Raw genomic sequence first — 119,237 nt, forward strand, 5'->3', positions numbered from 1 at the left:
AACTTTCAGCAGCTAAAAATAGTCCAGAGGGACCAAGAGACTGAAATATAACTGTCAAATGTCAGATCTGCCTTAGCCTGTGACAAATCAAACACACGTAATTACTAACAATGGCATGATGGCAACTCTGCGCCCTCTGCAATGGGATTTTAATGAAATGGTGTCTGTGTGTGCATGTGCCTGTGTGCATTTACATAAAAACACATTGAAAACACATTTCGCACATACATAATGTATAGATACACACACAAACATACAATAATCCTGTCCATATATCCACACACACACACACACACACACACACACACACACACACACACACACACACACACACACACACACACACACACACACACACACACACACACACACACACACACACACACACACACTTTTATACTTGGTGGATCTAATGTCCTTAGATACACCTAGGATAAAAGTATATCTGTGTGTCTTTTAAATGGGGCCCTACTGTAACTCAGATAGGTCTTTAATCCCATTTATATGTACCAGTTATGCTGTCCATGTGCTTCAGTGAAGATGCCAATCTCTGGTCTAAGGTATTCAGGCAACATGTCAAGCCTACATTAGTCAGACTGGGTTGTTATAAGTTTAACTCATGCTAACTCATGCATGTGTTAAATACTTTACTGATTTAAAACTTTTGCAATACACTTAATAAATTACAAACCTATCTGTAGAAAATAAGAAAGATAATGTGCCTACTCTATCAAAAAATAAATTATTTATTTGAAGTCACTCCTTCCATCTGAAACTATTATCTAATAATCGAATAAAAGTATTATTATTATTATCAATAATAATAATCATATTATTATCAGTGGTGGTGGTAATAGCTGCTCCAGCAGGCCTACTTATATGTCCGTTGAAAGTGATATCACAACTGCAGTTGAGCAGGTCTTGGATATTACAATCAGATGTTTATGATTTAAAAGTTGTCTGCTTTGAGTTAGTCACTTGTACCCCATGTAGCTCACCCTATATCCTTAGAACATACCTAACCATTAAGCCCGGGTGGTACCTTCTCATTCATTGCCTGTCGATACGGACGTCCTCGGGAGATTTGTGGTGAACGGTTCTGTGCACTTCTCTTGCCCTCTTTCATTTCAGAGTTGTTTAAACGATTGACGTGTTCCGTAATGCTTTCATAAAACGGCGCAAATGCTACAAAGCTGTAAAATAATGAGCCTTGTCGGCCACCCGCATTTTACTGTGCAGTAAAATTAATGGAAGTCACATTGAGCTGGGGTTTATACATCTACAAAGACAAAAATCACCACTTTGCGCACAGTTTTAAACTGTTTTCGAAATAAAGAATTTGCACTTGTCAACTCTTATTTCTGTGGGAACCATATAGGGCTATCTCAATTTGGGGGATTTTGTGGTTCAACGCTTTAAGGTTCAAAAGCAGTCAGAAAGTGATATTCGTGCAGTCATTATAACACACAAAGCTAAAGCCAACTGAATTAGGGGTGCATGCTTGCCAAAACTAGTATAGCCTGACTCACCTGTCTTCTCAATCCTCTGGTCTTTAAATAACAGCCTGGAGTGTGAATTAAACTCCTTTTAATTAGATAGGCCACATGAGGTTTCCAAGCACAGATCCACACCTGTGCGTATTAACAGCTAGGGGTAAATCGTCTTTAGTGTAACGCGATGTGTAGTTGCCAGTAGCCTATTCGGAACGCATTAGTAAATAGGTCCTGAGCCAAATAGAAGGCTGTGGATAGGCCTATATACAGTATACTGTATGAGCGCCATTGTTGTCATGGCATAGCTGGCATTACATGCAACCAACATGGCATTTCCCGTGTTAGAATGAAAGGTTCCTATTGGCAGCAGATGTTACGCTAACCATTTGTTTTACAGAAGGCAGTTGAGGCTATTATGGATTTTATTAATGATGGGTGCTGCGCACTTTCCATATTTGGATTAAGCCTACAATTTGTTTTGTTTTTTACAACAATAGACTAGTACACCTACAGAGCTTATATTAAACTCCAAAACTTTCTTCAAAATAATACATTGTTCGACCGCATAGATTTATAGTCCTATACGTTAATTTATTTTTTATCAAAGTAGGGACGTAATTACCAAATGTACGTCTACACTGGGAGACACATTTAATTTTGAGTAATTCGTAATAAATTGCACTTCAAATAGGATAAACTACGTTTCCAAACTTTGGACGCACGAGAAAAGTGCCGATTCATCATAATGAAATAAAAGACAAATGTTTTTGAGAGAGTGAGATTGAGTTGTCAGACTATAATCTTTTTCAGGATTTTTATTATTCATGATTTTTATTTATTTTCGTGTTAAAGTTTTAATGGGCCACGCTATCGCTCGAGTTGCCTAATATTATTCAACGTGATCGTAGCAGGCTATTTTGTATGAAACACTTGTTGGTAAGTAAAATGTACTAGTCGAAATGTGTTGATGAGAATTAGAGTAATTACTTATTTGGGCAATGTTCCAAAACACCTCAGTGGCATGATCTTAATTTCTCATTTAAATGATTAACAATATGATTAACTGAAAATACTGGACATAATTGAACTTTCAGCCTAAATGTATTTGTTATTCAGATGTAACAGGGGTGCAATTAACATGTGGTAGCCTACAAACAAAAATATCAAAAAGGCACAGATGAACAGTTGACGTTGGTGAAATCTATCATTGAGGTCTCAGATGAGGACTACATTTTATGATGCTTGTATTTTATTTAGCTGATATTTTGGTTGCATTTTTCTAATTGTTTGACTTGATATTTCTTCAGAAGGCTAGAAGTTTAATGTAACTAAATGTTAAATGTATTATTAGTATTATTATTATTATTAGTAGTAGTAGTAGTAGCAGCAGTATTACCACCAGCCAGACAGTAGTCAGAGTTGCCCTGCCGTCTGATACCAGACTTGTCTGACCTGACCTAGACAGACAGACAGACAGACAGACAGACAGACAGAGGCTATATTGATTCCCTCAGTGTTTTTCGCCCCCATGTGGTTAAGCAACACTTGCATTTAACCGGCTACGCTCTGATCCCATAGGAGGGCACCGACTCACCCAAGGCTCAAGGCTCGGGGCTCGAGACAAACGCTTGCGTCTGACAGTGGGCACATTCAAAATAGTTATCCCTCTAAAGAGAAGGTTACAGATCCTAGACTAGAGGAACATAGCCAACAACGTGGAGTTTTTGTTCCACTCAGGCCCTCAAGTAAAATAAACAGCCACTGGGCGCCAGACCACTTTCCAAAAGCTACTGGATGGGATCAGTTACCTTTACTAGTCTAAGGAGGGAGAGCTGGGACCTGGGCGAAATAGAAAGCGCTTGGAAAATGTGTGTATTAGTGAATTTTATTGAATCCCAGGGTCGTCTTTTTTGTTGCAGGTTGACGTTTATTGTCACGAATGTTGCGCTGGAGGCAGAACTAAGCAATTTCCGCTAGATGGGCCAGCTACAAATCAAAATGGCATATATTGTAAACATACATACAAAAAATATTTTTGGTCTTAATTTAAGATCAGGGTTAGGCATTAGGGTTAGCATTGTGGTTAAGGTCAGGGTTAAGGTTAGGGTTAGGTTTAAAATAGTTTGACTTTGTGGCTGTGCCAGCTAGTGACCACTCTGCAGAGCTGCTTCCATGGCTAGATTTATGACAATAAATACTAACCTGCGTTTTTTTTATTGAGTTTTATTAAATAATTATATTATCTGTTCCAACTAGATTTTGTCCCACTGTTGGCTGCGGGAATTTCATACAGGGGTGCAACTTCCACTGGGGACAGAGGACATGTCCCCCCCACTTTTACATTGGAATGTGATACAAAACGAGTCAACGGTGTGCTTTAGGACCATGCGGACGCTTCCGAGTGGTCGGGTAGGCTGTTTGGAGAGTTTATTCCGACTGGAGAAAAAAAAATGTCCCCTGCACTTCTAAAACTAAAGTTGTGCCCCTGATTTCATATGTCATCAAAGACATACGTATACCATCAAAAGATACACAGCATCTAACAGTCTACACAACTCCATTTTGTTGCTCCAGGCCTATAGACAGAAACTAAAACAGGAAGCACCCATGCTCAGGTCTGTTCAACACTTGTCCAACCAATCGGATTCCACGCTTCAAGATTGCTTCGATCACGTGGACTGGGATATGTTCCGCATCGCGTTGAACAACAACATTGATGAATACGCTGATTCGGTGAGGGAGTTTATTAGCAAATGCATCAGTGATGTTGTATCCACAGCGTCTATTAAAACATTCCCCAACCAGAAACCGTGTTTTGGCAGCATTCGCGCAAAACTGAAAGCTCGAACCACTGCTTTTAATCAGGGCAAGGCGACCGGAAACATGACCGAATACAAACAGTGTAGCTATTCCCTCCACAAGGCAATCAAACAAGCTAAACGTCAGTATAGAAACAAAGTCGCAATTCAATGGCTCAGACACGAGAGGTATATAGCAGGGTCTACAGTCAATCACGGACTACAAAAGAAAAACCAGGCCCCGTCGCGGACCACGATGTCTTGCTCCCAGACAAACTAAACAACTTCTTTGCTCGCTTTGAGGACAATACCGTGCCACTGACACGGGCCGCTACCAAAACCTGCGGGCTCTCCTAAAAAACATTTAAACGTGTTAACCCTCGCAAGGCTGCAGGCCCAGACGGCATCCCCTGCCGCATCCTCAGAGCACGCGCAGACCAGCTTGCTGGTGTGTTTACGGACATATTCAATCAATCCTTATCCAAGTCTGCTGTTCCCACATGCTTCAAGAGGGCCACCATTGTTCCTGTTCCCAAGAAAGCTAAGGTAACTGAGCTAAATGACTACCGCCCCGTAGCACTCACTTCCGTCATCATGAAGTGCTTTGAGAGACTAGTCAAGGACCATATCACCTCCACTCTACCGGACACCCTAGACCCACTCCAATTTGCTTACCGCCCCAATAGGTCCACAGATGACGCAATCGCAATCACACTGCACACCGCCCTAACCCATCTGGACAAGAGGAATACCTATGTAAGAATGCTGTTCATCGACTACAGCTCAGCATTTAACACCATAGTACCCTCCAAACTCGTCATTAAGCTCGAGACCCTGGGTCTCGACCCCGCCCTGTGCAGCTGGGTCCTGGACTTCCTGATGGGCCGCCCCCAGGTGGTGAGGGTAGGTAACAACATCTCTACCCCGCTGATCCTCAACACTGGGGCCCCACAAGGGTGCGTTCTCAGCCCTCTCCTGTACTCCCTGTTCACCCATGACTGCATGGCCATGCACGCCTCCAACTCAATCATCAAGTTTGCAGACGACACTACACTGGTAGGCTTGATTACCAACAACGACGAGACGGCCTACAGGGAGGAGGTGAGGGCCCTCGGAGTGTGGTGTCAGGAAAATAACCTCACACTCAATGTCAACAAAACAAAGGAGATGATCGTGGACTTCAGGAAACAGCAGAGGGAGCACTCCCTAGCCACATCGACGGGACAGTAGTGGAGAAGGTGGAAAGTTTTAAGTTCACGGACAAACGGAAATGGTCCACCCACACAGACAGTGGTGAAGAAGGCGCAGCAGCGCCTCTTCAACCTCAGGAGGCTGAAGAAATTCGGCTTGTCTCCAAAAACACTCACAAACTTTTACAGATGCACAATCGAGAGCATCCTGTCGGGCTGTATCACCGCCTGGTACGGCAACTGCTCCGCCCACAACCGTAAGGCTCTCCAGAGGGTAGTGAGGTCTGCACAACGCATCACCGGGTGCAAACTACCTGCCCTCCAGGACACCTCCACCACCCGATGTCACAGGAATGTCAAAAAGATCATCAAGGACAACAACCACCCGAGCCACTGCCTGTTCACCACGCTATCATCCAGAAGGCGAGGTCAGTACAGGTGCATCAAAGCGGGGACCGAGAGACTGAAAAACAGCTTCTATCTCAAGGCCATCAGACTGTTAAACAGCCATCATTAACATTGAGTGGCTGCTGCCAACATACTGACTCAACTCTAGCCACTTTAATAATTGAAAAATTGATGTAATAAATGTATCACTAGCCACTTTAAACAATGCCACTTTATAAGTTTACATACCCTACATTACTCATCTCATATGTATATACTGTACTCTATACCATCTACTGCATCTTGCCTATGCCGTTCGGCCATCACTCATTCATATATTTTTATGTACATATTCTTATTCATTCCTTTACACTTGTGTGTCTAAGGTAGTTGTTGTGAAATTGTTAGGTTAGATTACTTGTTAGATATTACTGCATGGTCGGAACTAGAAGCACAAGCATTCTGCTACACTCGCATTAACATCTGCTAACCATATGTATGTGACCAATAAAATTAGATTTTATTTGATTTGGATTAATATACTTTTATTCATATGGCCATAGTCAAGCAAGACCGCGCCAACTCAGGTGGATGCGCGTCAACTCAAATGTATGTGCACGCGGCTTGTAGGCCTACCAATCAGAATTTACTCAACTATATGCCCAGAGTTTTCATAGTAAAAGCGTCTTATGAAACGCCAAAGCAGCAGCCGGCATTATGGGGGAAACTATTTCTGTTGTTGTTTTACGGTAGTGGTAGGAAGCATCTGGTTGAGCTGTCATAATGTTATTCTAAAATGTCAGTTAGAGAGGGGTAAATGGTTCTGTGGGCTGGGGGAGGTGGTCGAGGCTCGGTAGAACTGTTATCCTCCTCAGATCCTTTTCCATGGTTTGGGTGCTCCATCCTCACTGCTAGCCTGTTAAAATGTTAAAGGACAGGAAACAGGAAGGAGTTATAGAAAATAGTATACCGTTTTTATTCTACTGTGAAGTAAACCCAAATGAATTTCCCACTTTTGTACTAATAATGGAAACCTGACTTTATTGATATCATGCAGGGTAAGTGTTAGACCATATACACTGAACAAAAATATAAATGCAACATGCAGTCATTTCAAAGATTTTACTGAGTTACAGTTCATAGAAGGAAATCTGTCAATTGAAATGAATTCATTAGGCTCTAATCTATGGATTTCACATGATTGGGGAGGGACACAGATATGCATCTGTTGGTTACAGATACCTTTAAATAAAGGTAGGGGCGTGGATCAGAAAACCAGTCAGTATCTGGTGTGACCACCATTTGCATCATGCAGCGCAACACATCTCCTTCACATAGAGTTGATCTGGCTGTTGATTGTGGCCTGTGGCCCACTCCTCTTCAATGGCTGTGTGAAGTTGCTGGATATTGGCGGGAACTGGAACACACTGTCATAGGCGCTGACCTAGAGCATCCCAAACATGCTCAATGGGTGACATGTCTGGTGAGTATGCAGGTCTATAAAAGGATGTTGGAGGTGGCTTATAGTTTAGAAATTAACATTAAATTCTCTGACAACAGTTCTGATGGACATACCTGCAGTGGTCATTCCAGAGTGGTGCAGCGGTCTAATGGACTGCATCTCAGTGCAAGAGGTGTCACTACAGTCCCTAGTTCGAATCCAGGCTGTATCACATCCATCTGTGATTGGGAGTCCCATTGGGCTCCCATTGGGCGGTGCAGAATTGGCCCAGCGTCATCTAGGTTTGGCTGGGGTAGGCAGTCATTGTAAATAAGAATTTGTTCTTAACTGACTTGCCTAGTTAAATTGAAACATCTGTGGTGTGTGACAAAACTGCACATTTTAGAGATTGTCAAAGGTGGTCGTAACGTTAGTGCCAGTTACCACCATGTCTCCGCCACAGGTTCTGTGGCAGGTTGTTGGTTAATATACACTCTTGGATTTTGTTTCTCAAGTGTATGTTTTCTCGCATGATTGTTGGTTTGTGTGTCTGTTCACAAGTTTAACCCCTCAAAACCATGTGAGTTTGGACCTGTACAGTACAGAGCAGACAGAAGTGTTATCTCCTGACCATTCATGACTCAACATTTTCATATACTGCCAGCCTATTTGGACAGCTTCAGTGATCTGAATGATTCATGAAGTCCTCCTAACCCATCAGGAGATATTACACCAGGTCAAACAATAATAACAACCTGCAGACACAGTAGGCTATATTGGAGGTTCAGCAAGCACGATCACAACTTGGCTTCTTTAAGTTCATGACCTCACATAGCTCCCGCTGTGCTTGTTATGGAAGTTGCTGTGTTAGTTCAACTATTCTAATTGGACTACAACTCATATTTCATTGACAGAGATAAAAGCAAACCCAATCGACGGGTTTGGAATGAATATTTGAGTCGGTTGTTAGGCACATCTCAATACCCAAGAGAGAACGGCAAGGCACGGAGATTTCAAGAGAGGAGTGTTGCGTTTGACCACACAGGAGTGTTCAAGGTTTAAGATAGAGGGAGGGAGGGAGAGAAGTAGACAGGGAGGGAGGGAGAGAAGGAGAGAGGGAGGGAGAAGAAGGAGAGAGGGAGGGAGAGAAGGAGGTAGGAGAAGGAGAGAGGGAGGGAGAGAGAGAAGGAGAGAGGGAGGGAGAGAGAGAAGGAGAGAGGGAGGGAGAGAGAGAAGGAGAGAGGGAGGGAGAGGGAGAAGGAGAGAGGGAGGGAGAGAGAGAAGGAGAGAGGGAGGGAGAGAGAGAAGGAGAGAGGGAGGGAGGGAGAGAAGGAGAGAGGGAGGGAGAAGAAGGAGAGAGGGAGGGAGAGAAGGAGGTAGGAGAAGGAGAGAGGGAGGGAGAGAGAGAAGGAGAGAGGGAGGGAGAGAGAGAAGTAGAAAGGGAGGTATCCTCCTGCACGCACAGACCATGGAACGCGAGCCGCAATCCACCTTGTCAAATATAATTTCACACGGTCGCGTCTCAAACCACACTGTTATACATAACTTATCACCGTCAGCTCCATACTGCAATAGTTGAACAATCAGTGTAGCATGTGAAGTGGAGGGGCTTTAAAAACACAGGCATCACGCAATACGTGTCACCGGGAAATGGGTAAGGAGCTGAGAGCTGGGTAAAAACCAGCGTTAAACACGCAGCCTGCCTACTACAGCCCTACAGCTCCTAACTCTTAACAGACAGCCTTCTAACCACTTAACCCAAGGTGCCAGAGGAGAGGTGGCTCACCAAGGCAAGATGACGGCTCTGCTCTGGAACTGTGAGAAATGGAATCACACAGTGAGAGAGACGGAAAAGTACAAAGAGATCACTCTACTGTGTTACATGAATGGAAATGACTTATTGTGATTTTCATGTTTGTAAAAAGGGAAGTTGATTTATTGAATGTAGTTTTTCATTAACAGAAAAAAATCTAGGGATGAAAAAGATACCAAACACATACCCAAGTCATACTCTACCGCCGACTGCTGAAGTGATGTAAAGCTCGCCGCGATTGGACTCTGGATCAGTGGAAACCCTTTCACCATCTGGCAGTCTGACAGACGAATCTGAGTTTGGCAGATGCCAGGAGAACGCTACCTGCCCCAATGCATAGTGCCAACTGTACAGTTTGGTGGAGGAGGAATAATAGTCTGGGGCTGTTTTTCATGGTATCGGGCCCTTTAGTTCCAGTGAAGGGAAATATTAATGCTACAGCATACAATGACATTCTAGACGATTCTGTGCTTCCAACTTTGTGGCAACAGTTTGGGGAAGACCCTTTCCTGTCCCTGCAGAAATGTTCCAACATCTAGTGGAAAACCTCCCTAGAAGGGTGGAGGCTGTTATAGCAGCAAAGAGGGGACCAACTCCATGATTGTGGAATTAGATTTTCGACAAGCAGGTGTCCACATACTTTTGGTCATGTAGTGTATCTACCTCAAGTACCTCCTACTTCTGCACATTGATCTGGTACCTGTATATAGCTCCATTCTTACGGATTTTATTCCTCGTGCTACTATTTTTATTTGTATTATTATTTCTAACTCTGAATCGCTGGGAAGGGCTCGTAAGCAAGCATTTCATGGTTAAGTCTATACCCGTTGTATTCAGCGCATGTGATAAATAACATTTGATTTGATTTGATCAGACTACTAAACCAGAGTGTCTCTTTCTCCATAGGCTCCAGCAGAGAGAGCAGTACGTCTGCATCTGCAGATCAGTCAGTCATGTGTCTGCACCGTGGTAAAAACACCTATACTCCTGGATTATTCATACCCAATGCAAACACAGTGACATGCAAACATGTTTTTCAGTTGAATTTCTGAGCAGTCTGCTCCCCTCCCCGGGGATCGTAAAAGGCCATTAGGCTCAGATCGTGTGTAACTGGCCAGGCGACTGATCGAAGCGCGAAGAGCAGCCTCATCATCACTCACACAGGCCAGGCGTGACTTATGGCCAAACAAAACAAAAGGACCTCATAGAGAAAACACCAACTCTAAACCACTCAACATTGTCAACAGTCAAGGACGATGGATCATCTCATCTCTCTGTGTGTGTTATCATTCATGTCTGTGTGTATGTGTGTGTGTGTGTGTGTGTGTGTGTGTGTGTGTGTGTGTGTGTGTGTGTGTGTGTGTGTGTGTGTGTGTGTGTGTGTGTGTGTGTGTGTGTGTGTGTGTGTGTGTGTGTGTGTGTGTGTGTGTGTGTGTGTGTGTGTGTGTGTGTGTGTTTGTGAGTGTCAGTGTGTATTCTGTCCTGCAGTAAATTGAATGTGGTTGGGTTTTTACAACTGCAGACACTAATGAATGCAGGGGCAGATGACTATACAAACAATCCAGATGAACACAGAGTGTTTAAAAGAACCCCTCAGAATTGGAGCTCTGCACATTCTTCCAATTAAGAAAAAGTCCAAATATTTATAATCAGAACATTTCCTCTCCTCTCTGGAGCCAGTGAGTTCAAATCGATTCACTGTGTTCTTGCTTCACTTCCTACTTTCCCTAAATCTGCACCATCTGTGAAAAATAAAATAAAAATACACATTTATAACTCATAATAATAGAGTAAACGCATACTAGACTAGTATTATAATCTTTAATTAAATAAAGAAAAATATTCTGGAGGTTTATAACTCTCTATCTCCAGTATACCCCCCTTCTCTCTCTCTCTCTCTCTCTCTCTCTCTCTCTCTCTCTCTCTCTCTCTCTCTCTCTCTCTCTCTCTCTCTCTCTCTCTCTCTCTCTCTCTCTCTCTCTCTCTCTCTCTCTCTCTCTCTCTCTCTCTCTCTCTCTCTCTCTCTCTCTCTCTCTCTCTCTCTCTCTCTCTCTCTCTCTCTCTCTCTCTCTCTATTCAATTCAATTCAATTCAATTTGCTTTATTGGCATGACGTAACAATGTACATATTGCCAAAGCTTGTTTACAATGTAAAAATGAGAATCAAAATTGTCAACGGGACAACAGTAACAACAATAACCAAGGGTCAAAATAACCATACATTCAACAATAACAATAAACATACAGTAAAGGACATGTGCAGGTTGATTGGTCTGTCAGACACTGTCCCTCAACTTATGGCAGGCAGCAATGTAGTGCGCTGCCAACCCACAGCTCTCTGCGTCCTCCCCCAACAGGACGGGTAGCCTATCTTCATCAGAGAGGTCTTTGAAACCTTGAATAAGAGTTTCAAATTTGGGGAAATGACACTCTCTAATTGTTTTATATTTTTGACATTTTGTCAGGAAATGCAGCTCCGTCTCAGGTTCTGCTATTGTGCAGTGGTTGCACAGCCTTTCCTCTACAGGGAGCCAGGTTTTCCTGTGTCTACCCTTCTCAATGGCAAGGCTGTGCTCACTGAGCCTGTACTTTGTCAAGGTTTTTCTAAAGTTTTGATCAGTAACCATGGTCAAATATTTAGCCACGGTGTACTGTCGATTTAGGGCCAGATAGCACTGCATTTTGCTCTGTGCTTGTGCTTGTGTTTCCCAATAAGCAATATAGTTTTGTTTTGACTGTGTTGTAATTTGGTTTATCCTGATTGATTGGATGTTCTGGTCCTGAGGCTTCAGTGTGTTAGTAGAACAGGTTTGTGAACTCAGCCCCAGGACCAGCTGGATGAGGGGACTCTTTTCTTTGTTCAGCTCTTGGTATTGCAGGGCTTGGTAATGATATGAGAGGGGGTCACTGTATTTTAGATGTTTCCAAAACTTAATTGCTCTTTTTTGAGTTTTTATCATTAGTGGATATTTGCCTAATTCTGCCCTGCATGCATTGTTTGTAGTTTTCCTCTGGACATGTAGGAGAATCTTACAGAACTCTGCATGCAGGGTTTCAATGGGATGTTTGTCCCATTTGATGAAATCTTGTTTTGCAAGTGGACCCCACACCTCGCTGCCATAAAGTGCAATTGGTTCAATGACATATTCAATTAGTTTTAGCCAAATTTTAATAGGTATTTCAATTTGAATTTGCTTTTTAATTGCGTAGAATGCCCTGCGTGCTTTCTCTCTCAGTTCATTCACTGCTTCATTAAGGTGTCCAGTTGAGCTTATTTTTAAACCTAAGTAATTGTAGTGTGTGCAGTGCTCTATATATTTTGTACCAATTGAGAACTTTGGTCTAATTCCCTGAGATCTGGATCTTCTCTGGAAAATCATTATTTTAGTCTTTTTGGGGTTTACTGCCAGGGCCCAGGTCTGGCAGTACTGCTCTAGCAGGTCCAGGCTCTGCTGTAGGCCATGTGCTGTGGGTGACAGCAGGCATAGGTCATCGGCGAAGAGTAGGCATTTAACCTCTGAATTATGGAGACTAACACCAGGGGCTGAGGATTTTTCTAGAATAGTGGCCAATTCGTTGATGTAAATATTAAAGAGTGCTGGGCTCAGATTACAACCCTAACGAAGGCCCCGCCCCTGGTTAAAGAATTCTGTTCTTTTCTTGCCAATTTTAATGCTGCACGTATTGCCAGTATACATTGATTTAGTTATGTCATATGTTTTACCCCCTACACCACTTTCAATAACTTTGTAGAACAGTCCTGTGTGCCAAATAGAATCAAATGCTTTTTGGAAGTCGATAAAGCAAGCGTATATTTTGGTATTATTTTGGTGGACATGTTTATCTATCAGGGTGTGTAGGGTGTAAATATGATCGGTCGTGCGATGTTTTGGTATAAATCCAATTTGGCTTTTACTCAAGACATTGTGCTTATTAAGGAAGTTTAGAACTCTTACATTTATAATACTACAGAAAACCTTCCCCAGGTTACTGTTCACACAAATGCCTCTGTAATTGTTAGGGTCAAATTTGTCTCCGTTTTTAAAGATTGGGGTTATGAGTCCTTGATTCCAGATGTCAGGGAAATAACCTACACTCAGGATCAAATTAAACAGTTTTAATATAGCCAATTGAAATTTTGCACTAGTGAGTTTGAGCATCTCATTTAGGATGCCATCAGGTCCGCATGCCTTTTTAAATTTGAGAGCCTGAAGTTTCTTATAGAGCTCCTGGTCAGTAATTGGGGAGTCCAGTGGATTTTGATTGTCCTTTATAGCTCTTTCTAATCCATTCAACTTCTCATGAATTTGGCGTTGTTCTGCGTTTGTGTCAATTTGAACGGTGTTGTAGAGTGTTTTAAAATGGGTTGTCCAAATGTCACCATTTTGTATCGCTAATTCCTCTTGTTTAGATTTTTTAATTTTTTTCCAATTTTGCCAGAAGTTGTTTGTGTTTATGGACTCCTCAATTAGCGTCAGCTGCTTTCTGTTGTACTGTGCTTTTTTGGTTCTGAGTGTACGTTTATAGAGTTTTAAAGTCTCACAGTAATGAAGGCGTAATTCACCATTATTTGGGTCTCTGTGCTTTTGGTTGGATAGTGTTCTAAGTTTTTTCCTTATAATTTTACAATCTGCATCAAACCAGTTGTCATCTGTGATCTTTTTTGTTTTGTTTTTTATCAATTTCAATTGTGCTTCTTTTGCCGTTTGCCTGAATATATAGTTGATGTTTTGTACTGCTAGATTGATGCCTTCTTTACTGTGAGTGAATGTGGTATCCAGAAAGTTATCTAAGAGTGTTTGGATATTTTGGTTCCAGGTTGCTTTCTGGTATTCTTCTGTGCTGTTTTGGGCCCATCTGTATGAATGTCTGATGTTGTGCAGCTTACTGGGCTGTGAATGTGTGGTTGTTTCCATGTCTGTTCTTTTGAGGAACAATGTAATTTGGCTGTGATCAGACAGAGGTGTTAGTGGCTTGACAGTGAATGAGCTGAGAGAGAAGGGGTCAATGTCTGTGATCATATAGTCTACTGTACTGTGGCCAAGAGGTGAGCAGTAGGTGAATCTCCCCAAAGAGTCCCCCCGTAACCTACCATTGACAAAGTACAGACCCAGGCTTCTACAGAGCTGCAACAGATCCCTTCCGTTTTTGTTGACGGTGCTGTCATTGTTGTTACTATGGGGGAGATTAAGACAGTTAGAAACATTATGGCCTGTAATAAAGCTGTCCCCTCGTGTGCTCGTTAGATCAGGTAGTGTTCCTGTGTGGTCGTTAGATCAGGTAGTGTTCCTGTGTGGTCGTTAGATCAGGTAGTGTTCCTGTGTGGTCGTTAGATCAGGTAGTGTTCCTGTGTGGTCGTTAGATCAGGTAGTGTTCCTGTGTGCTCGTTAGATCAGGTAGTGTTCCTGTGTGGTCGTTAGATCAGGTAGTGTTCCTGTGTGCTCGTTAGATCAGGTAGTGTTCCTGTGTGGTCGTTAGATCAGGTAGTGTTCCTGTGTGGTCGTTAGATCAGGTAGTGTTCCTGTGCGCGCATTTGTGTCCCCACAGATGAGCACATTTCCCTGGGCCTGGAAATGGCACGTCTCTTCCTCAAGGGTGATCTCCTCTGAGTAATATGGGGATTCTGAGGGGGGGATATAAATTGCGCAAAGGAACACATCTTTTTCTGTCAGTACAAGTTCTTTTTTCAGTTTTAACCAAATGTGATATTTGCCAATTTTGAGGGGATCAATTAGATGTTGTAGGTCGGATTTGTACCAAATGATCAGTCCTCCAGAGTCTCTGCCTCTATTGACAGAGCTGTGTTTTTGTGACGGCACAATTACCTCTCTGTAACCTGTGGGACAGTGAGTGACAATGTCAGCCTTACACCATGTCTCCTGCAGAATGATGACGTCAACATCTTTAAGATTTTTGTTGAACTCCAGTGCTAAACTCTTCAGTCCAAAGGTTGATGAGTTTAGGCCCTGAATGTTCCACATGCTAACTGACAGTGATTTCATGTTCCAAAAGAAAGAATAGCAGTCAGAAATACAGTAACTAACTATTAAGTTGTTAAGAGCGAGATAAACAGGATAACAGCTAACATTTTCATTTACATTTAACATTCTCTCTCTCTCTCTCTCTCTCTCTCTCTCTCTCTCTCTCTCTCTCTCTCTCTCTCTCTCTCTCTCTCTCTCTCTCTCTCTCTCTCTCTCTCTCTCTCTCTCTCTCTCTCCCCCTACTCTCCCTCTCTCTCTCTCTCTCCCCCTACTCTCTCTCTCTCTCTCTCTCTCTCTCTCTCTCTCTCTCTCTCTCTCTCTCTCTCCCTCTCCCTCTCTCTCTCTCTCTCTCTCTCTCTCTCTCTCTCTCTCTCTCTCTCTCTCTCTCTCTCTCTCTCTCCCTCTCTCTCTCTCTCTCTCTCTCTCTCTCTCTCTCTCTCTCTCTCTCTCTCTCTCTCTCTCTCTCTCTCTCTCTCTCTCTCTCTCTCTCTCTCTCTCTCTCTCTCTCTCTCTCTCTCCTATATCCCCCTCCTTCTTTCTCATGTTCAGCAGCACACAGCCTTTATCTGCACGCTAGGCTAGACTGGCAAATGGACGGAGAGGGAGTGGTGTCTGACCATGGAGCGCTGTTCTGATTCGCCAACACACCCTGCTTTTACCATCCACTTCCTATATTAACCGCACCCACTAAACACCTCCCTACCATAATACCCCATGTACAGTATAATACCTTGAATTCTCCCAACCCACAATTCTAATGACTGAGTCAATGTCCTTGTTTTATTTTTACATTAAAGTCTCCCTTCAGACCCCTGTAAGCACCCAAGGAGGGGCTAGACTAGAGCGACAGTCCAGTCGCTGCTGTGCTGTTTGTCTGTGAGGTCAGAGGGTGCTAGGGCGTACAAAGGAGTGCAGAGAGCCTAGACCTGACCCATGGGGAGGGGACCCACAAGCACTATGAGACTTAAGATGTGATTGTTTCTCAGTCAAACCACCCCTTCCCCGACACACACACACATATGTACACACGCGCGCACACACACGCTCACACACACGCACACAGACTCACCATGACAAATAGTCTGTGACGTGCCTCTGTTAACCAGGCACGGAAGGTCCACTCACTCATTCTCTCTCTAGAGCTGCCTTTAGCCTGCCTTTAGAGAGGACAGAGTTTAGCCTGTCTTTAGAGAGGACAGAGTTTAGCCTGTCTTTAGAGAGGACAGAGTTTAGCCTGTCTTTAGAGAGGACAGAGTTTAGCCTGTCTTTAGAGAGGACAGAGTTTAGCCTGTCTTTAGAGAGGACAGAGTTTAGCCTGTCTTTAGAGAGGACAGAGTTTAGCCTACCTTTAGAGAGGACAGAGTTTAGCCTGCCTTTAGAGAGGACAGAGTTTAGCCTGCCTTTAGAGAGGACAGAGTTTAGCCTGCCTTTAGAGAGGACAGAGTTTAGCCTGTCTTTAGAGAGGACAGAGTTTAGCCTGCCTTTAGAGAGGACAGAGTTTAGCCTGCCTTTAGAGAGGACAGAGTTTAGCCTGCCTTTAGAGAGGACAGAGTTTAGCCTGCCTTTAGAGAGGACAGAGTTTAGCCTGTCTTTAGGGATGGATTGACAGGGTACCTGGAGGAAAATTGGCGAGGGTCATGTTGTTTGTAATTGAGAACATTTCTATGTTTCTCAGAGTTTTAGAATGAGTTGATTATTAGGCTATATATCAATGTGTGCCGATGCATCCCCTCACCTCTAATTATCTGCTGGGTGCGCAATATCAAGTGTGCCTATACGCTATTTAGTGTGGTCTCAATCAAATGATCCATAGCCTATAGGCTACGAAGTGCATGCTCGGAGAAGCATAGAGCAAAGTTATATTTCTAAGATAGCTGCTGGGATGGTGTAAATTTAACTAGCCTACATTACACACTGCAATGGATATTCCAACCCTGAGCCCCGGCCTGCTCTGCTCTTGCTCATCCAAAACTTTTCTGTGTGCTGCTTAACCAATGGCTGTGCTGTGTAGGCTTATGGTGGCAGTTCAGGAGGAGAGTCAAATAATGTTTGATTAGGCCTAGTTGATTAGGCCTAGCGTACTAGCCTATAGCCTGTGTTCTGTTCAGTTTGAGAAGGCAAGCGCGAAGATGAGAAGGAGGAACGGAGATCAATTTTGATAGCTTGCTACTACAATAATAGATTTGATTAAAAACAATATGTTTCTTGCCCATGATGTAGGCCTATTTATCAGAGTTATTGACCTCACAATTCAGATTTGAGTAACTGACATTGTGGTGCTGAAACTTGAAACAGCAGCTGCGAAACAATCAATGGGAAATGGACAGCTCATGGTGCTGAAAGTAGGCAATTATTTTAAACAATCTTCTTTTTAATAAGACTTTACTAACAACAAGAAGGCTTTGTGTTGGAGCCTATTTCTTCCTATTTAAGAAATAAGAGGTAGGCCTACCGGTTTGACAGAAGAGATTAGGCCATAGGCTGCTATATCCATAGATTTGTCGCTCAATTCCTCCACCCACCATGCACTCATTATATAGCCTACCTCCATGTCAGTGAAGGACTGTTACATTAAAACCAAGACTCAAATTGATGGGGTATAAAAGGGTATGCGATAGGCCTACTTTTATTAAAGAAAATGGCAAAAAGCCCAAGCCTACCTCTTGCTAGCTTAAAATAAAACGAATCGAATTAAATAAAGTGATTTATAACAGTGCTTTGGTCTGCAATGCTTTATGCTAGAAACAAGCTGTAAAATACCCATTAAAGGCGGATTCTGATGCATATGGGATATCATTGTTTAGTTTCTTTGACATTCAGAGGTTGAGCTACAACTTTCTATAGCAGAGGAGACAAAACATTTACTTTGCTTGGGTAGTAATCTAATTCTGTCATTATCAATTGATTAAGCTACTCACTTTCTGTACAGTAGAAGATGTTTAAACCCAGACAGCTTTAAGGGTGAACACGTGTGACCTTCTCTCGTTAGATTAAGACATGGAAGAACAGTAGCCAGCAGGTAAAGTATACTGTTCTGCGTCAGTAGGCTTACTCTGTCTGGGGTGGAAAGGTATACCTAACTTTTGATAGTACCATGCTCAGATTCCTGCAAACAGTGACAGTTTTGTTGCAAACAAGACACACTGATTTGGAATTGGAGAAATATGATAAGATTAACCTGTAATTTCAGTAATAAAAATATTCCGCTAATATGTACAATTATGTAGAATTGCATGAAATGCTTATAAAATGTCCTAGGACTACGATGATAGATTCATGCAATGCTTTTACTATAAAGGAGATCATTCCACCCCTACTCTTGCTCACGTTGGTCTGCAAACCCACAACCTTCTGGCCCGCAGCCCTGCGTTGGGTCATACATTTTCAATTCAGAGAGGCCCGATTTTCTCCATGTAACCCTTATTATAAATAACGTTCACTCCCTTAGAGTGGAGCGCCATCCCTGAACACAGAACTCTGCAGCTCTGCTCACTGCATCTCAACACACAGGTGTTTCCCCTAACACACTGCATCTCAACACACAGGTGTTTCCCCTAACACACTGCATCTCAACACACCAGTGTTTCCCCTAACACACTGCATCTCAACACACAGGTGTTTCCCCTAACACACTGCATCTCAACACACAGGTGTTTCCCCTAACACACTGCATCTCAACACACAGGTGTTTCCCCTAACACACTGCATCTCAACACACAGGTGTTTCCCCTAACACACTGCATCTCAACACACAGGTGTTTCCCCTAACACACTGCATCTCAACACACAGGTGTTTCCCCTAACACACTGCATCTCAACACACAGGTGTTTCCCCTAACACACTGCATCTCAACACACCAGTGTTTCCCCTAACACACTGCATCTCAACACACAGGTGTTTCCCCTAACACACTGCATCTCAACACACAGGTGTTTCCCCTAACACACTGCATCTCAACACACAGGTGTTTCCCCTAACACACTGCATCTCAACACACCGGTGTTTCCCCTAACACACTGCATCTCAACACACCGGTGTTTCCCCTAACACACTGCATCTCAACACACAGGTGTTTCCCCTAACACACTGCATCTCAACACACAGGTGTTTCCCCTAACACACTGCATCTCAACACACCGGTGTTTCCCCTAACACACTGCATCTCAACACACCGGTGTTTCCCCTAACACACTGCATCTCAACACACAGGTGTTTCCCCTAACACACTGCATCTCAACACACAGGTGTTTCCCCTAACACACTGCATCTCAACACACAGGTGTTTCCCCTAACACACTGCATCTCAACACACAGGTGTTTCCCCTAACACACTGCATCTCAACACACCGGTGTTTCCCCTAACACACTGCATCTCAACACACAGGTGTTTCCCCTAACACACTGCATCTCAACACACAGGTGTTTCCCCTAACACACTGCATCTCAACACACAGGTGTTTCCCCTAACACACTGCATCTCAACACACCGGTGTTTCCCCTAACACACTGCATCTCAACACACCGGTGTTTCCCCTAACACACTGCATCTCAACACACAGGTGTTTCCCCTAACACACTGCATCTCAACACACAGGTGTTTCCCCTAACACACTGCATCTCAACACACCGGTGTTTCCCCTAACACACTGCATCTCAACACACCGGTGTTTCCCCTAACACACTGCATCTCAACACACCGGTGTTTCCCCTAACACACTGCATCTCAACACACAGGTGTTTCCCCTAACACACTGCATCTCAACACACAGGTGTTTCCCCTAACACACTGCATCTCAACACACCGGTGTTTCCCCTAACACACTGCATCTCAACACACAGGTGTTTCCCCTAACACACTGCATCTCAACACACAGGTGTTTCCCCTAACACACTGCATCTCAACACACCGGTGTTTCCCCTAACACACTGCATCTCAACACACCGGTGTTTCCCCTAACACACTGCATCTCAACACACAGGTGTTTCCCCTAACACACTGCATCTCAACACACAGGTGTTTCCCCTAACACACTGCATCTCAACACACCGGTGTTTCCCCTAACACACTGCATCTCAACACACCGGTGTTTCCCCTAACACACTGCATCTCAACACACAGGTGTTTCCCCTAACACACTGCATCTCAACACACAGGTGTTTCCCCTAACACACTGCATCTCAACACACCGGTGTTTCCCCTAACACACTGCATCTCAACACACAGGTGTTTCCCCTAACACACTGCATCTCAACACACAGGTGTTTCCCCTAACACACTGCATCTCAACACACCGGTGTTTCCCCTAACACACTGCATCTCAACACACAGGTGTTTCCCCTAACACACTGCATCTCAACACACCGGTGTTTCCCCTAACACACTGCATCTCAACACACCGGTGTTTCCCCTAACACACTGCATCTCAACACACAGGTGTTTCCCCTAACACACTGCATCTCAACACACCGGTGTTTCCCCTAACACACTGCATCTCAACACACCGGTGTTTCCCCTAACACACTGCATCTCAACACACAGGTGTTTCCCCTAACACACTGCATCTCAACACACAGGTGTTTCCCCTAACACACTGCATCTCAACACACCGGTGTTTCCCCTAACACACTGCATCTCAACACACCGGTGTTTCCCCTAACACACTGCATCTCAACACACAGGTGTTTCCCCTAACACACTGCATCTCAACACACAGGTGTTTCCCCTAACACACTGCATCTCAACACACAGGTGTTTCCCCTAACACACTGCATCTCAACACACAGGTGTTTCCCCTAACACACTGCATCTCAACACACAGGTGTTTCCCCTAACACACTGCATCTCAACACACCAGTGTTTCCCCTAACACACTGCATCTCAACACACCGGTGTTTCCCCTAACACACTGCATCTCAACACACAGGTGTTTCCCCTAACACACTGCATCTCAACACACAGGTGTTTCCCCTAACACACTGCATCTCAACACACAGGTGTTTCCCCTAACACACTGCATCTCAACACACAGGTGTTTCCCCTAACACACTGCATCTCAACACACCGGTGTTTCCCCTAACACACTGCATCTCAACACACAGGTGTTTCCCCTAACACACTGCATCTCAACACACAGGTGTTTCCCCTAACACACTGCATCTCAACACACCGGTGTTTCCCCTAACACACTGCATCTCAACACACCGGTGTTTCCCCTAACACACTGCATCTCAACACACAGGTGTTTCCCCTAACACACTGCATCTCAACACACAGGTGTTTCCCCTAACACACTGCATCTCAACACACCGGTGTTTCCCCTAACACACTGCATCTCAACACACCGGTGTTTCCCCTAACACACTGCATCTCAACACACAGGTGTTTCCCCTAACACACTGCATCTCAACACACAGGTGTTTCCCCTAACACACTGCATCTCAACACACAGGTGTTTCCCCTAACACACTGCATCTCAACACACAGGTGTTTCCCCTAACACACTGCATCTCAACACACAGGTGTTTCCCCTAACACACTGCATCTCAACACACAGGTGTTTCCCCTAACACACTGCATCTCAACACACCGGTGTTTCCCCTAACACACTGCATCTCAACACACAGGTGTTTCCCCTAACACACTGCATCTCAACACACAGGTGTTTCCCCTAACACACTGCATCTCAACACACCGGTGTTTCCCCTAACACACTGCATCTCAACACACAGGTGTTTCCCCTAACACACTGCATCTCAACACACAGGTGTTTCCCCTAACACACTGCATCTCAACACACCGGTGTTTCCCCTAACACACTGCATCTCAACACACCGGTGTTTCCCCTAACACACTGCATCTCAACACACAGGTGTTTCCCCTAACACACTGCATCTCAACACACAGGTGTTTCCCCTAACACACTGCATCTCAACACACCGGTGTTTCCCCTAACACACTGCATCTCAACACACCGGTGTTTCCCCTAACACACTGCATCTCAACACACCGGTGTTTCCCCTAACACACTGCATCTCAACACACCGGTGTTTCCCCTAACACACTGCATCTCAACACACAGGTGTTTCCCCTAACACACTGCATCTCAACACACAGGTGTTTCCCCTAACACACTGCATCTCAACACACCGGTGTTTCCCCTAACACACTGCATCTCAACACACCGGTGTTTCCCCTAACACACTGCATCTCAACACACCGGTGTTTCCCCTAACACACTGCATCTCAACACACCGGTGTTTCCCCTAACACACTGCATCTCAACACACAGGTGTTTCCCCTAACACACTGCATCTCAACACACCGGTGTTTCCCCTAACACACTGCATCTCAACACACCGGTGTTTCCCCTAACACACTGCATCTCAACACACAGGTGTTTCCCCTAACACACTGCATCTCAACACACCGGTGTTTCCCCTAACACACTGCATCTCAACACACCGGTGTTTCCCCTAACACACTGCATCTCAACACACCGGTGTTTCCCCTAACACACTGCATCTCAACACACCGGTGTTTCCCCTAACACACTGCATCTCAACACACAGGTGTTTCCCCTAACACACTGCATCTCAACACACCGGTGTTTCCCCTAACACACTGCATCTCAACACACCGGTGTTTCCCCTAACACACTGCATCTCAACACACCGGTGTTTCCCCTAACACACTGCATCTCAACACACCGGTGTTTCCCCTAACACACTGCATCTCAACACACAGGTGTTTCCCCTAACACACTGCATCTCAACACACCGGTGTTTCCCCTAACACACTGCATCTCAACACACCGGTGTTTCCCCTAACACACTGCATCTCAACACACAGGTGTTTCCCCTAACACACTGCATCTCAACACACAGGTGTTTCCCCTAACACACTGCATCTCAACACACCAGTGTTTCCCCTAACACACTGCATCTCAACACACCAGGTGTTTCCCCTAACACACTGCATCTCAACACACCGGTGTTTCCCCTAACACACTGCATCTCAACACACCGGTGTTTCCCCTAACACACTGCATCTCAACACACAGGTGTTTCCCCTAACACACTGCATCTCAACACACAGGTGTTTCCCCTAACACACTGCATCTCAACACACAGGTGTTTCCCCTAACACACTGCATCTCAACACACAGGTGTTTCCCCTAACACACTGCATCTCAACACACAGGTGTTTCCCCTAACACACTGCATCTCAACACACCAGGTGTTTCCCCTAACACACTGCATCTCAACACACAGGTGTTTCCCCTAACACACTGCATCTCAACACACAGGTGTTTCCCCTAACACACTGCATCTCAACACACCAGTGTTTCCCCTAACACACTGCATCTCAACACACAGGTGTTTCCCCTAACACACTGCATCTCAACACACAGGTGTTTCCCCTAACACACTGCATCTCAACACACAGGTGTTTCCCCTAACACACTGCATCTCAACACACAGGTGTTTCCCCTAACACACTGCATCTCAACACACAGGTGTTTCCCCTAACACACTGCATCTCAACACACCGGTGTTTCCCCTAACACACTGCATCTCAACACACCAGTGTTTCCCTTAACAGCTTGCGGCAAGGATGGCAATAGGTGACAATGTTGAAGACAGTTATTAAATCTGTTATATAATACAGAAGTTCTGGTTTGTTTAATATGATTTGAAGAGTACCCCCCACCCCTCACCCCCACACCCAAATAAAAGAAAGAAGGACATAATAGACATAACTGTCTCAATCCACAGTTTGACCTCAAGCTCGACCTTATCTACAGCCCTTAAAGAGATAGTTCACCCTGTAAGAAGTCTATGGACAAGGTATGACAGCAATCCATGCGTTGGTTTAGTTTCCATGCTTTGGCCCAGCGTTGTCCGGGTTAGGGGAGGGTTTGGCCCAGCGTTGTCCGGGTTAGGGGAGGGTTTGGCCCAGCGTCGTCCGGGTTAGTGGAGGGTTTGGCCCAGCGTCGTCCGGGTTAGTGGAGGGTTTGGCCCAGCGTTGTCCGGGTTAGGGGAGGGTTTGGCCCAGCGTTGTCCGGGTTAGTGCAGGGTTTGGCCGGCGTAGGCCGTCATTGTAAATAAGAATTTGTTCTTAACTGACTTGTCTAATTAAATAAAGGTTAAATAAAAAATGTAATTAAATTAAATTCACTGGCACTGTTTTCAAATGCTAACATTTTAGCATTTGTGGCACAAAACCCATTAAAGTCATGGGATGGATATTATCATCCAAAAGTATCTCAAATGTATTGTGAAGCTCACCAAAATGCTAATATGGGTCTCGTGACTTAAATAGGATTTGGAAACAAAGCATGGATTGCTGTCATATCTTGTACATACTGCTTACAGGGTAAGAAAACCAATGTGTAATTTTGTAATTTGGGTGAATTATCTCTTTCAGCCTAAAAATACAACAGGAGAGGAGGAGGGGAGAGGAGAAGAGGAGTGGAGGAGACAACGAGAGAGAGACAAACAGAAGTGGGGGTTTGGGAGTTGTTGGATGGACAGAGAGGCTTCTGCCTCTACAGCTGCCGGCTCCGAAAGCAAGCCAATCAGAGAGCCCAGATTAATTCCCCTTGGCAGATGGCCAATTGTATCACTTCCAGCCTCTAAATGGATTGGGCCAGACTTCATGCACAGAATCGAAGCAAGACCAGGGGAACGAACCCTTCAATCTACTGGTTTGTTTGGGTGGCACGCACGCACGCACGCACGCACGCACGCACGCACGCACGCACGCACGCACGCACGCACACACACACACACACACACACACACACACACACACACACACACACACACACTCACACACACACACACACACACAAACACACACACACACAAACATACACTCAGGGCCAGAGGGAAGACCCTCTAATTACATCTGATTATGCAGTCATTACCAGAGGAAGTGACAAAGGACACTGTGACATCACAATGAGAGCTCGGAAGCCAAAGATTAAGGGAGGATTTGTCCAGGAGCGTATGTGTGTGCGTACATACGTGTGTGTCTATTTTGGAATAGAATAGAATACCAATTGAGAAGACACAACTGGTTATGAAATTCTTTCTTCATGCGCCAAAGTATTTGAGTCAGTGACTGAATCGTGAAATTGACAAACAGACTAGGGAAAACAGTACTTGAATGCCACTGAATAGTAGCTAGAGAGATAAATGTTCTATGTCTCATTGGAAAGAAAGGTCCTGAAACCTGTTCATATGTTCCTATTATCATGAAGGGGGATGAATAGTTCAGAATATGCGTCTCAAATGGCATCCTATTCCCTACCTTTGACCAGAAACGTATAAGCTCTGGTCAAAAGTAGTGCACTACATAAGGAATAGGATGCCATTTGACATGTACATAAGGCTTGTGCTACTCTTCCAAAGGAAAATATGATGCAAGATCATTCCCCTGGATGTAAAGCTGACCGCTTCAGGCTCTGAGTTGAGGTCTTCTGGGCTTTAGAGCTGAGCGAAGGAGGAGAGTAATTCATATTAATGTAATAAACTTACACCATCCCTGTTTGTTCAGATGGTTTCCCTCGTGTTCCACTGAGAGATCAAAAAAGCACATCAATTACAAACTGCCCATAAATGTTACTGATGTGGCTCTCGTTCTCTGGCTTCTAAAATAACGCATGTCTATGGCTCCTCAGGGCCTCCGGACAAACATGACTTTGTCTGTGTGTGTGTGTGTGTGTGTGTGTGTGTGTTGTTGTTGCTTTTCAAAGGATCACATTTCCTAAATAATATGTTCTTAAATGATAGAATTATAGAAAGGTGAAACAAAGATATGTAAATAAAAATGTTATCTTTAGGACTAAAATAATCAATCAAATTATCAAAATTGGGGTAAACACGATGGGTCAGAGTTTGAGGACCATGTGGTGATGAGATTGGACAGTGGATATATACAGTGCATTCGGAAAGAATTCAGACCCCTTGACTTTTTCCAAATTTTGTTACGTTACAGCCTTGCTCTAAAATTGATTAAATTGTTTTCCCCCCTCATCAATCTACACACAATACCGCATAATGTCAAAGCAAAAACAGGTTTTTGGAGAAAAAAATTCAACAAAAAAAACAATTACAAAACAGAGATATCACATTTGCATACAGTACCAGTCAAAGGTTTGGACACAACTACTCATTCAAGGGTTTTTCTTAATTTTTACTATTTTCTTCCTTATAGGATAATAGTGAAGACATCAAAACTATGAAATTACACATATTGTAATCACTGGAATCACGTAGTAACCAAAGAAGTGTTAAACAAATAAACATATTTTATATTTATATGACAGCTTTGCACACTCTTGGCATTCACTCAACCAGCTTCATGAGGTAGTCACCTGGAATGCATTTCAATTAACAGGTGTGCCTTGTTAAAAGTTAATTTGTGGAATATCTTTCCTTTTAATGTGTTTGAGCCAATCAGTTGTATTGTGACAAGGTAGGGGTGGTATACAGAAGATAGCCCTATTTGGTAAAAGACCAAGTCCATATTATGGCAAGAACAGCTCAAATAAGCAAAGAGAAATGACAGTCCATCATTACTTTAAGACATGAAGGTAAGTCAATGCGGAACATTTCGAGAACTTTGAAAGTTTCTTCAAGTGCAGTCGCAAAAACCATCAAGCGCTATGATGAAACTGGCTCTCATGAGGACCGCCACAGGAAATGAAGACGTAGAGTTACCTCTGCTGCAGAGGATAAGTTCATTAGAGTTACCAGCCTCAGAAATTTCAGCCCAAATAAATGCTTCACAGAGTTCAAGTAACAGACACATCTCAACATCAACTGTTCAGAGACTGCGTGAATCAGGCCTTCATAGACGAATTGCTGCAAAGAAAGCACTACTAAAGGACACCAATAAGAAGACTTGCTTGAGCCAAGAAACACAAGCAATGGACATTAGACCGGTGGAAACCTGTCCTTTGGTCTGATGAATCCAAATTTCAGATTTTTGGTTCCAACCGCCATGCCTTTGTGAGACACAGAGTAGGTGAACAGATGATCTCTGCATGTGTGGTTCCCACTGTGAAGCATGGAGGAGGAGGTGTGGGGGTGCTTAACTGGTGACACTGTCTGTGATTTATTTAGAATTCAAGGCACACTTAACCAGCTTGGCTACCACAGCATTCTGCAGTGATACGCCATCCCATCTGGTTTGCGCTTAGTGGTACTATCATTTGTTTTCAACAGGACAATGACCCAACACACCTCCAGGCTGTGTAAGGGCTATTTGACCAAGAAGGAGAGTGATGGAGTGCTGCATCAGATGAACTGGCCTCCACAATCACCTGACCTCAACCCAATTGAGATGGTTTGGGATGAGTTGGACCACAGAGTGAAGAAAAAGCAGTCAACAAGTGCTCAGCATACATTGGAACTCCTTCAAGACTGTTAGAAAAGCAATCCAGGTGAAGCTGGTTGAGAGAATGCCAAGAATGTGCAAAGCTGTCATCAAGGCGAAGGGTGGCTACTTTGAAGAATATAAAATATAAATATATTTTGATTTGTTTAATACTTTTTTGGTTACTACATGATTCCATATGTGTGATTTCATAGTGTTGATGTCTCCACTATTATTCTACAATGTAGAACATAGTAAACATAAAGAAAACCTTTGAATCAGTAGGTGTGTCCAAACTTTGACTGGTACAGTATGTTACCCCAAATACATACATTCATTTGAATGTCTCAGGCAATGAGACAAATATTGTCAGACTGACCCACAAGGTAAAGTAACAAGAACTTTGACCCCCACTGTCTTTGGATGACCCAGTAGAGATAATCTTGGGAGAAGGGATTGTATTTTCCTTACACAGCTACACTTAGGCCTAGTTGGATAAGGCTTAATTGTTGCACTCAGCCTTAGCATTAATAAGAATCCCTCCCCTATTGCCAAATGTAATTATTGGAACCAAATGATCAATTAAGTTCATTTATTTGCATTTTTTCAGTTCAAGAGATTTTCCAACTCAATCAAATCAATTGATTCTTGATTCCTCTCAGTGGAGAGGAAAATAAAAATAAACAAAGGCTCAGAGAGATCATCCATAGAAATAGAATGTATGAGAAATCCAAATAAGTGGTTGCTTACTTTAATGGTGCCACACTATAATGTGGAATTCTACACAATCTATTTCTGTGCTCTCCCCTGAGAGTAGAGTTGATCTAATGCCACAGGGCCGTTCCACTCCTAAGAAGTGGGTGGAGTAACTCACAAAATAACACAACTCAGAATAAAACCAACTCAGAAGCAAAAATTATGTTTGTGAGTGTTTTGTGGTCAGCTTGCGAATATGGCTATATTATGGAGTTGTAATATATTAGTTGTGGCTGTTGTATTTGTTTGTTTGTGTGACGCACAACCATGGGGACCATCATCACAGAAGCCCGCCATGGCACAAGCTCAGCGATGCAATGTAGAGGTCAATGTTGTATGGAAACAGTTTGTGGGCATACTGGCCAGGGATGCCACCTGAACCTGAGGTGTAATCATTAGTCCAGACAGATGCGTTTTGCAATGAAAATTAGAGTTTCTATTGAACAAATTCAGGTAGGTCCCTCTCCGCTTCGTTCGGTTCTGTTTAAGACACATTTTTCAACTGAATTGGTGTAATGAATTCGCACCTGGATTCCGTCAGTCTTCTGGGGGGAGGAGATATATTTGGAAAGTTCTGTTGAGGCTCTGGTTGTTGACAGCTAACATCTCCTCCACCCTCTCCTGGGGCTGTACCAGGACCTCTTCCACTGGAGCTCTGACTGGCAAGTTGCAAACGTCTTGCAAAGGGATGTGATGAGGGCAAAGTAATTCATGGTTGGCTAGTATTGCCTGATTTTGAGGCAAACAAGTCTTACTATACTGGGCTCGCTAAATGTACAGTAGCCCTTATCCAGCTATCCAGTTAGATAAACATTCATTCAAATAACTCTGTGAGAAGCATGGTGCCGTTTTGGAAGTTTACTTGAATCACAGTGTGAAACTGCAACAAACACAAAAGTACATGTTTTCAGTTACAGTAGTATAGAGTACAGAATGTCTTCCAAAATAACTGCAATAAATGTACAAAATGAGCAATAAGAGTACTCAATTTAGAGTCAAATATAAAATAAAGTTACTAGAATGCAACTGTATGCTTGATATTGCTAAGCTAGGTGTCCATAGGGAGAAATAGCTACTTTGCGTTAGCTTCAGTGCTAACAGCGAACTCAATTCTTAATCTTTTACAGAAACATGAAAATGATGTGATAAACATTTATCTTGTGTTAATAAACAAATGTACTTACACACATTACAAAGCTTATGTTGAAGGATTGTAACTACTCTGTCACACTTGCACATCTTACACATTACTTCACTTCTGAAACTGCTTCCTGTCACATGACACAAACAGGTCAATTCTACGCTGCTGTACTTAAACTGCCTCTAGGGGGTGCTAAACAGGTCCAGAACACTTACTACACTGAATCTCAATCTATACCAGACACAGATCCTTAAATACTAGAAACAGACCCTCTTAATCCATACCAGATTCACAGACCTTCATGAGTATAGTCTAAGAGTACACTATCGTCTTTCAATCTATAACTGAAATATATTTTCTCAACACCACCTTCTTAGACCCTCTCAATCAACTCCAGATCCTCTGATCATCCAGATCAATGCTGTCAGTGGATTAGCCACACAGCTTCACAAAAAAGTAGAGTAAGATGTTGAATGTGTGCACACACACACAGAGCCCATGCTGAGATCACACACACGCCACAGCCAGAGGTCTGAGTGAGGTGGACAGGGAGAGAGAGGGAAGCGAACACACTGATGGTTCACATGTGCCTGTGGACTGACAGGGTGGCTCAGAGAAGCTTTATTTCAATTAGCAAGAAGGTCTGGAAGTGGAGTAGCTGTGACATAAGGCATGACCGGCTGTGGAAATACGCACAAGGAGGCGATGTAGTGCCAGCACACACACGCCATTACCTCAGCCTCAAAGCCCGACGCTCTTGTCTAGTCTCCCGCGACACTCTCCCTCACCACTGGTTATACACTACATCACGTGTGAAATAGCTTCGATGCCTTCTTTATGAAATGTTCAGAATGATATATCTTGAATAAAGGCAGTACTGTACAGACAGTGGCCGTATGGAACATTAAACAAAATGGTCAGACATTGAGGAAAACTAAGCAATGCATACAGTACACACTGTACCAGTATGTTGAATATTCAATCCCAATTATGTCTCAAGATTGAACACATTTTATCTGTATAAATGAGGCTAAAGGTGTACCAGTGTGTTCATGTTAAATTAATGTGATGTATCAGTCACAGAAGGCCAACTCAGCCTCCCTCCAGGAACGTTCATATGAGCAGTGAGTCTACCAGGATCTCCTATTTATTCCACACCAAGTAATTTCCCCTATGCTAAAAATCACACAACTCAGAGAATATAGTCATCCTAACCATAACTCTGAAGGAGTTCGCACACACCTCTGTGGGGCTGAATGAAGCCGAGCCAGGAGAGTAGAGGCAAAAGCCAGTCGTTGAATTTAATGAGGTCTCTGGGAGGTCAATAGGTAAAACTCTCCACTTGGGTTTGTTATTGAAGCAAAATTGCTCCAACTACACTGCTGTAACACAGGGTTCATAGTACTGTAACAAAGTCTCCTCAGCCTCGGCACGCACACCCAGTTTTCCCTTCAGAGCTTGTTGCAGTCCCCAAACAAAATCATGCCTAACTCAAGAATCCCGACCCAGAAAACGACCTCTATCTTTTAAAATGCAACGCTATGCAAGTGTGTCCCTTACAGATCGTTCTTGTACATAGTGGCCTAAATATGGAGCTATGAACTTTAATTGACATAGGGTTCATGTCTGACAAGATCAAGACAATATTGTGATATCTGAATGATCTCCCCTTGACAATAGTCCTATTTTACATCATGATTTAATAGAAGCAATGATCCTAGGATCTAGGATCCAGAATCTAGACTATTCACACAGGTACACAGTAAGAAAAGAAAAAAACTGGACAGAAAAACATACAGGAGACAATTTTAAGTAGTCATTTTTATATATAGGTATATAATCATATATTATACATTTAATACAGGCACATTGAGATCGATCATAAAGTGAACAGGAAAAAAAAGTGGGAGAGATATTTGTAAAAATTTACATTTTATGAGAAATCAAACTAAACTCTGCTTTGACATAGACATACAAACAAAAATCATAATGACAAGCTCCAAGAAGAAGAAAAAAAAAAACTCGCTGGATGCTATGTAGAGACAGCAAGAACCAGCTCGCTAAATATACTTTGCATATATATTCAGTTTCTGTGTGTGGGTTTCTCTGATCTTATCGGGTGACTCGAGAGTAGCCGGTGCTGTTGATATATTTTAAGGAGAACTCCATAAAAAAAAAACGTCTGATTTTGATACGCTGTTCCCCTCTTTAAACGTTCCTTACATGCTACGTTTGTTTTCCATGATAACGCTTAGGTTTAGTAAACTCTAACTCCATTCGGATAGTCACATTATTTGGTTGGGCCATATATAGTGTTCTGGAAAATATTATTTGTGTATAATTTTGCCCCTCATTCAAATAAAGTTAGTATCTGCCTCTACAATTCTACTGAAGGTGGAGTCTTAAACTATCTTAAACAAATATCATCCTTAAAAACCTTATACATACAAATAAAACATGACCAATAATTCAAACCGTGATGATTAATCCATGCCTTACAAAACATAATTGTGACTTATTGTACTGTATGCAAAACAAATCCTATTTTAGACATTGACTTCACAAATGCATCTCAATCAACATTGTTAAACAATAATCACATTTCTCATAGTTCTAGAAGACAACACCTAGTCCATGTGGCCAGTCTTCTAGAACTATGAGAAAACACCTAGTCCATGTGGCCATTCTCATAGTTCTAGAAGACTGGCCACATGGACTAGGTGTTTTCTCATAGTTCTAGAAGACTGGCCACATGGACTAGGTGTTTTGTTGTGCTGAAAAGTCATATCTTGAGGTTTGGTCAGATCACGTTTACTAGTAAGCGATGCGATTAACCATATCTACACATAGCGCCTCTGAAAAGGCACCCTATTCCATAGTGCACTACTACTGATCAAAACTATTGCACTAGATATTGTAGGGCATAGGGTGCCATTTCAGAAGCAGCGAGAACGTTAACAGTATCAACTGTACCAAATACCAGGGTTCGTTATCCACAAAGTGTCTCAGTGTAAGAGTGCCGATATAGGATCAGTTGTCTTTTAGTTCATAATTGATCATATTATATGGCCAGAACCTAGATCAGCACTATTACTCGGAGACGCTTTGTGGATATGGGCCAGGAGTTTACAAGCATACAGTGTTCAGATGGCCACATACATGATGGAACACTAACAGTCCACAATCACAGTGTTACTGGTGTGCCCATATCAATGTTTGTAATGAAAATACAGTACTCTGATCATTATCTATACTGTCAAAACTGTGGTTTTGTGAAGAAGGCATTGGAAAAGGTTGTCAAAAACACACATTAGTGATATTGATAGAACTGCTACATAAGGTGTATGCATCTCTCCATCTAGGAGATGTAGCCCTTCTAGATACTGGTCCTCCATTGGTATATAAGGCAAGAATGAACCACTCAGTATGATATCGAGTCAGCACCAAGAACTGTCATCCATCTCTCTCCCCACAGGCAAACACGGCAGAAATGTAGCCTATCACAACTGGATAGCATCTTATTACCATTATCAAAAGATGACAAGGTATATTTTCTTAAGGCATTTCTAGAATTGATTTGGCTAGATTGTGATAAAGATGCTCGGCTAGCAGGCTGTCCAGTGCTCTCAAATAGACCGAAGGCGGTTTGGGAACAAAGATCTCTATCGGATCAAATATAGAAAAAGATACCCCAGTAGAAAAGACAACATCACAGCAAAGACACAGAACTGAGACAGTGAGTCCACTGGATCAGCAGTTTCTGGAAGACAGATGCCTTTTGGATTGACTGGTGTAGAAACTGGAAGCATTTTCCCTTCAACATCCAAAAACAAGATTATAAAACAACAACTTGCACAAGGTTGGTGCTTTTTCTTTTTGTTAGCGGTGCTTTTTTAACATACAAAAGGGCATAGAGAAAAGATAGCTACGTTTTTCAATGAATTTATCCACAGAAAGAAAGAGGCACTGAGGTCAGTTAAGTTGAGTTTTTTTGCTTTTGAAAGAGAGCTGACCTTGTGTTATTACCAGTTGTCAGAAGCGACAGGACAACCGATTAATGTTGTGCCATAATAACATTTGAGAGAATCTGATTAGTTTAAAAAAATACAGCTTATACCTTCATTTCTTCATTGCACATGATCAGAATAAAAAGAACCCAGGAAATAAAGGTAAATCAGCAAAAAACATGACTTGAGTCTCACAAAGTAAAATACTCAGTGATCGTACTTGCAATGGAGAAGAGAAGGAGAGGGGGATGAGGGAGGATAGTGTGGCATTTCCTCTCATCTTTCTTCTCTTTTCTCACTGTTTTACCCAGAATCTTTGTTACTACAAGAGCTTCAGTGGAATACATACACAATTTACAAAGGAGAGAACAAATATATTTTTAGATTGTTAGTGCAGATTGTTTTCATTTTGAATTTTTTTTTGTATATAATATGTATTTATATATAATCCATACATTGTTACATAACGAAACACTACGGTTCTGACTTTATAAAAGTCTGAATTGATCAGAAAGCATTACACTTCTCAACAATTATACATTTCCTGACAGCCCAACTTAATTTTTTATTTAATTTATTATTCTTTTTTTAAACAGTGTTCAATACTCAGCGCTGCTTTACTGTACTGAGAAGCTCTCTGCTTGAGACAGACAAGGTACATTGGGACATAATGCAAAGTGTTTGGATGCGTCACAAAAAACCTGTTGTATTTGCTGCACCTCTCCCTTCTCCCCCGCCCCTTTAATAAATAGGACAAAATGGACTAAAATATTGAAAATAAATGTTCAATAAAGTGGTTGTGCTTGGGGGTCCAGGACGGTGTGCATACTCAACAGTCTGCCATGTAACGACCTAGGAGAAGGAACACAAACATGGACCATTCAGGTTAGACAACAATATAGACCACATCATTCACATTTGACTAACCAAAAGGGAAAGTCTCTTCACCTCAAGTCACAACATGAACATTGAAACATAAACAGGTGACAAGTTCGTATGTATTACCTGTAGCTCATCACGTCTACCTAGGTAACAACAGACCGTGTGGCGAGTAGGGAAAAAGAAACCCCATTAACAGTTTATACTGCTCTGCTTCATTCCTGCACCCATATGTTTCAGCTGCACAAGCCTTCATCAGTTGTCAGATTTTGTGTCTAGGTTTTGGTCCTATACGTACCTGTGGCAAACCTCTTCTTGTTGAGGGACAGTCTGTACCCGGTTCCCAACAGCTCTATGTCCACCCCAGACAGCGTGCTCCCCTCACTCATAAACTGCACAGCCAGGGTGGTTGGGGTGGACGGGCCGTCAGAGAGGTCAAACTTAGCCCTCAGAGACCCCGAGCCTTCATTTTCAGACTTCTCAGAGATATCGTTCAGCTTCCAGAGAGACTTATTCAGCTCTGAGTTCCTGGTGGAAAGAGACAAAAGAAGACTTGTGAATATGTAGCTTACACAAGAAGTTGTACTACCACTCTCTGTCGCAGAGACATGTAAACCATAGATACACTATTACTACTTTTGTAATGGAAAAATTCATATCAAATCAGTCAATACGAGTCAATCATTCAAAGCGTCAATAACTAAAAAGTACTGATGTTCACATGTTCTCTGGTCGTTTCTCTCACCAAATAGCATTAGGCAGGGACTGCATGTTGGTGACCCCTCCATCTACAGGCACTAGGACCTGTACGTTGGAGAGAGGGCCGGGACAGAGCATGGACTCTGGGTTGTAGTGGTAGTCCAGCCTCAGGTCAGTGGTGGCGGGGTCACACTTCCAGTACACTGCCAGGTTCAGAGGGGTCGATGCGATTCCTTTAGAGGACACCTGCACACACAGGGACACAGCATGAGGTCAGAGGGTAAAGGGCAAATATCATATGTGTCACGGATCCCTCCGGAACTTTCATTACGCACACCTGGCCCCTATTCCCATTGATTAGTAATTGTATAAGTGTGTCCTTGGTTTACCATTGTGCTGTCAATTATTGTTACTATGTCTGTTGGTCGTGTGAGTACCTGTGCTGTGTGTTTTGGCTTTCGTGCCATTGTGGATTGCGCAGATGATTAGGGGTCTCGTCCCGTGTGTTAATCATCGTGCGCTTGTGTTATTTGAGGTACTCCTCGCTCTTTTGTTTGGTTTTCTATCCTGTGTTTTGTATAGTGTTTGTTTGGTCTTCGTCCCAGTTTGTCCCCTTTACACGGCACGCAATAATTTGGGTAAGAAATAAAAAACCCTATTACACATTCCTGTGCCTGTCTCCCAAATCATTCATACCAACGTGACAATATGATTGAAAGGAAGATATGATACCAAAAACAATTAATACATTCACAATTCGTTAAATAAATACATTTACAAATTCAAAAGTGATGGTAATAAGTGTCATATTTGGAGTCAAAAACATTTTACTTTTGGACTTTTGCATTATTACTACAAGAGTGAATGTATAGTATAGGGGTCTACAGTATACTAAAGATTATTTAGTTTCGTCTGGGACCAACCTGGTATTTGAGGATGTCAACGTTGTAGTAGGATGCAGCAGGGTTCTGCTCTGAGGCTTTCCTGAGGTACGATGTGAGAGCTTGCATGTTGAACCAAAAGTCCTTGGTATGAGCATCACTTTGCGAGGGATCACTGGATCACACACATGGGAAAACGATGACTCAATTATTCATTGCTCTGCTTGGTGGCTCTGTGTGTGTACAGAGCTCCAATAGCTCGGAAGGAATTACCCTTTTATTGCCACCCAGCTATTAAATCATGAATTCCATTTGATTCAATTAGTCCAGCTATGTGGTTTCAGGGTTACCCAGAGAAAGCAGAGCAAGGAGAAAGAAAAGAGAGGGAGCAAAAGGAATCCATTCTTCAAAGAGAGTCTAACTCAGGTGGACGTCTCAAACTTTCACACTGACAATTCACTGCTAATACAGATGGATATGGCAAGATACATGCTGGATATACCAGAGAAAACACAACAAGAAGCTTTAACAGAGGTGATAGCGTGTGGGGAATGAGGTGATAGCATGTGGGGAATGAGGTGATAGCGTGTGGGGAATGAGGTGATAGCGTGTGGGGAATGAGGTGATAGCGTGTGGGGAATGAGGTGATAGCGTGTGGGGAATGAGGTGATAGCGTGTGGGGAATGAGGTGATAGCGTGTGGGGAATGAGGTGATAGCGTGTGTGGAATGAGGTGATAGCGTGTGTGGAATGAGGTGATAGCTTGTTGAAAGTTGATGCAACACTCTTGTAGACATGGCCTGTTATGAAACTAATGTCTGAGGAGGAATGGTGGAAAATAGGGTTAGGGTTAGCTTTATGACTGATGAAATAAAATTTCCCCCCACCGATACACAATATCCCCCCCACCCTCCGTCCTGTCCCCGTCATCCCATCTCTCTCTACTGGCTGGCTCCAGTTCGGTTTTCAAACAGTGTTACAGACTTCCTTTGGTTCTTCTCACACACACACGTATTGGAAGGTGGTCTTTACTGATATAGAATAAGTACTAATCATTAGCTGAATGTTTCTCTGTGGTCCTACACACCTGTATGGTAACTACACATCCATCAGGTTAATTCAAACATTGTCTGAATGTTTAACCATTCAACTGTGAATAAAACATTATTTGAACATTTGAATTTCTCCACTCACCTGAACAGTAGTGTCTGGTTGGGGAGGATCTGCTCCAGCTTGGAGGTGTTCTTCAGTTTGAAAGTGAGCATAGCAGGGGAGGGGTTACTGGTGAACACCTTGATGATACCCATGGGGAAGGACAGGGTCATGTCACCTGTGATCTTCACTATGCACCTACAGAATAAAGGAGTGACGGCACATTAAGGGTTAAACGTGATATTCACTATGCCGCTGAGGGGCACAGCAGCACACAAAGGGTTTTTAAGCCTCTGTCCACTAGTCCAGTCTACCACAGAGTTCTATAGCCTGAAGCAGTTCACACAGTCTCAGTTTTAGTTAGTCCAGTGATATAAATCCAGATAGTCCAAGTCTAAATTAGACCCAGTTCAACTCAGTCCAAGAGCTCTATTAAATCCATATCGGCTCAATCGGAAATGACCTTTACATCTATTAAATAGAACCAGTCCAAGGCTACCTTAGTCCAAATCTAAACAAGACCAACTTGTCTAACCCCATGCCAGTCTGCTGCAGTGTGGTCCATGTGCAAGCCTTAACCCTGCCCTGTGTGTCCGCTGCAATGCTTATGAAATGTTCCATTCGCTAATCCCTGCAAAAATAAGCCTTTTGCACAGCAGCAATTTAACAGCAGTTAACCAATAAAAGGGTGTATGTTTTCTCTGCCCCAGACTATAATCTGCCCCGGGTCGGTTATCCACTCTGAAAGAATGGTGTCGGCCTACCAAAATCTAAAACATTCCACACAAGCAGACACACACGCGCACAAACACCTAAACACACACCAGGGTTTCCGTTAGCCGCTAATAGATGGATTTTGACCCACAAAAAAAAAATGAAATAAATAAAATTGGCGCCAGCCAATTGTCAGGGAGAAAAGAAAGAATATTTTTATTTCTGGTCATTTAAGTGTACTTCCCATTCAAGTGCACAGGCAACTAGGCAGGCTTCAGCGCATCACATATCACTTTGCAATGAGCTGGAGGCCGTATGCATTTTGAAAACATATGCTTAAATTACTTGAAACTTGAACGTTTTACTACATATTACGTGGAATTTCTTACCTTGCTTCAAAGTAGCCTAGCCAAAATCCAACCAAACACGCAGGCAATTATTTTATAAAGACTTCCATATGCCATTGAAACCAGTAGCCTATTTCTCTCACATTCTATTGGATTTCAAATCAAATGTATTTAATTGGCCAGTAGCCAAAAGGCACAATCCTAGTCATATTAGTAACCCATGCTAGTCTTTAGATCTCTCCCTCTTTCTAAATTTCTCACTGATATTTTCATCTCATGAAACCGCTCACATGTGCACATAGCCTACTGCATTGTGCACATTGCTGCACTGATAATGTAAAGAAACAATATTTTATCAACATTTTAAGCTAAAGGTTCTGATTTGTTGCATGATCCTCATTACTTTTTAACAATGTTGGGATGTAGCGTAGGCCTACTGGCTGTATGAATGTGGGATCTATCGTCCCACAACTGTCCCCCAGTCTGTTTGGAATAGGCTATTTATTTATTTCTCGCACAGAACGACAAGATGACCAATAGAATGTCAACTTTTTTACTACGGGGGATAGTAGATTGACATAGGCCAGTGATTTTGCTGTTCGCTACTCATCTTGTTGGCTGTTGAAAAGTATATGTGGACAGTTATTCTTACATCTTCAAATTGCGCTTTGGAAATCGGTAAGAAGGAGGCACACCGTTCCATCCTTGAGTTGCATGTTGTGTTAAGATGAAATACCATAAACTAAATGTGATTTCTGTCATTCTGAGCACTGTGGGTGGACGTCCTAATCAGGTTACTCACCCAATGCACATGGGTCCGGTACATTTCTTATGTCCGGTAAAATAAAATGCTGCCGGTTAAATGTCCGGCACCACATTTTCCTAACGGAAACCCTGACACACTCACAGAGAGAGAGAGAGGCCCACCGGCTCGTCATGCTTGTGTAAGATAAGTGTGAAATATGGAGCAAAGTTTAGCCTGTGTAATTATTTGTGAAACATTATGTGTATGGACGAGTTAAATACCAGTATGAGTTCACTCCCCTAACCCAGACGATGCTGGGCAAATTGTGCACCACCCTATGGAACTTCCGACCACGGCCGGTTGTGATAGAGCCCGGGATCAAACCCAGGTCTGTAATGACACCTGTAGCACTGCGATGCAGTGCCTTTGATCCCTGTGCCACTCGGGAGGCCTAAAGAAGGATTTTTAAGCCTTTAAATCCATTGAAACATGGATTGTGTATGTGTGCCATTCAGAGGGTGAATAGGCAAGACAAAAGATTTAAGTGCCTTTGAACGGGGTATGGTAGTAGGTGCCAGGTGCACCGGTTTGAGTTTGTCAAGAACTGCAACGCTGCTGGGTTGTTCACACTCAAGTTTCCCGTATGTATCAAGAATGGTCCACCAGGGCCTCCCGGGTGGCGCAGTGGTCTAGAGCACTGCATCGCAGTGCTATGCTGCGCCACCAGAGTCTGGGTTCGCGCCCAGGCTCTGTCGCAGCCGGCCGCGACCGGGAGGTCCGTGGGGCGACGCACAATTGGCTTAGCGTCGTCCGGGTTAGGGAGGGTTTGGCCGGTAGGGATATCCTTGTCTCATCGCGCTCCAGCGACTCCTGTGGCGGGCCGGGCGCAGTGCGCGCTAACCGAGGGGGCGGGTGCACGGTGTTTCCTCCGACACATTGGTGCGGCTGGCTTCCGGGTTGGAGGCGCGCTGTGTTAAGAAGCAGTGCGGCTAGGTTGGGTTGTGCTTCGGAGGACGCATGACTTTCGACCTTCGTCTCTCCCGAGCCCGTACGGGAGTTGTAGCGATGAGACAAGATAGTAATTACTAGCGATTGGATACCACGGAAAATTGGGGAGAAAAGGGGATAAAATTTTAAAAAAAAAATAGAAAAAAAAAAAAAAAAAAAAAAGAATGGTCCACCACCCAAAGGACATCCAGCCAACTTGACACAACTGTGGGAAGCATTGGAGTCACATGGGCCAGCATCCCTGTGGAATGCTTGACAGGTGTAGAGTCCATGCCCTGACAAATTGAGGCTGTTCTGAGGGCAAAAGGGGGTGCAACTCAATATTAGGAAGGTGTTTCTAGAATATGCCCAGTGTATGCCCCAATGGCAGTTCATTGTGTGTGTGTAGTGGTATGTGTGTTTACAGTACCAGTCAAAAGTTTGGACACACCTACTCATCCCAGGGTTTTTCTTTATTTTTACTATTTTCTACATTGTAGAATAATAGTGAAGACATCAAAACTATGAAATAACACATATGAAATCATGTAGTAACCAAAAAAGTAATACACCCTTTGCCTTGATGACAGCTTTGAACCCTCTTGGCATTCTTTCAACCAATTAACGGGTGTCCCTTGTTAAAAGTTCATTTGTGGAACTTATTTACTCCTTAATGCGTTTGAGCCAATCAGGTGTCTTGTGACAAGGTAGGGGTGGTATACAGAAGATAGTCCTATTTGGTAAAAGACCAAGTCCATATTATGGCAAGAACAGCTCAAATAAGAAAATCGAAATGACAGTCCTTCATTACTTTAAGACATGAAGGTCAGTCAATGCAGTCGCAACAACCATCAAGGGCTATGATGAAACTGGCTCTCATGAGGACCGCCACAGGTAAGGAAGACCCAGAGTTACCTCTGCTGCAGAGGATAAGTGCATTAGAGTTATCAGCCTCAGATTGCAGCCCAAATAAATGCTTCAGAGTTCAAGTAACAGACACATCTCAACATCAGCTGTTCAGAGGAGACTGCATGAATCAGGCCTTCATGGTCGATTTGCTGCAAAGAAAGCACTATTAAAAGACACCAATATGATGAAGAGACTTGCTTGGGCCAAGAAACACGAGCAATGGACATTAGAACGGTATAAATCTGTCCTTTGGTCTGATGAGTTCAAATATGAGATTCTTGGTTCCAACCGCACGTGTGGTTCCCACCGTGAACCATGGAGGAGGAGGTGTGATGGTGCTTTGCTGGTGACACTGTCAGTGATTTATTTAGAATTCAAGGCACACTTAATCAGCATGGCTACCAAAGCATTCTGTAGCGATACGCCATCCCATCTGGTTTGAGCTTAGTGGGACTATAATTTGTTTTTCAACAGGACAATGACCCAACACACACCTTCAGGCTGTGTAAGGGCTATTTGACCAAGAAGGAGAGTGATGGAGTGCTGCATCAGATGACCTGGCTTCCACAATCACCGACCTCAACCCAATTGAGATGGTTTGGGATGAGTTGGACCGCAGAGTGAAGGAAAAGCAGCCAACAAGTACTCAGCATATGTGGGAACTCCTTCAAGACAGTTGGAAAAGCATTCCAGGTGAAGCTGGTTGAGAGAATGCCAATAGTGCGCAAAGCTGTAATCAGGTCAAAGGGTGGCTACTTCGAAGAACCTAAAATATATTTTGATTAGTTTAACACTTTTTTTGGTTACCACATGATTCCATATGTGTGATTTCATAGTTTTGATGCCTTCACTATTATTCTACAATGTAGAAAATAGTCACACAAAAAAACAACCTTGAATGAGTAGGTGTGTCCAAACTTTTGACTGGTACTGTACGTGTGAGGTGTGTGTTGGCTTGCGTGCAGTGTGTGTCAGACCCAGGCTGGGGCCAGCTCTGAGCTGTAGGTGGTCATGTGAGACTCACTTAGCGGGATCAGCTCCTTTGAAGTAGGCATTAACAGACTCTGTGAAGGCCACAGCAATGGGCAAGGCATCCTGGGACGCCAGGGTCACTGGGCTGGGACCGCGAGACGTCCCTGAGAGAGGGAGGGAATGAAGGGGGGATGGAGAAATGGTGTGAGGTAGAGAGAGAGGGAGGTAAAGAGGAAGAGAGAGTAAGACCAAACGAGATGGAATGAGTGTACTGTTACTTTTACTGAAGAGTACATTTCAATTCAATTCAACATCAAAAGCATCACACAGTTAAGTTACCAAACAAGGTCAGTCATTACGAAGAAAATTAGGAACAATTCCATTTCAAAATATCCAAGGCATTACATGCAAAAATAATCATACCTGTCTAGGAATGACATTTTGTTCGAATAAAAGAGGAGGTATTATTAAGTCAGGTTACCATTCATCATTTGAATGAATAACTGTTTGGGATCTTTGAGTAAGAAAGTTAAATACTGGAATGAACTTCCTACCTTCAAACTTGTTATTTGTTATTCAACAGAACACGACCATGCTGAACTCGTTATTATGTTGATTACGCTGACAGAGACACTTTAAAAATATATATTTTTCATGAGCAGGCAGACATTGGCGAGCACACAGCAAATCCGAGTGGCCATTGTTAGTGTGTCACAAATAGGCGCGTGTCCGGGCTGATTGACCACACGCCCTACCTGCAGGCGTTTCACAGCACTTCTCAAAGGTGGGCAGCTTCCCGATGAAACCATCATCCTCTTTAAAGGCCCAAAAGAAAAATAGGAAAGAAACCAAAAAGTCACAGAAAGCGATGAGATGAGGTGAGATTGATGGTACTGGGCAGGTGAGATGAGGTGAGATTGATGGTACTGGGCAGGTGAGATGGTACTGGGCAGGTGAGATGAGGTGAGATTGATGGTACTGGGCAGGTGAGATGGTACTGGGCAGGTGAGATGAGGTGAGATTGATGGTACTGGGCAGGTGAGATGGTACAAGGTAATGGGCTCTCAACCAAAACACCTGTGTGTGAATGTGAGCATTTGTGTGAGATTAGAATGGTGAGAAACCCTAAAGACACACGGTGTAGTAGGCTTCACAGAGTGAAAGAACAGTAGAGCAGTGGTTCCCACTGGGTGGCAGGTAGCCTAGCGGTTAGAGCGTTGGGCCAGTAACCGAAAAGTTGCTGGTTCAAATACCCGAGCTGTCAAGGTGTCAAGGTGAAGGTCAAGGTGATTGAGCAAGGCACATAACCCTGCTCCAGTGGTGCTGTACTACTATAGATGACCCTGCAAAACAGCACATTTCACTGCACCTATCCAGTGTATGTGACAATAAAACCCTTTTTTCGGTTACTGTACCACAAACTGAATTTTGCTCTACCCGGATTTCCCCTGAAGTACCGCTTTGTGCATTTTAACAGTAGGCCTATGGTCTAATTAGTCTTCTCAAGTACCCCTGTGGATAGACCAAGTACTCCCAGGGGTCCTAGTACCCCTGTGGATAGAACAGGTACCCTCAGGTCCTAGTACCCCTGGTTAGGAACCACTACAGTAGAGGGAGAAGGAGGAAGAGAGGAGACTCACTTTGGTTGAGGAGAAACAGAGGACAGGCAGAAAGGAGGAACTCTGGTTCCGGTGAGGAAAGGGAGGGACGGAAGATACGCTCAGGCCCTGTGAGGAGGAGAGGAGTGAGGGAAGGAAGGAGAGAAGCCCAATAAGGTTTAAAGACAAGAAGTGGGTTTAGGTCAGGTGAGAGTGGAGGAAAGGAAAGGAAACAAGCAGAAAATATGGGGAGGAAAGGAAAGACAATATATAAGGGAGGAGAGGAAAGGGAATACGAGAGGGAGGAGAGGAAAGGGAATACGAGAGGGAGGAGAGGGACTATATAAAAGAGGAAGGACGAGAGGAAAGGGAATCCATAAGGGAGAAGAGAGGGATGAGAGGAAGTAGTAAAGAAATATGAATTGAGGGAGAGGGGAGGAGGTGAAAGGAGAAGAGAAGAATGGAGAGGAGAAGACTGTAAAGAGGAGAAGTGAAGAGTAGAGAGGAGTAGACTGTAGAGAGAGTAGGTGATGGAGCTTGGTTATGTCCTTAATCCTTACCCACTGTGGGTGTGTTGGAGGCACTGATAGAGGCGGTGGAGGACAGGGAGGAGGAGCTCTCTGCCCGGGCCAGGGGAGCAGCCGGAGGAGGACTGGCGTTGGACAATGTCTTAGTCGGGCTGAATGGCCGCACCTGGTTGGTTAGACAGCACAAACCCAGAAATCAACCAATGGTAATGGATACCACTAATTAGCCCCATACAGTGTAAATAACAAGAGCAAAAATAAATAAATAAATGTTGTCCATTATCATGAATCAATAGAGAATGGTTCCACAAATCAATACTCTGATGCCCACAGTTTAGGTTCTCTAAGTCTAGTGTAGATACTGGAGATTCTCTATCAGATAGTTGGCAGATACTCCGGTAGAGACTGACACTGGGCAGGTACTCCGGTGGAGACTGACACTGGGCAGGTACTCCGGTGGAGACTGACACTGGGCAGGTACTCCGGTGGAGACTGACACTGGGCAGGTACTCCGGTGGAGACTGACACTGGGCAGGTACTCCGGTGGAGACTGACACTGGGCAGGTACTCCGGTGGAGACTGACACTGGGCAGGTACTCCGGTGGAGACTGACACTGGGCAGGTACTCCGGTGGAGACTGACACTGGGCAGGTACTCCGGTGGAGACTGACACTGGGCAGGTACTCCGGTGGAGACTGACACTGGGCAGGTACTCCGGTGGAGACTGACACTGGGCAGGTACTCCGGTGGAGACTGACACTGGGCAGGTACTCCGGTGGAGACTGACACTGGGCAGGTACTCCGGTGGAGACTGACACTGGGCAGGTACTCCGGTGGAGACTGACACTGGGCAGGTACTCCGGTGGAGACTGACACTGGGCAGGTACTCACAATTTCATTGATTCCTGTGAGTTTTCCTGTGGGTAGTTTGGGTCTGGAAGAGGGTCGTGGAGGAGCCACCATGGCCCCAGTTTGAGGGGTAGTGGGTCTGGCCAGGGCAGGCACTGCAGGGAGGGGGGACAAAAAGGAAAGGGGACAAAAAGGAAAGGACCAGTAAGAATCCAGGGTATGATGAGGTAAAACATACTGCACTATGTAATATACTTCTGATACAATTCTTAACAGGTTCAGTGCATTTTGAACTTTTTAGACATCACTGAGTCACTCAAAGTAATGCAAAACCATGCATCAACAAAGAAGTCACGACATGCACAAATTCTGAATCATAAAATACAGAACAAAATACCGATCACTCACAACACTGTGTTAACAATTCTCTAAGGCAAACAAGCATATGCCCATCAAAACAAAAACACACATTAAATAAATACATTATTTAACAAAACATATTGTAAATAAGGTTGAAATAAAATAATAGTTATAAAGGCTGGAAACTGAAAAAAATGTTTTAAAAAGAACTACAAAAGAGAAAAATGGCAAAGGCAAAACTTTACACTTCACTCAGGAAAAAACCCATCTCAGTTTATGCCATGCTAGAGGTTACCGTTGTGTGCTTGGCTAGCTGCTGCTGCCACCCTCTCCTCTGTCAGAGCTGAAAAGACCTCAGAGACAGAGGAGGTGCTGACCTCCACAACCCCACTGCTCAGCGCCATCTTATAATAGGGATCAGCGGGGTCATCAGAGAAGAAACAGAAGGACCGGCAAGACTGAGGCCTAATGGTAGGAGGGTTAGACTGGGTCCGGTCGGAGTTGACCAGACCTGTACCCGGACCGCAGCTCTGCTGGCGTCGGACTGGCACAAAGTCGTCATTGACGTCAATCCACTGGCTCTGGGACCAGGTAAAGGCAGACTGGTTCTCTCCCTGAGGCACGCTGGTTGGGTCTGGGCCTGCGGGGGCTGGGGTTGGATCCTGGGGTTCTATGGGCTCATCCTGCCGGGTGATGGGGGCGCTCTGGGCCCGGGCTGGGATGGGCTTCAGGGCCAGAAAGGGGTCAGCTGGTGAGTTCCATGGAGAGAAGGTGGTGGTGGAGGAAGGTAGAGGGGTGACCTCTCCTTTGGCCTGCTGCAGGCCATCTGCCAGTGGGGGAGAGGATAGCTCCTGCTGTAACACCCCCTCATCTGTAGATGACACATGACAGTCCAGGGCAGGGCAGAGTGATGAACCTATGCCACAGAGTAAGGAGGAGGAACCATACTAGCTAACATTTACAAAGATACTCATGCAAACATCTTTACATTCCTACGTCATATAATGATTTCTACTTTTGATAGTACTTTTTTTTTTTCACTCAAAGAACAAGGCTTGGGGATGCCCGTCTACAGATTACTATAATTAAACTAGTTTCCATCTATGGAACAGCCAGGTGGGGGCATACTTCACTGTGAACTGCAATCCTATGCAATCTCTGTGCAACATTAGGCAATGTGAGAGTCAGGCTGTGACAGGAATGAATGCCTGGCATGTTTCAGTCTTAACTGGAAATAAAGTGTTAGAGGATTACAGCTGGTTGAGAGGATATCAGCTACTCTGACTTGGAGTGTTAGGTCCTCACACCACGCAGACACGCAGAGCCACACAGCGCTCTCAGCTTATCAAAGCTAAGCAGGGCTCTCAGTCCAACACTAATTCAGTTATCCATCTTCCTCATTGGATTAGTTGAACAAAGTATACACAACTACAACTGAAAATGTACAATAAAAGAGTGGATTGGAGAAAATTGGCGCAAACATTGGAAAAAAATGATCACCAAACACCAACAACAACAACAAGCAACTGAATAAAACGTTGGATGCAATGTTAAGGCTTTTTGTAAGTGAGGTTAGATAGTTGGACACTGATTCAGTACAGCGCAACCGCACAGAAAACACTGGTCTAAATAGGTGCAGCTAGGGCAAACACATTTTACCTGCCTCCCCTAGCAGAAACACAGGGGACTCGTTAATGTGTAGAGGACATAGAGGAATGGAGAGGAAAAGAGAGTCGATGTCTGGAGGAGGCAGGGGGGAAAGGGGGAGAAAGGAGGGTTAACACACAGAGATAGAAAACAACACAGCAACTAAACCAAACTCAGACTGCAAAGAATTGGCTAAAATAACTACCTGCAAAAGAACAAAGTCAGAAAGCCCTACATAATCAAATAAAACTATAGCCTAATCATCTCTTTCAAGCTTGCCAAATGACTGACTCCAAAGCAGATGCATGTTTGCAGTTCAGTCAGGGCCAGATGTATGTTTGCAGTTCAGTCAGGGCCAGATGTATGTTTGCAGTTCAGTCAGGGCCAGATGTATGTTTGCAGTTCAGTCAGGGCCAGATGTATGTTTGCAGTTCAGTCAGGGCCAGATGTATGTTTGCAGTTCAGTCAGGGCCAGATGTATGTTTGCAGTTCAGTCAGGGCCAGATGTATGTTTGCAGTTCAGTCAGGGCCAGATGTATGTTTGCAGTTCAGTCAGGGCCAGATGTATGTTTGCAGTTCAGTCAGGGGCAGATGAATGTTTACAGTTCAGTCAGGGGCAGATGAATGTTTACAGTTCAGTCAGATGAATGTTTGCAGTTCAGTCAGATGAATGTTTGCAGTTCAGTCAGGGCCAGATGAATGTTTGCAGTTCAGTCAGGGTCAGATGAATGTTTACAGTTCAGTCAGGGTCAGATGTATGTTTACAGTTCAGTCAGGGGCAGATGTATGTTTGCAGTTCAGTCAGATGAATGTTTGCAGTTCAGTCAGATGAATGTTTGCAGTTCAGTCAGGGGCAGATGAATGTTTACAGTTCAGTCAGATGAATGTTTGCAGTTCAGTCAGATGAATGTTTGCAGTTCAGTCAGGGCCAGATGAATGTTTGCAGTTCAGTCAGGGCCAGATGAATGTTTGCAGTTCAGTCAGGGCCAGATGAATGTTTGCAGTTCAGTCAGGGCCAGATGAATGTTTGCAGTTCAGTCAGGGCCAGATGAATGTTTACAGTTCAGTCAGATGAATGTTTACAGTTCAGTCAGATGAATGTTTGCAGTTCAGTCAGATGAATGTTTGCAGTTCAGTCAGGGCCAGATGAATGTTTACAGTTCAGTCAGGGCCAGATGAATGTTTGCAGTTCAGTCAGGGTCAGATGAATGTTTACAGTTCAGTCAGGGCCAGATGAATGTTTGCAGTTCAGTCAGGGCCAGATGAATGTTTACAGTTCAGTCAGATGAATGTTTGCAGTTCAGTCAGATGAATGTTTGCAGTTCAGTCAGGGCCAGATGAATGTTTGCAGTTCAGTCAGGGTCAGATGAATGTTTACAGTTCAGTCAGGGCCAGATGAATGTTTGCAGTTCAGTCAGGGCCAGATGAATGTTTGCAGTTCAGTCAGGGCCAGATGCATGTTTGCAGTTCAGTCAGGGCCAGATGTATGTTTGCAGTTCAGTCAGGGCCAGATGAATGTGTTGTATGTGTGTATTAATGGCTGGTAATGCCTCTATTGTACACAGAGAGCTTAAACAGGTATTTAAAGGACTTAAGAGTCATCACAGTATCCTAACCAGGGCACTTTACACAGTTTTTTTGGCTTTTAAGGTGGAACTTTTGACAATAATGAGATAGTGTTTGACAACATACGTGCCAATAGGCCTTATTGCCAACCCTCTGATCCAAACTAGGTGCCAATTAACTGTGGATTACGATTAGCCCAGGCAATGGGTCAGTGCTAACGTAACTATTTCAACACACAGTCAGTCACACACAGACACGCACAGAGACTCCACACTACATAAACCTTGCCACTGAAACCAGCTTTTCACATATCTGTACTGGAGTGAGAGGCAGGACAGTGTGAACGAGAGAAAGAGGGATGTAAAGGAAATAAACAATTAAACTAAACACACGTGTACTTACAAATGCAGCCCCCCCCACAGCCAAATGCATACTAATCAAAACTGTAACAATAATTATTAATCACATAAAAGAACAAAGCTTAAAAGACAGTTAATTGAATAACACAACTTAAAATAAAATAAACTGTAAATAAAATAAAGTCAATGGGCAAAACCTCCCCACACGACACTTGATGTCAAACTTTCAAAAAAAGAAGCAAGGTTACATGACCTATTAGAATGTCATATCAACAATAAACACACAAACAAAACATGTTCAGTGACACAGACATACAAGTTCAGTTTAGGTTGGGAGTGAGCACCCAAAACCAACCCGCAATAAAAAATAAAAATAAAAAATAATATTTTTTTTTAAGAGGTAAAATTCGCAGGAATTCTGAAAAAAATGGGTTTGATTTAGGAAATCTGTTCCAAAATATTCCCACAAATAAAAAAGACATACGTGATAGTGTCTCAATGTAATCAAATACAATCTCTTTTGGTGTCAATGTGTACAGTGAATACAGTAGGAGCTTATTCATTTTTGAATATCATTTAACTATGTGGGGTCATGTCTGTATCAGTAGTAGTTAGAAGTAATAATGAAAACCAATGCCATTTATAAAGAGAGTTCAAATTATCCAGACAGAACCCCATCATGGTCGGCACCGAACTCACCCAGCCACCCATAGGAATACATTGAAACACTCTGTTACGCTTGAAGGGCGGGGCTTACCTGTTGATGAGGACACTGAGGAGGAGGAGCCTCTTAGGGTGGGGGCGGGGCCGAACGGATCCAGTGAGAGAAGGTCATTATTGAGAGCAGGTCTACTGCTGAGAGAGAGAGAGAGGAGGGATGGATAGAGAAAGTGATGTGGAAATGAGAGCAATTACTAAACAGTGAGAGTAGGGCAATCAAGGGTGTGTATCAACTGTTTGAGCCAATTAGTATCTGTAAAAGTTAGGAGAATCTTTATCCTGTACTTACTCATTGAAATATGTTGACATCCTGGCCTTTCCCAACTCATCACCTGGTTGAGAAGAGAACATACAAATACCAACCTTAACCTCAGCACACACAAGGTTACTAGGTGCAGGGAACACCCTGTCCCACACACCCCCACCCAGACAGGCGTTTAAAACACACCCTGTAGGGAGCAAGAGAGCCCATGCTACAGGATAGGGCTGCAGTGCTCTCTGTGTGGCTCACACTAGTGTGTTCATGTGTTATTTGTACAGTAGCAGAGGTTCCCCACCAGCAAGACATTCCTCTATTGGTCCCAAATATAACCATTTTATTTTCAGATCTACATCAAACTACGTAGCTCCTTGCGACTGTGGCAAACAGATAGTGTTAGAAAAGTTGTTAAATGTCGAAGATGATCGTTTGAAGCATTGCTTTATTAGCTAGCATGTTCGTTTGTGTTAGCTTTAGCTGTAGAGTACAGTATTAGCCACAGGGTGGGGGGAGCTGAGGTGGGGGTGTGGAGGTCTACTTGGCATGGCATGTTTGGTGGGTGTGGTGGTGGTTTGAGGGGAGGCAGACTGACTAGAGAGGTACGTATAGTACTCACCTAGCACCTGAGAGCCTATCGCTGAGTGGGGATGCATTCCTGACAGCCCTGAGCATGTTTAAAACACATGGCTATCAATCTCTTAACTCTCCCAAATATACATAGTATCAGCCTTAAACTCTATCAAAAAGTTACATTATCAGTCTTAGTGCTACCAAATTGATAAAATACTTTAAAACTATAACTTGATATGATGGTAATATGAATATCAAAGGATAATAAAGTGATGTTATTAAAACTGTGTATAATGCTACTTAATATATTTGTGATATATTTATTTCTTCATGGTTTACTTGCCAACATCCACTAATAGTTCACAGTTTGAGACAGTTACGTGACTTGTTGCATTCCTTTATAGACAACTAATTCATTTGTTCAAGCACTAATTTGTCCAAGCAGAAAATCAAACATAGCACAATATACAAATTGTAGCCAAAAACTCAGGAGGAAAAATATAATTTCTGACATGCAAAATAAAAACAAGCAATTAAGCAATCAATCTTACTCATAGCTTAGAGGGGGAACAGGAGTCCTCTCTCAAATACACACATATAAAAAACAAACTAAGTTTACTTTAACTGGGGATATGTTGGTTTTGGCGAGGTTGCTAGGATTTTAATTTTTTTTAAAGAACGACCTGGGGCAAGAAAAATGAAGTTAAAATGTAAAAAATGGTCGCAGCCATCACACAGAGGGGGAGAAGGGTCAAATAAAATACTCACTGGATTGGTTCCTTGGCATCTGACCCTGAGAATATAAACACACATGAATTAACTACAACTAGGATAAGACACACACACAGAACTTCAGCCCTCATCCTCCACAAAAACACTCGAGCAATCCCAAAACATACTTTACAAAGACAAACTGAATATCAGAGAAAAGTACATTTGAAGTAAATGTACATAAAACATGGTTGTATCTGGAATGTTCTTGTCAGTACTTAGATGTCTTTATTATAACAGACAGTAGGTGATTTGGCATAGGTCCTAGATGGAACCAATCTTCAGTAGCGCAGGGTCAATTCACTTCTGCCTGGACACAGTATCTCCAACTACACGTATTTAAGATGACAGCTCAACGTTCCTCAATGTGTTACTCTTTCAGAATCAACACTTGCGTAATAACTTACTTCCTGAATAACACTTTCTAAAAACAGAGATATGCACAATACAGGCTCTATTTATCAGGTGGCGGTACGGTACTCACAATACCAAAAAACTGCCCCGAACTAAAATATAATTGATACATGGAAATGTTGAAAAGCGTATTATTAACTATTCCCTGAGGAGAGGCTTTTTCCACATCAGTTTTAAAGAGACAGTAAATCACAGGATTAAGCTTCTCAGACACATACCAGACATTAAACCTAGGGTGAAAAATGCAGCTGCACCGAACAGACAGGACACAGTATCTAACCCCGCACTGCCATCAATCAGGTATGAGAGAGAGAGGTGAGAAGAGAGGGAGAGAGATATTCAAACACTAACAAAGGCAACCAACAGAAGATCTGATGTACTTCTGTGTGACCCAATGGAAACTAAGACCATCAATTCCAATAAAGCCTTTATTGGCACACTGAAAGAGGAGAAAGAAGGAGAAGAGGAACAGAAGGGCTTTAGAGGGAGGCAGCTAAAGCGTCAAAGTGCCGTGAGGCCTGGGTTTAGTCCCACAGGCACTAAGCAGCAAATGGGTTCAATTACAGCTGTATCCCGCCACACACACACTACAGATCTCCACACACAGTCACACATAAACCATTCCGGCTTCCACTGCCGTTTCAATACAGGAACAAACAGCACAGAAGGGAACTGAGAAGGAGAAAGACTAATGGCAAGAAATTGATGCAACGTTCATTATCGCCTAGATTTTTTAACTATGGAACATTTAGCGCAGAACATTTCTGTCAATATTAAGGTGGAAAGAAAATTCTACAGATTTGAAGGAGGGAGCAATAAAAGAAAACGGAGAGAATATTCCGGTACTTAGGTGAAAGTCCAAACAGAAAAAAAGACAGTAGGTTGCTACTATTTGTCGTTGGACTGAGAAAATCTTTTAAATGTTAAGTCCTGCGGTCGAGCAAAAACTAATTTGTAATGAACCAAATCCGAATTTCAGGCCTTGGAAAAGCCAGAGAATGTTTTTCCTCAAGAAACTTCTTAATGCTTCAAAAATAACAAAGAAATTCTCCATAAACGAAGGAATTCTCGCCAAAGTTGATTCATTCCATTTAAAACAAAAAGTTAGCAGAATCATGCCTATTTAAAACATATCGGAAAAAAACATTTCTAAACACTGTCAAATGTAATGGTCGACTAACCACCATAAAGAATCACATACAGTGGGGAGAACAAGTATTTGATACACTGCCGATTTTGCAGGTTTTCCTACTTACAAAGCATGTAGAGGTCTGTCATTTTTATCATAGGTACACTTCAACTGTGAGAGACGGAATCTAAAACAAAAATCCAGAAAATCACATTGTATGATTTTTAAGTAATTAATTTGCATTTTATTGCATGACATAAGTATTTGATCACCTACCAACCAGTAAGAATTCCGGCTCTCACAGACCTGTTAGTTTTTCTTTAAGAAGCCCTCCTGTTCTCCACTCATTACCTGTATTAACTGCACCTGTTTGAACTCGTTACCTGTATAAAAGACACCTGTCCACACACTCAATCAAACAGACTCCAACCTCTCCACAATGGCCAAGACCAGAGAGCTGTGTAAGGACATCAGGGATAAATTGTAGACCTGTACAAGGCTGGGATGGGCTACAGGACAATAGCCAAGCAGCTTGGTGAGAAGGCAACAACTGTTGGCACAATTATTAGAAAATGGAAGAAGTTCAAGATGATGGTCAATCACCCTCGGTCTGGGGCTCCATGCAAGATCTCACCTCGTGGGGCATCAATGATCATGAGGAATGTGAGGGATCAGCCCAGAACTACACGGCAGGACCTGGTCAATGACCTGAAGAGAGCTGGGACCACAGTCTCAAAGAAAACCATTAGTAACACACTACGCCGTCATGGATTAAAATCCTGCAGCGCACGCAAGGTCCCCCTGCTCAAGCCAGCGCATGTCCAGGCCCGTCTGAAGTTTGCCAATGACCATCTGGATGATCCAGAGGAGGAATGGGAGAAGGTCATGTGGTCTGATGAGACAAAAATAGAGCTTTTTGCTCTAAACTCCACTCGCCGTGTTTGGAGGAATAGAAGGATGAGTACAACCCCAAGAACACCATCCCAACCGTGAAGCATGGAGGTGGAAACATCATTCTTTGGGGATGCTTTTCTGCAAAGGGGACAGGACGACTGCACCGTATTGAGGGGAGGATGGATGGGGCCATGTATCGCGAGATCTTGACCAACAACCTCCTTCCCTCAGTAAGAGCATTGAAGATGGGTCGTGGCTGGGTCTTCCAGCATGACAACGACCCGAAACACACAGCCAGGGCAACTAAGGAGTGGCTCCGTAAGAAGCATCTCAAGGTCCTGGAGTGGCCTAGCCAGTCTCCAGACCTGAACCCAATAGAAAATCTTTGGAGGGAGCCGAAAGTCCGTATTGCCCAGCGACAGCCCCGAAACCTGAAGGATCTGGAGAAGGTCTGTATGGAGGAGTGGGCCAAAATCCCTGCTGCAGTGTGTGCAAACCTGGTCAAGAACTACAGGAAACGTATGATCTCTGTAATTGCAAACTAAGGTTTCTGTACCAAATATTAAGTTCTGCTTTTCTGATGTATCAAATACTTATGTCATGCAATAAAATGCAAATTAATTACTTAAAAATCATACAATGTGATTTTCTGGATTTTTGTTTTAGATTCCTTCTCTCACAGTTGAAGTGTACCTATGATAAAAATTACAGACCTCTACATGCTTTGTAAGTAGGAAAACCTGCAAAATTGTCAGTGTATCAAATACTTGTTCTCCCCACTGTACAAGTAGTGTTTGTAGCAGCAAAATGCCCCTAATAAAACAAGAGTAAATACCAATAGAGAGCTAGATAGAGAGAGCATGGTAGACCGAGGGGAGAGAGGGTCAATGAGAAAACGATAGAGATTCCGTGACAGTCGTTTAGAGTGGTAGGACTCCTCTAGCGGAAATGGGGGAGCTCACAACCTCCTTCTGAAGCAGCACACGGAGTGTTCACACACACTACTATTTTAAAGTTTAATGGCAGGCGCTATTTCCACCCTGAGCAGGCAGACCGAGAGCGCGGCTCAGAGATTTAGAGATGATATGGCCAGTCAGTCAGTCAAAGTTGAATGGAGAGGTCAACTCCAGGCCTAAAGGTCAAAGGTCAGGCCAGGCTCTGCGTGCTGGGGAGCTCTGACAGTCTCTGCATGCCATCTCATCCCATTACGTGACAGCAGGGTGAAGTGGTGTGTACTGACTCTGCTGTACAATTAGTTGCATGGTGTTACAGCAGTGGTACCACTGCTTTTAAAAAAGACTGTTCAGAACTTAGAGACAAGGCCATTCAACCGTTGTGTTAAAGTACAGCAAGAGAGAAAACAAGTGACCAAAACTGAAGACTATTTGTGATACATTTTTACCCTACCGGTCAAACACAGAAAAACAAATACAAAATGATGTTTGAATTATGACTCATGCATGGAGATTTCAATTTGAAATAAAAACTCCCAACTGAACTTTCTGAATGAGCTCAGTCACTCCTACTGTCCACAGTGACTCATCTTAGACAGCTGAGAGAATGATTCAAACAGGCAAAAGAACAGAATAAGGCAAAAAAGACTTTCAAATATGTATGATACTGTCTAATGATTCTGGCAGAAGGCTTTATGACTAAGTACCCATTCCCAAATCTTACAGTGGAAATTCAATGTACTATTGCCCTCTAGTGTTAGAGAGGAGATGGGACAGACTGACGGGGAACTGCCCCTCAGACAGAGGAGACTAAGGTTAGTGAATAGGTGCAGCTGTAGTGTAGAGAGGAAACAGACAGAATACATCAGAATGTATTTCTGCATGCTTAGAGGTGTATTTCAGTGGCAACGGTAGTGATGTGCAACGTTCTATATTCATGTTGTAGGATAGAGGATTTGACCCTTATCCAAGTGTGTATCCAATACACAAGTGTGTATCCAATACACTAGTGTGGAGGTGAGGAATTATTGTTAAATTGATCAGACAGTTTTGTGTGTCTGTCTACTCTCCAATGCGTGTTTGGAATCTCTGGCAATCTGACAGAATTGTGGAGCAACAGGTTTCTATCAAATGAAGTGGTACTGAGTTGATGTACCGAGGTTGGTGGCGATAGGCTGATGTTTCCAATGGAGGCCTTGAGTTGGTCGATGGTGGCTCGGCTTTGTTGCGTCCTGTTGTTGGGCGCCACCGGCTTGATTTCCACGCGGAACTTCCTGGGTTCATCCTCATCCTCCGAGTCACTCGACGAATAGAACGAGTTCTCTTTGGCATGTGGAACACGAATGAAGGAAGCGGAACGGATCATAACACCACGCCAGATTAGTGGCTATACAGTGTGGCAATATGGTAACACAAGGCCAACAGAGGACATCACAATGAATCCTAGCAGATGAAGGAATGATAAGAAGAGTTTGAAGACAAAGTGTTGGAAGGTTAACAGTGTAAAAGTGTGAGTATTGAGGAAGGATATCATTTTGGTTGCGGTCTTCCGGTCTGATGCAGAAGCCATCTTCATCAACCGTGGGGACATTCTAGAACAAACACAACAACAGTAATGCATCACTTAGTAATGCACTTAAGCATTTCCTGCTGTGTGTGTGTGTGTGTGTGTGTGTGTGTGTGTGTGTGTGTGTGTGTGTGTGTGTGTGTGTGTGTGTGTGTGTGTGTGTGTGTGTGTGTGTGTGTGAGAGAGACTCACAGCGTTTTGGAAGTCTATGGTGCCATAGTATCCAGGAGGAACTCCATTGGTATTGTTCTACAGCCCAGAGTAGAGACAGAGACAAAAAGACAGAAAGACAGAGACAGAGAAAGACAGAGACAGACAGAGAGAGAAAGACAGAGAAAGACAGAGACAGACAGAGAGAGAAAGACAGAGACAGAGAGACAGAGACAGAGAGAGAAAGACAGAGAGAGAGAGACAGAGAGACAGAGACAGAGACAGACACAGAGAGACAGACACAGAGAGACAGACAGAGACAGACACAGAGAGACAGACACAGAGAGACAGACAGAGACAGACACAGAGAGACAGACACAGAGAAAGACAGACAGAGAGAGAGAGACAGACAGACAGACAGACAGACAGACAGACAGACAGACAGACAGACAGACAGACAGACAGAGAGAGAGAGAAAGACAGACAGACAGACAGAGACAGACAGAGACAGACAGAGACAGACAGAGACAGACAGAGACAGACAGAGACAGACAGAGACAGACAGAGACAGACAGAGACAGACAGACAGACAGACAGACAGACACAGACAGACACAGAGAGAGAGAGACACAGAGAGAGAGAGAGAGACACAGAGAGAGAGAGAGAGAGACACAGAGAGAGAGACACAGAGAGAGAGACACAGAGAGAGAGACACAGAGAGAGACACACAGAGAGAGAGACACAGAGAGAGAGACACAGAGAGAGAGACAGCGAGAGAGAGACACAGAGACAGAGAGACAGAGACACAGAGAGAGAGAGACAGAGAGAGAGAGACAGCGAGAGAGAGACACAGAGACAGAGAGACAGAGAGACAGAGAGACAGACAGACAGAGAGAAGACAGAGAGAAAGACAGAGAGAAAGACAGAGAGAGAAAGACAGAGAGAGAGAGAGAGAAAGAGAGAGAAAGACAGAGAGAGAAAGACAGAAAGACAGAGAGAGAAAGACAGAGAGAGAAAGACAGAGAGAGAGAGACAGAGAGAGAAAGACAGAGAGAGAAAGACAGAGAGAGAAAGACAGAGAGAGAGAGACAGAGAGAGAAAGACAGAGAGAGAAAGACAGAGAGAGAGAGACAGAGAGAGAGAGAGACAGAGAGAGAGAGAGACAGAGAGAGAGAGAGACAGACAGACAGACAGAGACAGACAGAGAGAGAGAGACAGAGACAGACAGACAGAGACAGAGAGAGAGGAAACATGGCAGTTTAGATACCATACTGTTTTACTTTAATGAAGTGATTGAGACAATTCAGTCTTGCCATTATTACATCCGTATAACTGTCCAACTAATTCAATTATTATTTACAACAACTTGTACATGACAAAAATAATTGCAATACTATTGCATAATAATATTACAAAGTAATTCCAAATAAAATTGGGATTCACATTATAGTATTAAATTAATATGATTCAAATAAATTCAATTTGAGAGTATGTAACTGGGAATATACTCACAGCAGGTTCAACTTCTGTCGACTCCCTGAGACCCACCAAAAGAAGCAACGTTTACATTTCAGACTCATTTAATATTCTCGGAATTCAGGCCAATGATGCGGAATGAATATTTATCATCAAGACAAGCCGAATAAAATTAAACATGATTTATACTAATCTTGGATCATTTGAAACAGAATTTAGAGACTGTTCACTAAGCCATCTTAAATGAGTTCCAGGCAGTGGAAAGTAAAATCATTAAATCAACAGTTTATAAACTACTTACACATCCTTTATAAATCAAGTTTAAAAGTAGAAGCTACTAACGTCGAGTCTGTGTCCTTGTTGTCTTTCCGGCGGCCTGGGATCGCAAATGTTTTCCTCTTTCTGGGTTTGGCTCCTAGTAACAAACCCAACAAGTATGTGAGAAATATCTGATAGATTTCTTCAATTTTATTAGACAAATATGACAACTCCAAACCAAAAAGAAAATTGGATAAATCAAATCCCTTTATGAAACACTCGTACTTCTTTAGATGTTCTGCAGCAGAGCTGGAGAAGTGGCCAGACAACTTAAAACATTTCGACTTAAAATGTTCCCACACATTTAGGTGTGAAAAATATCAAGTCTGACTTTTACAAAATTTCACTGTTTTCTGTTTTTCATTGAGGGAATAAACTATAGAAAAGAAGGGCACAAGCACGGCGTGTGTGTGTGTGTGTGTGTGAGAGAGACTTACCTTCAGTGGCGATGGCAGTGTTGCATTCTTCAAAGTCAATAGGATCTGATAAGACAGAAAACACTCATTTAGGTTCATTTGGCATTTGCAGGCAGCGCCCTAAACGCATCACACACACACACAACCCATCATCACACACACACAACCCATCATCACACACACACAACCCATCATCACACACACACAACCCATCATCACACACACACACACACAACCCATCATCACACACACACACACAACCCATCATCACACACACACACAACCCATCATCACACACACACACACAACCCATCATCACACACACACACACAACCCATCATCACACACACACAACCCATCATCACACACACACACAACCCATCATCACACACACACAACCCATCATCACACACACACACACAACCATCATCACACACACACACACACACAACCCATCATCACACACACACACACAACCCATCATCACACACACACACAACCCATCACACACACACACACACACACACAACCCATCACACACACACACAACCCATCACACACACACACAACCCATCACACACACACACACAACCCATCACACACACACACACAACCATCATCACACACACACACACACACACACACACACAACCCATCATCACACACAACCCATCATCACACACACACACACAACCCATCACACACACACACACAACCCATCATCACACACACACACACAACCCACACACACCCACACACACACACACAACCCATCATCACACACACACACACAACCCATCATCACACACACACACACACACGACCCATCATCACACACACACACACACACAACCCATCATCACACACACACACACAACCCATCACACACACACACACACGACCCATCATCACACACACACACGACCCATCATCACACACACACACACACACGACCCATCATCACACACACACACACACACACGACCCATCATCACACACACACACACGACCCATCATCACACACACACACACGACCCATCATCACACACACACACGACCCATCATCACACACACACACACGACCCATCATCACACACACACACACGACCCATCATCACACACACACACACGACCCATCATCACACACACACACACGACCCATCATCACACACACACACACGACCCATCATCACACACACAACCCATCATCACACACACAACCCATCACACAACCCATCACACACACACACACACACAACCCATCACACACACACACACACACAACCCATCACACACACACACACACACACACACACAACCCATCATCACACACACACACACACAACCCATCATCACACACACACACACACAACCCATCATCACACACACACAACCCATCATCACACACACACAACCCATCATCACACACACACAACCCATCATCACACTCACATAACCCATCATCACACACACCAACAAGCACACTCACACGGCTTGGCAGGAACAGAGGGTCTAGCTTGGGACACACACGTTAAACTAAGTGTTCTCTGCTGAACCCAGAGGGCAGACAGGGTCAATGGCAGAGTCAACACAGTGTCTGGTAGCCATCAGCAAGATGTGACTCTCTATCCTGAACCAGGGCAAATACTACAGCAGACATTCATATCCCTCATGGACACACACACTACAGCATGCTCCACACACACACACACACACACACACTACAGCATGCTCCACACACACACACACACACACACACACTACAGCATGCTCCACACACACATACACTACAGCATGCTCCACACACACACACATATACACACACTACAGCATGCTCCACACACACACATACACACACTACAGCATGCTCCACACACACACACACACATACACACACTACAGCATGCTCCACACACACACACACACACACACACACTACAGCATGCTCCACACACACACACACACACACACACACACACACACTACAGCATGCTCCACACACACACACTATTCCTCAGTCACTTTCTCTCCCTCTCTCACACACACACTTTCTCATGGACAGACACAGATCTCGAAGACATAATTTAAGTTCTACATAGGCCTACTGTAAACCTGCACAACAGAGACCAAACCACTCTAAAACAACCAATCAACTAAAATGGCACCTGGCATGCAAACTATGCCAGGTGGCCAGACAGAACCCACTGACCTGCCCTTTAGTACACACAGAATGGCTCATAAAGCCACACACACACACTGAGTAAAAACACACACACACACACACACAGAGTAAAAACACACACACACACACACACAGAGTAAAAACACACACACACACAGAGTAAAAACACACACACACACACACACACAGAGTAAACACACACACACACAGAGTAAACACACACACACACAGAGTAAGCACACACACACACACACACACAGACACACACAGACACACACACACACACAGAGTAAACACACACACACAGAGAGAAACACACACACACACACACACAGAGTAAACACACACACACACACACACACAGAGTAAACACACACACACACACACACACAGAGTAAACACACACACACACAGAGTAAACACACACACACACACACACAGAGTAAACACACACACACACAGAGTAAACACACACACACACACACACACAGAGTAAACACACACACACACACACACACAGAGTAAACACACACACACACAGAGTAAACACACACACACACACACACACACAGAGTAAACACACACACACACACACACAGAGTAAACACACACACACACACACACAGTAAACACACACACACACACAGAGTAAACACACACACACACACACACACACACACACACACACACACACACACACACACACACACACACACACACACACACACACACACACAGAGTAAAACACACACACACACACACACACACACAGAGCTTGTGAGCTGGTGCCATCTCAAGCTTACCAACACAATGATAATGCATAATGATCATTTAATAAATAGATATGTTTTAAAAACAACAAGTTGCCAAATCTGCTGGGAGGAATGACCTTGATCTAATCTGGAGCCGAACCAGACTCTGATTTTCACAAGAACAACAATTATTTATATAGAAATTGAAAAAGAACCTAAAGAAAAACAACAAAGATCACGCTTAATTTAATGTTCATCAATTCTACATATTTACCTCCGAGCTCTTGCACTTGGAATGCCTCGCTTCGAGAGCGTCTGGAGAAAACATTAACGAGGGGTTTTCATAGGGTTGGATATGCATTATCCCACACACGCAAACACATATACAAACACGCTATTGAAAAAGTAGCGGAAAAACCAAGAGAAACACTCAGGATGAATATGCGTGTCAATCAATGGACTCCATATGATTTTAGAGTCAACGGTTTGAAAAGCTATTGTCTTATGGTTATTATAAGTAAAGATAGTAAGACGATGAGTGTGAAATTAGGCCTTTTACTTTGTTTTAAGTGAAAACATAAAAATAGAGGAATAATCAATGAGTAATAAATAAATAAATTCCTCTGAATAAAAGGTTAGAGTGGCATCGTCTATAATACATGGAATAAATTATATTTTGTTAACTACGTTATTGAATCTGTCTGTTGATATAGAAATGTAGGGGTTCTGTGAATACACAGCCTATTCATCACAACACAGATCGGTTCCAAGTTCCTTTCAGCGTTTATCTTCTTAAAAGCTAATGCACGACCAGGACACGACCAGGACACGACCAGGACACGACGTCTTTATTTACTACCCTATGGCAGACCACGGAGGAAGAGAAGAGAGGGTAGGCCAGCCCCATGGCACTAAAATGTCTTGACCTGAAAAAACAAAGCTAATGATATATTAGTCCAGTGTATATGGCAACAGCAGTTCGATCCAGCCTTCCCCAGACAATGTCAGTTGTGGGCAAAATGCATCGTTCGACATGCCCAGCGCTTGGAGAAGCTCAGGGAAGTGGTAAGTCACGAGAGGCACGCATCACGCCAAGTGACGTCGATAAAGTACACCAATCTACTGTGCAATATCAGGGCCTCTCCGGTTAGCTCTTCACCGCCGGCGAACACACACTGATGTGACTGCTGTTAGTGTGTGCGCGTTCCATTCCAATTAAAACTAAAATTCCATGCTCATCAAATAACTAGTTCACGAGAGAGAACGAGATAGAGCGAGAGAGATCAAGAGAGAGAGACCTACCCACTGCTCCCTAATCCACACAGCATTGACAACAAGCAGGTATAGTTAACTAAGTGAAGAGGGAACCATAGCCTCCCACAGTAATCAGCAGTTGCTGGTGTTGCCAAATACCCATAATCACCAATTCTAAGACAATAATAATAAACATATTTGAATAATAATGTCTGAAGACCATACTTAGGCGCCTCCACATGATGACTGACCAAAACGGACAACAAATTTAAGCACAGGGCAGGAACCTTTCGCTGACAGCATCCTACATCTGACAATATTTACACACACTGACTACAGCAAAAAACCTACACCAGACACGCCAATCTTACCTAAATCTGCACAGTTGGCATTAGGATCTGTTTCAACATTTCATAAACAGACAGATGACTTTGTTGATGTAGAGGTTTCTTTTATCTTATTCCTCTCTCTGTGAGGGAAGCATGCAGTCACGCATGAGCGGAGGATGGCTTTTTAAATTGCATATGCTTCACATGGAGCTCGGAGCGGGAAAGAGAGGAAGAGGGGTTTTGCGTGTCTGGCTCGCCGCCAGTTGACAGCTCAGCTGGATATCAGTGAACACTACGAACCCCCCCGCCTAGCAGCGTGTCACTTTCAGATTGTTTCCGTGGTCGACTGTTTATTCAACCTCTCTCTCTCGAAAGGCACAGGATCAGCCATCCGTTCAGCTATTTCATCAAGTGACAGGCAGGTTATTTTTCTGACACGGCCTCGGCCGCGGTGAGATCTCTAATGAACAGCTTGATACGGGTAGGAATTCTACAACTGCTTTCAGCCCTCAATTAATTCTGCTGTCAAAACAAATGAAGGCCGGCGCTGTTCAGACGCCCATCTGGACACAGTGGTCAGGGGTCACCGTTTGTATACACACAAACACACCCCTTTGTGTCGCCTACCTGATGTGATGGGTGCAAGCCCCTGGGAATGCCACAATGGAAAACATTATATTGTAAGATTTCCCTTGCTTACCGTAGCATGTCATAGTTTACAGAGTCACTGTTGAGCTCTTGATCCCCAAAAGAGCTCGCTTCTGGCTGCTTAGTTCAGTCTGTAGCCTAAACACAGCAAAGAGTGTGTTTGTGTGTGTGTATGCTTGTGTGTGTGTATGTGTGTGTGTGTATGCGTGTGAGTGTATATGCGTGTGTGCGTGCGTAAAGCAAAGCCGCCCTGACCCTGTACTGGCCTGCATGGTGTCACATGCTAACTGGAATGTCCGGCCTGACCTGCCTACCTTTACAGCTACTGAGTCTGATGGCCTTCTACCACCTTTTGTTACTGCTCTCTCATTGGCTAAATCTCTCTTATAGGCCTGTCCCCATCTTAAAGACAGGAAGTCACTTTAAAGGAAGTTGCGCCTAAGTAACCACTGATACAGGGTCAGATTCAGCCACGTTGAAGGAGTAGGTATACTGTAAAAGTTACCCTAAGTAACCACTGATCTTCAGTCAGATTCAGGCTGTGCGTATGGGGACATCTTACCTGGTCTCTCTTTGCCCGTTCCTTTACTATCAGCCAGTTTCTGTATCAAGCCCTCCACAGAGGTGTTCTCCATGTTCCTCTCAAACTCTATACGGACCTGCAGAGGGACAACAACAAACACACAGGGTCATTAGGTGCGCTTCGTTTAACTTGGAGTTGCACTTTTGGGATGATTCCATTGGTTCCATTGTATACTGCTGTAAATCAAGCGCAGCTCAAGCATTCTGACGTATTTGACCCAGGTCTGGCATCAGTACAGTGAGGCATCAGAATGGATTACATTAAAGAAAGAAGAACTGATGGCAGAGTGGCAGACACTTGGAATCAGACACACTTTAACTGGTGTTCCTAAGGCTCTCTCCCTTCACTCTGGTGCTGTGGGCTGGTCTGACAGTCACTGGGCTGGGCTGAGCTGCTGAACAGTCATTGAGTCCATTGAGGGCTCACAATGTGGTAGGACCACTGGGAGGTACTTCTGTGATTAAAACATGGGGCAGTGTGTGTGTGTGTGTGTGTGTGTGTGTGTGTGTGTGTATCTGCTGTGTGTGTGTGATAGCTTGTGAGAGTGACAGCTCATGTCCTTGGGGACTGCTCTCTGGGTGCCTCGTTTTTAGAATACTCAGGAGGATTGACAAATGCAATATGGCTTTGTGCTTTTCACTGTATACTCCCTCTAAAAATGTTATTTAACCTTTATTTAACTTGGAAAGTCAGTTAAGAACAAATTCTTATTTACAATGACGGCCTACCCCGGCCAAACCCGGACGACGCTGGGCCAATTGTGCGCCGCCCTATGGGACTCCCAATCACAGCCTGTTGTGATACAGCCTGGAATCAAACCAGGGTCTGTAGTGACGCCTCTAGCACTGAGATGCAGTGCCTTAGACCACTGCGCCACTCAGGAGCCCCTAAAGGACTGGACTACCCAGCAGTTAATTACAACTCTCTTGTTTAAAACTATTCTCTGTACAATGTGTCTCTAAGGCCTGTGGAGACTGGCTTACATAATGGTATGGTTTTATTGTTGTGGACAGAGTGGCCTCCTGATGCCCTCTGGATGCTATCACGGGAAGGATAGTGTTTGTTTGTTTACTTTGGATGTTAGTGGCGTGTGTGTCAGAGTGTGAGTGTGTGTCTGTCGGGGGAGAGGGACCAGATAAATGACAAACAGGGACTGACTGGCTGTGCCATCTCGCCAAACGATTCAGATGTGCGTGATACTGTAAACACAACAGCGTATGTCCACTCACTATCATAAAAACACACACTGTGGCCGCTCCCCCCATGACCCCTCCAGCAAGGCGCATTAGCCCCTTCCGCCTCGCGGGGGGATGGGGGTTGGGCGTGGGTTGCCGTGGCAAGGTAGAATGGTCACTCCAGCACACGTAATCTGTCAGGTGCTGCAGCCAGCCAGCCAGCTGCTTGCTGTATCCTGCTGCCGTGAGGGAACGTGCTGTGATGTCATCACCTGCCTGCGTGTCTCACACACACCCAGACAGACACACACAACAGCCCCCCCTCCAACCCGCAGTGATTTTTCACAGATGCACAAAAACACACACCTGCAGTGACTCTCTGCACAGCATGCAGGCATATTGTTGTAAAGATTTTGAACCAGAATAATAATAATACTTTCAGTTAAATTATATACATTCTAATATAAATAAATAGAATATAATAATATGCCATTTAGAAGATGGTTTTATCCACATTTTGCACTACGGGTAGTCCCAGGAATCAAACCCACTATCATGGCGGTGACAAGCACCATGCCTCACCAGCTGAGCTAAAGACAACCATACACTCCTCTCAGAGCAGAATGTATTTAGATAACCTCTCTTGGCTCCATGCAGTCTCTTTACATTCCCCCTCTCCACCACCTCCTCTTTCCCCCTTTCCACTCCTCTTTCCCCCCTCTCCGCCCTCCTCTTTCCCCTCTTTCCCCCCTCTCCACCTCCTCCTCCCCCCCTCCTCCTATGTTCCTCCTCTCCATCCCCTCCTCCTATGATCGCCCTCTCCTCCGCCTCCCTCCTATGTTCCCCCTCCCCTCTGCCTCCCGTCTTCCTTCCTATCTTCCTCCCCCCTCTCTCCCCCCTCTACCCACATCTTTCTCCCTTCGCTCTCTTTTCCCGCCTTCCTCCCGTCTCCCCCACGCAGTCTCTCTACACCTCCTGTTCTCTTCCCTCACTCCCATGCAAGTCTCTCTCCCTAAACTTCCTCTCCTCCCTCATGCTGTGGTCTTTAGTGGTTTCCATTCATGTCCAGACTAGAGCAGAGAGAACACAAGAGAGAAGCGAGCTAGGCTAACTAGATAACGGCAGAGCCATGCAGACTGCCACGCCACTGTTTAGACCCTAGACCCAGGCCCAGTCCTAGACACAGACCTAAACCCAATCCTCAGTCCCAGCCCCAGGTTAACATAAAACTACACTTCAATGCCCAATAGCCAAACTGGGGCTATGTGCGCATGTTGGTAGACTGTGTTTGCCTGGCCGGATAATATATGTATGTGTGTGTCAATTTGTGTGTGTGTGAGAGTGTATGTGAGCAAGTGTGTGTGTTTGAATAGACAGTTTGATGGTTTTGCTCGCATGAGGTAGAGTATCTCATGATAAGCTGTAGACCACACTATCTACCTAGAGTTTTCATCTGTATTTTTCGTAGCTGTCTACATTCCACCACAGACTGAGGCTGGCACTAAAACCACACCTAATGAGCTGTATTCTGCCATAAGCAGACAGGAAAATGGAGGAATTCCTAGTGGCTGGGGACTTTAATGCAGGGAAAATTAAATCAGTTTTACCTCATTTCTATCAGCATGTTAAATGAGCAACCAGAGGAAAAATAATTCTAGACCACCTGTACTCCACACAGAGATGCATACAAAGCTCTCCCTTGCCCTCCATTTGGCAAATCTGACCATAATTCTATCCTCCTGATTCCGGCTTACAAGCTAAAATTAAAGCAGGAAGCACCAGTGACTCGGTCTATAAAAAAGCGGTAAGATGAAGCAGATGCTAAACTACAGGACTGTTTTGCTATCACAGACTGGAACATGTTCCGGGATTCTTACGATGGCATTGAGGAGTACACCACATGAGTCACTGGCTTTATCAATAAGTGCATCGAGGACGTCATCCCCACAGTGACTGTAGGTACATACCCCAACCAGAAGCCATGGATTACAGGCAACATTCGCACTGAGCTAAAGAGTAGAGCTGCCGCTTTCAAGGAGCAGGACTCTAACCCAGAAGCTTATAAGAAATCCCGCTATGCCCTCAGATGAAACATCAAACAGGCAAAGTGTCAATACAGGACTAAGAGCGAATCGTACTACACCGGCTCCGACGCTAGTCGGATGTGGTAGGGCTTGCAAACTATTACAGACTGCAAAGGGAAGCACAGCCGCGAGCTGCCCAGTGACACGAGCCTACTAGACGAGCTAAATTACTTCTATGCTGGCTTTGAGGCAAGTAACACTGAAACATGCATGAGAGCATCAGCTGTTCCAGACGACTGTTGGATCATGCTCTCCGCAGCCGATGTGAGTAAGATCTTTAAACAGGTCAACATTCACAAGACAGATTACCAGGACGCGTACTCCGAGCATGCACTGACTAACTGGCAAGTATCTTCACTGACATTTTCAACCTCTCCCTGTCTGAGTCTGTAATACCAACATGTTTCAAGCAGACCACCATAGTCCCTGTGCCCAAGAACACTAAGGTAACCTGCCTAAATGACTACCGACCCGTAGCACTCACGTCTGTAGCCATGAAATGCTTTGAAAGGCTGGTCATGGCTCACATCAACCCCATATTCCCAGAAACCCTGGACCCACTCAATTTTGCATACCGCCCCAACAGATCTACAGATGATGCGATCTCTATTGCACTCAACACTGCCCTTACCCACTTGGACAAAAGGAACACCTACGTGAGAATGCTATTCATTGACTACAGCTCAGCGCTCAACACCATAGTGCCCTCAAAGCTCATCACTAAGCTAAGGACCCTGGGACTAAACACCTCAGGTGGTAAGGGTAGGTAACAACACATCCGCCATGCTGATCCTCAACACTGGGGCCCCTCAGAGGTGCGTGCTCAGTTCCCTCCTGTACTCCCTGTTCACTCATGACTGCACGGCCAGGCACAACTCCAACTCCATCATTACGTTTGCTGATGACGCAACAGTGGTAGGCCTGATCACCGACAGCGATGAAACAGCCTATAGGTTGGAGGTCAGAGACGTGACCGTGTGGTGCAAGGACATCAACCTCTCCATCAACATGACCAAAACAAAGGAGATGATTGTGGACTACAGGAAAAGGAGGACCGAGCATGCACCCATTCTCATCGACGGGGCTGTAGTGGAACAGGTTGAGAGCTTCAAGTTCCTTGGCGTTTACATCACCAACAAACTAACATGGTCCAAGCATACCAAAACAGTCGTGAAGAGAGAACGACAAAACCGATTCCCCCTCAGGAGAGGCATGATTTGGCATGAGTCCTCAGATACTCAAAACGTTTTACAGCTGCACCATCGAGAGCATCCTGACGGGTTGCATCACTGCCTGGTATGGGAACTGCTCGGCCTCTGACCGCAAGGCGCTACAGAGGGTAGTGCGTACGGCCCAGTACATCACTGGGTCCAAGCTTCCTGCCATTCAGGACATCTATACCAGGCGGTGTCAGAGGAAGGCCCTAAAAATTGTCAAAGACTCCAGCCACCCTCGACATAGACTGTTCTCTCTGCTAACGCACGGTAAGCGGTACCAGAGTGCCAAGTCTAGATTCAAGAGGCTTCTAAACAGATTCTACCCCCAAGTTATAAGACTCCTGTGCAGCTAATTAAATGGCTACCCAGACTATTTGCATTGCCCCCCCCCCCCCCCCCCTTCTATGCTGCTGCTACTCTCTGTTATCATCCATGCATAGTCACTTTGATAACTCTACCTACATGGACATATTACCTCGAAACTGGTGCCCCCGCACATTGACTATGTACCGGTACCTCCCTGTATATAGCACCGCTATTGTTATTTACTGCTGCTCTTTAATTATTTGTTATTCTTATCTCTTGCTTTTTTTGGGGGGGGGGGGGGTATTTTCTTAAAACATTGTTGGTTAAGGGCTTGTAAATAAGCATTTCACTGTAAGGTCTACACCTGTTGTATTCGGTGCATGTGACAAATAACATTTGATTTGAAGTGGATAGACAGATTTAAGTGTGTTGATGTGTTTGGACAATATGGATTATTTTAAGTGACCGTGTGTGTACAGTGCAATGTCGGAGTGTGTACAGTATATTGACAGTGTGTATATGTGTTAGTCTATAGTGCTGGTACATTAAGTGTACTGTGTGTGTATGTCTGGGCTGAGTTTGCGTGTCTGTGGTCTAACTGATGAAGCAGTATCCCCCCTCTCTCCCTACTACTTGGCAATGGTGCTCGCTTGCTCACACAGCCTGGTTTAAAGGGTATTCATCATTACGTGGGCTTCCTGCGCGTACTTTGCCAGCTGTTTGGGAGAGCACTCACCCACCTTTAGGCTCTATTTTACTGAAGCCCAGCCAGGCTAACACTAAACCACAGGCTGCGTCCCAAATGGAACCCTATAAAAAGCCCTATGGGTCCTGGTCAAAACCAGGGCATATTATAGGAAATAGGGTACCCTTTGAGACAGAGACAGGCAGCGATGTCTTTCTCCTGTTCAGATGCATGGTAACACTGGAGCTTTAGAGCAGAGTGGGGATGTGGCGCCCCCTGTGGACACTGCTGGGACTGCAGCAGCAACACTACACACAGTGGACCAGAGTTTCTTTTTAGTTGTCATGTAGTAAAACATCTAGAACATCTCAGATATTGTTCTGTTACTAATATTCTAGAGAACAATATCTATATATACTGAAGATGTAAAAAAAATTGTGATAATATAATGATGGAAGTGGAAAGATGAACATTGTAACACAGTAAAGTCCAGTAACATATCCACACAGAGCGAGATGCCTAGTCAGTTGGCATGCTGTGCCTCTGATTGTATGCTGAAGGTGTTTTCGATTGGTCGAGAGGGAGTTTTGATCAGTTTTTAATTGGTTGCTATAAACGGCTGAATGGAATGCTTCCTGGTTCTCAGTGAAACTATTAAAGTGATCAAAGACTACACTAATTCATCTGACACACAGTGAACCCACTGAGCACTGGGACAGGACACACGCCCCTCCCCACCCACAGGAATGTGTGTGTGTGTGTGTGTGTGTGAGCGTGTGCATTCGTGCAGTGTGTGTGTGTGTGAGCGTGTGCATTCGTGCAGTGTGTGTGTGTGAGCGTGTGCATTCGTGCAGTGTGTGTGTGTGAGCGTGTGCATTCGTGCAGTGTGTGTGTGTGAGCGTGTGCATTCGTGCAGTGTGTGTGTGTGAGCGTGTGCATTCGTGCAGTGTGTGTGTGTGAGCGTGTGCATTCGTGCAGTGTGTGTGTGTGAGCGTGTGCATTCGTGCAGTGTGTGTGTGTGAGCGTGTGCATTCGTGCAGTGTGTGTGTGTGAGCGTGTGCATTCGTGCAGTGTGTGTGTGTGAGCGTGTGCATTCGTGCAGTGTGTGTGTGTGAGCGTGTGCATTCGTGCAGTGTGTGTGTGTGAGCGTGTGCATTCGTGCAGTGTGTGTGTGTGAGCGTGTGCATTCGTGCAGTGTGTGTGTGTGAGCGTGTGCATTCGTGCAGTGTGCGTGTGTGAGCGTGTGCATTCGTGCAGTGTGTGTGTGTGCGTGCGCCGACTCACCTCTCCGATCTGAACGTGCGTCTCGTCAACAGACTGTGTGTATGACTGAATGATATCCTTCATGTGGACGATGTGGCTCTCCTCGATGTCCTGAAACTTCTGGAACACAGAGAGAAAACATACAGGAGTACATTATCCATTTCCCCTGAGGACACACTAAACCAGAGCAAAACAAATATGCCAGTAGAAGACTTCGGACCTGGAGTTTTCCCTGGCCTGATCAGGAACAACTCTGGACATAAGCTGTCATCTATTGAACCAGGACAAAGAGTTTCTGGTCAGGCCAGGTCAGGAAACCTCTGGGCTCTATCATGGGGAAGGATTTCAGAGAGTCCAATGTGTACAACAGAACATGTGCACCGTGTCCGCTGCAGGAGAAACACTGGGCGGAAAGAGAAAAACACATTCATACATGTATACATTTCCCTAAAAAAGAAACACTTCTCCTTTGTGCCCTAACCACTTCCTTCCTGTGTGTGTCGTCTCTATTTGGGTGGTCTAGAAACGAAGGCACACCAACACACAGATCCCACTGCAGCACAAGGTGCTAATTATCCAGGGTGGGCCAGCCATGAGATACACAGAGCAGGGCTCATCTCTGGGCTCTGGAGCGGTCTGTGTGTGTGTGTGTGTGTGTCTGGGCTCTAAACGAAGGCGTTTACTCCCATCCAGGGCTGGCCTTGGCTGGGGAGAGTTTGGGGTAAACCGAGGAGAAGGACTATAAATAATCACAAGCTGGAAAATCCCAGCGTGGATAGAGAGGAAGAGGAGTGTGCCTGACTGCATAAACACACACACACACACTCACAGGCTCATAAACAAGGATATAGGCAATCTCTTACACACAAACATCCATGATTGCTCCAACAAACACTACCACAGCTAGTGTACACACTACCACAGCTAGTGTACACACTACCACAGCTAGTGTACACACAGAGTACATTCACAGGCGAGCACACTTGCGTAAACCTCAACATTCACATCAGCTTACAGCCAGGCCAACCGGCAGGCCAACCGGCAGGCCAACCGGCAGGCCAACCGCCAGGCCAACAGTCAGGCCAACCGCCAGGCCAACCGCCAGGCCAACCGCCAGGCCAACAGGCAGGCCAACAGGCAGGCCAACCGCCAGGCCAACCGCCAGGCCAACCGCCAGGCCAACCGCCAGGCCAACCACCAGACCTATACACAAACTCGAAACACACAAGTGATTTCACAGAAGACATGTGCACCCATGCCATGTTTAGAACTTATGTTCACATATGCTGAATTTGAGAGGAGCCATAGACTGCTGTTGTCTCTGGGGGAGAACAGAAAAGCTGCCCTAACTCAAACCAGTTTGTCCGTGTGGCTCGCTACACTGCAGGATACGAAGGGTCAAATTCTGTTGTCTGATTTGAATTTAGAGTTTATCTAATCAGACGTTCAGATGGTTCCAATCAGAGTTTTCCACAATGATTCCGTTGGTGAGGAAATAACACAAGCTGAGACGATGCCGAGCACAGAACACACACAGCATGGAATACTGAGCGGTAAACACACACACGCACACCCAAGAGCAAGGGCCTTAAAACATGCACACAAAGCTAGAGTACAGTACACCACACACAAAAACAAGAAACCCACACAAACATATTGTCCTGTGGTACTAGAAAGTGGATGGAATACCAACACACAAACCCACACCTGTGCAGTTTCAGCCATCTTCTGTTCAAACTCGGACTTGGCTGTGGCGTATTTTTCCACAAAGCCCTTGTAGGTTTCCGTGGCTTTCTTGGCCTTCACTCCAGCCTGCAGAGATCAGAGACAGACAACAGGAAAATGTCCATCTGTTTTCACATGTCACCATCAGCCTCAGTCACACAGTCCTCTATGGAGCACCAGATCACCAGAGCAGAGACACCCATGTGATTCAGAAACAGATTGAGGCAAAAATATACATTTATTCTGGCATGAAGTACTACTACTCATCTACGTAATGCCAGACAGGTGATATGGGTGGTAAGATATGGAGATACAGAGAACGGGATAGTGATAGGTCATCTACAGCTGTACCTGTGATCTCCCACCTCACATCTCTCTGTGTTGCTCTCTCCTAGTGTAGTTTAGTCTAGTGTACAGTACCTTGTCCACATCTCTCTGTGTTGCTCCCTCCTAGTGTAGTTTAGTCTAGTGTACAGTACCTTGTCCACATCTCTCTGTGTTGCTCTCTCCTAGTGTAGTTTAGTCTAGTGTACAGTACCTTGTCCACATCTCTCTGTGTTGCTCTCTCCTAGTGTAGTTTAGTCTAGTGTACAGTACCTTGTCCACATCTCTCTGTGTTGCTCCCTCCTAGTGTAGTTTAGTCTAGTGTACAGTACCTTGTCCACATCTCTCTGTGTTGCTCCCTCCTAGTGTAGTTTAGTCTAGTGTACAGTACCTTGTCCACATCTCTCTGTGTTGCTCTCTCCTAGTGTAGTTTAGTCTAGTGTACAGTACCTTGTCCACATCTCTCTGTGTTGCTCTCTCCTAGTGTAGTTTAGTCTAGTGTACAGTACCTTGTCCACATCTCTCTGTGTTGCTCCCTCCTTGCGGAGTCTCTCCTGCTCCACAGTTTTGGAGTTGTAGTTCTCCTTGGACTTCTGTAAGGCTACACCGGTGGTCTGGATGGTCTGGACTGACTCCAGTGTGGACGCCACCTCCTCCTTGGTCTGAGTAGGACAGAGGAAGACAGCAACCATTTAAACAAACACATTCATTTTAGTGTCCTTGTATGAAAAGCCCATGATTGAAACCACTAAATGGAAGCAAAGATCATTATAATGGTAGAAAGTAGCTTAGCTAAAACGGCAACTTGACATTCTGTGTGTGTGTGTGTGTGTGTGTGTGTGTGTGTGTGTGTGTGTGTGTGTGTGTGTGTGTGAGAAAGAGACAGTGTTGTGTGAAAGCCTTTTTTGTTATGCTGAAAGCTCAAACCCAACTCTGCTAATTCACAGGCAGTGCTTGGTTAGTTAGACCTGCTGACACATACATGCCATAGGAGGTGACGCTCCGCTGGTTACTCCAGGCAGGATAGAGAACATTCTCTCCAGAATCCATCAGTACAATCACTCTACAGAAACTCTTCCCCATAGCAGTGACTGAAAGAAGTCAACTTTATTCATCTCCAGAGGGTAAATATAGGTTATCACCAGCAGCAGCCTACACAGGCAGAGCACAGACACCAGCAAGGACAGACTACTTGATGCAGCAGGTAACCTAGTGGTTAAGAGTGTTTGGCCAGTAACCGAAATGACGCTGGTTCGAATCCCTGAGCTGACGGTGAAAAATCGAGGTACTTAACCCTAATTGCTCTTGTAAGTGGCTCTGGATAAGAGAGTCTGCTAAATGACTCCAATGTCAAATGTAATGCCTAAAGAAACAAAGTGGCGTGTTGTGTGATTCTGCCTGCCGAGCTGTTTGTGGGTCTGGGCTTGTTATAAGGAAACAATGTGATGTGTGGTGTCGTGTTTGGTTCTCCGTCCCGCACCTTTTTGTGGGCCTTGGCCTGGTCATCCACGTACTTCTGCACGTCTTTGATAAGCTCCTGTAGCTTCCTCACCAGCTCCAGGTGGCAGCTAGCCAGCTTCTCTGTGGACGTCTTAAACACATCCCACACCGGGGAAAACGTCCTGCAGCACACACACTTTATTAACTGGAGATCAGCAGATCATTCATTCTGTGAAGACTGGTCTTATCATTCAATAGGGAGGGTTGATACGGGACACAAACTTATCTCTCTTCACCTGACGCACGAGCGTGTGTGTGTGTGTGTGTGTGTGTGTGTGTCTTACCCGAGCTGAGAGAAGTTGCCAGCTGACTTGGCAAGTTTGGTCATTGACCTGGCATAGACCTCTTCTATGGTAGCCCTAAAGGGTCAAAGCACAGAACGTCATTACCTTAATCATTTTTACCTACTGAATCAGTAACCTCACTCAGTATGCGTTCCAAATGACACCCTATTCTCTATATAGCGCACTACTTTGACTAGGGACATTTGTGATTCAACTTTCCTCTAGTGAATCAGTTCAACCATAATAAATCCATCAACACAGCACTAAAACCCTCAAATCCTCTACCGGTTGGAAGGAGTTCCATTGAGTGATTACAACAAGTATTATACATGTAAGTCAAAGCACAAGACAACTCCACACCCACTGAACACTCACAAACCCTTGGAACATAAACGTTTGAATGTTAGTCAGTTTGAGTATTAGTCAAAGCAAAGCCCAACCAAGTGGAGAGCTCTGTTCATCACGGTCTCCCATTTAGTGTAAAGTCGAAGCACAGAGAAGAGATAGCATCCCTCCCCTCCTTCTCTCCCTCGTCATCCCCCCGTTCTCCTGCATGGAAGTGACAGAAGTAAAACCTTAAAACATTGTTTTAGTGGAGGCCTGAATAATGCATATGTGATTTACTTAGCCTCCCACTGCAGTCAGGTCACCACAGGAGGGTCAGGCAGGGACAATCAGGGGCAAGCACACACACTCACAGAGAGGCACGCACGCAAACAATCTCACTTTACTAACTGATATCAGTGTAACTTACATGTACACATGGCTTCTATCTCACTTTACTAACTGATATCAGTGTAGATGCAGTGGAACTCTACCAAAGGTTTGTATAAGTTCTTCTTGGCAGGTTACCATGGCAGGTTACCATGGTTTGTCATCCTTATTGCCATCATCATTTGTAACACCCTCATCACAGGAAAATTACATCGTCCAGTTCCCAAAACCACAACTCAAGGCAAAGAAGGATTCCCATTGGTATATGCACATTTATGAACAGGTGACGTGGCTCATTCGGCCAATAGGATTCTCCCTCTGAACTCATTCACAAACACACACACACACAATGCCATAACTCCAGAGAGTAAAAGCACTCCAAGTGTGTAAATACACTCTGGGCCAAGACAGCTCTCCCCTCCTAACTAACACAGACCTGCCTGCACCGCTCCACACTCACAGAATCAACGTTACAGACAAAACGTCTCTCAAATCAATTTCTATTTGACTTATATAGATGCTAGTGAACAACTGCCTGCAGGACGAATATTGTCTGTGTGTTATAGTAGGCCTATATAAAACTTTACACATGGTAACAGTACTGTAGGTGCATGGTCTGTTTCTGGCCACCAGAGGGAGTCACAATGCAGCGTTTGAGATATGAGAGACTTCCTCACAAGGAACACAGAAAACCATGGGAACACTGATTCAGAATTTTTATTTTTTTTATTTAACTAGGCAAGTTAGTTAAGAACAAATTATTAATTACAATTACGGCCTACCCCGGCCAAACCTAACCCGGACGACGCTGGGCCAATGGTGCGCTGCCTTATGGGACTCCCAATCACGGCCTGTTGTGATACAGCCTGGAATCGAACCAGGTCTGTAGTGACGCCTGTAGCACTGAGATGCAGTGCCTTAGACCGCTGCGCCACTGATGGGTAGGTAGGTGTGCAAGTTGAGTCTCAGTTACACCGAACAGTAACGATATAGGCCTAACCCTGAGATGTAGGCTAGTAAGCTACCTGTGACCCATCTACACCAGACTGGAAAAAAGACGGTATTGGACAAGTCTACGCCTCCACTAACAGGAGCTTCCTTACCCACAGTGTCAAAGCAAACTGTGGAAACGTTACTGTTTGTGTGGTAACCTAATATTTACAGTCTGTGGCAAAACATAGTGTGGTAAATGCAGTGTCTGTTTGAGTGATGAGCACATTTTTGTGTGGGCCAGCCCATCCTGAATTCCAACAGGAGACCTTGAGCAGACAAGGTTATAAAAATAGACCGCAATGAAAGACATCAAGGCGTGAGAGGAATTCTAAAGGAGGTATGATTAAGCACCTTATTATGGCTGAGAGGCTACAGGTATGCAGTCCACTGCCAGAGTGCTTTACAGTCTATGGAGTGTTCAGGTGTGCAGGTGGCCTAATCAGGCCTAAGCCTGGGAGAGTAGGCTACACCACATGATCCTTCCACAGCTAATTCTCTCTGTTAAGGAGAGCTGAAAGAGGACTGGATTTCCTTAGGTTGGATTAATCAAACTGTTTGCTCCTGGTATACTAATTGTGCCGAAGGAGATGGCTGCCGTTTTACAATCCCATTACCAATTGTGCATGTTTTTTTTGCGTTATTTGTAACTTATTTTGTATATAATGTTTCTCCCACTGTGTCTTATGACCAAAAATTGCTTCTTGATAGCAGGGCAGTGATTACTCACCCCGTACTGGAGGAATTCTTCTTCAACGAGTTGGACGGGAAGGATTTACTCCAGACACCCGACAAGGCCCTCATCCCCGTCATTCGCAGGAGGAAAACACAGCGATATCGTGGACGAGTTTCCGGGTGCCTTGTAAGGATCCGTCACCGAGTGGGTAATCTACTTTTACCAACGGTCCTATTAGCCAAAGTACAATAATTCGATAATAAAATAGATGAACTACGAGCACATATATCCTACCAACGGGACATTTAAAAACGGTATCTTATGTTTCTATGAGTCGTGGCTGAACAACGACATGATTAACATACAGCTGGCTGGTTTTATGATTTTTCGGCAGGATAGAATAGTGGCCTCTGGTAAGACAAAGGGCGGTGGCATATGCATATTTGTAAACAGCTGGTGCACGAAATCTAAGGAAGTCTCAAGGTTTTTCTCACCAGAGGTAGAGTATCTCATGATAAGCTGTAGACCGCACTATTTACCAAGAGAGTTTATCATCTATATTTTTTGTACCACCGCAGACCGATGCTGACACTAAGACCTCACTCAATGAGCTGTATACGGCCATAAGCAAACAGGAAACCGCTCATCCAGAGGCGGCGATCCTAGTGGCCAGGGACTTTAAATGCATGTAAACTCATCGGTTTTACCTCATTTCTATCAGCATGTTAAATGTGCAACCAGAGTGAAAAACAATATTATAATGAGCTCAGATTGACACACTCATAATTGCCGCGTCACATACTCCTGTGTTTACTTGTTGGCCATTCAGCATGAACCCGATTCCCGGTCTACGGCTGGAGAGCCCCTGTACCCGCAGGAGGCCTTTTATCTCTTGGTAGGCAGTCATTGTAAATAAGAATTTGTTCTTAACTGACCTGCCTAGTTAAATAAAGGTTAAAAAATACATTTAAAAAAAGAGATCGACAAATGGATCAAATTTCATGATTCAGAATTTTAACACTCAATTATCACAGTGAATTATTATAATGTTTGTTTAAGTGTTAATTAATCCCATAAGGGATGGGTTGCCAACTGGTGATTTGATAAGCACATACTATGTCTGGATGTAGCCTTCCTGTCTTCAAATCTGGTTGTGCTGGGAGTGCTAGTTAGCTTAGCCTAGCTATCTTCAATTCTAGCTGTGAGTGCTACTGTAACTAGCTTGCTAAGTTATATAGCAAAACAGATCAATCAATCAGTTATAGAACAGATACTGTATCCTCAAACACATAACACAGAGATATTTAGCATTTTCACCCCCACTTCCGCCTCACACCCCTCCCCTTGTGCTTCTCTGCCTGTGTGGGCACCGTTGCTGTGACTTCTCCCACTCCCACTCTCATTTGCAGCAGAATTGAGTGGGAAAAGTTGCTAAATGCAATTAAAACCACAAACTTTGCGTGGCAAAACTCCCCAAAGGGAACCTGAAAAGTAGAATTTGTCACTAGACTTAACAATAAAAGTCGCTGGAGCGGTCTGAAAACGTTCTTAAAATAGCGACAAAGTGACTAAATTGGCAACACTTATCGGCATGGAAGACAGTGAGCCAACCCCTATGCCGTAGGAGACCATTGATTGATAGGCAAATAAGGATTCCCATTATACTGTGGAGTGCATTTGGAAAGTATTCAGACAGACCTTCACTTTTCCCACATTAGTTACATTTCAGCCTTACTCAAATTGATAAATAAAATTGAAAAAATGCCTCAATCTACATTCAAAACCCCATAAAGACAAAGCAAAAAAAGTTTAGAAATGTTTGCAAATGTATTAAAAATAAACAGAAATACCTTACTTACATAAGTAATCAGACCCTTTGCTATGAGACTAGACATTGAGCTCAGGTGCATCCTGTTTCCATTGATCATCCTTGAGATGTTTCTACAACTTGATTAGAGACCGCCTGTGGTAAATTCAATTGATTGGACATGATTTGGAAAGGCACACACCGGTCTATATAAGGTCCCACAGTTGACAGTGCATGTCAGAGCAAAAACCATGCCATAAGGTTGAAGAAATTCTCCATAGAGCTCCAAAGACAGGATTGTGTCAAAGGTTACCAAAACATTTATGCAGCATTGAAGTCCCCAAGAACACAGTGAGCTCCATCATTCCTAAATGGAAGTCTGGAACCACCAAGACTCTTCCTAGAGCTGGCCACTCGGCCAAACTGAGCAATCGGGGGAGAAGGGCCTTGGTCAGGGAGGTGACCAACAACCCGACGGTCACTCTGACAGAGGTCCAGAGTTCCTCTGTGAAGATGGGAGAATCTTCCAGAAGGACAACCATCTCTGCAGCACTCTACCATAAAGGTCTGATTGGTAGAGTGGCCAGACGGAAGCCACTCCTCAGTAAAAGGCACATGACAGCCCGCTTGGAGTTTGCCAAAAGGCAGCTAAAGTATTCTCAGACCATGAGAAACAAGATTCTCTGGTCTGATGAAACCAAGATTGAACTCTTTGGCCTGAATGTCAAGTGTCACGTCTGGAGGAAACTAGGCACTGGTCATCACCTGGCCAATACCATCCCTACGGTGAAGTGTGGTGGTGGCAGCACCATGCTGGGATGTTTTTAAGCAGCCGGGACACTAGTCAGGATTTGTTTGGCCCCCCTTGTGTACTAAGCCGGTAATACTATAAATCCCGGGATGGGAGAAGGACGTTATGACAATATGAAAATCTGGATACTGCCCAGCCCTAGTGTATGCACATTTATGGACAGGTGATGGGGCTCGTTTGGCCAATAGGATGCTCCCCCTGAACTCATTATTTTGACAGAAGGGGAAGCAAGGCATTTTCACATTGGGCTTTACATTGGGTGTCACTTTATCGATTGTACCATCAGCTGGCATCCTCCACACGTGACCCAATTTGACTGTGCATGACCTTTAACTTCTTGGACGGTCAACTTTTAGGTTAACTAGAAAAATTGTGTTGAGTAACTTTTAAAGTAAGTCTCGAATTCACCTCTATGATGAGAACAGCATTGGGTTAAACAGAACCCTCAAAACAAGGGTGAGTGGAGGTTTAACTAAGGAAGCACCAAATGGCATAGCCTGGTTACAAACATAATAGTTAGCACATGACACAGCACAAACAGATCCAGGCTACCAACAACTTACCTTTCTCTGATGAACTCCGTAAGTTCCTTGGAGGAGATTTGACCATGCTTCATGTTGTGGTAGAGAACATCAAATCCATTGTTTTTTTCGCCCTGAGGGGGGGATAATAAAAATAAAAAAAAGAGATGATTAGCCTAGTCAACTGAAAAACCAGTCGAGGATTAAATAGTGTTTCCTCCATTCTTTACTGCCCTGGCCTTCTCCACTATGAGCCTCCTCAAGGTCTGCATGGCTGTATCGCCAGCAGCCTTGACTGGTCCACCATAGTCATCCTGGCCATAGTGTTTAGGTTCTACTATGCTCCCTATACGTTGCTATGGTCCCTACAATGGTTCTAACAATCCATGTACGGTTCTATGCTCTCTAAAATGTGGTCCAGTCAAATGCATACACCACCCACCACTCAATAATTCATATGCCGTGGACATGTGTAAAACTCTCTGAAGTTTGGCTAGTGTTTGTTTGTTCAGAACCTAAGTAAAAACCTCAAATCAAGTTTATTCAACCCACTGGGTGCCTCAGCTGCAAGCACAACATACAAGCACATATTTATACCTTCTGACTAGGCAGTCACCTCCTTGCATGTCTAAGATAAACATTTGTTCTCTGTTGCTAGGCAGGAACTCAGTCTGTTCCTATTACTGGTATTGTCAAGCCTGCCCAAGTCCTCTGGCCCCTTCCCAGAGGTTGCTTCTCTTCAACTGTTGAGCATATCTCGAGTAGAGTTCCACATCCCTCCTTGTCCTAGTTCTACAGGAACTGAGACTAGATTGTTACTCTTCGCCTCCTTCCTTAGAAATATTAACTTCACTGAGACAACATACAGGACAAATTTCACTGATCCAAAATTTACAATAAACTTCACAGAGCCAAAATACACAACAAACTTTACCAAACCACAATACAAACAGCAGCTTTTCTGTAGCCCGGGTACCAGTCTCTTTAGCACTCCTTGTACTCCTTGTCATGTCAAAGTTGTTTAACATGACAGGAGTGGAATGATAGCTAAACAGACTGGTACTCAGACTCGCTTTCCTGACCTCAGGCTCTCTGTTTGAATCGTAGGCTATGCGTTAAGGAAGTTCAAAGGTCGTTTGAGGAATACCTTACAGTGCACTGATCTGACTCCTACGGATTATGAGGTCAAACACAAAACTGACCTAAGATCAGTTTAGGCGTCCGCATGCTTCCCACCAGAAACAGTTCAGAAGAGTTGTGCATACATTATGACGACATTTTGTGAAGTTTTTGTTCGTTTTGGACTTGGGCTGTTCGGGCACACAAGCCTACGCCCCTTCGTCAGTGATTGGTCAACAATAGGGATTCATCAATATAGTCTTTGTTGTCATTCAAAAGAGAGAAGATTTGTTTTCATGCACATTTTTTTCCATTGAGAAATACTGCACTAAATCTTAGATGTAAAATTGCACGCCTAAGATCTCATCTGTAAAAACGCCAAAATGAATGACAGATTTCTTGAGTTATATTTGATTAATTCTGATTATTTTGAGGAAATGTATACTGGCTACAGCATCTCAAAATGGACAAACAGTACTATTCTCGTTTTTCAAGCGAAGGTATTTTAAGGGTGTATGCGAGCACACTGGTTTGGTTGGCCTAGCCGAGTTCCAGCCAGCTGAAGCATGCTGATACCTAGAGACTACTTCCTCCAGCAGCAAAGGGCTGCCCTGTGGCAGAGCCTAGGTATGTCCAACAGGGGGAAGAAATGAGCAAGCGCATAGTAACTGACCTGGATCCAACCTGGTTTATCAGGCCTACTCAAGGGAAACTCAGGAAACTAATTCCACAACTCCTCAACCTTTGACTTCCTCTTTAGCATGTGGCCCTGTATAACAGAGATCACATGCCAACAAAGACCAAATGTTCCTCTCACATGAATAAATTGAATGACAGATTTTTTTTTAACTAGTCCAACGCTCTAACCACCTGATTACATTGCACTCCACGAGGAGACTGCCTGTTACGCGAATGCAGTAAGAAGCCAAGGTAAGTTGCTAGCTAGCGTTAAACTTAAAAAACAATCACTCATAATCACTAGTTAAACTAGTAATATCATCAACCATGTGTAGTTATCTAGCGTGTCCTGCGTTGCATATAATCGATGCGGTGCGTATTCGTGAAAAAGGACTGTCTTGCTCCAATGTGTACCTAACCATAAACATCAATGCCTTTCTTAAAATCAATACACAGAAGTATATATTTTTAAACCTGCATATTTTGCTAAAAGAAATCCAGGTTAGCAGGCAATATTAACCAGGTGAAATTGTGTCACTTCTCTTGCGTTCATTGCACGCAGAGTCAGTGTATATGCAACAGTTTGGGCCGCCTAATTTGCCAGAATTTTACGTAATTGTGACATAACATTGAAGGTTGTGCAATGTAACAGGAATATTTAGACTTATGGATGCCACCCGTTAGATAAAATACGGAACGGTTCCGTATTTCACTGAAAGAATAAACGTTTTGTTTTCGAGATGATCGTTTCCGGATTCTACCATATTAATGACCTAAGGCTCGTATTTCTGTGTGTTATTATGTTATAATTAAGTCTATGATTTGATAGAGCAGTCTGACTGAGCGATGGTAGGCACTAGCAGGCTGGTAAGCATTCATTCAAACAGCACTTTCGTGCGTTTTGCCAGCAGCTCGTCGTTGTGCTTCAAGCATTGAGCTGTTTATGACCTCAAGCCTATCAACTCCCGAGATTAGGCTGGTGTAACCGATGTGAAATGGCTAGCTAGTTAGCGAGGTGCACGCTAATAGCGTTACAAACGTCACTTGCTCTGAGACTTGGAGTGGTTGTTCCCCTTGCTCTGCAAGGGCTGCGGCTTTTGTGGAGCGATGGGTAACGCTGCTTCGAGGGTGGCTGTTGTCGATGTGTTCCTGGTTCGAGCCCAAGTAGGTGCGAGGAGAGGGACGGAAGCTATACTGTTACACTGGCAAAACTATAGCGCCTATAAGAACATCCAATAGTCAAAGGTATATGAAATACAAATCGTATAGAGAGAAATTGTCCTATAATTCCTATAATAAACTACAACCTAAAACTTCTTACTTGGGAATATTGAAGACTCCTGTTAAAAGGAACCACCAGCTTTCATATGTTCTCATGTTCTGAGCAAGGAACTTAAACGTTAGCTTTTTTACATGGCACATATTGCACTTTTACTTTCTTCTCCAACACTTTGTTTTTGCATTATTTAAACCAAATTGAACATGTTTCATTTTATTTGAAGCTAAATTGATTTTATTGATTATATTAAGTTAAAATAAGTGTTAATTCAGTATTGTTGTAATTGTCATTATTACAAATAAATTGTAAAAAAAATAATAATAATAATAATTTTTAAAAAATGGCTGATTAATCGGTATCGGCTTTTTTGGCCTTCCAATAAATCGGTATCGCCGTTGAAAAATCATAATCGGTCGATCTCTAGAATAAATTACACAATCAATAGTTATTACTGTACTATGAAACAATCAATGTATTACTGTACTATGATAACTTCAGTACAAATGACTGACTGCCACATCCTACAAAACTAGCTTTGAAACACAATAGCAAGGGGGTGAATAAAGGGACAAAACCTTAGCAGGACACTGTGGTTCACCATGTCAACTGAACTAACCCGTGACTGCCACACAGCCACTTCCTGGTCGCTTCCACAGTCAGCAATTTGTATCGGTACCATACAACATCATCACACCCCGCTGTGCTCATTTAACACATGGGTTCATCCAAGAGGTCAGGGGTCAGGGGAGGCTCATGCCAAACGAACCTGCAGCCTGGTGCAAATGACGATAGATATTTGCAGGGCAAAGAAAAAAATATTAGAGAAAGAGGCAAAGCAGAAAAGTCATTTCCTGCAGCCAGACAGAACAGTAATGGTATAGAATAGACTTCCTGTTACAGAGTGAGGTTATTTAAAACAGTCCAGACTGTGTCGAAATTAAAAATACCAAATGGCACTCTATTCCCTATATAGTGCACTACTTTTGACCAGGGCCCGCACAGTGCTCTGCTAAAAAGTATTGCACTATAGGCAATAGGGTGCTATTTCAGACACAGCCCATGCCTCAGTTCTGTGGCTATAATCAATAGTGTGACTTAAGCACATGACTCACACAGCATTCATCACATAGGCTATCCTAGGCTAACAGCTGCAAATTCTGTCCCCGTCTGCTAACTACTGTACAGACCATGGCTGTCACAGACCTCAGTCACTGACTGTAATAACTAGATACCAGGGAAGCTGCAGAGAGTGAAAGACGGAGAGTGAGAGAAACTGAGACAGAGGAATAGAGACAGAGAGTCTGAGACAAAATACTCCAAACAGGAAGGGCTAATATTCTGTGCTTTTGGAATGCAGCAATATAAAATAAATTCAATACAAAAGCAATATAAAAAAACAAAAAAGGCAGGAAACAGGTCTGGGCGTTTGGGCTTTTTCCACCCCACCAGTACAATGCCCCATAGTAACTTGTGAAGAACAGAGAGACACATTCTATACAAGGCAACAACTTTCGTGGTTTTGAGTCTGAAAACCAACCATGCTGTGTTATATCACTACTCAGAGTTGAAAAAGGAACACTATAAAGAAGTGAGTGGTACTAGAAATGCCACATGGCTCTTGACTTGAAATGCCCCCTTTGGAGATTCATTGACCAAGTGATTCATATTCTAACCACACATTGTGAAATTCAAGACCAGTCAGTCATTACTCTTGGCCTGGCAGTGAGTGGCCTGTTTAAGACTGCAGTGCCCTCCACCCCAGTGAGAGATAACATGTGGAGGGGTTGGGCGCGCATATCAATCCATGCCTCTGTGGAATGAGACTAGAGATGCTCACAATGTCCAATTGAAAGAGCTCAAAGCTTCCCAAGAACTGAGAGAGCTAAGAGAGAGAACGAGAGCGGAAGCAGAGAGAGTGAGTCGAGAGAGCGGGAGCCGGAGAGATAGATAGCGGTAACTTAAAAAGGTCTGGTTGAATGTGGTTGAAACCAGATCAAAGTATGATGACCAAAGTGGGTTTGATTACAGGTTTAAATTGTTTCTAGCCATTTTGAGCCTATAATCGAACCCGCAAATGCTGATGCTCCAGATACTCAACTAGTCTAAAGAAGGCCAGTTTTATTGCTTCTTTAAAATCAGCACAACAGTTTTCAGCTGTGCTAACATAATTGCAAAAGGGTTTCTATGATCAATTAGCCTTTTAAAATGATAAACTTGGATTAGCTAACACAACGTGCCATTGGAACACAGGAGTGATGGTTGCTGATAATGGGCCTCTGTAGATATTCAATTTTTTTAATATATATATTTTTTTATTTAAAATCAGCCGTTTCCAGCTACAGTAGTCACATACAACATTAACATCTACAATGTATTTCTGATCAATTTGATGTTATTTTATTGGACAATTTTTTTTGCTTTTCTTTCAAAAACAAGGGAATTTCTAAGTGACCCCAAACTTTGGAATGGTTGTGTATACATTTGACATATTCCATACATGATACTTTTATATAAAGAAATCACATAACAATAATACATGACTGACCATAAACTCTTTAATCCCACCCCTCAGCCAATCACCAGAGACCACCCTCATTTGGTGCCATATTTCAACTGTGCTGTTTTACATACATTTGTATCCACAGATTGTGAGCTAAAGATGAAAACCTTTCCTACAAGTATTATTAATTGGCTGACTAAGTGAATGTTGTGATTTAACCATTCCTGAACCTGTGACCGAGCTCTCTTTGTGTGTGTGTGTGTGTGTGTGTGTGTGTGTGTGTGTGTGTGTGTGTGTGTGTGTGTGTGTGTGTGTGTGAGAAATGGGGTATAAAACATGGGGCATAAAACATTCTGTTAGTGGCAAGAAGTTTGTATAATGATTTAAATGACTTGTTTCTGCATTGATCAAGTTTGAAAGTTACTGGTCCCTTCCCCCATGTCAAACACTTGGATTCAGGAGGCGGGATTATTAAGGAAATAGGGTGACATCACCCTAACTCAGATTTGAAGAAATTATTGGTAACATATTATCTGACCCAATTTAAATAAGTACCGCCTTGTAACCAACATCTGAGAAGGCTTGTTTGCAGAGGGGCGTGGTTTATATAGCTAGAAAGCTACTCGACGGGTGCTGAAATTTGACTGTAGGGTGTCAGCAAATATAATTACACTATTTATCTATGGCAAACACACATATGTTTCCCCTTTCATCTGTGTCTGGTGTTAGCTAGTTATTGGCTAGCTAGAACTTCAGCCAGCATGGAACAAAAGGGAGGGGAAGTGTCGTTCAAAACTCTGACGCAGTTGTCATGTCAACACATCCATCAGTGCTGCTGTGAACCGCATCACAGGAGACATGCCAAACGGGAGATGTATAAAACATCATTGATGCCATTTCCTTGCTGTTTGAGTTGCTTTGTGTATCACCAAATTTGCTTGAGATGACTTTACTGCATCCACGTTTCTTGACATAGACCTTTTTAAAGAGCGGTCAGTCAAGGCGAGCTCATGAATATAAGCTCCCCGCCCACTCAGCCAGACTTTTCAAACTTCCTGGTAGTTATTTTTTTTTTTTATGTTTAGGATTTCTATCACCCCCCCAAAAATTTGGGTGATATTTTAGTCACTTAAAAGGCTATTTTACATGGGAATCTGAATGACTGTGCTCATTTACCCAAATATAATCAATTGGCCTATTTATACAACAACATGCTACTTTTATACCACAATACATAGTGGTGAGCTTTTTGAAGTCGGTCCTTAGCACAAAATAATAAAGTTTTCGATTTCGGTAAAAAATGTTTTACATTAAATGCATTAGGAGGTGATATAAAAATTATTTGAGCTTTTTTAACGAAATTACAAAGCCAAAAACAGTGAAAATATTCCATTGTCTCTGTCAGGTCCACATTGGGTAGACATCAAGAGAAAAATAGGAAATTACCAAACATTTCAGCTGTGTACATTACTTCGTTTTTATTTGATTACTTTATTATTTTTCATTCCTTAAAGCCATCGCCTCATATCTGAGCAGGCAGTGGCAGCCAGCCAGCCAGCCAGCCAATCTAATGTTATCTTTGTGCTCCCCATACTGTGCAGTGTTTATTCATCCTATTTAGCTAGACTAGCCTGCCTAAGTATGCTACAGGGCGGTCTTCTGAAATCATTTTACTAGTTCTTTAAAGTAGATAAGGCATACTTTCACAAACTGTCTCTATCCCTCTCATCGTTGTGTACATTGCTCTCTCATGCGGTCTGAGTGTATCTAACCTAACATTGCGGGCATAAAAGTGTATCCGTCTCTGTCTGAGACTTATGCTGTACCTTAGTGGTCGGAGCCGGAAAGAACAGGTGCAATTGATGGTCATTACAGTTGATTACCACATTTCTGCTCTGTTGAATATTTGCTTAATGAAAAGTCCCTTCAACCCAGCGTCCCACATAGTTCTGGATTTAATATCTCTAGAGCAGTGGTCACCAACCTTCTCTGAGTCAAGATCACTTGGAGTCAAAATGGGGGGGTTAATCGCTCACTACTAACAATACAACATGCTATGTTTATACCACAATACAACATAATGCTATTTTTATACCACAATACAACATAATGCTATTTTTATGCTACTTATATGCAGCGTAAAAGACTGGATAGGTAGAGCGCTAATATGCTTCTCTGCTACAGTCAGCAAAAAATGTGGAACAGTACAGCACTTTCAAGAAGCAAAGTGTATCTTGAAAACTTGATTGTTGTCATGCAAACCAATTTTGGGACTGTATCAACAGTAGACTAATGAAAAAAAATCCTAAAAGATAGTTTTTGAGTGGATTATTCCTTTAAAGTCAAGATGGTGTCTGTTGAACTCTTGATTGGAACAGGTGAATGGAACCTGCTTAGAAGACACAGATACAGTTGTCAACCGTTTAATACCTCTCATTTGTGGAGTATACCTTTGGATTTACCTTTGTCAGATGTACTTTTTTGCCATCAATTGCTTTGGTATTGGTTTATCCTTACTGGAAATCATTCTTATCATTCTTGCTTTGTCAATCATCATCATCATGGAACTATGTGACAAATCTGGGCCTTTTGTGAGTATAATACATTTACATTTTTGTTGATGCCAAGAAACTATATCAAGTCTTTTCTTGGAAACAAACAAATATGTTGGAACCTTCTCTGTAGAGCGTCTAAGGAAGTGGTTAGTTATTAAATCATGTTTGGACATTGCTCAAATATCAAATAATTTCAGTAACAATTAAGTACCTTACTGTGATTGTTTTCAATTAAAATGGTCAAAAACAAACAAAAATAGCTTCTTAGCAAAGAATTTAGCTAGGACTGTCTGGGAGTGGTCTGAGTGGGGAGGAGAAAACTGTTGTTGACAGAGGTTTGGAACTCTCTTATTGAACTATTAACCAATATATGTTGATGTCAGCATGCAGGCCAAAACTCCATCCCAACAAAATAAACTGACATTTCAGGTGGTCGTTTAAAACGACTCTTACACTAAAAGGGCATTATCATAATTTTCACAATATTATTCCAACCTCAATGTGGAAATACACAGTACCAGTCAAGAGTTTGCACACACCTACTCATTCAAGGGTTTTTCTTTATTTTTACTATTTTCTACATTGTAGAATAATAGTGAAAACATACCTGAAATAATACATATGGAATCATGTAGTAACCAAAAAAAAAAAGTGTTAAACAAAGCAAAATATATTTGAGATTTGAGATTCTTCAAAGTAGAAACCCTTTGCCTTGATGACAGCTTGGCATTCTCAACTAACTTCATGAGGTAGTCACCTGGAAGTTTCTTCAAGTGCAGTCGCAAAAACCCTCAAGTGCTATGATGAAACCAGCTCTCATGAGGACCGCCATAGGTAAGGAAGACCCAGAGTTAACTCTGCTGCAGAGGATAAGTTCATTAGTTACCAGCCTCAGAAATTGCAGCCCAAATAAATGCTTCAGAATTCAAGTAACAGACACATCTCAACATCAACTGTTCAGAGGAGACTGTGTGAATCCGGCCTTCATGGCCAAATTGCTGCAAAGAAACCACTACTTAAGGATACCAACAAGAAGAAACTTGCTTGGGTCAAGAAACACGAGCAATGGACATCAGACCGGAGGAAATGTGTCCTTTGGTCTGATGAGTCCAAATTTGATATTTTTGGTTCCAACCGCCGTGTCTCTACAAGACGCAGAGAAGCTGATCGGATGATCTCCGCATGTGTGGTTCCCACCGTGAAGCATGGAGGAGGAGTTGTGATGGTCTTGGGGTGCTTTGCTGGTGACACGGTCTGTGATTTATTTCAAATTCAAGGCACACTTAACCAGCATGGTTACCACAGCATTCCGCAGCGATATGCCATCTCATCTGGTTTGCAGTGGGTGGGACTATCATTTGTTTTTCAACTGGACAATGACCCAACACACCTATTCCATGCGAGAAATTGCCAAGAAACTGAAGATCTGGTACAACGCTGTGTACTACTCCCTTCCCAGAACAGCGCAAACTGGCTCTAACCAGAATAGAAAGAAGAGTGGGAGGCCCCGGTGCACAACTGAGCAAGAGGACATTACAGTGTCTAGTTTGAGAAACCGATGCCTCACAAGTCCTCAACTGGCATCTTCATTAAATAGTACCCGCAAAACACCAGTCTCAACGTCAACAGTGAAGAGGTGACTCCGGGGATGCTGGCCTTCTAGGCAGAGTTGCAAAGAAAAAGCCATATCTCAGACTGGGCAATAAAAAGAAAAGATTAAGATGGCCAAAATAACAAAGACACTGGACAGAGGAAGATTGGAAAAAAAGTGTTATGGACAGACAAATCTAAGTTGGAGGTCTTCCGATCACAAAGAAGAACATTTGTGAGACGCAGAAAAAATGAAGATGCTGGAGGAGTGGCTGACGCCATCTGTCAAGCATGTTGGAGGCAATGTGATGGTGGTAAAGTGTGAGGTTTGTACAAGGGATCTTGAAGAAGGAAGGCTATCACTCCATTTTGCAAAGCCATGCCATACCCTGTGGATGGCGCATAATTGGAGCCAATTTCTTCCTACAACAGGACAATGAACCAAAGCACAGCTCCAAACTATGCAAGAGCTATTTAGGGAAGATGTAGTCACCTGGTATTCGGTCTATAATGGAGTGGCCAGCACAGTCACCGAATCTCAACCCTGTTGTGGGAGCAGCTTGACCGTATGGTACGTAAGAAGTACCCATCAAGCCAATCCAACTTGTGGGAGGTGCTTCAGGAAGCATGGGGTGAAATCTCTTCAGATTACCTCAACAAATTGACAACTAGAATGTCAAAAGGTCTGCAAGGCTGTAATTGCTGCAAATGGAGGATTCTTTGACGAAAGCAAAGTTTGAAGGACACAATTAATATTTCAATTAAAAATCATTATTTATAACCTTGTCAACATCTTGACTATATTTACTATTCATTTTGCAACTAATTTCATGTATGTTTCCACGGAAAACAAGGACATTACTAAGTGACCCCAAACTTTTGAACGGTAGTGTATCAAATGTCCTACCACTCCTACACCCACACCACTAAGGTCTATGACAGAATCCTAAATCTAACTGTGAAGGCTGGGAGGAACAACCACCACGCTGCTCCAAGTCCTGTGAAAAGAGGCCATTCTATACCAATAAGAGGCATCCATTCTATGCCAATATAACCACATGTAGTCAGCAATAAGACGACAACTTTCCATATCCTGTGGAAGTTACTACTTTATGGGTGAATTGCTGCTTATGTAAATGGATGGGATTAGAACTTGTCTATTCCACTTTCCTTCCTACTGCAATAACGCTACAGTATACCCTTTCTCTACCTACTACGTGTGTGCATGCGTACGCATGTACCAAACCTGGTGGTACTGTGGTTTGACAATGCCTTGTGAGAGAGACAGTACATAACTGAACTCTGATGATCATGAATTCACACTAATTTCAGTCACAAAACGTGCTTTAGTTAACAAGAGGTGGCCTGTGGCTTTTCTCTCTGGTCTTAGCAATTATCTGTCTGAGCAACACTAACATTATGTTAATTGTTCCCTTTGCTTTAGGTCGAACAAATTATGCTAAATTTGATTTATGGGAAATAGCATCAATTTTCCCATTTGAGCCAAGCATGAAATGTACACAATGGCGATTAAAATAGATTTGACAAGTGAAAACAAAGGAAAACAGGAAATTGCTGTGCATAGAGCAGAACTATAGCCCCGGGCCAGAAAAGGGTAGCTTTGAAACTCAGACAAACTAGAATATAACAAAAAATTAGCAATAGCAACCAGACTAATGAGCATATTAGCCAGCAGAACAGAAGATTAATCTTCATCCAAATTTCATGATTTGATTCGTAAGCTTGGCCAGGAGCATTCTCTTGTTTTTGTGTACATTTAGATCAGATAATATCAGAGCAGAGATTCTTCAGTAGTGGAAACTGATTCAGTGACGAACCCAAAAGAAGCCTTAGAGCAGTTGGCAAACGGTACTTGAAACCCAGGTGGACAGTCCCACACTGGCCAAGTGAAAGATATGGAAAAACATCCTTGTCTGTACAAAATGCATAACTTTCTCTGTGGAAGAGCAGGGATAGAATGCCACCTGAAACTCAATTGACCCAGCATCGTCCAGGTTAGGGGAGGGTTTGACCGGCCGGGATTTCCTTGTCTCATCGTAGTGACTCCTTGTGGCGGGCCGGGCACCGGCAAGCTGACTTGGTTGTCAGTTGGACGGTGTTTCCTCCGACACATTGGTGCAGCTGGCTAAGCAAGCAGTGTGTCAAGAAGCAGTGAAGCTTGGCAGGTCATGTTTTGGAGGATGCATGGCGCTCAACCTTCTCCTCTCCCGACAAGAGAATTGGATATAATGAAATTGGGGAGAAATGGAAAAAATACACTTTTTAAAAAGGACCCATGAGCACCAACATGTGAGGTTCATTAGGAGCACGTCAAATTGGGTTTAAAATGAAAGCTATTAGGCTTTATTTTTAGGAAATTAGAAAACATCTACATGAAAGTCTTACGGTATCTGAAATGCATCACAACAAAATAATGTTGACGTAAAGACCCATGTCAACTAATATCAACACATATTTAGTTTTGAAGAAATAGTTTACCTTTCTGTTACCTAAACACCACATATCTTGAAGATATTTTCAAATTTCTCTCCCTCGTGAGGATATTGAAAGTTCACAGAAGTAACAAGTAATGGTAGACCTACCAATTAGTTATAATGATATTACTGTTTATGAATTACGTAATTAAAACTCGTAATTACGTTACCAAATCAGTTACGGAATTACTGCAACTGAATTGGCTACAATGGGAAATCATAAGTCACAAACCAGTTGGGTCACCTGCTACTGTCTTCCCTTCCACTGGCATAGTGTTCAGCTCATAAAATGTTTTTCCCCTCTTTCTGTCTTAAAACAGTCTGAGTCTGGACAGCCTCTCCCAGTTCTTACTGACATCTACCCATGAGCCTCCTCTTTCCAATTCATTTTAACCAGCATCCTCACCCACTGAGCACCGACCGACACCCGACATCCATGGACGTTGAAAAGTAATTGAAATTTGGTCAGTCCACCCTTGATGTTAATGCCTACAGATGGACCAAATCTGAACCCATCATAAACACATGTTTTACAAGTTTGGATAGCACAGTACAGTATGCAGAGCACATAAGAGTACAGTCCAGTAAAGAAAAATATAGTATAGTACAGTATATTGTGCTGTATTGTACTGCACTATTGTACTGCAATGTGATGTCCAAACTTATTAAACATGAAGAGAAATTACATTCATAATTATGCATTTCTGTGTTGTACAGATAACGGACACATGATGTAATTCCGTTACCGGGTGTAAATCCACTTCACTTAGTGCAGGCCTAGTTTAACAACCAAAACAGATTGTTTTCTTACTCAAGGTGCCATGTCACAGCTGACACCCCGTTCTTTTAAAGACATCTTTCAATCTTAATTTCAGAGCTGATAAGAGTTTTGGGGAAATGTGGTCACATAAAAACGTGAGAGATTTTGCCGTAATTCCGTTTCCAAAGTTTGCATCTGCACAGTTCTTCCACAAAATTAGTTATAGTACATTTTTCTGTGGAAATTGTTAAAAGTAGTTCTTGAGCATAGAGTTAAACTTTGAAATTAGGGCTGACCGCAATTAGTTAACTGATCAATTGTTTGGTTGTTTGGTTGTTAGGCAGTTAGTCAAAGAAAGAACAGACGACTTTCGGTTGACCAATAATTTTTTACGTAGGAGACTGCCCTATATGAAGTCAATGGCTTTTGTTTGGTATACATTTTAAAGTGAAAAAGCTAAGTCAAAGCGTAAATCTGTTAACATGGAATTGCTCATATTAATATATGTTAATTTCATGCAAATTAAAGGCTGCTTCGCTACCACTCCCACAACAGAAGCACAATCATGGCCTTAGATTCGCAGGTGCTCACGTTAGAACAAGCCCAGGGTCAGTTTCTGTGGTGGCAGAAAAGCCCAGTGTACACTACACGACTTTCAAAATCCTAACATCACTGAGCCTCTCACATTGAACAACTGTCTTACCTGTAGTTGTTTTGTGTTGCCAACATAGTGTTGCGCACGCTAACCATCTGGCAGAGACGTGTCACACACTACAAGATTCTTCACTTGGTCGTGAGGATTCTCTATACCACGCTGTCTCATCAAAACAATGATACGATTTAACGTAGCTACGAGCTGTGGCTCAAAGCAGCCTCACAAAGGTTCAGTAACACATTCACACTTGCCATACAGAGTTGAAAGATCTAGCCAACGTTTTGAATTGAATAATATTGCATGTGAACTTCAGAGCTGTAACGATTTGACACTTTGGTTAAAGGCAAGTACAATACACATACTAGTAGTAGTCATAGCTCCTGCTCCAGAGTCTACACATTCTGGGTGATGTGGTACAACGTCAGCATCTCACTGGCTTCTTCTCTGGCCAGCTCTCATTGGCTATTGCTGATCACGTTCTGAAAACTTGTCATTGCACATCTCACACAAGAGCATTGCAGATTGTGTGTCAATAAAATCAAACCTGTTTGAAAACATCTGGGACTGCTCAAAGATGAAATCAGAAGCCCTCAGATTGAGTCTTTAACCCGGTCAGAAACAAGCGTTGAGTAAACAACAACAAAAACTTGTCTGGGACAGCAGTAAAAACACGACTTCTCAACACAGAGGATAAAACATTCGAAAGGGATGGGCACTACATCAACATACAAATAGTTTTACAACTTCGGCTCTCTTCACAACATGTGTAAACCAAGACGCCTTTATAACACCATCAGAATATCTGCCTGCCGATGGTCGTGTGATTACAGAATGTCTGCCTGCCGATGGTCGTGTGATTACAGAATGTCTGCCTGCCGATGGTCGTGTGATTACAGAATGTCTGCGAGGCATATTAACATATTATTACGCATATACAATAATCATGGCAAGTACAACTACCATCTAGCCACACTACACAAACAGGACATCTCCCCTTCTCCTCCAGGCATTGTGAACAAACTAAGCTAACCCCCCTGTCTGAAACAGAAGGCTGGTCTATGGGTGAGGCCTCCTCCTCGCTGTACGCTATTCACAACATGATCATGTAGCTCCTACCATTCCAGGCTTAAATATTTTATCACCGTCTCCACAACACCCCCTTCATAATCAAGCATTCTGTCAATAGAGGAATAGTTGATTTTCCAAGGTGCTCCCAGATACAATTGTCTAGGGCCAGGAGCTTCCCTAACAATGTGACCAGTAGAAACTCTGCCTAGTTATTGACCTTATGAGGTAAAATATCAATTGACTCAACTCTGAAAGTAGCCTTTCCCATGTAACCCAAGTTACCCAACTCAATGTTGACCTAAACCTCCCAACCACAGAATCCAGGGGAGAGTGAAGAGATTGATCCAGCTCTCCTCACATGGCTAGACCCCATGTCGGTTGACCTCACAACTCAACCTCATGGCAACAACCCAAAACAAAAACATGCTATTCCTTTCTACAGAGTTAGAGATTAAATCACATATTGTTTGTCATGTGTTGAATACAGTAGCATGGAGAGAGAGGAGCTATCCTATCCAATGCCTGCCATGATATTTTGTGATGACCACATAGCCCATGCTCAGTGGAGGAGAACAAATACAAGGCAAGACAAACAAAGGCAGCCATTATTATTTGGACAGTGGCTCTTTACAGGGAGGGAGAGGGTATGGTACTGTAGCTAGGTCTTGTGTGTGGTCTAATACACTGAACAAAAATATAAAACGTAACACTTAAAGTATTTGTCCCATGTTTCACGAGCTGAAATAAAAGATCCCAGAAATTTTCCAGACACACACAGAGCTTATTTCTCTCAAGTTTTGGCCACAAATGTGTATACATCCCTGTTTGTGAGCATTTCTTCTTTGCCAAGATATCCAGATATCCATCCAAAAAGCTGATTAAACAGCATGATCCTTACACAGGTGCAGCTTATGCTGAGGACAATAAAAGGCCACTAAAATGTGCAGTTTTGTCTCAACACAAGAGACATATGTCTCAAGTTGAGGGAGCGTGCAATTGGCATGCTGACTGCAGGAATGTCCACCAGAGCGGTTGCGAGAGAATTGAATGTTAATTTCTCTACCATAAGCCACCTCCAACCTCATTTTAGAGAACTTCAATGTCGTGAACAGAGTGCCCCATGGTGGTGGTGAGGTTTAGGTATGGGCAGGCATAAGCTACGGACAACGAACACAATTGCATTTTATCAATTGCAATTTGAATGCACAGACATACCGTGACGAGGTCCTGAGGACCATTCATCCGCCGCCATCACCCCATGTTGCAAGGATCTGTACACAATTCCTGGAAGCTGAAAATGTCCCAGTTCTTCCATGGCCTGCATACTTCCCAGACATGTCACCCATTGAGCATGTTTGGGATGCTCTGGATCGACGTGTTCGACATGTGTGTTCCAGTTCACACCAATATCCAGCAACTTCGCACAGCCATTGAAGTAAATGGGACAACATTCCACAGGCCACAATCAACAGTCTGATCAACTCTATGCGAAGGAGATGTGTCGAGCTGCATGAGGCAAATGGTGGTCACACCAGATACTGACTGGTTTTCTGATCCACGTTCCTACTTTTTTTTTTAAGGTATCTGTGACCAACAGATGCATATCTGTATTCCCAGTCATGTGAAATCCATAGATTAGGGCCTAATGAATTAATTTCAATTGACTGATTTCCTTATATGAACTGTAACTCTGTTAACGCATGTTGCATTTACATTACCGTTCAAAACCTTGGGGTCACTTAGAAATATCATTGTTTTTGAAAGAAAAGCATATTTTCTATCCATTAAAATAACATTAAATTGATCAGAAATACAGTGTAGACATTGTTAATGTTGTAAATGACTATTGTAGCTGGAAACAGCTGATTTTTTAAAAATGGAATATCTACATAGGCGTACAGAGTAGAGGTCGACCGATTAAATCGGGGCCGATTTCAAGTTTTCATAACAAATCGGAAATCTGTATTTTTGGACGCCGATTATTATTATTTTTTTTACACCTTTATTTCATCTTTATTTAACTAGGTAAGTCAGTTAAGAACACATTCTTATTTTCAATGACGGCCTAGGAACGTTCTGCCAGATTTTTTACCTTGTCAGCTCGGGGGATCCAATCTTGCAACCTTACAGTTAACTAGTCCAATGCTCTAACACCTGATTACATTGCACTCCACGAGGAGCCTGCCTGTTAGTGAATGCAGTAAGCTAAGGTAAGTTGCTAGCTAGCATTAAACTTATCTTATAAAAAACAATCAATCAATGACTGTCATTGCTCCAATGTGTACTTAACCATAAACATCAATGCCTTTCTTAAAATCAATACACAAGTATATATTTTTAAACCTGCATATTTAGCTAAAAGAAATCCAGGTTAGCATGCAATATTAACCAGGTGAAATTGTGTCATTTCTCTTGCGTTCATTGCACGCAGAGTCAGGGTATATGCAACAGTTTGGGCCGCCTGGCTCTTTGCGAACTAATTTGCCAGAATTTTACGTAATTATGACAACATTGAAGGTTGTGCAATGTAACAGGAATATTTAGACTCATGGATGCCACCCGTTAGATAAAATACGGAACGGAATAAACGTTTTGTTTTCGAGGTGATAGTTTCCGGATTAGTCAAAGGTATATGGTTTAGAGAGAAATAGTCGACGCGTTATAATTCCTGTAATAACTTGCGGCTGAATTTGAAAGGGGTTCCTTCGTTATTTTACCGTTCATGTCTTCCATAGAGAATGTCTTGATCTACTTCAAATAAGGTCTGTGTTTCATGCAGGCTTAAACCGCCTCGACGTTTTGATACCCGTGTAAATCTCACTAGGATAAGGTAACGTTTGTCAACATATTTTTATAAATCCACTACACAATTTTTTTTATCTTCGCTTATATTTAGCCAATATTGATCAGAGTTACCTTGTCCTATGGATATCTACACAGTTATAAAATTGGCACGGTGATGTAAGCCTACACGAAACACAGACCTTATTTTAAGTGAATCTAAAAATATCCTATGGAATAAATGAAGGAACCGCTTTTCAGATTTTGCTAGAAGGTGTCATGGGAATTATGACTCGCACTTTGATTGTCAATTCTTACCATGCCCATTATTAAAATAGGATTTCCTGCATATAGAAATTAAAGTTTTTGTTTTCAACATTCATCACAGGTAACTTAAACTCTATTTTTGTCCAAACAGTTGAGAGTATGTCTCCTAAGCAGACTCTTCAGTATCATTGTCACTTCGGAGCTGTGTGCGTGTATTTATGTATTAAGTTAAAATAAAAGTGTTCATTCAGTATTGTTGCAATTGTCATTATTACAAAAATGTGTGTGTGTATGATATATATATAAAAAAATAAAAAAAATCGACCGATTAATCGGTATCGGCTTTTTTTGTCCTCCAATAATCAGTATCGGCATTAAAAAAAAAATCATAATCGGTCGACCTCTAGTACAGAGGCCCATTATCAGCAACCATCACTCTGGTGTTCCAATGGCACGTTGTGTTAGCTAATCCAAGTTAATCATTTTAAAAGGATAATTGATCATTAGAAAACCCTTTTGCAATTATGTTAGCACAGCTAAAAACTGTTGCCGCCGACAGAGATGGTCGCCTCACTTCGCGTTAGGAAACTATGCAGTATTTAGTTTGTGTATTATTTCTTACATTGTTACCCCAGGAAATCTTAAGTCTTATTACATACAGTCGGGAAGAACTATTGGATATAAGAGCAACGTCAACTTACCAAAATTACGACCAGGAATACGAGTTTCCCGAAGCGGATCCTCTGTTCAGACCACCACCCAGGACAATGGATCTGATCCCGGTAGGCAACCCAAAACAACGGCGCCACAGAAGGGGCAGACGGAGTGGTCTTCTGGTCAGGCTCCGTAGATGGGCACATCGCTCACGAGTATACTACTCGCCAATGTCCAGTCTCTTGACAACAAGGTAGATGAAATTCGAGCAAGGGTTGCCTTCCAGAGAGTCATCAGATTGTTACATTCTCTGTTTCATGGAAACATGGCTCACTCGGGATATGTTATCAGAATCGGTACAGCCACCCGGTTTCTTCAGAAACAGAAACAAACATCTCTCTGGTAAGAAGAAGGGCGGGGGTGTATGCCTTATGATTAACGACTCGTGGTGCAATCATAACATACAGGAACTCAAGTCCTTTTGTTCACCTGACCTAGAATTCCTTACAATCAAATGCTGACCGCATTATCTACCAAGAGAATTCTCTTCGCTTATAATCACAGCCGTCTATATCCCCCCCACCCAAGCAGATACCTCGACGGCCCTGAAAGAACTTCACTGGACTCCATGTAAACTGGAAACATATATCCTGAAGCTGCATTTATTGTAGCTGGGGATTTTAACAAACCTAATCTGAAAACAAGGCTCCCTAAATTTTATCAGTATATCGAATGCTCGACTCGAGCTGGCAGCATTCTGAATCATTGCTACTCTAACTTCCGTGACGCATGCAAAGCCCTCCCCCGCCCTCCTTTTGGCAAATCTGACCACGACTCCATTTTGTTGCTCCAAGGCTATAGTCAGAAACTAAAACAGGAAATGCCCGTGCTCAGGTCTGTTCAATGCTGGTCAGACCAATCAGATTCCACGCTTCAAGATTGCGTTGATCACGTGGACTGGGATATGTTCCGAATATCCTCAGACAACAACATTGATGTATACGCTGACTCGGTGAGCGAGTTTATTAGCAAGTACATCGTTGATGTTGTACCCACGGTGACTATTAAAACCTTCCCTAACCAGAAACCATGGATTGATAGCAGCATGTCAATCACGGATTACAAGAAAACCAGCCCAGTCGCAGACACTGAAGTCTTGCTCCCAGACAAATTAAACAACTTCTTTGCTCGCTTTGAGGACAATACAGTGCCACTGACAAGGCGCGCTACCAAAACCTGTGGGCTCTCCTTCACCGTGGACAACGTGAGTAAAACATTTAAAACGTGTTAACTCTCACAAGGCTGCTGGCCCAGACGGCATCCCAAGCTGCGTTCTCAGAGCATGCGCAGACCAGCTGGCTGGTGTGTTTAGATATTCAATCAATCCCTGTCCCAGTCTGGTGTGCCCACATGCTTCAAGAGGGCCACCATTGTTCCTGTCCTCAAGAAAGCTAAGGTAACTGAGCTAAACGACTATCACCCACTTCTGTTATCATGAAGTGATTTGAGAGACTACTCAAGGATCATATCACCTCCACACTACCTGATACCCTAGACCCACTCCAATTTGCCTACCGCCCCAATAGGTCCACAGACGACGCAATCGCAATCACACTGCCCTATCCCATCTGGACAAGAGGAATACCTATGTAAGAATGCTGTTCATTGACTACAGCTCAGCATTTAACACCATAGTACCCTCCAAACTTGTCAGTAAGCTCAAGACCCTGAGTCTCAAACCCGCCATGTGCAACTGGGTCCTGGACTTTGACGGGCCGCCCCCAGGTGGTGAGGGTAGGAAACAACATCTCCACCCCGCTGATCATCAACACTGGGGCCCCACAAGGGTGCGTTCTCAGCCCTCTCCTGTACTCCCTGTTCACCCATGACTGCGTGGCCATGCACACCTCCAATTTAATCATCAAGTTTGCAGACGACACTACAGTGGTAGGCTTGATTACCAGCAACGACTCGACGGCCTACATGGAGAAGGTGAGGGCCCTCGAAGTGTGGTGTCAGGAAAATAACCTCACGCTCAATGTCAACAAAACAAAGGAGATGATCGTGGACTTCAGGAAACAGCAGAGGGAGCACTCCCTAGCCACATCGACGGGACAGTAGTGGAGAAGGTGGAAAGTTTTAAGTTCACGGACAACTGGAAATGGTCCACCCACACAGACAGTGGTGAAGAAGGCGCAGCAGCGCCTCTTCAACCTCAGGAGGCTGAAGAAATTCAGCTTGTCTCCAAAACACTTGTACAGATGCACAATCGAGAGCATCCTGTCGGGCTGTATCACCGCCTGGTACGGCAACTGCTCCGCCCACAACCGTAAGGCTCTCCAGAGGGTAGTGAGGTCTGCACAACGCATCACTGGGGGCAAACTACCTGCCCTCCAGGACACCTACACCACCCGATGTCACAGGAATGTCAAAAAGATCATCAAGGACAACAACCACCCGAGCCACTGCCTGTTCACCCCGCTATCATCCAGAAGGCGAGGTCAGTACAGGTGCATCAAAGCGGGGACCGAGAGACTGAAAAACAGCTTCTATCTCAAGGCCATCAGACTGTTAAACAGCCATCACTAACATTGAGTGGCTGCTGCCAACATACTGACTCAAATCTCTAGCCACTTTAATAATTGGATGCAATAAATGTATCACTAGTCACTTTAAACAATGTCACTTTATATAATGCTTACATACCCTACATTACTCATCTCATATGTATATACTGTACTCTATTCCATCTACTGCATCTTTCCTATGCTGCACGGCCATCGCTCATCCATTTATTTATATGTACATATTCTTATTCATCCCTTTACACTTGTGTGTGTATAAGGTAGTTGTGAAATTGTTAGATTACTTGTTAGATATTACTGCACTGTCGGAACTAGAAGCACAAGCATTGCGCTACGCTCACATTAACATCTGCTAACCATGTGTATGTGACCAATATTTGTATTTATTTTTTTATTTAACCTGGTAGGCCAGTTGAGAACAAGCTCTCATTTAAAACTGCGACCTGGCCAAGTTAAAGCAAAGCAGTGCGGCAAAAACAGAGTTACACATGGGATAAACAAACGTACAGTCAATAACACAATAGAACAATCTGTATACAGTGTGTGCAAGTGAAAGAGGTAAGGCAATAAAAAGGCAAATAGTGGCAAAGTAATTACAATTAGGCAATCTACACTGGAGTGATATACATTTGATGTCGGACGTTTACATACACCTTAGCCAAATACATTTAACCTGTTGAGGACAGAGGGCGCTGTTTTCACTTTGGGGGAAAATCGTGCCCAATTTAAACGGCCTCGTACTCAATTCTTGCTCGTACAATATGCATATTATTATTACTATTGGATAGAAAACACTCTCTAGTTTCTAAAACTGTTTGAATTATATCTGTGAGTAAAACAGAACTCATTCTCCAGCAAACTTCCTGATCAGGAAGTGGAAATCTGAAAACGATGCTCTGTTCTAGGGCCTGCCTATAAATGGGCTTGATACGTATTAGTATACATGCACGTCATACACCTTCCACTAGATGTCAATAGGCAGTGAGAGAAGAAATGGAGTGTTTATCTTGGTCTGAGGTGGAATAAAAGCTCTTGGCATGACGTGTCACCCATTTCCTGTTTTCTGGAAAGCGCGAGAAGGAGCCTGGGATTGGAAAGCTGTCGTTATAGACCACTAATATGTCCGGCTTTGATTTTATTTGATAAATGTGACAATATCATCGTAAAGTATGTTTTTTAGTTTTATTAGATTATTGAAAATTTTTCGGGACGTTAGGCGTGTTGCGTTGTGTGCCTTTGTTCAGGAAGGAGAGCTTTGCGCTACTTTGCTAGCTTTCCGTGCTAATTGACTGGAGAAGAGGACGTTCTAAAACCAAACAACGATTGTTCACGACAAAGGACCCCTTGTACAACATTCTGATGGAAGCTCATCAAAAGTAGGACCCATTTTATGATGCTATTTCATATATCTGTCGAACATGTGTACTATTAGGTAGCGCCCAGATTTTGGGCACGCTCTCGCTATAACATAAGCCTTATGTCGTAATGAAGTTATTTTTAGAATTCTAACACGCCGATTGCATTAAGAACTAGTGTATCTATCATTTCCTATACAACATGTATTTTTTTGTCATGTTTATGAATAGTTATTTGGTCAGAATAGGTGAGTTTTAGAAAAATATCCGCACATTCTGGGAAAAATATGCTACGTTAGCACAATGTATAACCACTGATTTCAGCTCTAAATATGCACATTTTCGAACAAAACATAAGTGTATGTATAACCTGATGTTATAGGACTGTCATCTGATGAAGGTTTATGAAGGTTAGTGAAAATTAATATCTTTTGCTGGTTTATTCGCTATCGCTAACGTGCCTATTGCTATCGCTAACGTGCCTTGATGAATGAATGCGGTAGTGTGGTAGGCTATTGTAGTAAGCTAATATAATGCTATATTGTGTTTTCGCTGTAAAACACTTAAAATCGGAAATATTGGCTGGATTCACAAGATGTTTGTCTTTAATTTGCTGTACACCATCGATTTTTCAGAAATGTTTTATGACGAGTATTTAGGTATTTCACGTTGGTCTCTATAATTACTCTGGCTGCGTCGGTGCTATTTTTGACGGTAGCTGTGATGGTAGCTGCAATGTAAAACTGATTTATACCTCAAATATGCACATTTTTCAAACAAAACATAGATTTATTGTGTAACATGTTATAGGACTGTCATCTGATGAAGTTGTTTCTTGGTTAGTTATGTTGGTTTTGTGCATGCTACCTGTGCTGTGAAAAATGTCTGTCCTTTTTTGTATTTGGTGGGGGGCTAACATAAATATACGTGGTGTTTTCGCTGTAAAACATTTTAAAAATCGGACATGTTGGCTGGATTCACAATATGTGTATCTTTCATTTGCTGTATTGGACTTGTTAATGTGTGAAAGTTAAATATTTCTAAAAAATATTTTTTGAATTTCGCGCTCTGCCTTTTCAGTGGAATGTGGGAGGAGTTCCGCTAGCGGAACCCCGGAGCCAGACAGGTTACATAGTACCCGCAAAACACCAGTCTCAATGTCAACAGTGAAGAGGTGACTCCGGGATGCTGGCCTTCTTGGCTCTATTTGCTTATCACACTGCCATCTTATTTTCCCATGAAACACTGAGGGGGACAGACAGTTCACCACACACACAGGCCCTGCCTACACACAACACTATAGTGCTCTCTCAACCCAACCTTCTGAGAATATAAAGAAAACATAACAAATCAGAATAGAAAGAGCTAACAGATGTATTTAAAACACAGGTCCCTGCTGTGTGTGGGTAACACATCCATTGAAGGGGAAGCATAGCAGTGACACAGCAAGTGATGCAACACATTCCTAAAACACTTGTTTGTTCAGCTGAGGGTAATATAGGTTAACCCAAAACTAAAGTATTGTGTAATTGGTCAGATGCTCAATTAAGTTCTGGGTAGATACATGTGACTGGAACGAAGAGTATATGGGCTTTACAAAATTCTAGAACTAATTATCTCACGCATCCTGTTGTATCATGACAGATCTACGTTACCATTTAGCTGAGGGAAGAGATGCTGCCGTGTTCACATTTGAAATTCAGTCAAATGTGTATGTGAGAGTGTGTGTGTGTCCTGCATCTTAACCACACAGCTGATATCTTGGGGCTTGTATCTAAGCACAGAGGATAGGTTGAGAGATGAGAGGATAGCAGGGCTCTCAGTCTCTCTCAGCCTTCAAGATACAGTACATGCACCACATCACCTCTCCGCTTTTCCTTAAATGGCTCAAGCTTTGCAATGATACCACTCTTACCCAATTAAATTAGATGAACTATACAAGAGGTAGGCACTATAGCCTAGCTATTAATCCGCATAGTCAGTCAGAATTTAAAAAAATACTATCTAACAGAGGTGTTTCTCTGGACACAGAGCTTATTTAGTAGTAAACTAGGTAAAAATGCCCTATATTTTACTGGCTAGCTGTGGCTAAATTATATAGTAGACATCCGTGACCTTTAGCCTTTCAAGAGTAAACAAATCAAACTAACCAGAACACACAGACATTCAAGCTTAGGCCTAATGTTTTCTGAAGAGATCAAGGTTGGACTTATTTTGATTGTGTGACCAGACATTGCTTGTGATGTGTCAGAGTAAAAACACCGTGTGGTTTTCTGTCTTCACTTAATTTCCTCCGATCATATACCGGTTTCCCTAATCCAGTACAAATATATTTCAAAAAAGGTCTTCAACAAGTCAGTGGCATTTATTTAGCCTAAATATATATATTTTTTTATCTACATCAAGATAAGGGCAACTGTCTTAAGAAACTTGATAGTGATCAATCAGTTGTGTAGCCTACAGTCAGTGTAGTAGGCTATTACACATTATGCTAATAACAGTTAGAAATCCTCCTCCTTCCTGTCCATGTATTGTGACTTGGCAAAGTAAAAATACACCTTGTGCTCTTCTCTCTGAAAATAATTTCCTTGTATCATATACCGGTTCCTCTAATACATAAACAAATATATTTAAAAGGTCTTCATGAAGTCAGTGGTGTGTGTGTCTACATTATCTTCATCAAGATTAGGCCTAGTTCTATTGTCATGAATTAAGCCTTATTGATAGTGATCAACTACAGTCATAGCCTAGTGTACCACAGACTAATCACAGCGCTCTACCACAGACTAATCACAGCGCTCTACCACAGACTAATCACAGCGCTCTACCACAGACTAATCACAGCGCTCTACCACAGACTAATCACAGCGCTCTACCACAGACTAATCACAGCGCTCTACCACAGACTAATCACAGCGCTCTACCACAGACTAATCACAGCGCTCTACCACAGACTAATCACAGCGCTCTACCACAGACTAATCACAGCGCTCTACCACAGACTAATCACAGCGCTCTACCACAGACTAATCACAGCGCTCTACCACAGACTAATCACAGCGCTGTACCACAGACTAATCACAGCGCTCTACCACAGACTAATCACAGCGCTCTACCACAGACTAATCACAGCGCTCTACCACAGACTAATCACAGCGCTCTACCACAGACTAATCACAGCGCTCTACCACAGACTAATCACAGCGCTCTACCACAGACTAATCACAGCGCTCTACCACAGACTAATCACAGCGCTCTACCACAGACTAATCACAGCGCTCTACCACAGACTAATCACAGCGCTCTACCACAGACTAATCACAGCGCTCTACCACAGACTAATCACAGCGCTCTACCACAGACTAATCACAGCGCTCTACCACAGACTAATCACAGCGCTCTACCACAGACTAATCACAGCGCTCTACCACAGACTAATCACAGCGCTCTACCACAGACTAATCACAGCGCTCTACCACAGACTAATCACAGCGCTCTACCACAGACTAATCACAGCGCTGTACCACAGACTAATCACAGCGCTCTACCACAGACTAATCACAGCGCTCTACCACAGACTAATCACAGCGCTCTACCACAGACTAATCACAGCGCTGTACCACAGACTAATCACAGCGCTGTACCACAGATTAATCACAGCGCTGTACCACAGATTAATCACAGCGTTGTACCACAGACTAATCACAGCGCTGTACCACAGACTAATCACAGCGTTGTACCACAGACTAATCACAGCGCTGTACCACAGACTAATCACAGCGTTGTACCACAGACTAATCACAGCGTTGTACCACAGACTAATCACAGCGCTGTACCACAGACTAATCACAGCGTTGTACCACAGACTAATCACAGCGCTGTACCACAGACTAATCACAGCGCTGTACCACAGAGTAATCACAGCGCTCTACCACAGACTAATCACAGAGCTCTACCACAGACTAATCACAGTGCTTTATCCCATACTTTGGGCCTCCTTCCTCTCCACTGTACAGTTCCAACTCAGCTGGACCTCATTTCGGGGTCTGGTTAGTCCAGCTGACTGACTGTTATGATTGTTATGAAACATAACAGAGGGCATCAACACTGGCCTGACATGGCTGACACTTCCGTATGCTCTCAAGATAACATCTGTGGAATGCAAGAACAACCACCTGTGATTACACCATGACATTTCTTTTCATTTTACCTTTATTTAACTAGGCAAGTCAGTTAAGAACAAATTCTTATTTTCAATGACGGCCTAGGAACAGTGGGTTAACTGCCTTGTTCAGGGGCAGAACGACAGATTTTTACCTTGTCAGCTCGGGGATTCGATCTTGCCTTTCGGTTACTAGTCCAACACTCAACTAGGCTACCTGCTGACATGCACTGTCTGTCCATCCATCTGTCTGCTTTTCTGTCTGTGTCCTTCAGTCAGGTAAATGTCATGTTATGGTAGGCCTACTGTATATGTATGTGATGTAAATTGGGCATGAAACAAAACCTGTCAAAGTCCATTGTAATAAAGACTAGTCTGTCAATAAAGCAGCAGGTGGCTGCAGCATATCCACCCACACCTAGGGTTAAGCAGTCATTATAATACCTAATAGTAGTTCACTTAAAATCTTGAAGCCACATGTTGTCCAGCAAATGATTGACCCATGGTGTAAAATAGAATACCCAGAGACTGAATTTACACACTTGTATATCATAATATCTTTAAAGAGATAGCTTTGTAGTAAAGGAAAGTAGGCCTATCCTTTCAACTACTTATCTAGTAAGCCTAGAAAGTGGGAGAAAATTAGTAATTCAGTAACATTTAGACTGCGGTTACATTTTAACAAGGGACTAATTAAACCATGTCACTTGACATGCAAAATAACATTATGGGAAAGGCCTTCATATGACATAATCGATTAAGTGGAACTAGGTTCAGTAACAAAGAACCGATCACTAAGAGAGAATGCATTCGGATTGTTCTGACATTCTACAGTAACGTAAACTGCAACATTGTTATAGTAAAATGTCTACATAATAATAATACTACATTTAATTTGAAAAGCGCTTCTCACACTCAAAGTGCTGAAGAAAAAAACAAATATTCTAATAATAAAAACAATACCAAAAAAACAAGAGCAGACAACTAAATCTGGTGGACAGAGAACATAATTAGCATATGTCCTTAAAAGTGTTTCTGAACAGCTCAGTCTTTAGCTGTGCCACAGGCTGTGCTTTCAACGAGGCCAGAGATAGCAGCCCGGACAGTAACTGGAAGTGCGTTCCTTAGCGGAGGAGCCACACAACTGAAAACCCTGTCACCCATCGTTTTTAGTCTGCTGTTGGGTTGCTGAATACAAGTAGCCATTCTTACTCTGGCAAATGTTGCAACACTGTAACAATAAACTAGCATAAGCCCCCCTCACACTTGTTAAAACGTCTGGACTCTCACTAAAACTTCATTACGGAAGAAACTGACCCGTAGGGATTATGAATGACAACTACAAAACCGCAATGGGTTCCACGGAAAAAATACAAACATTTCAAGACACTCCGTGACAGCCATTCAGCCAATTGACGGGACAAGGGGTGGATTCAATTCAGCACTCATGTAAAATGGCATTCACAGAGGCCCAATCCAGGGGGACAAAATAATATTCGCCGAGAAAAGTAGCTGGGCAATGGGTTAACACATCGTGTTGACCCAGATACTTCTATTTCACTAGCAAGATCCCGCATAAATCGATTTATGGAAATGTCTCAATGTCCGGTTGTCACATCCACTTGCGGGACTGATAGGAGATTTGAGCTAAACAATTTAGCCTACTAACCCGCCTAAAGAAAATAAACAAAAGCAGAACCTACCCAGAAATTCTGTAGGAAGTAGGGCGTTATCATCTTGGTTTCTTCCTCTCTGCAACTATTTTCTTCAATGTAATTCAACCAAAATTCACACAATTACACCGATGTCCTCCCCTTTTCTGTTGTGTGCTTTTTCTCCTTTTCCCTCACTCTTTCTTCTCCCTCCCCACCTCAGACTCCACCTCCTTCAGATAGATTCAATTCAGTTGCCTTTCGTCTTCTCCAAAATCCAGAGACAAGAAAACAGTGCCACCCATGGCGGGAACAAAAAAGGAACTGGGCAAATTACTGGTCTGCAGTGATATTCTAGACTGGTTCTATAATTATTTAAACGTTCTAAATCACTGTGATGAATGTCAGCCAAGGTAGGAAAGGTTGCCTGGCTATACTAACATATAAAATACAATTATTTTTATTATAAGTGTCTTCGATTACATTTTCAACCTCTCCCTGAACCAGTCTGTAATACCTACGTTTCAAGCAGACCACCATAGTCCCTGTGTGCAAAATAGCCACAGTAACCGTCTAAATGACTAACACTCCGTAGCACTCACATCAGTAGTCATGAAATCCTTTGAAAGGCTAGTCATGGCTCATATAAACACCATCATCACAGATATCCCTGGACCTACTCAAATTCGCATACTGCCCCGACAGATCCATTGCACTCCACACTGCCCTTACCCACTTGGACAAAAGGAACACCTACGTGAGAATGCTGTTCATTGACTACAGCTCAGCGTTCAACACTATAGTGCCCTCCAAGTTCATCACTAAGCTAAGGACCCTGGGACTGGACACCTCCCAATGCAACTGGATCCTGGACTTCCTGACAGGACTCTCCCAGTTGGTGAGGGCAGGCAACAACACATCTGCCACACTGACCCGCAACACGGTGGCCCCTCAGGGGTGCATGCTTAGCACCCTTCTGTACTCCCTGTTCACCCACGACTGCGTGGCCATGCACGACTCCAACACCATCATTAAGTTTGCTGGCGACAGGACAGTGGTAGGCCTGATCACCAACAACGATGAGACAGCCTATAGCAGTAGAACTGTTTCACCCTCCAGAGCTGGAAGAGGCAGGCTCGACCCTCCGTTTCTTTCATGATCAGCTCCTTTGTATAATGGTGCCGGAGGTGATGGCTGCCGTTTTACGGATTCCTAACCAACTGTGCTATTTTGTATGTTTTTTCACATTGTTTGTAACTTATTTTGTACATAATGTTGCTGCTACAGTTATTTTTTCCCCCTACCTACAGTACATGTACAAAATAACTCGACTAACCTGTACCCCCACACATTGACTCGGTACCGGTACCCCCTGTATATAGCATCGTTATTTTTGTGTTACTTTTTTATTTGTATTTTACTATTTTTACTTTAGTTTATTTAGTAAATCTTTTTTTAACTCTTTCTTGAATTCCATTGTTGGTTAAGGGCTTGTAAGTAAGCATTTCACGGTAAGGTCTACACCTGTTGTTTTCAGAGCATGTGACAAATAAAATTTGATTTGATTTGTCTTTTTATTTATTTTATTTTTTTACCTTTATTTAACCAGGTAGGCTAGTTGAGAACAAGTTCTCATTTACAACTGCGACCTGGCCAAGATAAAGCATAGCAGTGTGAACAGACAACAACACAGAGTTACACATGGAGTAAACAATAAACAAGTCAATAACACAGTAGGGAGAAAAATTTGGCTATATACACTGTGTGCAAAAGGAATGAGTAGGTAGGCAATAAATAGGCCATAGGAGCGAATAATTACAATTTAGCAGATTAACACTGGGGTGATAAATCATCAGATGATCATGTGCAAGTAGAGATACTGGTGTGCAAAAGAGCAGAAAAGTAAATAAATAAAAACAGTAAGGGGATGAGGTAGGTAAATTGGGTGGGCTGTTTACAGATGGACTATGTACAGCTGCAGCGATCGGTTAGCTGCTCAGATAGCAGATGTTTAAAGTTGGTGAGGGAAATAAAAGTCTCCAACTTCAGCGATTTTTGCAATTCGTTCCAGTCACAGGCAGCAGAGAACTGGAAGGAAAGGCGGCCAAATGAGGTGTTGGCTTTTGGGATGATCAGTGAGATATACCTGCTGGAGCGCGTGCTACGGGTGGGTGTTGTTATCGTGACCAGTGAACTGAGATAAGGCGGAGCTTTACCGAGCATGGACTTATAGATGACCTGGAGCCAGTGGGTCTGGCGACGAATATGTAGCGAGGGCCAGCCGACTAGAGCATACAGGTCGCAGTGGTGGGTGGTATAAGGTGTTTTAGTAACAAAACGGATGGCACTATGATAAACTGCATCTAGTTTGCTGAGTGGAGTATTGGAAGCTATTTTGTAAATTACATCGTCGAGGATCAGTAGGATAGTCAGTTTTACTAGGGTAAGTTTGGCGGCGTGAGTGAAGGAGGCTTTGTTGCGAAATAGAAAGCCAATTCTTGATTTGATTTTGGATTGGAGATGTTTAATATGAGTCTGGAAGGAGAGTTTACAGTCTAGCCAGACACCTAGGTATTTATAGATGTCCACATATTCTAGGTCGGAACCGTCCAGGGTGGTGATGCTAGTCTGGCGGGCGGGTGCAGGCAGCGAACGGTTGAAAAGCATGCATTTGGTTTTACTAGCGTTTAAGAGCAGTTGGAGGCCACGGAAGGAGTGTTGTATGGCATTGAAGCTCGTTTGGAGGTTAGATAGCACAGTGTCCAAGGAAGGGCCAGAAGTATACAGAATGGTGTCGTCTGCGTAGAGGTGGATCAGGGAATCGCCCGCAGCAAGAGCAACATCATTGATATATACAGAGAAAAGAGTCGGCCCGAGAATTGAACCCTGTGGTACCCCCATAGAGACTGCCAGAGGACCGGACAACATGCCCTCCGATTTGACACACTGAACTCTGTCTGCAAAGTAGTTGGTGAACCAGGCAAGGCAGTCATCAGAAAAACCGAGGCTACTGAGTCTGCCGATAAGAATATGGTGATTGACAGAGTCGAAAGCCTTGGCCGGGTCGATGAAGACGGCTGCACAGTACTATCTTTTATCGATGGCGGTTATGATATCGTTTAGTACCTTGAGCGTGGCTGAGGTGCACCCGTGGCCGGCTCGGAAACCGGATTGCACAGCGGAGAAGGTACGGTGGAATTCGAGATGGTCAGTGATCTGTTTATTAACTTGGCTTTCGAAGACCTTAGATAAGCAGGGCAGGATGGATATAGGTCTGTAACAGTTTGGGTCCAGGGTGTCTCCCCCTTTGAAGAGGGGGATGACTGCGGCACCTTTCCAATACTTGGGGATCTCAGACGATATGAAAGAGAGGTTGAACAGGCTGGTAATAGGGGTTGCGACAATGGCGGCGGATAGTTTCAGAAATAGAGGGTCTAGATTGTCAAGCCCAGCTGATTTGTAGGGGTCCAGGTTTTGCAGCTCTTTCAGAACATCTGCTATCTGGATTTGGGTAAAGGAGAAGCTGGGGACGCTTGGGCGAGTAGCTGCGGGGGGGGGGCGGAGCTGTTGGCCGAGGTTGGAGTAGCCAGGTGGAAGGCATGGCCAGCCGTTGAGAAATGCTTGTTGAAGTTTTCGATTATCATGGATTTATCCGTGGTGACCGGGTTACCTAGCCTCAGTGCAGTGGGCAGCTGGGAGGAGGTGCTCTTGTTCTCCATGGACTTTACAGTGTCCCAGAACTTTTTGGAGTTAGAGCTACAGGATGCAAATTTCTGCTTGAAAAAGCTAGCCTTTGCTTTCCTGACTGACTGCGTGTATTGGTTCCTGACTTCCCTGAACAGTTGCATATCGCGGGGACTATTCGATGCTATTGCAGTCCGCCACAGGATGTTTTTGTGCTGGTCGAGGGCAGTCAGGTCTGGGGTGAACCAAGGGCTATATCTGTTCTTAGTTCTGCATTTTTTTGAACGGGGCATGCTTATCTAAGATGGTGAGGAAGTTACTTTTAAAGAATGACCAGGCATCCTCAACTGACGGGATGAGGTCAATATCCTTCCAGGATACCCGGGCCAGGTCAATTAGAAAGGCCTGCTCGCAGAAGTGTTTTAGGGAGCGTTTGACAGTGATGAGGGGTGGTCGTTTGACCGCGGACCCGTAGCGGATACAGGCAATGAGGCAGTGATCGCTGAGATCCTGATTGAAGACAGCAGAGGTGTATTTGGAGGGCAAGTTGGTCAGGATAATGTCTATGAGGGTGCCCATGTTTACGGATTTAGGGTTGTACCTGGTGGGTTCCTTGATGATTTATGTGAGATTGAGGGCATCTAGCTTAGATTGTAGGACTGCCGGGGTGTTAAGCATATCCCAGTTTAGGTCACCTAACAGAACAAACTCTGAAGCTAGATGGGGGGCGATCAATTCACAAATGGTGTCCAGGGCACAGCTAGGAGCTGAGGGGGGTCGGTAGCAGGCAGCAACAGTGAGAGACTTATTTCTGGAGGGATTAATTTTTAAAATTAGAAGTTCGAACTGTTTGGGTATGGACCTCGAAAGTATGACATTACTTTGCAGGCTATCTCTGCAGTAGATTGCAACTCCTCCCCCTTTGGTAGTTCTATCTTGACGGAAAATGTTATAGTTGGGTATGGAAATCTCAGAATTTTTGGTGGCCTTCCTAAGCCAGGATTCAGACACGGCAAGGACATCAGGGTTGGCAGAGTGTGCTAAAGCAGTGAGTAAAACAAACTTAGGGAGGAGGCTTCTGATGTTGACATGCATGAAACCAAGGCTTTTTCGATCACAGAAGTCAACAAATGAGGCGCATGGCGCGAATACAAATGTTATTTTCTGTATCTACCTCAATTACCTCGAACCCCTGCACATGGACTCGGTATGTGTACCCCTTGTATATAGCCAAGTTATCGCTACTCATTGCGTATCTATTACTTTTATTATTACAGGTTTTACTTTTGTATGATTTTGCCATTTTCTTTTCACTGTATTGTTGGGAACAGCCTGTAAGTAAACATTTCACTGTTAATTCACACTGGTTGTTTACAAAACATGTGTCAAATCAAATTTGATAACAGAGGGCATCCATCCTGGCCTGGCTGCCACTTCCTTATGATCAAGATATTTCTTAATACATTTGTTGTTTTATGTGTGTATTGTCTTGTTCTGCTAGGTATTACTGCACTGTTGAAACAAGAATTTCGCTGAACCTGTGAAATCTGCAAATCTGTGTATGCGTCCAATAAACTTCGATGACAGTATGAGGCTTAGATATTTCCCTGACAATGTTGTTCTCATAAACACTTCAAGGTTGCAAAATTATCTTCCACAGGGACATTACACTAAAATCATGACTCAGTTATCTACACAGCCACCTTGGCCATCTTTGTCACTACTAAATATGTTGTGAGTGGTGGATGAAAGTATGGGGTCATTGACCCTGGTCTATCCGACTTGATATTACCAAGCTAAAAACCATTAGACAGATCACATCAAACTTTATTTAAAGTGCATTTAAAAATGTAACACACAGTAACAGCAAACAGCAGTCCCAGATTTTTGTAAACAATTTATTCTCAACAATGTACAGATCCAAGCAGTGATTACCATTCACATCCATCACATCTTTATACAAATATCATTACAAAATCACTACAGTACAATATAGATTCTTCACATGATCCAAAATATTTGGTGGCCCCCTAAATTCTTATTATTTAACCTTAAAAGTCAGCAGTTTATAAAAACAATTTAAACCATATTCACTATTTCAAAAAGAAGAAGTTTCTCTCACATTATTCAGCGAAAACGGGTGAAGGCAGACTTGGAGAAATTCTTGTAAAGTTTTTTCTCATGGCTAAATGAAAGTCACAGGCTATTGTTACAGGTGTTCTTTAAAGGGGGGCTGAAATTCCTGATTTGGCCTAATTTTTTGTTTTGGTCATTAAGAAATGTAGCGGCCATGACTGAAGCCAAAAGAGTTGTCTTGGAGGGGGTGGTTTAATGTGGGTGTCTCGATGTATGTTCGCACGTGGCAAGCGTTTGTACATTCACTCTGTTAGATAACTTGAAACAGCCTAACAGGTCGTGTGTCTTGAAGTCACCTAGGCTAGCTAGCACTAGCCAACTTCTTTCGCCAATTAGCTTCAGCAGGCTAGTGTGTGACCATGGCAAAGTTGGTTTAACAATGAATAGCCCATCTCTGGGGCTATTTAGTGACCACCAATAAATTAAAATGTAAATGGGAAAATATTTTATTGTTCCACATTTTTTGTTGTCTCATTAAATGTTTTTTATATTTGTATATGAATTTCTACAATTTATAGTCGTTTGAGGTTAAGTAATTGAGATGTGGAGCTATTGACCTTTTAAAATATTTTCTGATTTACATTGTGTAATTTACTGATGTACCCTAACTAGCCTCATAGTGATATCGAATGTCAAACCAAATTGACCATGGGCATTACGATAGGGTCAGTGCAGCTGTGCTGCGAAATGATGATTACTTGGGTGCTGCCTGCTGTGGGCAGGATTGAAATAAACCAAACCTAATGAATTTAATGGGACCCTTCAATCCATGACACTTTTTTCACCATCATCTCGCAAATCTGTTATGGATGAGACTGACTTTATGACCAAAATTATCCTATTTACACCTCAATTTTGATTAGAATAAATGTTTGACTCATAGCGATGCCAAAATAGCTGTTTTCAAAACGAGAAGTTGCTTTTTAGGGGCAGTCGCTCTTTAGAGGAGACATTCTAATAGACTATGATTTTTAAAAGATTTCCCCCCTGTTCTTCAAAATTAAAGACTTCAAAAACACAAACATAGCTGTAAGAAGCCATGAGCATATTTGTGTTTGGCCTAATGTGCAAGGTCTTTTTTCATTATTGAAAATTACCAGCCATTACGAATCCCCAGACAAATCATCCAGTTATCATCAAGGCATCATGTACATATTACATTAACTATCTAGACATGTCTTACAATCACTTTGCCACAGTTGTATTAATTATGTGCAAGTTAACTCTTCCCAATTGTATATTCTTATTCCTCCAAATTGTAGCTAAATTTGAATGCATGTGTTTACCTAGTTACAATTATTATTTCACACTGACCCTGGGTGTGTACATCTCAGTGCCTTATTGGTGAGTTAGCACACATATCAAACATTAGTGAAGTGAACACCCACAGACAGGTACATGCTCTGTAGTTTAGGGTTAGAGCAGGAGAGGCTTAATAACCTCTTATCGGTAAAGGGAGATGGAAAAAGGCATACATTTGGAAACAATAACGGTAAACACAGACCTCCTGAGGTTACTACAAACAAATATTCAAGTACAGAAGCTACACATTATAGCAGCGGCTATGTCATTAAGACAGCACACAAACAGCGATTGTTCTATGTATTTTTCTTTTCATATTTTCTTGGGAAGGTTTACTGGACACAAATTAAGCTTAGCACTAGGTTTAAAATGTGTCTGGGAAACAGGCCCTATATGTTTTTGTTGTTGTTTTTAATTCAGTGTGATAAATCGCAGTAGGACAGAACCAATCAAGCCATGCGTCCTCCAATTTTTGACATGCCAAACAGCTGGAATGTGACAAAGACAAAATCATTTCAACTTCAGGACAAAGATGTGGAACAAAAACAAGAACTACAGAAACAAGTGCCTCCATATATCCCATTCCGTCTTTTTGTGCTACTTCATATTAGCCTGGTGGGAAAAAAAAGAAAAAAAAGAGCAATTCAGTTTGGATCCAGGCTAACTTGAAATAACCCATGTTTTTGTTGTTACAAGTGTTAAAATGTCTAATTATGTTCAAAACACCCATCCAATTAAAAATTCATACCTATTCATCTAAGTTAAAGATTGTTGGCTTTGGAAAGGTTTTGTGGCAATGCATGCGCATCTGCAGTATTTCATCTCCAGGCTTAGTTTACACCAATTAGCTTTTAGAGAATTTAAGATATTGGGAAACTTATCTTTAAAAACAGGTCAAACACACACACTTGAAGTCGGAAGTTTACATACACTTTCGTTGGAGTCATTAAAACTCGTTTTTCAACCACTCCACAAATTTCTTGTTCACAAACTATAGTTTTGGCAAGTCGGTTAGGACATCTACTTTGTGCATGACACAAGTAATTTTTCCAACAATTGTTTACAGACAGATTATTTCACTGTATCACAATTCCAGTGGGTCAGAAGTTTACATACAGTAAGTTGATTGTGCCTTTAAACAGCATGGAAAATTCCAGAAAATCATCATGTTAAAATCAAAAGAAATCAGCCTAGACCCCAGAAAAAACATTGTAGACCTCCACAAGTCTGGTTCATCCTTGGGAGCAATTTCCAAACGCCTGAAGGTACCACGTTCATCTGTACAAACAATAGTACACAAGTATAAACACCATGGGACCACGCAGCCGTCATACCACTCAGGAAGGAGACACGTTCTATCTCCTAGAGATGAACATACTTTGGTGCGAAAAGTGCAAATCAATCCCAGAACAGCAGCAAAGGACCTTGTGAAGATGCTGGAGGAAACGGGTACAAAATAATGTATTTCCACAGTAAAAACGAGTCCTATATCGACATAACCTGAAAGGCCGCTCAGCAAGGAAGAAGCCACTGCTCCAAAACCGCCATAAAAAAAGCCAGACTACGGTTTGCAACTGCACATGGGGACAAAAATCATACTTTTTGGAGAAATGTCCTCTAGTCTGATGAAACAAAAATAGAACTGTTTGGCCATAATGACCATCATTATGTTTGGAGGAAAAAGGGGGAAGCTTGCAAGCCGAAGAACACCATCCCAACCGTGAAGCACGGGGGTGGCAGCATCATGTTGTGGGGGTGCAATGCTGCAGGAGGGACTAGGTCACTTCACAAAATAGATGTCTTCATGAGGAGGTAAATTATGTGGATATATTGAAGCAACATCTCAAGACATCAGTCAGGAAGTTAAACCTTGGTCGCAAATGGGTCTTCCAAATGGACAATGACCCCAAGCGTACTTCCAAAGTTGTGGCAAAATGGCTTAAGGACAACAAAGTCAAGGTATTGGAGTGGCCATCACAAAGCCCTGACCTCAATCCAAAATAAAATGTATGGGCAGAACTGAAAAAGCGTGTGCGAGCATGGAGCCCTACAAACCTGACTTAGTTACACCAGCTCTGTCAGGAAGAATGGGACAAAATTCACCCAACTTATTGTGGGAAGCTTGTGGAAGGCTACCCGAAACGTTTGACCCAAGTTAAACAATTTAAAGGCAATTCTACCAAATACTAATTGAGTGTATGTGAACTTCTGACCCACTGGGAATGTGATGAAATAAATTAAAGCTGAAGTAAATAATTCTCTCTACTATTATTCTGACATTTCACATTCTAAAAATAAAGTGGTGATCCTAACCTAAGACAGGGAATTTTTACTAGGATTAAATGTCAGGAATTGTGAAAAACTGAATTTAAATGTATTTGGCTAAGGTGTATGTAAACTTCCGACTTCAACTGTGTCGGTGTATGTACACACACATACACATATATATACACATATCTATATATGTACACACATACATACATACACACATATATATATATATATACATATATACACACACATATATATACACACATATGTGTGTATATATATATGTATGTATGTGTATATATGTATGTATGTATATATATATATATACACATACATACATACATATACATATGTGTGTACATATGTGTGTGTATGTATGTATGTATGTATGTGTATATATGTATGTATATGTATGTATGTGTATATATGTATATATATATATATACATATACAGTGGGGAGAACAAGTATTTGATACACTGCCGATTTTGCAGGTTTTCCTACTTACAAAGCATGTAGAGGTCTGTAATTTTTTATCATAGGTACACTTCAACTGTGAGAGACGGAATAAATAAAAAAAAATCCAGAAGATCACATTGTATGATTTTGAAGTAATGAATTTGCATTTTATTGCATGACATAAGTATTTGATCACCTACCAACCAGTAAGAATTCCGACTCTCACAGACCTGTTAGTTTCATTAAGAAGTCCTCCTGTTCTCCACTCATTACCTGTAGTAACTGCACCTGTTTGAACTCGTTACCTGTATAAAAGACACCTGTCCACACACTCAATCAAACAGACTCCAACCTCTCCACAATGGCCAAGACTAGAGAGCTGTGTAAGGACATCAGGGATAAAATTGTAGACCTGCACAAGGCTGGGATGGGCTACAGGACAATAGGCAAGCAGCTTGGTGAGAAGGCAACAACAACTGTTGGCGCAATTATTAGAAAATGGAAGAAGTTCAAGATGACGGTCAATCCCCCTCAGTCTGGGGCTCCATGCAAGATCTCACCTCGTGGGGCATCAATGATCATGAGGAAGGTGAGGGATCAGCCCAGAACTACACGGCAGGACCTGGTCAATGACCTGAACAGAGCTGGGACCACAGTCTCAAAGAAAACCATTAGTAACACACTACGCCGTCATGGATTAAAATCCTGCAGCGCACGCAAGGTCCCCCTGCTCAAGCCAGCGCATGTCCAGGCCCGTCTGAAGTTTGCCAATGACCATCTGGATGATCCAGAGGAGGAATGGGAGAAGGTCATGTGGTCTGATGAGACAAAAATAGAGCTTTTTGGTTTAAACTCCACTCGCCGTGTTTGGAGGAAGAAGAAGGATGAGTACAACCCCAAGAACACCATCCCAACCGTGAAGCATGGAGGTGGAAACATCATTCTTTGGAGATGCTTTTCTGCAAAGGGGACAGGACGACTGCACCGTATTGAGGGGAGGATGGATGGGGCCATGTATCGCGAGATCTTGGCCAACAACCTCCTTCCCTCAGTAGGGTCTTCCAGCATGACAACGACCCAAAACACACAGCCAGGGCAACTAAGGAGTGCTCCGTAAGAAGCATCTCAAGGTCCTGGAGTGGCCTAGCCAGTCTCCAGACCTGAACCCAATAGAAAATATT

The 119,237-nt window shown here is 43.2% G+C and overlaps 1 protein-coding gene across 9 annotated transcripts; it reads right to left on the reverse strand.

Moving 5' to 3' along the window:
• Window positions 1-28,064: 28,064 nt before the first annotated feature.
• On the reverse strand, window positions 28,065-108,449 carry LOC139544222 (F-BAR domain only protein 2-like). 9 transcript variants are annotated; one of them, XM_071351097.1, is made up of 31 exons: window positions 108,257-108,449; window positions 80,093-80,184; window positions 74,532-74,606; window positions 74,228-74,369; window positions 73,257-73,409; window positions 72,406-72,510; window positions 70,720-70,818; window positions 63,948-64,044; window positions 58,242-58,286; window positions 57,829-57,901; window positions 57,523-57,547; window positions 56,053-56,109; window positions 55,823-55,885; window positions 55,450-55,623; window positions 50,901-50,925; window positions 50,179-50,226; window positions 49,593-49,635; window positions 49,341-49,435; window positions 46,671-46,751; window positions 45,307-45,882; window positions 44,694-44,806; window positions 43,836-43,968; window positions 43,318-43,404; window positions 42,433-42,492; window positions 41,730-41,841; window positions 37,046-37,201; window positions 35,895-36,027; window positions 35,018-35,217; window positions 34,571-34,800; window positions 29,430-34,245; window positions 28,065-29,125 (listed from the first exon to the last, which is right to left on the reverse strand). In XM_071351097.1, the coding sequence occupies exons 1-30, from the start codon at window positions 108,287-108,289 to the stop codon at window positions 34,223-34,225; spliced, it is 3,348 nt and encodes a 1,115-aa protein (XP_071207198.1). In that variant the 5' UTR covers window positions 108,290-108,449; the 3' UTR covers window positions 28,065-29,125; window positions 29,430-34,222. The 9 variants fall into 9 exon arrangements, with proteins under 9 accessions (XP_071207198.1, XP_071207197.1, XP_071207200.1 ...); XM_071351096.1 differs by having other exon boundaries at window positions 49,341-49,438; window positions 108,257-108,448; XM_071351099.1 differs by lacking the exon at window positions 50,179-50,226 and having other exon boundaries at window positions 108,257-108,448.
• Between the last annotated feature and the right edge of the window lie 10,788 nt (window positions 108,450-119,237).

Source organism: Salvelinus alpinus, chromosome 18, assembly GCF_045679555.1.
Source record: "Salvelinus alpinus chromosome 18, SLU_Salpinus.1, whole genome shotgun sequence".
NCBI classification, from domain to species: Eukaryota; Metazoa; Chordata; class Actinopteri; order Salmoniformes; family Salmonidae; genus Salvelinus; species Salvelinus alpinus.

Coding starts and splice junctions, on each gene's coding strand:
- LOC139544222 (XM_071351096.1), bottom strand. CDS start 108,289: ATGATAACGCCCTACTTCCTACAGAATTTCTGG. Junction 80,185..108,256: donor ACTTCCTACAGAATTTCTGG/GTAGGTTCTGCT, acceptor TCCCCCCCTCAG/GGCGAAAAAAACAATGGATT. Junction 57,902..58,241: donor CACTGCCATCGCCACTGAAG/GTAAGTCTCTCT, acceptor GTTTGTTACTAG/GAGCCAAACCCAGAAAGAGG.